The sequence below is a fragment of the Manacus candei genome, unplaced genomic scaffold (assembly GCF_025592945.1).
Source record: "Manacus candei isolate 608988 ecotype Guabito, Panama unplaced genomic scaffold, ASM2559294v1 h1tg000039l, whole genome shotgun sequence".
NCBI lineage: Eukaryota > Metazoa > Chordata > Aves > Passeriformes > Pipridae > Manacus > Manacus candei.
The window spans coordinates 2,594,293-2,697,864 of NW_026138087.1; the positions used below are offsets into that span (position 1 = coordinate 2,594,293).

Here is a 103,572-nt window from a genome sequence, read left to right on the forward strand (position 1 = left end):
ACAAGGCATGGTAATGGGTGACTTCAGTGATACTGTGATTAGAGGTGGCTCCTCGATTAATTCCTGGTCCACCTGGGGACATCTTTTAGTGGAAGCAGGTAAGTGCATCCAGTAAGTGAAATAAATGTGTCCATGATGTGCTGAAATGGGAGTCAGGGCTTGTTTTCCCAGCAAATTTTATCACTCATCCAAGTCTTGATTTGAAAAGCTTGGAATGCACATACAGGTATTGAACTTTTCATAGGGTCACATTAAGTGGGCAAACATTGTCTTGAGGCAAAGCATAGGAAAGATACAGCATAAAAGCAAATATAAATATTTTATGTATATTATTTGTTTGATTTATTATCTACATATTATGGGGTTTTATATATTTCTATACAATTTATATATAGTATCTATATAATTATCTAACTTCTTTCATGTGTAATCTTGGGAAATCATCACAGATTAAATTCATGGTGTGGTGTAACTGCAATGAATCACGTGCATCCAGTGAACATTATTTTAACTACCTTTTTTTTATTCCCAAATCCTCAGTCATTATCTAATCCTACTCTATCAAAGGTGCCAGCCTGTTTGCCACAAGTTTGAGTGACAGTTGTTGTAAATTTGTTTGACCTTGTGTATTCTTCCTTACACCTTTTACAAGAAGGTTCTGACCGTTTTGTTAAGTGCATGGTCCTGCTGATGTGTAAAATGCCAGCCTGGCATTATTTAGCAGGCTGAGCTCTTGTTGGAATTCAGTGGAAAAATAGGATTCTGAGTCCTGGACAATTATGGATGAGAGCTGGATGTAGCAGCTCCCCTCTGGGCAGACAGGTCAGGTCTCAGCCCCCTCAGTTCCTGTGGCTCAATCTACAGATAGATCTGAATGTCTGTCACTTTTCTGGTTTGCTAGAGGAAGGGGTACAGCTCTGGGGATTCCAGGGAAGTACCAGATTATCTCTGCTAATGCCAGTGGCCAGTTTATAGAATAAAGAAAGAAAAATAATGCTGCAATCTTACTTGATTGTGCTGATGGGCTGGTGGTTGTGATGATGGGATGGTGACTTCCTTTTCTGTTGGAGATGCCATTTAGGATTGAGTTTGGGAAAGGAGGGAATTCTTAACTAGTGGCTGCATCCTCTGTGTGGGGAAGCTGAGCTGGGTGATGAAACACCGAGTTCCTATTCCCTGATCATTAAATACACACGAGGAGCTGGTACAGATGGGCCACATTCCATGTTTTCAGAGCATATTTCAGAATTAATTGTGCTGACAATGTTTTAGAAAGAGCAGCTCCAGACTCTTTTCTCTTTGGCAACAGTGGCTTCTGGCTGCTGTCAGGCAGATGAACATGTTTCTCTGGGTTTATTATTTTGGGTTTGGCTCACATGCTCACTGTACAGATGACTGGGGGCACAGGGGAGCATTACCTATGTTCATTAACCAGCCTTCAGATACTTGCAGCAGTCAACAGCTTTTTACCTGAGCCCCTGTGGGTTTAGGAGAGGGAATAGCACTGGGCTAGATAAGGAGAGGTGGGAGGGAAGCCTGGAATAGGATCCAGGCTGTGCTGTTGTTTGTGGCCAGTAGAGATGGCTGTCAGGGATCCAGAGGGCTGAGGTCTGGTCTGTGGAGGATTCCAGTGTGGTTTAGTCTAGACTAAACATTTTTGGATGCACTGAGTCTATCACTCTTGCTCAGACTCCCCTGCCAGGGACTAATTGGAGCTGATGATTGCCTGCCCATGAGACTTGAGAATTCCATTTGGAAGGTGCTTTTTTTTTTTTGTTCTTTTCCTTGTTTCAAAAGCATTTTACAGGTTTTGGCAAGAGGCTATTTTTGGCTCTAAAATGACAAAACATATTTTCAGCACAGATTTAGGCATAGCTGTTAATATTCTCCAGATTCCTTAATTTAAAAATTATGCCAATTACAAACAAACAAAAATCCACCCCTCTCTCCAATTTAGCTAGCCAAATTTACTTTCTGCGCCTTTCTTTTCAGCCTATAAAAGCTCTTTCCTTCAGGCCTTGAAATGCAGAATGCATTCCTTCATCCTGGTTTTGATGGAGGTCCATTATATGTTTCTCATACAAAATTTGCATGTTGTGGTAGGATTTCCAAAGCATTCCTCCTCAGCCTCTTGTTTCTGTAGTTGGAGTCAGTGGGATCAGTGGTAGGCTGATTCTGGGCACCTGGGAAATCTCGTTCTTGCTCAGACAGTTTGGTTTTTGTTCATTCATATCTTATAAAACACTTTACCTGAATGGGCCTTGAATGCTTTTACTTCATTCTGAGTTTTCAACATATGTTACTTGACAGTGAGAACAGAAGGAAGGTGATATATAGTGTAATATAATTAATTTTAGGAATTTCTTTCCAATCTTATGAGGAGTTTTGAAGCATCTCCTCACCCCATGTCCAACCTTAAGGAAGAAACCTTAAGGGCAGACATTTTAATGGTGGCCAATGAAACAAAGAGGTTTTTGGAGAAGAGATATCAAAAGCCAATAATTATTAAAATTGAGGGGTTTTTTATAAACTCTTTTGTGTTTGTTTCCATAATGCTAATTCAGAAACAAAGGGATTTTGTAAAAGCTATGAAGTCCTTAATAATGCAGTTTTACTCCGTGTACATTTCCATATTCTTTTAAAATCAAAACCAGATCTAGAAGTAGCAGCAAGGGATCTGCAGAACTGGTGAAAAACAGAAACTTTGCAAAGGAAGGCAACTCTATCACATAAAGATCTTCAGGCTGCTGCCTCAAGAGATGGTGTTTATAAGCATAAATAGAGATTGGAATCAGCATAAGGCTGTGATTGGGATGAGATAAAAAGCTACTACTTCTCAAAAATCCACTTGAAGTGGGTCAGAGTTTGAGGGCCTGGAGTTAAAAGATCCAGTAATCCCCCTTGCATATGTTACTGTAAGGATCAGATAAGTATTGTCTTCTCTGTGTGTGGTGAAGGTAATTTCAATATTTCTCTGGAAGTCCTAGCTCAGCTGTCTGGCTGCATGGGAAGAAATGCAGACTCCCAGAAAAGTTCTCCTCACTTACTCATGGTTTTATAATTTCTATGGTAAAGCCTATTTTGTGATGAGTCAGGCAGTTCTGGCTCCTGTTTTGTGGGATAAAACTCCTGACATCCTGTATTCCTCCTGTCCCAGTAGCAGCCCTAGAAATCCTGAGATCTTCCAAGCTCATTCCAGCTCTCAGTAGAGATTTCTGCAGAATCTTTGGAGCAGCCTGGCTCTTGCAAAGAAATCTTCTCCTGGAGGGTCATATTCCTGCTTTACCCCTGCCTTGTCTGTGCCCTCTCATTCCTTGGAAAGACTTCTGAGGAAGTGGCAGCTGACTGACCCTAACAGGATCATAGGAATTGGACTCATTGACATTCCTCCTATAGATGAGGGAAATAGCTGACTGTAGGTACACACAGAGAACAAATGAGCTGCAGTGAGAAATGCTAATTCCAGTTCTAGACTGTCACGGTCAGTCCAGGTGAAAGTCAAGGTAAAAGGCTTTTGTAATTAAATTTTTTTTTTAAGAGTCCAAGGCTGGTCTTTAAATAAAGCATTTGCACTCACTTGTAGGAGCTTAAGCCAGTTGTGTGCCCTCTAATTACATCAGCCCAGGAATGGGGGTGTGGGAACAGCACCAAGTACTACAGGAGCTGCCAAGAGTGATTTCTTCCAAGCATCCATGCGGAATGTCAGCCTGTACTGAAGTCAGGGTGTATTTTAGCAGTAATGCTTTCACTCTCTGCCATGGGGTTAGTTCAGTCATGGCCTTGTCACAGGCAAAGTGGAAAATGCTGGAGGAATGCCACGTTAAAATACATAATGCCAGGGTGGGAAATATTGGGCTCTTATATTGTTGTAAAAATGAGGATATGAAAGACCTAAAACAAGGGCACAATGACCCATTTCATCTCAAATAGTAGAAACCATGAGACAAATAATATATATTAGCATCACTCCATTAAATCAATGAATTTGTCTTGATTTAGACCAGCTTATTGTCACAGTACATTTCTTATACTAAGGCAAACTGTACTTAGGAGAAGTGCAAAGGATTTTCTCTTAAAGAAACCTGAGATTTAAAAGAAGCAATAAAAAGTATAAGAGGCCTTGTCACATAGTTTGAATTTACCTGGCTGGTAGCCAGCAGCCCAAGGTTTGATTTGTATCCCAGCAGGTCACTGCAGACTAGAGCATTTGTGCTAAAATGTGCTTAACTTTGTTAAAAGGCAGCACAGACAGACAGTGTGTGATCAGTTATCAATTTTAAGAGAATTCCCTTAAGTTGTCAAGAAAACTGCTGCATGCATCCATGTGGCCTATTTTGCTATTTCTCCTAATATATTGTTTTGTTTTTACTGTAATTAAATGCATTACCTAGTCTTAATTCTTTCCAAATGGCAAAAAGAGGGCATTTTGCATCATCATAATAAAAGCTGAGATGCATTGTAACGGAATTAGTCCATTTATTAGAAAAAGGGTTTAAAAATCAATCAGTATAATTATTTTAACTAAGTCCATAAAGGATAAACAGTGTTCCTTGGCTCAGGTGATGCAGGTGGTGAACAATCTTACAAACCTATAACAAGCTTTATCTCTTACCTCAGAATAAGTCCGTGAGTAATCTCTCTCTCTTTTTTTTTTTTTAAATGCTCAGCACATTAGTTGTTTATTGTTACTTCTTGGTTTATCTCTGTCTTTAGAGTTAGAATTCCTTCAGTTTTGCCCAGGTTTCCACAGGAGCAGGATTAAACCTGCTAAAAGCCAGCAGTGGCATGAAAAAAGAGTGCCAGGCAGGCATTAGCCTCTTGGGAAGAGGAATTCCAGTAAGGAGCACTACCTCTCAGAGTGTCCTGAAGCCTTCCTTGAAATTGGAAAGTTATAATTTTAAACTGCTGCAACTGATGAAGATCTTGGCACTGTCTTGGATGATCAGCTCCCCACAGGCTCTTCTTCATCCTTCTGGCTGTGACTTGATTAAATGGATGGATTCTAAAGGGAAACCTCAGCAAACCACCTTTTGAGCTGTATTTATAGCATGGTGTTTTTCCAGAAACCAACTGGTGATAATTAATAGATAGCAGCAGCAGTGTGCTTCGTTTTCACAGAGCAATAACTCCTCTCAGAAGCAGCCCAAATTTCAGGCTGATGACAGTATTATTGTGTGGCAAATGGAGGTGTCGGTTCTGCTCCACCTCTCAGACTGGGAGGGAAATCATTTAGTGCTCACAGCAATCAGGAGTCATTAACATATTAATAGAGAGATAATATTTGCCTGTCTCTATCCCTGGCTGAGCTCTGATGCTCAGCCCACCCAGGCTCTGGTGATTGCTGCAGCCAAAGTCAAAATTCAGTCCCAAAGCATGGCCAAGGGGTGTAAGAGTGACAAAATGAGTCAGAAAATCAAAAAAACAGTGAAACCTGAAGAGGCTACTGCTGTTCTGTTTTCCTGTGCTGCAGGATTCAAACACTGAGGGAGAGGAGTGAAGGAAAGGATAAAGCTCCAGTTTACCTGCCTAGTGTGGGAAGGATAAATGAACGAGATGCAAGTGATTAGATATAAAGTGATCAGTGCTCCCTTTTTGATTCTTTCATCCTCTCACAGGTGACGAGAACAAAGACATACCTGAGAGAGTGCAGGGGGCTTTGAACAGATGCTGACTAAACATCTGTGGGATGTTGGGGAGCTGACCTCAGCATGGTGTAATGAAAGGAAACGCTGAGGCTGGGGTTTCTCAGGGAATGTTTGGCTGGTTGCTGACCATGTCTGCACCACTGCCATGTGGGGGACAGTTCACTCTCCTCTGAAGGGAATGTCTCAGTGACCGGTGCGGTGTCTGGATGAAGGGTGGGTGCTGCCTTTGCTCCATTTCACCAGCAGCCAACATGAGCAGAGGACGAGGAAAATCAGTTCTGTGAGTCAGCTTGGCCAGTTCTGAGTTTGTGTTGATCAGGGATACAAATCGTTGAATAAAAGTGATTTTGTGTTAATAATGGGATGGGAGTTAATGTGTGGGATATGTGAGGCTTTTAGGAGAGCCACAGGGATATGTTCCCTTGGGACAGAAGTCCCTTTCCATGTTGCAGAATACTTATGTCACATGTGGGACAGTAAGAGCATGTTAATCTTCAGCCCTTTCCATCCTCAGTCCTTGCAAAGGGAGACAGCTCTTGGCATCACTCTGGGCTCTGTGCAGAGGGACTGTCTTGTGTCCTTCCCCAGCAGAAAACATCCATTTTATGCTTTGTACCTTTCTTGAGGGGAGAATAAATTTTGGGACTGTCACTGATTCCTTTTGTTCTGACTTGATTGGGGGGGGATAGGACAGGGAAGGGTGACTCTTCTTTGAGATGACTAACCTAAGAAAAACAAACATTGCTGGCACCAGAAAGGAGAGGAAATCAATGACTGTCTGCTGTAAAGGAACAGGCAGGAGCAGCACAGCTGCCTCAGCAGCTCTGCCCCACCTCAGTCTCCAGTGCAATGTGCATTGATTGGGCTGTCTGCTTTGGAACACTCCTTTGGCAATGCTTATGTGGTAAAACGGAGCTCAGTGGACGTGGAGGAGGTCAATGGATTTGAAAAAAATCCAGAACTTACTGAAGTTTGCTGGATTGAGGCCATGAGATGGATCTGTCAGTGTGTGTCAGGTATGAATTTTGCACTCAGTGGTTCGTTTTCTCTGGATAAATGGCAACTAAACACAACCTAATCTTTCCAAGAGCAAACCTTCTCCAGTTTAATGAGAGTGAGAAAGTCTACCCTTACCATTCCTCGTCCAACCTTCCAGAAGTTTGATATTGCCCTATGTATACCCTGAGAGAAGGATCCTGTACTTCAGAGTCTTCATCATGGTACAGGAGCACCTAAGTTGGTTCTACCACCTCTGTTTTCTTCTGGTGTGAAGTTGCTGAGATAATATCTGTGTTTAAGAGAAATGAAGTCAGAGTTCAGAAAATCCCAGCCCTAGGGGCTGTTCAGACATTTGAATGTATTCACTTTTACATCATTTCAGTAGGAGAACTTTGGGAAATACCAGCTGTCTCTCTCTCAATTTTCTTTTTCTATGGACTCTCCATTTTGCATTTAGGTCCTCACCTTCCAAGGAAGTATCTCAGCCTTTTTCATATTTCACTCTCTGCTTTGTTATTGCTGTTTCCCCTGCCATTCTCTGCTTATACTCTCTTCCTGGGGAAGTAGGAAGATTCAGGTGTTCATACCCGAAGAATTATTAGTGCTGTAGTTTCAGCTCTGAAATTTGCAGCTTTCCCTTGCTTTCCTTGAGCTGATGGAACCCTCTGTGTGGGAGCAGTTGCACGGATTTTCTGCATAGGTCACGGGGTAAGCAATTATTCTTAATACATCCAGGTAAAATCTACAGTTGTATCATTGCAGCACAGCTCCCTGCCATTCCAGTAGGAACATCCAGCTGAAACGGATGGTGCTTTGCCAGGATGGAAAAGGAATCTTCCTTAGGACAACACTTCTCCTTTTCTTCATCTGAAACTGTGCCCTTTGTATTAGCACCATTTTTTCAGCTTGTTGTTCTAACTCATTTTTTCTGAGGATCAGAAAGATTTCTGCATGGAGCATTTATTTAAAATATTTTAATATATAAGACATACAGATCCAACTTGAGCCTCATTAAAAGATGTTTGCCAAAATTGGAAAGCCTTCGGAGGCCTATTAGAGTGAATTATCCTAATTAGAAGCATGAATTCTGTCTAACAGCTCAAACTGCTTCAGTGGATCTGGATTTTTTCCCAAAACCTGCCAAAATTTAAGGACCAATGTCTGTGTGGCTTCCCTGTGCCTTGTAGCCAGGACAGAGAGCAGCCAAGTACTGTCTCTGCCAGCTCTATATTCAGAGTATCATTGAAACAAAATGCTTAAGTAGCAGCAGAAACTGCTTTGGCTTTGCTGAGCACGTGTAAGATGTTTTTAGATAAGACTTCTCATTATTGTTGTGTACAGAAAGGACCTACTTTTCTCCCTGTAATAATTTTATACAGATGAGCAGTGGGAATTAAACCCCATTTCTAGTCTCTGCTGTGAGCCACTCAGGAGCGTGAAACACATGGAAATGAAGGTCCAAAGCACTCAGATTTGTCATTTTGAATGTAGTGTCCCCACTGTTCCTGGCCCAAGGTTTCGGGCGAATGTTCCCAAAGAAGAAGTCACTTTGTGTAAACTATCTCTACTTTGTCTGCTCTAATTATAAAAGCATCAAGGGGTGTTTCCTTCCCCATAAAATTCTCTGGCCTTACACTGCCAGATGTGGCCATAAGTCACACAGCTGTAAATCAGGCCAGTCCCTTTCTTCCTCTTGCTGAAACCTGCCATTCTCAGCTGCTCTTTGCTTTTGCTTCCCCCTCAGAATTAAAAGGTATTGTCACAATATGAACCGTAAACTTAATCTCCATTCTTACTCGGCTTTTCTGAGGCTGATAAGCAGTTTGAAATGGTGATGTGTTACTGGCAGTGCTCATTTGGGGTTGGAACTGCCTGGAGTGGTGCCCTGGAACCGATTCCCGACGCGGGAACCCTGGCCCCGGCCATATGTGTAAGTCTTCTGGCACCTCCTCCCTTGCAAAATGAGGAAGGTTTTTGCCTCTCTGGTTTATGCTGTTTTACGTACTGCACATGCTGATGGCATCCAGCTGGTGAGTTACTGTGATCCCGAGACCTATAAAGAGCTGGATATAAAAGCTGGAAAGGTAACTAATCCTTTTGAAACCAGGCACCCACTTCCAAGTTCAAGCGACTTTCCATGTAGGATTGCTGGATAGAGCAATTTTTCAATTCCAGATTTGACATGGAAGCCCCATTTCTTATTCTCTAAATTAGTTTTACTTCTTGATTAGCTCATTCTGTGCAGAATATCCTTCTTTCTTGCTGCCTCTTTGTGTTTTCTCCTGGGTAGCAATTTGCAAAGGGCTCATCTTAGAACTCATTTTCACTTCTGAGTTGCTGGAGTCTTCAGGGAACACCCACCTCCTCCAAAGGCGTAAGTCAGTGCAGGTTCTCTTGAATTCCACCCATGCCAGCTAGAATATTTGGATACTCGCTCCTTCCTGAAGAAAACAATACTGGCAACTACTTTAAACTTTTTATGTATTAGCTAGAAGTTGTGTTTGAATCTGGAATCACGTAGGAGACGTCTTCTGTAGGATACTCCCTTAGTTACATTTCTTTAGCCATATAATTTTTGCTAATAAACAATATTATTCCTGCCCAGTAGCTATGCTATAGTAAAATATTACTGATTTTTCCTCTGGGACTGACATTTCCAGCAAAATGTGTCTGTTGCATTTTCTGTAAATGCTGTTTTACACAGAAGTTATTTATTTATTAAACCATAAGGAGTTGATGGAGGGGTTTCTTCAATTCTATTTCATGTGGGAAATGCTGTCCTAAAAAATGGTGTCTCTGGAAGGGATGGAATCAAGCGATGTACAAGGAGGAGCAAAGGTGCAGATAAATGTAATAATGTCTTTAGATGGCTGTTTGAATGCAGCAGCTGCCAAGTAGGTTAAATAGCAGCATTTTGCAATGCAAAAGCTGCTTGAAGCTGATAATTATCGTGCCTTTGAGAAAGCAAAGTCCTCTCATTATAAATACGTAATGAACTATGAATCTCCATCTCAGGCACAACTATCTGAGATGAAATCTTTTTCCAATTTGCATTGTTCAAATAATTATATCTGGCCGGGGTCAGGGTTTGGATAATGCATTCCCAGCCCCTGGGTTTATTCGCTGGCTCCAGGACCAGCCCACAATGTCAAACAGCCCGGAGAGGTTTCGCATTGTCTCTGTTTTGGCTGTTCTCAGCCGTGCTGCTCCTTCCTGCTGCAGTCTGAGCCGTGCCGCCGTCGGAGAAGTGCTTCTCCAGGCTGTGCCTTGCCTTGTTTCCTGAAGCTTTGCTTTCCAAACAGCACATCCACTTAAAATGCAGAGGCTTCGTTTAAGCTGCATTCCTGGGAGTGATCCTCTTCCCAGTTCCAAGCAGTAACCACAGTTAAAGCAGTACCAGAGAGCTGGTGTGTGCAGCGAGGCTCAGCTCCGACAGCAACATCTGGATTTGTTAGGATGAGCTGGAGGCTTTGGGAGCAGCATTTGCTGTCTGTTTTGGTCAGCCTGTGTACATGCTTTATCCTGTGCCTTGTGATGGGGTGGCCGGGAGAGCAGGGTGGGATGATAAGGAAGCTAAAGTATGGGGAGGGAGTAAAAAGGGACTTTGCAAATGCAAATCCATGTCATTCCCAGCACCCCGAAGGTGCCCGAGGCAGTCCCCTCATTGTTAAGTCAAATGTGCTGCATGAAATGCCGGGTGGTTTCAGTTTGTGTGAGCCATTCAGAGGATGGAAAGCATGGAAATGAAGGTCCAAAGCAGTCGGAATTGTCATTTTGATTGTAGTCTCCCCACTGTGCCTGGCCTGAGGTTTGAGGTAAATGTTCCCAAATAACAGTGGCTTTGTGTAAAATATCTCTACGTTACCTGCTCTAATTATAAAAGCATCAAGGGGTGTTTTCTGCCCCATCAAAAAAAAAGTTCCATTTGAAGGCCTCTTCCTCAAAGAAGTAGGTGGAAGTTTTAAAAGAAATTCCCTCCAGTCGTTTCAGTTGGGAAGAGGCTGTTTTCCTACACAGTTGTGCAGTGACAGCCCCCATGGCACTGTTCCCCTTATCCCTGCTGGCAGTCAGAGCTCTAACATCACAAGGATGTGCCAGCAGTCCCTTCACTCTGACTTTCCACGGGTATTAAATCCCTCAGGGAACTGGAGTGACCTCCTCAGGGTCGCTTTTCTTTAGGTGCTGTGATGCTGCATAAATGTGAGCTGTCACCAGGTGCTGCTTGTACTGGTGACACCTGTTCTTCCCAGACCTGCACTGCCAATCCATTGTCTGTAGCTGCAGACAAATGAGCTGCCTCTGTGTTCCTGGAACTCAAAGTGACCTGGATGGCATTTGCTTTTATTCAGCAGCCTGTGCGTGAACTCCCAGTGAGTGTTCTCTTAAAAAAAAAAAAAAGGAACAGCAACTGGCAAACTGCCTGGCACTTGAGGACACTTAAATCCTGTGCACCTTTAATTCCATTTTCTTTTCGTGTCTTTTGACTTTAAATTCTGCAGGGTTGTCTCTTGTCCTGTGTTTTCATCCAGTACCTTGCACAGCAGAGGCACCGTCTGGGCTTGCAGCTTTCACCTCAGTGCTGATTTTGAGGATGAAGAATCACCTCTTACCTTTCTCAGGTGAGGTTAAATGTCACTTCAAGTATATTTGAGATGTTAAAGTAGATTTCTGATGAAGATGAGTTGATTTTCTCTCTTGTGCTATATGTGCTGGAGCTTTTATGTGTCTGGAAGCGAGCATGTTTCCTCTTCCTAGAACACAGAATTCACAGATTACATCACTGAGTGACATTTTTTTAAAGCTGATTTTTGTGTTCAACAGTTTGTTTCTTTTCTCTGTAGCTCAAGGAAAGGACATGAAATGAGCCAAGAGCATTGTGTGAGTCAAGAGGTGCAGAAGTGCTGCCAAGCAGTGGCTCCCACCGTGTTGGGAATGGTGAATTCCAAAGAAATGGCTCTGTGGTGCAGCTGGCAGCAGCAGCAGCAGCAAGGTCACCCACAGAAAGGAGCCAGGCAGCAGGTAAGAGTCTCAGTGTCTCACTTGTCCATCCAGACACTTTGTGGTTTCCCACTCTGTGGTGTGGGGAGCACATCAGCAGGTCACCCTTGGAACACTCTGGATGCTGAGCAAAGTAGGAAGAAGGTGAGAGTGAGGAGCAGGGAGGGAGGGAGTTATTGATTTGGGACTGCAGCAGTGAGAAGGGAGCCAGCCCTCTGACTGCAAAGGTTTTGCCTCGTTCACAGAAATAAGTAACCTGAGGTACAAGATTCTTAACACTTCAGCAAGATATTTCTTTGTCCTCTGTTGGCTTCTTCCAGTTCTAGACAGCTATGCCTATCTAATTCCAAACTGATTCCAGCCAGTCTGCTGCTGTACTGGCACTGTTCCAGCCTACCTGTGGCTGTGTGTGCCCTGTTAACTGAGTGCCTGTACAGCCCCAACGTTCAGAAGCAGCTGCATCACCTCCCCATTTGAAATTAGGTACTTGAAATAATCTTTACTTGGTGAGAAATAAAGAATATTGCCTAATAAAGGTAGCTCTAACTTTCTGGATATTTTTTTTAAGACAGTACCAGCCCAATATCTTTCTGTGTTTATTTAAATGGGAAAAGTTTAATCTTCAAAAAGCAGGGCCTACTGAGACTCCCTCAGTCACAACCATTAGTTACTTTGCAAAAAACAGTGTTTTCAGCTCAGACTTTTCATGTCACAGTCTTGGCATCAAATATCTTGTAGTAAATCTAATTTCATAGCTTGGACTGCACCCAACAGTGGGATTATACCTTGAGTATCCTATTTGAAAAGGCAGAGCATATTGTGCTGAGTACAGGTGCAGAAACAGCAAGCCAGCTTTGCTCTGAAGTGATGAAAACCAATTTCCTGGGAAGGGAGCTGTATATTTTCTCAGAACTTTAGGCAGCAGAATATTAAAATGTGTCACTTCTGGACATGCAGGTTTAGATTTCATTTTGTTTCAGTTCCTTCTTGCTACATTGCAATCCTAAATTAGGATTTAATTCCAAGAAAAGATTTTATACCAGTATCGAAACTGAAAAAAAATATCCAAGCCTGGATTTTTTGAAGCTTCAATATTATTAGGAAATCCCTAGTTCAGGATTTAAAATCAGTAAGACTCTGATGGGTATTTTTTCCATTTTTTTTTTGCTCCTAGGCTAATTCCTAGGAAAATTTAAAATCTTTAAAAATGGTTAACAGTTAAATCATTAATTTTTCTCATTTCCTGCTTTTACACTTTGAATTCAAATGATATGTACACGTATCCCCTGGCAAAGCACTCAGGAAGCTAAAAAAATAAGAACACTTATATGGGATTATAGATGTTTCCTGTTCTTCACGTGCTTAAGTGTTTTACTGTAGCACAGGGCTTCATAGACCCCTAAGGAAAAGTTCTGACAAGTATTTTAGGGGTAATCTGGTTTCTCTGTATCACACTGAGTACTTTTGGCATTTAATCCAGAATTAATTTTCAACAGGTACCTGTGCAGTCAAAAGCAAATCTTTCTGTTTTTCATTTACGAACTGTTTCTGTGCATATGATGGCATTGCTTCAGTAAAGTATAAATACTTAAATTATATCATGGAAGAAGTAATTCCTGTATTTCCTTCATCTGTTTTGAAGGACTTTTCTCCTTTTGAGGCTGATGTTGCAGCTTGTCTTTAAAGCCACTTGGACTCCTTCACCTTACTGCTTACATTGCAGATTTAGCAGGAACAGTCTCCTTGACAAGGAGACTGTCTTGGAGATCTCCACCATTTGCCAAATTTTGTTAAAATTGGACAGTAAAACCCAAACATATTAAGGAAACACATATGTACACACAGTCATAAAAGAAGTCTTCTGTATAGAGTAAAATAGCAAAAAAATACAATTATTTGCACTTTTCCATCATGTAGCTTCAACTTAATCCATTTTCAAGATGTCTTAGTGGCCTGTATGTTGACTTCTAATGAATGGTAGCAGTCAAGAAGATGAAGAACTTGAAAATGTAGCCTGTACTGACAGTTCATCACTCCCTTGATTCTTAGATAAATCTGCAAAGTGAGAGGGTGAGACCAAAGATCTTTTTCCACTAAATTTAGACTTCAATGTTGACAATGGTGTATGGGAATGCCTGTAATGGGAGAAAAGACCTCCCCAATGGAAAATAATGTACCTTGGGTCGTATCCTCACTGGCAGGAAAGGTGTTTACTTTAAAGAGATGCTTTTAAATAAGAAGTGAAAGGTTGCTCAGTTTATCAGCCAGACTGAGAAGGCCAAGGGTCCTTTGATAAGGAGTTTCATACCAGCAGGAGGGTTTCCAGAGTTGTTAGCTTGGGCTCTGTCTTTTTTAACTGTCCAAAAAGTTTTCTTTCCTACCATACTTCTTCTTTTCACTTGGTGCCTCTTCCTTTTGTTTCTTCTTGTTGCAACAATATCCTTTATTAATCTGTATTTTAGGTTGAAATCCTGTAATCCCTTTGGTGAGGTCAGGTACTCACCTGGTGGCATTCCAGTGTTTTCTAAGGAACTACACCAGTTTGTGCCAGCTGGGGATGTCTCCTTCTTCTGTATCACTGTATAAAAAACAGGAGTGCTTTGGTGTAGGTAGAGTGGGATTAATGTCAATAACTATGTTGATATTTGGCAAAGGAATCTTGAGCAAGTATTGTGCTGCTGACTCACACGAGGTGGGCAGTCCCAGCCCAGGCCAGCACAGATGGAGCACATCAGTGAAAGCTTGGATGAAAAAAAGACATGGATGAAGGGCTGGGAATGGTATTACGGGATAAATGAAAATGGGAATAAAGCATTGCTGTGCTGTCAGCACTCAGGAGCCATCAGGAGGGGGAAGTCAAAGCCCAGGCAGGGTCGCAGCCTCCGTTGCCTGCGATGGTCCTTGGGCTGGGCCCACCAAAGGGACTCAGTTTTCCTTCCAATGACTCACTATAAAGGCACCTCTTATCCTCCAGCTATTTTGGAACCTATTTTGGGCAAACAGACAAACATTTTATTGGACAAACGTGATTGTCACTCCAGAATATTGCAGGTTATTTTCAATGCTGGTTTCTCTTTTTTTTCCAGTCCTCAGGGCTCTCTTTGAGCCCTTCAGATGTATTTGCCTACTGTTTTTGCCTCCCATACTTGAGGCACACCGAGGTGTTTTATACAGTGATGGGTTAAATATAGAAAGTGCCTTGGAAAGGCAGAACAGAGCAACCACTCAATCACTTCACACATGGAACACTGGACAGTAAATGAAGGGCTTCAGTAGCAGCAGGGCTGGGATTCCTGACCTCTGACAGGCACCCCTCCCACTGAGGGTGATTTTAAGGAGTTACTGTTGATTTCTTTCCACTCTGCCCCTTATCAGAGGGGACAGCTCACTGCTGGCACAGATGGCCCAGGAAGGTAACTTTAAATCATCCAGACCTCCGGAGTGAGAGCCAGATTTCAGTGTGGGAAAGCCTTCCTATAAACTCAGCCCAATACTTAAAAGCCTTTTAAATGACCTGAGCTGATGAGTGGTTTTGCTGTTTAAATCATGTGGAATACAGAGCTTTACAGAGTTGTAAAGAAAAATAGATAAAATTATGCACTGTTTTATTTTATTTGTCTTTAAGGCGTTAGATTCAGTAAAACCTGCAAAGAACAAGAAGTTAATGTACTGCAAAAGATAAAAGTGGTGTTACCAGAACATGCTGCTGCCAGCCCAAAGGGTTTAAAAAGCCAGCCAAAAATTACTGAGACTGACCAAAAAGTGCTGAGATTAGTCACATTTTAGTATTCTATGTGATTGCTTTTTAGGCTTTCCACAGAAGGTTTTGAGGAAAAGGTTTAAATACTCACGTTGTAACATGTGAGCCTCACGTTCAGAAAGTCTTTTGGTTTTTGTTAAGGAAAATGGGAAGACTGTGCCAGTATGTCTTGTAGGGCAATTAGAAACACCATATCCTAAGGGGGATAAACAAGACTGAAGGGCTCAGCCACTGACTGATGGATCCTGATCAGTGGTTTGGGTAAGTAGGAAGTGAAGGGGATCACCCATGTCCCAGAGATGGCTGGATTAAGGAGGGTTTCTAGTTTCTAGAATATGGAATCAGTGAGCACTGAGCTGGCACTCACTTTGCCCAGGGTTTGAATTCCCTCACTTGCCTGTGCTGAATTCAAGTTCTAGTTGAGTGTAGAATGAAGCCTGTGAAAAGACTGTGGTATCAAGTGTCTCTTCCACAAAGCAGCAAGGCAGCAAATAGCAAATTAAGAGACTAGGAAAAAGATCATGTGTGATGCTGCATAGCACCCTGGGAGAATCATTAAAGGAGAGCTTCTTTATTTTGTTTTACTCTGAATAGTGATGGTCTAAGCCCTTTCTTCCTTTGAGATTAAAACCCACATTTTTCTTTAAGATGCAGTTCTTTTCTAATAAGAATCCAAGTTTACAAATTCTAATTGTTTGGCTATTTCACTAGAGGACATTGCTCAGTACTTTCACTGAAGGGACTCTTGCTCAGGCTCTGACAAAGGAAAGCCAGGTGAGGGATGTTGGCAGTGGCAGTTACTGATATTTTAAATTTGGCTTGAACTTCCTCAGAGGATGAACTTCCCATTTGAAGCTGAATGCTACACTTGTGTTTTGGACCTCCTGTAATTTGTCCTAAAGTCAGAACCTGCTGCACAGACTGGGAGGCTGAGGGGAAGCTAAGATTCCCAATTAAAGTTGGAACTGTAAGGTAAGGAATATGCTTTAATTATACTTCATTACTACTCTAAGTCCACTAAAACCAGCAGAATGCTTGGGCCCTTGAGCTTGTGGCTGTTCATGTTCCTGCACAACTTTTGAATTCACTGGCTGAACTCAGCTGAATCCAGTAAATCCACAGAGGTATCAGAGCTCCAACAAAGGACACGTGTTGTGTGACTTGGCACACAACTTGAGGCTCAAGAGGGGGAAAAATGGTATTACTGGTTACACTTTGCAAAATGTACCATGGTTTCATTTGGGAAATAAAGATGGAAAGAGGAGAGATTGAAATCCCTTAATTATGCTGATCTTGATAGTGTGATATCCTTTTAGAAATTCTATTGGACAAAAGGAAACCTGAGTGTTTTCTTAGTCTTCAGATGCTTTGCCATTTTTAATTGTTTTCAAAATGAAGTGTTGTGTGTTGCTGGAGCAGACAACACTGTAGGGCACCTCCTGGAACCAGGGGCCACTTAAACTGAGCATTCCAGTCTAGATAAAGGTGTGCAAACCAAATAAATCGATAAAGAATTATATTTTTAAGCATTTCTCCATACAGTCATCGTACAGAAGCAAAAGTGCACTTTGAAACCCCCAAAAGAGAGGGGAAATAGGACATAGGTCACAAATACTGCAGTGAGGAATTTCAGTAGGAACAAAGCTGAGCTTTTAAAATTGATTTTAACCATTTCTCCTTGTAACAACATAGTATAGATATATGCTTGTCTGTTGTGTTGGATGTCATAAACACTGATGAGCTTGACTAACCAACAGAAAAGCAGCAGGAAGCAATGAAGAGTCTGTGTTTATATATATTTCCCCACATCTTTTCATGTACACCCTTACCTTTGTGTAACTACACCACTAACCTGAGGTGAATTTTCAGGTATTATCCTGCAACTTGTTGCAAACAGTCTGGAATGTAAATTAAATCCTAAAATAATACCCTGTGTAGTATTACAATCCCTTTTTTTCATGCAGATTAGAATATCTGACCATCCCATGCTGTCCTGGGGGTTTCTGGAGCTGCAGCCCCTGTGCCATAGCACAGCTCTGGAGAATGCCCAGGTGGTGACAGACTGTCACATGCTGGAATTGGAGCTGGCAGAGCAGCCTCCTTTAACTCCACTGGGATTTATAGATGTATTTATATACTTGAAACCAAACATGAGCATCCATGTCATGGTCCCTTCTGCTCGAGGTCTCCCTTTCCCTCCCTCCTCTTTGGTGCCTGGGTTTGGAAGTTCTTGCTCCTTCTACTTTTGTTAAAAGTTGCCCAGAGGTTGAGCAAAAGTATCGCTGTGGTAGTTTCCCCTCTTCAGCAGCATCCAAGGTATTGTTTCCTCTTCTCTTCCTTTTCCCAGGAACAGCAAGCAGCTCTGTTGAATGGATTCCTCCATGAGGTTATTGTGCAGGTCAGGAGGTTAGCTCACTTTTGTCTTTTTACTCAACTGCTGCAGAAGAAATCCTCTGTGAGTTCTCCTGAATTGTAAAGGCTGGTAAGAAAGAGAAGCCGAAGTCATCCATTAATCCCCAGACCAAGTCCTATTGAAGCAGCTGCAGTGAAAGCTCTCACACGCTGCCCTGGAAATAACCCCGGCTGTGACGTGGTGAGATGACCCTAGGTAAGGTCAGAAGCTCAGTTCTCATTTTCTTTTAAGCTTCTGGTTTTTAAACAGTATTTGGGGTTGTGCCTCATGGATGTGTTGAGCTCTTAAAGCAACTGGATCCTCGTGGAGAGCGAGCGGAGATGGGGAATCTGGACAGGCAGGGGTTTATCTGCTAAACATTGCTGCTTTCTCGCCTCAAATTACTGTTGTTTTGGCTTAAATATTTAATGACCATGACCCCATGTGAGAGCAGCAAGTGGTATCAGGATTTTAGCTTAAGCCGCTTTGTGGAGACAAAGCACCTGTTTTAATTCCTTCTGGAAATGGAAGTGATTTGGAAGCGTCCCAGCAAATTCAAGTCAAAGTATTAATTCCTGCCCGCCTGTATGCCTTCCCAGGAAGTGTGTGGATTGGAAGGATCTGTGCACACAGCTCCTGGCTGGGATTTTCAGAAGGGCTAAGGGTGCCAGGGGTCTCTGTCCTGGCATCCTGTGATGCCAGGATGCATTTAATGGAGAGATAGTGGCATTGGCTGTTTGCCTCTTTTCTCCATAGACACTAATATAATAATCATGCAAAGCTGATGTGTAGGGTTATGGTTAGGTGGGATGCAGTCTGCAACTTCCCCTGGTCCTGGTCAACGTGCCCTTGGAGCCGCTGGCAGCTTCCAGGAACGGCGTTATCTCTTGGGATCCAACGGCAGTGGTTATTAAAACACTGTTAAAACATTTACGTCGGGACTGCTGGCAGCCCTTCTCCAGCTGCTGGGTTTGTTCTTGTGTCATGGAATGGCTTTCTGGGATAGAATCAAAGAAACTGCTGTGACAAAAACTACTGGTGTGACAGATTTGAAGTATTTCATGAGGTAACCAGGTAACATCCTAACTCTTTGGAGCAGGGAGATCCAAGCTGGAACTGAATCAGCCACTCCCATTGGCACTGAGGGAACTGACTTTTAACAGGATATTACTGATTTTTACTTTTCATTTTTAATTTCTGTGGTGCAGCTTTTGCCTTTTCTGAGTTTAGGGAGTCACATCAGGAGAGCTGATTTTCATTATGTTTGAGAGGTAAGGGAGTGTTGGAAGTGTGCAACCTCCCTCCTTCCAAAGGGAAACTTGTTTTGTGTGAATCAGGGACAGAAATGCAATCACTGAAAAAATACTCACTTTCTCTCCCTGCAGTCATCCCCCTCCCCAAAAGTTTCTATAAGAATGTGACTAAAACCAAAGCACTTGCTAAGTTACAAAGGAATAGTGTGGAGCTGGTGAAGCCAGCGGGAGGTGCACATAGAATCCCTGAATCGTTTAGGTTGGAGAAGACCTTCAAGATCATCAAGTCCAGCCATTAACCTAGACATGGAACAGGGTTATCATTTCTTTTGAGGATTCAGGGTGGGTTTATTTGCATTTTACTTGGCACACATCTTTTCAAAACTCGCCACCTTAGAACAGGAATAATTTTATGGCATGTACCTATTATACAAAATTCACAACCACTACCTCCTTCCTTTCCTTTTTATTTTTCACAATGTACTTTACAACTGCAATTTTCGTGTCTCACATTTTTTTCTCTCCGGTTTCCTGTGGTTAAATCTCGACCATAAATCTTAGGCTGCTTTGTTAAAAATAACAGGTGCACTATATTTCTTCATGTAACAATCTGCTAGATTAATAGTGGCTTTAAAACAATTAACTATGTCTGTTTGGTTTAATAGTCTGTTTTAATGCACCATGAAGGAGAAACTGGAGGCATTGTCACTTACAGAGTGCTTGTGTTTCATCTGCAGTCTGGTGATCCTTGTCTGGCATCTTGGTACTGGGATCCCCTTCTTACACAGATAATGCCAAAAAAAGATTCTTGTGCAGGTTTGGAACTGAAATGACAAGTCACTGGGTGGCAAATGAGGTTAAAATTAATTTAACCATGGTATCTCAGCCAAAAAGGCTTTAGGAGCATGACTGGAGTTGTCACACAGGGCAGCTGGAGAGGAGGTGGGTTTCTGCATTGTAATGGCAATATTTTAGACATAAAATTTGATTCTTGTGAATTCTACTTTTTATTAAGGCTGGAAACCTGAGCAGGTCCTGGACACATGTTCTGGTGTGTCACAGAGTAGGATCTGGGTCTCCAGCCCTGCCTCATGGGGGATCCCCCCCTTGGCTTATATTTCCATCTGGGCAGGCTCCATGGAGAAGGAGAACCTGAGGCACAAGGTCATTAAAGGAAGGCAGGATTTTACACCAAAGCCAAGTTTCAGCAGAAAGAACAGAATTAATGCTTTCCAAACTGGCTGCTTGTAAGAAAGATCATCAAATGCACATAGCAGGTCAGAAGCTCAGTAAATTATCATTATTCCTAAATATCAGGAAATGTCACTGCAAAATTGAGCATTAAACCACGTATGTGTGCAGGATTGGTGAAGACTGGGATTTGTCTGGACTATAGGTATTATTCCTAGATGTTACATTTAAATTACACTATACATATGACTCCTAGATGTGATAGTTGAGTTTACAAGGGGCTTGTCTCAAAAAAATCAATATTTGAAGCCTGTATTAAGTAGTATTGCAAGAACTCCTGATCAGGAACTTCTCTTGGTCCTTTAAATTTCTCAGTTTGAGTTCTTGCTCCAGTTAAACGTTACTTTGAAATTGTTTTGTGTGCGAGAGGATGTGAGACCTCATGGAGACGGTGCTCCAGATAGGTAATGCCACATTTTACTCCCCAGAATGTTATCCCTGCCAAGTCCTGCTGCAGCCTTCCTGCTCCAAACCTTGGCCCTGTGCAAAGCCTTCCAGATTTCAGTGCCTCTTTGCTTCAGGGCCCAACCTCAGGTTCATAAAATATTTGTCGCTGTCAGTCTCGTGCCTCAGCCAAAGCTGCACAGATGCGGAAAGCCTGAGGGATTTTAGAATTGCAAATGCTTAACAGATTTTTAACAGATATATATATGTACATGCATATGTAAATACATATATGCATATGTATGTATATCAGACTTGAAATACAACACGAAATCTGTGATTTCTTTGATAATAGTGGGGCCAAGCTGGGCTGTTGGAGATGAGAAATGGCTTTAACTGAACTTCCAAATACTGCTTCAATTTACATGTGTTACAGCTGTGGCACTCGCTCTTGTTTTTTAGTAGAAATAATGAGGCATCTAATTTTAACACCTTATTTTTGCTCCCTTACAATTCTGTCAAGCCTTTGACAGACCACAAAACAGAATATCTGCCCTGGCCCCCAGCCCTGTCTGTTGTGTATCTTGGTTTCTTTGACATTTAGAAACTTTTTAAGCCAGTTTGGGAAAGTTCAGAAATGGAGGAGGGGAGGTAACAGACACAACACTGTATCGCAAGGGTGTTTTTAAGATCATAGGAACAGCTCTCCTAGAGGTGAGGAGTTTGGATCCCTGTGTCTGTGGGAGGTGTCCCTGGCCATGGCAGGACTGCAGCAGGTGTAAGGTCTCTTCCAGGCCAAGGCAGTGATTCTGCCATGCCAGAGGCTGCCCCTGTCATCAGCCTGCAGGAGCACTGGGGCTGTGCAGGTCCATGGTCACCCAGCAGACAGGGGTGTGCAGGGCCTCAGGTGTGTCACATCACGGACATCAGCCAGGGTGCAGTAAGTCAGCTCAGAGGTCACCTGGGGAACATCCATGAGGGAAATAAAACGTGGGATAGCTGCACAGGATGGGAATTACCTTTCAGTGTAGAATTTGGAGCTGGCAATTTACAGGCCACTCAGCCTTTCCCGTTCTGGGCTGTCCCAGAAGTGGCTCCTGCAGCTGCCGGAGGTTATGGTGTTGGTGTGCTGAGTGTGACGGGCTGCTGTGTGTTTTATGTACAGAAATGATCCTACACGTGTAATAACAGATACATTCCCACTCTCAGAAAAATTCCTTTTATTTTTTTGGCTTTGTGAGAGAGCATGGTGCAGTTCAGGACCTGTGTCCTCTGAAACAGCAGGGCTGCTGTGGTTGGAATATTGAAGGTGTCTCCTGAAAACTGAGCCTGGAGCTCTCCTCCTCTTTAATGGTTTTTTTGAGGCAACTTCGATTTAGTAGAACTAGTATTTTCTTTTTCATGTAGATAGGATTCTGATGGGCAGGGTCAACTTAAAACTCCTAGTTAGGCTGTCACTGGTATTCTGAGAACGTTTGAGCAGCAGCAAACTGTGTCTGTAATATGTGAGGCCATCAGAAAGTGATTTGGGTTGGTCATGATGTCTCACAGGAGTGGTATTGCAGGAGGTACAACAGAATGGTTTTAAACTGGATTTTATATTGGTATCCACATGTTCGGAACACTGACTAATTCTGACCCTGACAAAATTCAGTCCTCGCTTTGAGTACTGTTTAGTCTCTGACTCCTAAAAAGTGTTTACAAAGGTTTTGTTCCACCCTTGTGGGGTGGCACAGTGATGTCTGTTACTAACTGGTTACACACAATCTCAACTGTGTGACATCTTCTAGGGAAAGAGAAGGGACCAAGAATATACAGAGCGTGTTTGTGAAGATTTCTTCCTGTGGAAGGGTCCTATGCGAGTGGATTTTGGGTTCTGCCCAGGCTGGGCACCGTTGCTGTTTGTGTTGTGTGCCGAGCTCCTGGCTGGTGGGGAGAGAAGTCACTTTGGTGTCGGACTCCAGTCCAGTGGGACCCTTGGGAACTGTTGTGACAGGACATGGGGTGATGGTTTTAAACTGAAGGAGCTTTGATTCAGGTTAGATATTAGGAAGAAGTTTTTTATGATGAAAGTAGTGAGGCCCTGGCACAGGTTGCCCGGAGAAGCTGTGGCTGCCCCACCCCTGGCAGTGTCCAAAGCCAGGCTGGATGGGGCTTGGAGCAACCTGGCTAGTTGAAGGTGTCCCTGCTCATGACAGGGGAGTGGAACTGGATGAACTTTAAGGTTCTTTCCAACCCAAACGATTCTATGATATTAAGACTCAGTAGCTTTCTCTGCACTGCCTTGGGTTGATTGGAAATATGGAAGCTTGGGGATGTGGTCCCAGGCTGGGGAGCTGCTGTGGGAGTCCCTGTCAGGGTGCGATGCCAGCATCCCTGTGCAGGCAGCGCTGGATGGCGGGATGGACGGGAAGGTTGTTTCTTGGTGGATTTCAGGCACATGTGCCAAGGACGGGGAGCACCAAGGATGCCGCGGGAGTGCGGTGGGAGGACTTCTCAGTGTGTGTGTATGTGTGTATGTGTGTGTGCGCGGAGCCGGGCGGGTTCCCCGGCGGTTCCCCGGCAGTTCCCGGCGGGCCGGGCCGTTCCTGACGTGAGCGCCGGGCCGGCCGGAGGCGGAGCCGCCGCGGGTTTATCAGCGCCGCGGGTCGCGGCGGGCGCGCAGCAACAGGCGGCGCGGGGGACCCGCCGCCTCTCCGCCCGCCCGCCCTGCCGGCCCCGGCCCCGGGAGCCGCCGCCGGAGGGCAGGGAAGGAGCGGCAGGAGGAGGGAGCGGGCGGAGCGCGGCCGGGGCCGGGGCGCGGGCGGCCGGCTCGGGATGGTGCTCCTGCCCCTCTGGGTAGTGGCAGCCGCGCTCCTGGGGGCCCGCGCTGCGCCCGGCCGGCAGGTGAGTGAGGGGACCCCTGCCCTGCCTGCCCTTCCCCCGGGGAGCCCTCCTTCCCGCCGGGTCCCTCTGCCCGCCGCCCCGGGATGTGCCCCCAGGTCCTTCCTTGTTCCCTGGCCACCCCGGGATCTGCGGGCGGCACCGGGCTGGGCTGTCCGCCCTCCTCCGCGCCGTACACCGCCGCATCCGAGCAGCCCCGAGCCGGGCACGGCATCCCCGGCCCGGGCTGGCGACTGCAGCAGCCTTCTCTCCAGATCCCGTCCCCACGGGTCCCATTCACCTGCCAAGAGCAGGTACCACCCCGTGGCATCAGGTCACTGCCACAGTCCCTGCGGTCTCTCGGGAAGTCCACTTGGCTTTCCAGTTCTCTAGCACAGATCCAAAGAAGCGCTGTCAGCTCTCTGCCCCGGCACCCGTGCTTCTTGGAGCTCATCACTTCCCTGGCATTAAAGCCTTGCTATGACCACCAAACTTACTGTTTGGCACAGTGTCACAATATATAGAAGGGGTCATTCAAAATCGAGATTGCTTAGCAGTTCCCTTTATGTTAAACTTGCTACAGACTTTGTTAGCATGTTGGTGGGAACAGCTGTTTATTCAGTTAAGGAAGAATTGCCATCCCTGGAAACCAAAAGCAGAAACGTATAAAATCGTGTAGCGCAGACCAAATGATTTTTCAGCCTTCTGCCGTCCCCCATTGCATAGTAATTGCACTAACAACTTGGTGCATGTGTTTCTTTTCTCTTCTGCAGGCTGCTAAAGAACAGCAGATCCAAATAGGTAAGTCTTTTTAGCTATTGTTGCTGCTATCAAAGCAGAAATAAAAGAAGCAAGCTCAACAAACTAGTGATTTTTCTGGAGAAATGATCTGTATGCAGGCGAGCATTCCCCACCATTGCCACCCAGGAGCATTTGTAGTTGCATGGTGACGTGGCATGGATTGAATTTGCATGTCCTCTCGTGCTGCAGTTTGGCATCCTGATGTGTCTGTGCTTCCCTTCTGAAATGTAAACCTACAGAAGTTATAAAATCTGTAGCTGTTCGCTGTTGCCCCATAGACTGATAGTCCTGGGTAAGAATGTGCCATGCAGCGAGTTTGGTGTCAGTGGTACATGCAGGTGCTGAAAGGAAAGGTGCCTGTTTGTGCCCGTGAGGTGCTTCATACTGAAACTTCAGCCTGTTGGACTCCTCCCAAAGACAGGGAGGATACACCCACTGTTTAGCTTCAGGTGTGTGTGTTCATTTAGACTAATGGGTAATTGGGTGCTCTGTGTAGATTGGAAGAGGTGGTGGGAGGATGTGGAAGCTGGCATTCCCTCTCCAAGGGTGTTAGTGCCAGGGAATGCCATCCTATGGGCTCCTTGCCTTACCCAGTATGAAGTGAGCCTTTCACCATGCTGTTGAGTGTGTGTCCCTGCACACGAGTGTGCTCTGGAGCTCTTCAGCAGTGGGAATGGACCCAGGCAGTTCTGCTTCCAGTTGCCGTTAGACCCCCTGCCCTGAGGTTTTGGTTCAGGTTTTGGTTCAGGAAAGAATTTCAAGCATTTCTGTAAATTTTGGAAGTCTTGTCTCAATTTCAGTTCTGGCACTGCATCCTCCTGGGCTTAGGTTGGCTTCCACTGCGATCACTGAATAATTGGAATGGAGATGGTGAGGTACATTTAAAGCTAACTGGCAGACAGAGGGTTTTTCCAGTGGTATGCTGATCCTGTGTTTTATTTCTAGTCCTTTCCATGAGAAATGGGTTGTATTTGAATTTCAGAAACCATAAGCTATATAGGAATGCATCTTTTAAATTACACAGTACATCAGGCAAACTCCCTGAATCTGGAAGACAACTTTCTGTCCTTTAATGTCTTCTTCTCTTTCACGGCCTCAGCACTGCTGTACTCAGGAATGTTTGGGGCTCTATTTGGTCCTGTAAATTCTGATTCAAAAAGCACAGAACCATAGAATTCCAGAATGATTCGGACTGGGAGGGACTTGAAAGATCATCCAGTACCAACCCCCTGCCATGGACAGAGACACCTTCCACTTGACCAGGTTGCTCCAAACCCCATCCAGCCTGGCCTTGGACACTCCCAGGGATGGGGCAGCCACAGCTTCAAACTGTGGCTTCCTCAGCTGAGAATGACTTGGAGGTAAAACCTGCGCTGGGATTGTCTCAGATGTGCTGTCCTACTTCTGAGCCCCTACCAAGTGTCGGTTTGCATCGCTGTTGTGTATTTTGAGTTGGCCCAGGGCTGGCTGCTGTCAGCAGCTGATCTTTTCACCTGAGAAGTCACTTAGGGCAAACTAAAGCACCTGGGGGTTTATTTTTGTTAAATATCAGCACAGACTGCAGTACAGGCACAGGGAGTTACCACATTTAATTACCTGCATTCATGCACAATGTGCTGCAGTGCCTGGGGGCTGTCAGGAGGAACTGGTTCTGTGTCACTCGTGGCACAGTCAGCCTGAAGGTGCTGATGCTCGGGACTGTGCTGCATCTTCACTTCTCCTTAGCCTCCCACACAGTAACTCCATCACTGCTCAGTGCCACTTCTGTAAGAAATCTGGGATCTGACCCGTGACACAATGGTGCCAGGCCCTGCTGCCTGCAGAAAGCACCTGCAGCTCTGCAGAGGCTGCAAAAACACCACATCAGCCTTTTCTTGAGCTGTCTGTATCCCTGGGGCCAGTGACAGCAAAGTACAGCAATGAGGGCACCAGAGCCGTTCCCACATCAGTTCTATCCTTGCAGTCCATTGCTTTTACTCATCCAGCTTGCAGTGTCCAGGTACAGCACAGTCTCATCCCTCTTCGGGTGCTGAGTTGTGAGGGAATTTTCAAGAAACCCATTGCCCTTTTCTGTCTTGTCTTTCTCTGTGGGTGTTTCTGCCACCTAAAGGCAGCCAAAAAGAGCAAACAGTAGTTCTGGAGTGATCCAGGTTGTTGAGAGGCACCGCAACTGCTTCTTTGTTTCTGGAAGCACCAGCCAATGATGGGGACAGAAAATGGTGATGACAGAACCCCTGCTGGGCTTGTCTGGTGGTCTCCAGCCCATCTTGTCCTATAAAGCATTACTTTGCTGAGTGACCAGAGCAGCTCTGTGTCATTCCCTTGTGCTTTCCTGTGGAACGTAAGCGTGATCTCCCGGAGCGTGCCACAGTTTCCCTCTGGAAATGCTGTCCTCTCCATCCCTGCAGCAGCAGGTAACTGTTTTTTCCCCAGTACTTTTCCTGCCATCCAGCAATCTGGTTGTGTCACAGCCTGTGAATTCCAGCCAGAAGGTGCCGGCACAGGAGTGCTCTCAAGGTGTCACCTCAGATCCGGTCCTCTTGCTGAGACTGTGTTTTTGAAATCTTCTCAAATAGATGTTTAGGCATTTGGAACTCTCCTGTGGACAGCCACATTAGGAATTTTTGATCAATGTATTTCACAGAATCTTGTGTCTAAAAAAATAATGTTTTTCCAAATGCAGGTGATAAAAAAGGAAAAAGTTTAGGAATCTGGAACCCCAGCTGTTGTACAGTGCAAAGACAACTCCTGGGAGAGCCAGCAGTGTTAATTCTGCAGTTTAATGAGTATTTGAGGGGGAAAAAAACCCAGCTCTCTTCAGAGGCATTCTCTACCTAATTATGTTTTGACACACAATGAAAGAATGTGATGTTCCTTCTTAAGTGCTTCCTTTCAACTTAAACATTGTGCAGCTGGAGCAGCAGTTTAAAGCCAGATTTAAAAAAAATGGAGAAAATTTGCAGTTAAGTGCTTTTCCTCTTGCTCTGATCAGCACTGTCAGCTTGGAATTAGCAGAGCAGATCGACTCTGAAATTTTAGCTTAGGAAAGGGAACACCTACAGCTGGAATAGCATTTCCTCGGAGCGTGCAGTCTGTGGAAAGAGGGTAATGTAAGTCAGCGGAGGAGTTCAGATGTCTTCGGGATTCAGTCATGTCCCATTTAATTTTAATTGCCTTTGAACAAAAGGCATTTCCTCTTCTAGCTCAGCATTTACAGGCTCTGGAAAGGGCTTTTGCTGACTCAAATCCTTGACAGTTCTCATTTTCCAGCCTTTGTTCCTACCTTCTTGTGGCTAGCTGGCTGTTCTCATTAGCAAAATAGCCTTTTTTTTTTTTTTGCCCCAGCCTGTGGAAATGTGGGAATTTATCTGTGAGATGTGCAGAACAGTTTCTCTGTTGTGCAGTAAGCACAGAATTCGATCCCCAGACTGTGGTGCACTGAACCTCCCGCTTTAAAAGAAAAGAACAAGCCACAAGGAATCTCAGCAAGGTAAAAGGTGGAATGTCAGCCTGGGAATGAAGTCCCAGCCCTGAAGCCCCGGGAATGTGAGAAGCAGTGATTTTACTTTGACCCAGTTAGGATGTACAACCCAGCAGCTCTGTCTCCTGTGCATGGCCCGGTGTCTAATTAATAAAAATTGCTTCAGAGTTTTAATTTGGTCCCTTCTCTAAGGAGACAGACTAGCAATCCTGGCTGAGAATTCCCAGTGCTTTAAATGGGAATTATCCTAAGGATAATGGCCTAATTAGGATGCCAGTTTTAGAACCTCATCTTGTGGGTGTGTGGCAAAGTAGGTGAAGTTGGCTGCTGCTGAAACCCACCCTGTGGCTGCTGGCTGTAGGATGTGGGGTAGCAGTGGGCTTGGAAATGACTTGTCACATTCCTGGGATATAGTATTTGTATACTAAGATAATTTGTAGTGCAAGAATTAAAATGTCTGTGTTCGTTCTACTAGTACCATACATTGTTTTTTGGTCAAATTCCTTAGTAACTGGCCTGAAAGAAAGTGAAAAGCAGTTCTGTGAAGCCATTAGGAACATTTTCCTCCTGAAGTTACTCACTGAATGTGTAAGTCCTTTAAAAGCAGCAGCCTCTGCTACCAGGAGAGAGGAACTGGCTACTGAGCTTTTGCTCTGTTAATTCTCAGCCCAAGTGTGAGCCACACTGCGAGCAGGTAAAACTTAGCTCGCTTAATTAAGTACACTTATTTGAGGAATTCTCAATGGCACTTAGTGCTACCATCAGAGCCACCCAATCTCGGAGGTTTTTAAATGGAATTGTCAGTAATATCACTCTAATATTGCTTTCACCAGCTCTCCCAGGAGGAGAGGAGCTAGGGAATGCCTGTTTTGGTGCTGAGTGTCTTTAACTCTCACATAGTGGAATCCAGTGGCTTAGGCTTAGACCTTGGTCCCGTTGGGAGCAGCATGTGGCCCCACAGCTTGACCTGGCCCATCTCCTCTTACAGCCTGGAAATGGGACACCGAGTATCCCAATTGCTCCCACGTTAGAGAGGCCCCACCACAAAGATAAACTCGTGTGACGGGTTTGTTTTACACCGGGGTGACATGACTTGAAAACACGTTGCCTTGGCCAGGGGTCGTGCCACTGAGCTGCTCTGGTGTTACCAACACTGTGGGTTTGCTGGGGTTGTGGCTCCTCTCTGTTGCACTGAAGTGCAGGATGTAGGTAAAATCTGTGCAGTTCTGTGTTGTGGGGGTTTTTTAATAATTAGCTTTTCTGTTGGTTTTGATCTCTGTCAGTCAGAGGAAAGGCAATAGCAAGTTGCTTGGTAAGGGGATTTGTAGAGGGAAAAGTTTTTGCCTTTACCATTGCTGACATGGATCAATTTATCAATGGCGTGTGATATCCACTGGATTTTTTTCCCTGTTTTTATTTCCTGAGTAACCTGTATGCAAATTGTGGTTGTAACCAAGCCTGGCGCTTAATTTTCAAAATCTTAATGGGGGTCCTGACACAGGAGTGAGCAGTTCTGTGCCAGGTGTGCAGTGGAGCTGTGTGGCATTTCTTAGGGGGAATTGGGAAGGATCGCTGCCTCTCCTGGGGCTGTGGAGCAAACCTGAACCCCAGGGAACTGCCCAGATAAATGTCAGTGAATATTTCAGGGGTTTCTCTCTTCAGTTTTATAATAACAAATGAGAGAATGAAATCCTTCCCTGTGAGGTGGTGAGGCCCTGGCACAGGTTGCCCAGAGAAGCTGTGGCTGCCCCATCCCTAGAAGTGTCCAAGGCCAGGTTGGACGGGGCTTGGAGCAGCCTGGTCTAATGGAAAGTGTCCCTGCCCATGGCAGGGGGTGGCACTGGATGATCTTTAAGGTCCCTTCCGACCCAAACTATTCTGTGATTCCATGATAAGGGAGGAGCAGTGACATGTGCCTTACGTTTTCCTGTGTTGGTAGTTCAACCAGGAATCCTCGGTTGGGAATTTTGGAAGTGGAGGTGTGAGGTAGCAGGGTCCTTGAGTCTTGAGGCTCGTTTCATGCTCTTGTTCTAATTTGAGTTTGGTTTCGGGTGTTTCTCTTGGCAGAATTCCGAAAAAGCAGGCCGAGGCCGTACGGTTTAGTGATTCCCATTAGCACCAATGCAGATGGAAGCTACAGCTCCAACATCCTCTCTGCGAGTCACCAGCGGCGAGCGCCGCGGGAGGTGTCCCAGAGCCCCAGACAGCTCTACTTCAACGTCACTGCCTTCGGGAGGGAATTCCACCTCCGGCTGAAGCCCAACACTCGCCTGCTGGCTCCCGAGGCCGTGGTGGAGTGGTACGAAGACTCTGTGCAAACTGGGAGCGATGGTGGTAACGCGAGTCACGCTGGGACTGCTACGGAGCGCTTGTGGAAGAGGGAGCCCCTGTGGACCAACTGCGCCTACGTGGGGGACATCACGGACATCCCCGGAGCTGCGGTGGCCATCAGCAACTGTGACGGGCTGGTAAGGCTGCTTTCACAGCTCCTGGGTCTGGTGTTTGCTGCTTGGGGCACAGCTTCTGTTGCTTTTAACCACGCCTTGCTAATGATGTCCTTTACAGAACTTAAGTCCCTCAGAAAACACTGATGGGGACAATCCTACTGCTTTACTTTGAGATAGGTCCTTTGAGGCTGATGAGCAAAGCCCTTCATGTCACTGGTGTGAGAGAGAGAAATAAAACCTGTGTCTTGTTGGGTGTCCTTTTTACTCTCATGAGGTGTTACAAACAGGAAAATTAATAACAAAGACATTTTTAAATGTAAAAGGTGACCTTTGGATGACTGAATGTAGAATCTGGCATCCAGATCATCCCTCTGTAGCACTCTCAGATAGCAAAATCACAGATTACCCTATAGTCCAAGAATAGCAGCTTTAAGTTTTAAAGAGTTTATTTATAAAGTGAGCACGCTTTTTGTTCTCTTAGATGCAGTTTTTGTTTCATCAGGAGGTGTCATATCAAAATTGAGTGGGTCACATCTGTTCTCAGTCTAGTTGTGAACACTTGGGATTTCGTTGTGGCTCAGCAGATGCCCAAATCCCAGAGTGAAAGGCTGGGCATATATGGATCCCACATACCAGTCCTGGATTCAGTCATGTGGTAAAGCAAGCCAGCAATACTCACCTTGTGCTCGGTGAGGCCTGGGGGCAGCGGTGGAACACGCCAGCAACATCCAGGGAGATGAATGTCTCCTGGCTACCCTCCTGCTGTTTGGGACAGCAGTCACATGGAAAGGTCTGCACCAGGCATCCCTTCTTGGCAGTGGGTTTCCCTCTTCCCCTCACGTGCCACTTGGTCATGATCTGATTCCATTTTGCAATGAGTCCTTGCTAGGAAGGCTCCCACCTCGCAGCAGGCTGCACTCACTGTGGGATTACTGCAGAAAGGGCTCCAAATACCCATTCAGACTGCAATTCCTTGACTTCCCTTGCTTAAAGCAAGGAAATACTGGTGGTGGTTTGACCAGAGGTGATAACCTATGTCAGTTTGGTGTGTTTTGGAGGGCTTTTGGTGGGTTTTTTTAGGAGAATCTGTTGTCAGTGTGCTATGTTTACGAAGGCCAAGCAGACATCTGCCTGGCTAGATGCAGCTTCTGATGGAATCCTTCCAGTGAATGAGACCCTGGGACTGGGAGCTGGATTTTAGCAGTAATCCTGAATGAAGTTGTTGTGTGGAGACAGCACGTGAAGACAAGAAATTGGATTAAATGGAATTAGACTAAGGAGTGCAGCGGCTCCGGCAGAGATTGCCATGTGGCTGGCAAGCTGCTCCTGGGCTGTTTGCAGTTAAATGAAGCCAGAAGAGACTTTTCAGTGGGGGAAAGGCCTCACATTGACAGGGGGCAGGGTTAGGTGGGATATTGGGAGGAAATTCTTGGCTGAGGGCGGTGAGGCCCTGGCACAGGTTGCCCAGAGCAGGTGTGGCTGCCCCATCCCTGGGAGCATTCAGGGCCAGGTTGGGTGGGACTTGGAGCAACCTGGGATGGTGGAAGGTGTCCTTTTTTCCTCATAGCACCTAGGAGAAGCACTTCATGTATTTTCCATGGTTTTAGGGACTGGACTAGGAGAATGTGGGCTTTTTTCTTTGAGGAGAGGACTGGATAAATGCTCCTGCGTCACTCTGTCACAACCTGAGCTGTTGTTACATCTCTGGGAGTGCTAATCATGTGAGTGTGACATAAATAAATAATCCTGAAGAGTTATTTAATGTGTTTTTTCTCCTGGCATCTCCAGAGGTAGCAAAAGGAACTTGCAGTTACCATTGCTGGCTTCTCTGTTGCTGTACTGTGTGTCTCTTAACCCAGCTAGAATATTTGATCCTCAGTGTTTCCCGAAGATGTGAAGGGTGAGATAATGTGGCTTAACAGAAACTGGAACAAGAGTGAGAAATTCTAAGGCCATGTGTATGTCTGTTGGAGAGATTTATTTTTGACTTCAAAGGAATTTAGACACTCTCCAGAGTAGCCAGCTGGGTTCTGAGCTCTTGGGAGAAAGTGAAGGGAATCACTGGAGTAGCAATTTGCACAATGTGTAGCTTATAAAAGAAGCTTGATATCATAAGTAACAGACAAAGAGCACTTGGGAGCTAAATTTTGATTGCTTGATTGTAAATACATGGAATAATTGGCATTTGCATTAGTAAAGCAAGATTCTGCCCACAGTCTTTTCTTCAATCTAAACTTACATTTAAAACCCCAAATATTTGGACGCTTTGTTTTGAAATAGTTTGCATATCTACTTCTGCAGTGGAAGTTGTCTGTGTGCTATCACTTTTGCAAATTCCTATCTTCACATCTGCTTAATCTCCCTTGGAAAATAATTCTGTTTATTTAAAAAGCCCACATGTGCATGTGCCTGCACTTGTCATGGCAGAAGAGCACTTCATTAGTCAGGGAGGAGCTGCCTCTTGTCTTCTTCACTGGGTGTCAGGAAGCTGAGGCTTCCACAGGTTTCTACTGGATATTTCTGCTGTTGTTTCATCAAAGTAGTGATATTTATTGTCAGAATCCTTGGGGAGTGGAAGGTGCCAGCCTCAAAAAACCACCACAACTGGTTCACATTGTAAATGAAGAGAAGGCAGCAAGCCTAACATTGACAAACAATGGCTTAAACCACTTTTCTACCTGTTGTTGTAGAGAAAATGAGCTCAGTTTCTCAGTTAGCTTCCTGAGCAGGTGTTGCTGTGTGGTGCCTTCAGCTTGTACTTCCACTGTGATGTTTTTGTAGACGAGTGCCTTCATGTTTGAGCTGGGATCTGGTTTATGTTCACATCCATGCAATGCCAAGTGGGAATGTTGGTTTCTGTTTCTCCTAGAGCATTAACCTTGCTGGTTTGAAATCAAAGGGCTGGGCCCAGTGCAATGAACCTCTAGTCTTTGACTTCAGATTCCAAGGAAAACGAGACTTATTTTTTTGTTTATTGGAAACTATTTTGGGTTTGTTTTGTTTACTGGGGTTCCATGGCCTTCAGGCCCAGTGCTGAGTGTTCTCATTTGGAAGTACAGCTGTTTGCAAATGGAGGATGCTCGGGAGTCTGCCTGGCTTGCAGTGTTCAGCTGCCAAACCAGGGAAATCCTGGAAGACAGACCAACCATCAGGAATTAAAAAAACCAAACAAAGCTGCTCAGATCTACCACTTGTGATGGATTATTCCTCACTTGCTTATTGCCATCCCTTTTTTCTAAGGATATGGAGATGTGAAGAAACATGTCTGTGCGTGTTCACAGCTACTTTCCTTTGGCAACTGCAGGCTGGAGTATCTCAGACTAGAGATACTTGCACAGCCTTTAGCCTTGCTTCGGGAAAAGTTTGAAAATCTGCTGGAGTTGAGGCATGTGGGATCCATGTGGGAGTTTCAGGGCATTTTGATTTGTTTCGAATGCTTTTTTGTTGCCCTTGTTCCATCAGGACTGAAGTATTAAGGCTTATTGCTTGTTCCTGTGTTGGTTCTAAATGTATTATTTCAGCCTGATTACCCCCAAGCTGGCAAGACTAGAGTTCCTAAATGGAGAAACAGCTTTCTAGGAGCCACTGGTGTTTTCTCCCAGTGTATTGGAATAGCATTCTGGAGATAAACACTTGGACTGCTGCTGAACATCTGCTTATAGTGCACAGGAGACTCTTGCTGAGCTTTGGGTTGGGATTGGGACTGTCCCCTTGGGTCTGGAGGCCTTTCCCAGTCCAGGCTGGGGTCTGTGGCCAAGGGGACATCTGGTAATCCTGGACCTCCTGGGAGGGCAGAGCGCAGGAAACCGGGATAAAACCTGGGGAGATGGAAGCGGCTCCGTGCCACTCAGGGCAGATGGCAGCAGCATCTTAGGCTGATTTAGCGCTCTGATATTCCTGCTGCCCTGCCCTCCTGCGCTCTTCCCACAGTAATTCCCTCCCTGTGACCTGCCGTGCCCGGCCCTGCCTGCTCTCACCGCTGGCGTTCCGCTGCACTTGGCAGGATTTAAGAACTGGGATTGATGGGCTGCAGCTGCACTCCATCCCCGTCACCTCTCTGCTGGGTGGCACTTCCCACAGGCTCCTACGGACTCTTCAGTCCCAGCAATCCATAGGAAAGAGGATTTCTCAAAGGGCAGGAGCTCCAGAAACTTGGAAAAATGCTAATTCAGGACTCGGGGATTCCTGTGTAAAACGCAGAGGGGAGAAGCCCTGATTGAGAAGGGAGGCTGTGGGGCTTGAACTCAAGTATATATAGTGTAAAATAATATAATACAGACTTTTTTAATGCATCTACTTTGCTTGCCCTTGGAGTTGTCACTCAAAGCAAATGGGTGCTTAATCCTTACTTCTCGGAGTGCAGTCCAAGTTGATGTAGATGTTTGCTCAGGCTCCATTTATCTCTTCTTGTTTGTTTTTGTAAGCTTTTCTAACAGGGCCAGATTCGGTCTATGATAGATGTGCCTCATTTCTAAGCCCTTGTGTCTCTTCCTCTCCTCCTGCCTTGCATTTCTCCTGTTGTCATTTACAACTAGTAGTAGCAAGTATAAAAAGGGTGGTGCTCAGAGTTTCCACGTGGTTGTATCCTTTTTGTTTTGAAGGCTGATCGAACCACTAAGTCCTCCTCTGAAATTATAATTTTTCTGCAGGCTGCCACTCCTTCTCCCTTTATTCCAAATGGATTGTGGTCATAGGAAAAACTGGATAGATATACAAGTAGCATATCTACTGCTGTGGACTTCATGTAGCCCAAAGTGGCCCAAAATACATCTCATAGCACGAAAATTTGCAGTCTGTTTGGGTAATAGGTTTTCCAAAAACATGGATGAATTTAAGAATTCTGTTTTTCACCCTCTGTTAAGCTTTCCAAAGTGTGATTTCTCTAGGGGGAGAAGGAAAGATCCAGAAGGGGCCTGGGAGCAGATTCCAGTGAGGTATTTAAAATCTACCTTTGAAGTAAGTCAGTTTTCCCCCTCATCGCTTTGATTGCAGTAATTCCTTGCTTAAACCCGGGGCTCGTGATTCCCAGCAAAGCCCAGGCTCTTGGAGCCTGAGTGGACCCTGCAGGGCCCTGGCCAGGGTTTGTGTCCATGGCTGCTGTGGTACGGACACAGGGATCAGTCCAGGTGTCTGGACATGGTGCTGCACAAGTTTTTAGTGTTTATTTGCAAGGGCTTGATTGCCACACCCTCAGACTTTTATTTATTGTTTATTTCTGATTTTGAAAAATGGCTCTTTACAGCAAATCAAGGGTTTATGTGTTAATTCCTCCCCTTCAAGCAATATATGTAGGGGCTGGAACTGTTATTCCGGGTCAGTATGTGGTTAAAAATGCTCTGGAACAAACTGCTGGTGGCTGGGTGCTGCTCTGGATATCTCTTTTGTAGCTGATATTGAATCCCACCTTGTAGTCCTGGCAATGCATTTTCCCAAAACACCTCTTTTAGGGCACTTGGACAAAGAATTTCCTTTCTGGATTTTTTTGCTCTTTGTTCCCAGAGCAGTGTGCGCTTCTTAAGTTTTTTGATTCCTGGAGGCTCACAACTAACAGTTTATAAAATAGTCCAAGCTTATTAAAATGACTTAAGTACAAGCCTTTTTTATAGCTTTAGTAATAAACCCCAGATTGTATAAGTTGTGTGGAGCCTTGATAACACACACAGAGCTCATGAATTGGGCTCTCATTCCTCATTCATGTCCTGCCTCCACGTGTCACCTGCGGGAAAGCGTGTGTCTGAGGAAAGGAAAGTAAATAGCTACTGAAATAGCCAATGTTCTCCAGCTTAATCCTTGGGGGCTCTCTCAAAGTTCCCATTGATGGGGGAGGCGGGGCTGAGGCTGGGAGTGCCCTCGGTGGGGTGGAGGGACAGAAGCCATATTCAGAGGGGCTGTTTTGATGGCCCGTGTTTATTCAGCGCTGGACGCACTTGGAGCTGGAATTTGGCTCCCGAACCACATGGTCTGGGATTTGCAACAGGGCAGGAAACATGACTGGGAAGAAAATGCTGTGCAGGGTCATTGAGAAAAAGGGCTTGTCTGCTCTTACCTGTTCCTAGTTTGTTTGGGAGGGTCATGCTGTAACCACTGCACTCCGATCCAGGCTCTGAAAGAGTCAGGGAAAGAAAAGCCAGTTGGTTCCATCTCCTGCCCTCACGTTTCATCAGGAGCTTCTTGAAATGGTGGCAGAAGCTGCAGCACTATTGTTCCTGTTAAAAAAAATCTTTGCTTTCGCTTCTATTTTAAACAGATACTTGGTTTTCATTGAGTGCTTCAGCAGCTTGGCTGGGAGCTTTAATAAACTACAACCACACAACACTAAATTAACTTCCTGACCTCATACGAATCCCACTGTCATTTGTTTTTTGGTTTTTTTTTTTCTTTTATACCTGATCAAATGTGTAAAACTACTTTTCATTTTCCTTTGAGGGATTTTACCATCGTTGGTTTTTTATTTTGTTTTTGTTTTTTTTCCTGCAAGAATATAGAACCAATTTCAAATGAGTGTGATGTAAATATTACAGACTTGGGTGCTTCCTAGCTTTTGATCCACTGAATATTCCAAGGAAATGGTAATCAGTCTTCTCTCCTTCTCTGACTTATATCTGAGGAGATGAGCCTTCCTCACACACAATTTGGACTGAATTTTCTGTTACCTTGGAAAGGCAGCAGGTAAATCCATGTTTCTTTAGTGTGCCACAGTGGACACAGTGCTGGTGACCTCCAGATTATGAGATCTTCATCCTTTGGCACGGTTTTATTTGCTTTGTAGTTTTGGAGTATTCAGCTCTTATTTTCCCCTCTTCAGAGGGTATTAGATGTCCTCGCTTTGTGTTTTCCTTTCCACTTTTTGGAGGAATCTATGACTGGTGTCATCCCACGACTGCAGGAGCTGGGAAAACACAAGGTTTACCACAGCACTGTCAGCCCTGTAAGTGATTTCTGCTGTCTCCTGTGCCATTTAACCATGAAATAGTTCCTAGCAAAGCCCTGCTCTATCTGCCACAGAGACAAACCATTTGCTCAGTAAATATTTCTGCAGAGATACGCTGGGATCAGGGAGCTTGACTGCTCTGAGCATGTTCCATGCATATTTTTTACTCTTTAATAACTGATATTTTAAACTCACTATTCCTTCTTTAAGGACAAAGCACTTGGCCTGCCAGCTCTGCGTGGCTGTTAAAATGAATCCCGGTAGGTTTTCCAAGAACAAAAAATAGAGACATATTTTTCCACATAAAAGCAAAGTTTGTTTTTTCTCTCTGCTTTCATATAACTCTTAAGGACTTCCACTGAGTTTTCTTAGACTTTCTGAAAGGGGAAGAAAGAAACCCAACGTTTGGATCAAAACCAAGCATGAGAAATTTCAGCATAAAGGAATTTTCTTACGGATGTTCATAGAGGAGGCTAAAAAGACTCATTTCAGCCCAGTGCAGTGACCCAGTAATATGCTGCAATTTCTTTTCTTTTTTTTGTGCAAAATTCAACAGAATTTTGGTTAATTTGGTGGCTCTCCCAAATGCCTTTTGCTTCGTAAAGTGATACAACAATGAGTGTGTTGAGAGGCTTCGATTCCTCTGGGCAGATGAGATTCAGTATTTTAGTATGAGTGTGTCTTATCTGCTCCTTCCTAAATTTGCGCCCATAGTTTGGAAGAGGATATTAAACATTCCTATGTTTTCATCCTGTTTCTGAATCTTCATCCTGGTATTTGGTAGAACAAATAAGATTTTTTTTTTTTCTTCACAGCTGCAGAAGATTTTCGATTTGAAAATCTGATATTAGGTGATTGGTCAGAAGCTGGTGCTGTGTGAGTAATTCAGGTGGCTGCGAGGCCTGAGCGGTGCATCCTCTTTGAATATTTCATTGGACTCAGAAACGGGTTTCATGTTTTTAATTCGGAAGAAAAATCCCAACCCTCTGTGCTGTGTTCAACACCCTTCAAGAATGGAGCCTAAAATGATAGAGGAGCTCTTGCTTTAGTTCTGGGATGCATTGCCAGGATAAAACATGTGATAAAACATGGATTTTATATCACACTGATCTTCCAGAGAGGGAAGATGAGCTGTGGAATTCCTGCTCACTCCTCTGGGAATGACTCTAAGGGTGCTGGAGCTGGAGGGTCAGTAAATGGGGATGTTTTACCCCAAAACCATGGTGTCTGCCCTGAGCCCTGGACACCTCCATGGCAACTGAAGACCCATCCGTGGGGGAGGAGGAATTCCATCTGCAAACCTCCTCTGTAGGCACCCGGCAACTGGATCCATAACATCTGTTTCTCCAAACTGTGCAGAGCGCTGCCATATTACTTTTTTCCAGCATTCCTCTAACGTGTAGTATTTCTTTGTATGCCAAGTATGTTGAGGCCATAAATACTTTAACATGCAGAAGATGTGGAGGGAGGGAAGTACGTCCTTTTGGATGCCTTTCGCCTTCCCTTCCCCTTCCCTTCCAGCAGGGCCTGGGTCCCCTTACCTGCCGGAGTGTGGGACTTGGGACAAGGGCCTGGAGTGACAGGACAAGGGGGAATGGCTTCCCACTGACAGAGGACAGGGTTAGGGGGGGTATTGGGTAGAAATTCTTCCCTGTGAGGGTGGTGAGGCCCTGGCACGAACTGAAGAGGAGCATCGTAGGCAAACTCTACAACTTCAGAAGCTTCTAGAATATTTTTGAAAAGAAACCCAGAGAATCAGTTGATTCTTGTCAAAATATGGATCCCATGAGGCACGAGAAATAATATCCACCCAAGGAATTGAGGGTATAACCCTGGAGCTAAACAAACTTAGGAGCCGTGTCCGCCCACTATGGCTCAGTTTTGGGGGAGGCAGGCAAAGGGAAATGTGCTGTGGGTGAAGCTTTTCTCTTTGCTTTTCTTCCAATAAATCAACCAGTGTTCGGTGCGACTCCAAAAGCTTTTCTCCTTTGGATTGGGAAGCGGAGCAGCAGGTAGGTGTGACGCAGGTTCTGCACAGTCACCGGCCTGAACCCACCTTAAGCCAACAGAGAGGGTGAAAGGTAGCAGTGTTTTGGGGCTGAATCCGTGTTTTCAGACGAGGCAGCACCTCTTTTATAAAAGCATGTTTCTCTGGACTCCTTAAGAAGTTTAGACTGGAGGGCTGTCTCCAGGACCGGCCCCCTCCCCATTCCATGGCCCAGGTGTTTGTCTTGGCAGGAGGCAGTGTCTGCTTGGCCGGGGCTGGGATATTAAATTGAGGGAACACAGAGCTCTTGATGCTTTTCAATAGGGCTTCTATTTAGTATGGGGCAGGATAGAGCTGTCAGCTACCTGTGATTGTCCAGCGGGGAAAAAGGGAGGGATGAGGAGTGGAGGAAGAGCCCTGGAAATGTTTTCCGACTCCATGGATAGAATGGTGAGAAGGAAGTGTTTTCCTGGAGGCACAGCCTTGCGTTGGTTTGACCGCTGAGCTCTTCGCTGCAGTCCTGGCGTTGGTGGAAGGGGAAATCAAGGATGATGCTGGCTGGAATGACGTGGGATGGCACACGGAACTTCCTGAGCTGAACTTTCCATGTGCAGAGACCCTTGTTCGAGATTTCACTACGAGCTGCACAATTGATGTGCAGCCCAGAGTGGGAACTGGTTCCCGTGTCCTGGTTCTGAGAGGGGAGTGGGGTAGTGCTGATATTCCATATATATTTCAGATACACATTTCTGCTTTTAATTTTTAAGGTGTTTAGGGTTTAATTTTCATAGAATGGAAATTTAATTGGAATGGCCTTAAGCTCAGGGAGGGAAGGTTTAGATTAGATGTTGGGAAGAAATTGTTTACTCTAAGAGTGATGAGACCCTGGCTCTGGTTGCCCAGAGAAGCTGTGGCTGCCCCATCCCTGGAAGTGTCCAAGGCCAGGTTGGACGGGGCTTGGAGCAACCTGGGTTAGTGGAAGGTGTCCCTGCCCATGGCAGGGGGGTGGAATGAGATAGGTCTTCAGCATTCCTTCTAACCCTGACTCTTTCACATGTGCCTGTTTCATGTGTGCTCTCGTGAGAGCTGTGCTCTTCCCATGATTCCCTTCCAGGTAGAATCCAACAGCACAGCCTGGCTTTATTACTCCATATTTGCACTTCTGTGTGACCGAAGGGTCCCAAGTTGGAACTTCCTTCTAGAGGGAAGGGGATTTTGGCATCCTCAGATCCCTGTGCTTATTCCTGATTTTTTCTTGCTCCTTTCTTGCCGTGGATGACCAGTGCAGCCCAGATTCCTACAGCCAACCTCTTGCTGCTGAGCAAACTCAGCCTGCTTATTAATCTGCTTCCACCTTGTTGACAGCCTGCTCTGCTTGGATGTGAATGTAGAGCCTTGAACGTGATGTTAAACTTCAATTTTTTAAGCTCCTTATCTGCCCTGTTTCAAATCTTGCCAGCCAAGACCCAGCACGTGGTGTTTGCACATTACTGTGTGGGACAGAAGGGGTGCGGATCCTGAGACAAGAAAAGGTGCCCGCAATACAAATGAAGATGCAGGAAAGCTCTGTGGATCTTGAATTTCCAGGAAAAGAATTGAAATTGGCAAATATTTCCATATTGGGTTTCTGATTTGCTTAAAGCAGCTTTACAGTTCAAGTTCTCTCGCTGTTCAGAGCTGGCTTAGGAGAAATAGCTGCTAATTAACACCTCAGTTCCCCAGTGGATCACATTAGTGTTTGAAAAACTATTTCTTTGTGGCACAAAGGCACTCAGCACAATTAAAAACATAATTTATAGCATTATCTTCTCGGTGGGAGATCCTGTGTCTTAAAAGAACACCAGGTGTTCAGAATACAGATACCAGCAGAGTTTGGGATGGAGACTGGGAGCAGAACCCAAGGCCTTTCCTACTCTCAGGTAACACTCAGGTAACATCAGTTTTAGCAGCACTTGATAATGGCCAACAGTGTGACTGCTGAACAAACCCTTTCACACTTCCTGACACTCAGGGTGGCCTTTCTAAAACTCACCTGGGAATTAACTGCCTCTCCCTCACTGCAAACCACTACAAACAGGGTGTTTGACTTCCTAAAATACTTCTGGAAATCCCACCCCAATGTGTAACACCAAAGTTAAATGTGGCCATTAATGGCCACTCCACAGCTCTCCATTGTGCTCCCTGAATGAAGGGCTCTTTCCTCTTTTCGAGCAACCACCCCATGCATATTTATAGGGAATCATGTTCCCCCTTAAATGCTGTTGATTTTGGCTGGGGAAGTGATTCCTTAGTGTAACCTGCCCTTGTAGGTTATTTTCTCAAGGCTTTATATTGTTGCTAATTCCCTTATTCTTGTCTGTGTCTTTTGCATGGGAAAAAACCCCCCAACTATATGCATTTTCTCAGGTTTTGTTTTATCCGTGGACTGTCCAGTGAAGGATGCAAGGTGTAGTGTCCTCTGGGAAGTCCTCCTAGGTGGGCTGTCTGGGCCAGGGCTGGGTTTGGCCTTGCTCCCAGTTACCTTTTATTATGAACTCCAGCAACTCTTGCTCCTGCATCACTTTAATTCCACAGAATCCCCTCGGTTTGCTCCTGGATCAAGAAGGACAGAAAGAGCTGCAGGGATGAAATGTTAATGTTCAGGAGTCATTTAAAGACAAATATAGATGTTGGGGAGCAAGGTGGATGCACATGGGGTGCTGACTGGACTTTGGGCAGGTTTTTTTCTGGGTTCTCTCCTGGGAGAAGATAGTTTATAGGAAAGCCAGTAAGTTAATCCACTTCCCCAAGCCTCAGGGCTGAGATGGTTCTGGGAACAGGCAGGTTTATTCCAACCACTGTGCCCCAAAGGCTGCTTTTGGATTTTGGTGGTCCCGTTGTCTTCCCTTTTTCCCAGAATACAGAGGACAGCTCTAGAGAACTCCACAGCAGCACAGATTCCACCCTGCTTCCTTCAGCGGGTGGAAATTCTGAACGCCCTTAATTTAGAAGAAAAAAAACAGTAAAATTAATAGCATTCCAAGATTGCAGACTGTGCTTTCCTGGATTGCTCCATCAATGTGTTTTTGTGGAAAAAAATTAAAAAATTTCCACTACATAGTTCTTTCTTGAAAATCCACCACAGCCTTTTCTCCAAGGGAGCCTTGAAAAGTACGTGCTCTGAGCACCTGCCTGGGGGGAAGGAAACACTTGGTTGGCAGTACAGTTTACAGGGAAGATTCACTTAAAAATGCAGTACCTGCTTCTGCCCCTCTCTCTCCCTTCATTCACTTGGAAAATTTCAAGCTCTTTTTATTGATGAAATTTGGGGCAGAGGAAAAAGAAATCTGTTGGTTACAGTAATATTCCAAGCGTTTTATACTCTGCACCCCCTTGATATTTGCTTGTCAAACCTCTTTAGGCTCTCCAGTGACATGGACACGCTTTCTCTCTTTCTCACCAGGCTGGAATGATAAGAACTGATGAGGATGAATACTTCATCGAGCCCTTGGAAAGAGGAAAGCAAATGGAAGAGGAGAAGGGAAGGATCCACATGGTGTACCGGCGGTCGGCGGTAGCGCAGCATCCGCCTGACGTGCTCCCTGATGTCCACACAGAAGGTACAGTATCCTGTGGGGGTTCTTTGCAGATCTGTTCCGGGTGACTCCAGCCTATGGAAGCTTTGGAAAGAGGCCACACAACTCCTGTTTAAAGTTTGGGTCCTGTTTGTTTCTGAGTAACAGTGAAGTTGTGCCAATTTACTGTTTCCCTCCTCCTACTGGTTGCAGTTCAGGCGGTCTGAAGGCACTTGTGTGGGGCGGATATATTTTGTCACATCCGAGGATTTCCCTCTGCCTTGAAGATAGTGCGGTTGGTCCATCTGAGAGTAATTATCGTGTCTGAGAATAATTATGGTGTAGTTTAATCCCTTTGCTTGTATGTTTTTTTTTTAATTTTGCACAAACCCTTACAAGCCAAGGCATTGCATTGGGGGGTGCTGAGGATTTTGAGCCTCTGGGCTGAGGATGAAAGAGCAGCTCCGCTCCCTGTCAGCGCTCTGCCTGTTTTTCAGCATCTCTCAGCTTCTCAAATTCCTGTTCATATGTTGTGTTTGCATGTTGATGGAACTTGAAAGGGTTTGGGAAATAAAGAACAGTAACATGCAACACACAGAACTAGAGCTACTTGGCTTTTGGTGCCCCAGCAAGGTTATTCCAATTTAGCTCGTGCATCTGGGGGGGTTTAGCCCAGAGAAGAGGAGGTTCAGGGAGACCTTCTCAGAAAGGAAGTCAAAATTCCCTGAATGGACATTGGAACCAGGTGGGATTCGGTCTCTTCTCCCAGGTAACAAGTGACAGGTATAGAGGAACTGGCCTCAAGTTGTGTCAGGGGAGGTTTAGGATGGATATTACGAAAAATTTCTTCATGGATTGCACTTCCCAGAGCAACGGTGGAGTCACTGTCCCTGGAGTGATTTAAAAGTCACGAAGGTGTGGTACTTGGGGACATGGTTTAGTGGTACCCTTGCCATTTGCTGGGGGAACATTTGGACTCAGTGATGTTGGAGGGCTTTTCCAACCGAAATGATTCCATGACCAAGGTTATAGCAAGCTGCCCAAGCCTGTGGAGCCTGAGGAAATGTTTGCAGCGGTGGAGTTGTCAGCGGCATATCGATGCCATGGACATCTTCCTCGTTCTTCTCTGGCTCTGCTCCCATCACTGTGCCCGGGCTGGAGGCAGTGACGCAGAGAATGGTCTGCTGGTGGTTTGGGAGTTCAGCCAGCACAGACAAAAATCCAAGTTCTCAGCAACAGATGACAGATGACTCAACAAAACAGTCATTAAGATAAAAAAGTACTTAAAGCTGTCGTTGTCAGTGAAGTGGTTGCAAAAACTGGGAAATGCTGTGTGAAGGCCTTTCCTCCAAGGTGACACAGGACACACTGTGGCCTATTCTCCCTACAAAAAACCAGATTCCTAAGAGGAAAGCTTCCAGCTCCAGCTATGTGGAAGAGCTTTCAGTCTGACAGGACATCTGGAATTCCTGCAGGATATTATAGCATTTGGGAATTGGTTGGACATTGTTCAAACAGTGGGACGGAGTGAGCGTAGGAGTTTTAAGTGGAAAAGCTGCCATCCTGAGAGCAAGGTTTTAGCCGTGATCACAGTGCAAGGGACATGAATTGGTTCATATACTGTGTTCTCATGGAAGTCAGCACACTTATATCTATCCTTGTCTCTTTATTTATGGCTGTTTTTTGGGGTGAAGTGTCAGTGAGCTTTCTTAGCTGGGAACCAGAAATCTGGGGTTCTGGGGAAGATACTGGGATACCTCGAGCTACTGGACAGTGTGGGTTCAGCCTTCACCCCAAAGCAGCACCATTCCTGCCTATGGTATCCATGTCTCTGGATAGCCTCTTTAGGAAATGACAGCAGCATATTGCATGTATTGGTTTCATCATTTGCTTTGTGTAGAGATTGGTTTCTTTAGAAGTGCCTTATATGAGACACTCCAGAAATCAGACTAGAAATCCTGCCCCATTCCTGTGGGGAATTGTTCTCTGTGTGTGTGCACACTCAATTCAGGCTCCTTAAAGGACCCCTTCATTAATTATTGCCTTTTTATACCTCACTCTTTTCAATCATTCTGGTATGAATAGGATCTCTTGCATATAAATGGCCCTGACTACTTGGGAGTTGTTTTGATATCAGCTTTGATATCAGTTGTTTTTTATAGCTTTTATGCTTATAAAATGCCTCTCCTCTCAGTCTGTGATATCAGGGAAATGTGGATAATTTTCCATATTATGACAGACTGGTGGCAGGATTGACTATTTATATGTCATGGGTAAACTGTCTGATTATTCAGAGGGTCTTATTTGACTGTATTCCTTGGAATCTGATCTCTCTTCTGCCAAGTGGGGCAGTGGAGGGAAGCAGTGGGTCTTGACCTCTGATTGTTCAAATCATTTTATAAACCCCAAGTCCTTCTTGGTCCCTGTGACCTCCATCACACAGGGTGGGGCTGTTTGCTGGTTTGAAGTGCTGAGCTCAGGTTGGTTCCTCTGGACAGAGGAAGCTCTTCCTCCTCTGCGGGATGGAAGCCAAGGCCTCCCCTGGGAAATCCCAGCTATTGGAAAAACTCTGAAATGTGGTAGGATGAGACACTGGACATTTGTTTTTAAACATCTGGGATGAGCGTCTGGTTAGGTCTGGTCTGGGAATCCTGTCCCAGAACAGGACAATGTCTAGAGTTCTCCATGGGTGTAAATACACCCGACAGTCTCCTGACAGCTTTTCCATGTCGGATTGCCCTGGGATGACACTTGTAAGCTCGACTTCCCCAGTCATTTAAGTCTTGATCCTAAAGACACCGAACATCTGTGCTTCTCATTTGAGTTGAGTACTGCAGGTACTCATGGTCAGTGTTCATGTTGTGAGTGTTATTCCCAAATAATGTACATTAAAGCAAAAAATAGTTACTCTTAAGGGCAGAAAGAAATGAAGATCAAAGACTCCATGTCTGAGAGTCAGAGAGCAAGCAAGCTATGCAGACAGAAAAAAATATAACAATGTGTGAGGCTGTCATGTTAAAACATTATTTAAATAAATCTTTAGGATTTTCTCACCAAAACAGCTTTTCATTTAGGAATGGAAAGACATTCTCTCAGGAAAAGCCTGATTTTGGGAGGATTTGAAAGAACAACAATGATATCATTCTGTCTGAGCAGGATGAAAAGAAGCTGCTCTTTGTTAAGAAGCTGAGAAACATCACCAAGATGTGTGATCATTAACCTTATTCCTTGAAAGCATCCAAGAAACAACAGAAACAGGCCAAGGACTGTGGAATTTACAATCAGATTTGCACCCAGGAGGCCTTCTGTGCAAGTTCTACTGAGTCAGACTCAGGAGTGTGGTAAAATAAAACCCAAATTGTATTTCAGAAACATAAAAGCCTGATCCAAGTCCTCTGGAGTCGGTGGGAAGACTCAGGTTGATGTCAGTGGGATGACGAGGCGGGGTTTGGATCATATTCTGCTCCAGCTGATCACTGAGAATTCGATTTATCTTTCCTCCTGTTCATTCTTCTGTGATTTTTTCCATGCACTTTCTTTTCCTGTGGTAGAATGATGACAACCAACCTTGAGTGTGGAGGTTACACAGCGTGGTAAATGTACTCACAGCTTTCCTATTTCATCCTCCTCTCCCATCACAGTATTTTTTAAATGACAACCTAGTCACCCAGAGAGCACTTGAGATGAAAGTATTTTTGTAATTACTAACTAACAGTGGGAAACAAGGAACAGGAGCCTTTATCTCCCAGCTTCCTTTCAGAACTTTCATTTCCCCCAAAGAACCAAAGTGCTTGTGTGTCCAATGGGGTTGCCATGGCACTGGCTTCGAGCGTCTTTGTCCCAGGTGGGAAACATGTAGGAGGAAGAAATGATTTTGGAATTGCTCCTGGTTGCCTGGGAATGAAACCCTGGAATAGAAGGTAGAAGAATGGGAAGACTATTGCCTGCTTGGGAGACCTCCCTCGGCCCTTCCCCAGGCGCGTTAGTGGTTCTCAGGGATGCCGTCGTGCCGGAGGGTGTCTGGACTCTTTCTCAGCAGAATTTCTCATGACCTGTGTTCTGGTGGAGTATATTTTAGATACTGCCCAGCCCACCACATGAGCCTGTGCAATCAGGAATAACGGGAAAGATGGAAATGATTTCTGTGGGGACCGAGCACACCACATTGTGTAACATCCTCTGTTCAGTCCGGGCATTCTTGTATCATCACAGAGTCACAGAGTTGTTTGGGTTGGAAGGCACCTCAAAGTTTCCCCCCCTGCCATGGGCAGGGACACCTCCCAGGTTGCTCCAAACCCTGCCCAAGCTGGCCTTGGACACTTCCAGGGATGGGGCAGCCACAGCTTCTCTGGGCAACCTGTGCCAGGGCCTCACCACCCTCACAGGAAAAAATTCCTTCCCAATATCTAATCAAAAGTCTCTCTCCAGCTCTCTTGTAGTCCCCCAAGAAAGGCCCTTCAAATAACTTCTATTGATGGCAGTAACCTAGATTGTCTAAAGACATCCTTCCTCTTATCCAGAGCTGCTGGAGCTTTTGCTTTTAATTTAGCCTTCTTCTATAAAATTGAAACTTAATTGGATTCTCTCAAGTTCTTGACTGAATACTGGTTTGTGGGATGGGTTTTTTAATTCTTTTTTTTCAGGTAACAGTTTGCTTAATCAAGGGAAAAGTAGTCAGCAAAACAGAACAGGAACAGCACGGCACGGTACAAAGGAGAAGGAGCGTTGGTGATGGATGTATTTAGGAAGGAAAAGCAAACCCAGACTTCATAGCTGAGGAAAAGCTTGTAATTTTTTTTTTAAGAAAGAAATTTGAGCAGGAATGGATCAGAAGTGTGAAGTGAGTGATGTGCTGTGTCTGTGTCGGGGAGGTTGCTCTTATGGCCCGATGATGGCAGTGGGGACATCCATCTGCTTAAGTCGTCTTCTCTTCTTGGCAATAACAAAGGAAAATGATTCTTAAATAAAACCAAGGATAAAGGCTTCATTCCAACTGCAGGCACCCAATGCCAGAGTAGTAAAACACACAGAAAAACCTGTATGAAGGGAAAATTGAAAAACTGGAGACAGGTCAGTACATGCAGCTTGAGGCCATTCCAGGGCTCATACAGTTTCCAGTGAAAACTCCCTGTGCCCCTAAATTGCATAGGAAGAAGAAAACTTTGAAGGAACAGTGGTGATAACGGGCAGCAGAGGTTTTTAAATACTGTGAAAGCAGCTGTTCCCACATGAAGAAGCCTGTTTGGTTTAGAGATGATGTTCTTGGAGAGGTGAAGACATGCCAAGGAGAGGGTCACCCTTTGGGTGATCCACGTGGGACTGAGTTCCCTCCCTTGGGTGAGAACTAACTCATTTCTAATGCTGAGTTTGATTAGAAGGATGCACCTGAGGTGGTTAAAAGTGCTCTGAATTTGGCCAAGGGACCAGGGTGGTGTAAAATGGGGTATGTACCAGGATGTATGTACCAGAACATCCCTGTCTGGGAACATGGGAATGGGAAGCAGAAGAGACTGCCTTATCAGGGTGAGTTTATGTGAATTAAAGGTCCGGAACTGAAGGAAATGAATCCTCCCACAGCGTGCGGGGGCTGAGCCTTGTTTATGTGTTTTACATGCGCTTCGTACAAATTTAGGACCGAAATGACAGCACTGAGAGACTCTTCCACGGAAAGGGAAGAGCCTTGTTTAATCAGTCTGTTCTACAGTTGGCTTTTTAATCTATGTCTCTGATGGGAAAATGAATTAAAATGTAGCAGTTTGTGTCCTAACATCAAATAGTAATTTCCGTACCCTGTGGCTCTCGCTGGACTTTCTACCCCTAATTTACTACAGTTTTGGCATTTTTCCCCACTGAGAGATACCTGGTTTTTAATGGGTATTTTTAGAAAGATTTTAGAAACAGGTAAGGATCCAAACCATAGGTAATTTAATTCAGTCATATCTTTGAAAATATCTGGATGACATGGAGGCATCCCTGATTTATGACAGAAAAGGAAGATGGATCTGGTGTGCTTTGAATGAGCGATTTGGATGCTGTGCTCCTCCTTTTGGTGGGGTCCTGTGGAGAAGCTCCTGCCCTACCACATGTATTGCTCACTGCATCCTCCAAAACATGGTGCAAATGAGAAGTAAACTTATCTGGTTTGTCTGACGTGGGATGACCCAGAACTGGGCAGCTGGAGCTGCCAGGAATGCGGATGGGAATGACTAACGTGAGAACATCATCCTCGTAGTTCACGTTGCTCCCCATGGACCGAGTTTCTTCAGACCCATTTCTGGGTTACACAAGCGCATAAATCTTTCCACAACGCAATAGTAAAACACCACAGAGTAACAGCATGACCCAGCTGTTGTTTGCTAAGAAAACGGGGAGGGGGGGGAGGTTGCCAGAGTGCCTTGTCTAATCATTCTTTGGAGTATTCCAATAACATGGGACAGGATCGGCGAGATAATTTGAGTTCTGGGGGTTATTAAAAGTCACACAAGTCTGAGCTTGCAGTTTGAGTTGGAAAAGAGGGAACTGAAGTCTCAGGGAAGCTGGTGACAGTGAGAGGCTGACCTGTGGGAAATCTGGGTTGGATTCCAGCAAATACTGTGTGGTTTGGGAAGAGAACCTAGTGAGGGATGAAGAGCTTTGCTGGCTCGGACCGTAGGAGTAGCCAAGGGAAGCGTTTCACTGGTGCATCTTCCTTTGCAGGGCCTGTTTTTAAACATTCCCTGGAAAAGTTTGAGCACATACCTGTAGGAGGGATGCCAGTAAGGGCTTGAGTGCCTCTCTGGTGTCTCCTTCGGTGTCTTAACTCTCCACCCAGACAACAAGCAGGCTGCTGCCTCCCAACAGTTAGTGACATGCCTGCAGGGAATAGGTTTGCCCTTCCACTCAGGCACTCGCATCCTCCATGGAGGACAGGGAATGCTGGAGTGTGAGAACGTGTGAAATCATTAGCAAGGGCTCTTTTTGTATGAAATGAATATATATTGTAGTCATAATACAAAATTTGAATCACCGAGTTTGAAGAACAATTTGTTTGCCAAATAATTGCGTTCTGTAATCCTACAGACATCAAATAATAAATCAGCACCACCTGGTTATTGTAAATTAAAATGAAAACTTCGAAATACACTGATCATCTTGTGCAAAATGCTAATAATAACAAATCTTTCAGGTGCTAAAAAAATCAAGTGCAACAGGTTTAAACACACTGTAAACTGAGCTTTTTCAGTCTCCTCTGGAAACAGTTACAGGTGATACAAGGCCATCCTAGGAAATTTGTGCTTCCTTAATGGAGAGCTCTGCTCTGCCGTTCCAGTTCTCTTCACTAGTAGTTCCAGGGAACATAAAGTCACAATTTCCAGGAGAAAGAGCAGTTGTGCTTTTCTCTGCTCGACAATAAATCTGTCAGAGGTATTAAGGTGAGAGGTAGCAGTAAGTCTGTTAGTGGTGTAGAGAAGTGAGAGTCAGTGACTGTGGCTGGTCCCTGCCCTCCAGCAGCTCATGAAGCCTCTGGGCCTCAAGGCTTTGGGTGTGTTTCCTCCCTTTCATGGCAGAGTTAATGTTGTAATCGTTTACCCGTTTTCACTTAGGTTTTGGACTCCCTAACTGTGTCCAGCTACAAAGTAGTGCCTTCTGCTTCTTCCATTTCTGGGTGTAGATTTTCATTTGGCTTTGAGTATCTTTGATTTGATGATAAAGATTCTCTGTGGGGGTTTTTTCACTTGCTTAGAGCAGAAAGGAAGCTCAGAGCCAACTCATGGTGAAAATGAGTTCTGATCTTCCATGTTTCTTCACAACATAGGACAAATATCTCAAACTTAACCTGGAAATCATCTTGTTGGACATGGAAAATTCGGCTGGTACATCTAGACTGAGAGCAATTCCAAGTATATCTCTTGCTTTCATTTCATCTGTGGCAAAAGCTGTTTTGAAAATCTGTGAGAAGTATCTTAGAGTGAAAGGGTAACTCGTTATGCTCTGTGGCTTATGAGGAAAATATAACTGATACCATCACAGATGATATAACTAATTTCAGCAAAAGTCCTGGATTCCTTAGGTCTGTGATAGCAACAGATAACCAGTTCACAAGATAATTTATTTCCTGATTTTTTTAGTTTTGCCATTCTCAGTTTTAACCAACAGGCAGAGAGTATCCACGGACCATATAATTCATTTTGGTAACTGTTCTAAATAGAACCTGAACAGTCCTTGAAACTGCACTTCCATATCCCTGGGTTCTGCTCAGGTTCTTCCACAGCCAACTCCATGTTCTTTTTATGCCTGATTACAAGTGAATTTGCAAACAGATGCATTTGGGCCTCTGCTTTGGTATTTTAATGGTATTTCTCAGTTTGCTTTCACAGGGTTGATTCTTGATTTATTTCAAGCCCTTTTTCTTAATCAGTTTGCAGAGTTTTCCCTGCCAAGAATAAGTAACAATATATTTTCATTACTTCCAGCACTTCAAAGCTTCCAAGTTTCTGGTGCCGAGAACATTTACTACTAGAAGTAAAAAGCAGTCTTCCTTTAGTTAACAGTTCTCTTTAAGAGGGAACACGGGGGAGATAAATCAATTAAAAGGATCTGGTCTTTGAGGGCTCATGCAGCACTGTGCCATGGTTTGGGGGCTCATTAGACACTGGCTTAGTTGGAGGAAGGCTGATGAAGTTCTGACCTCCTCAGATCTGCTTTGTTTGCTCTTTTGTCAAACATGCTCTTTATTTTTGCTGGCGAGACAGACTCATCATTCATATTAATTTTTTTACATCTGAAGTTTGCTGGGCTGCTTGGAAAAATAGGACAATGAAAGCCATCTGGGCATCCCATCCACTTCCATTTGGAAACATCTGCATCGTTATTAGGAACGTCTCACCAGCACTACAGTGAGCAGATGTGTTCTCTCTCCATCTCCTGGCTCACTTAGAATTGCTGATAGTGAAAGAAATTTGATAGGCATTAAACCCCAAATACCTGTTTCTTGATCAGGCCCTTTAATACCACTGATTTAGGATGTTTGTTCCTGTGTAAAGAAGAAACTTGTGGCATTTGTGGGAGGAAGTGATGGAGACAAGCCAGCAGTGTCTCTCCTGCAGGTCATTCCTTGCCTGTATCTGTGGGATTTAAAGCTGAGCACTTGTATCCTTGAACCTTTGCCACGCAGGTTGACTCACAGCTGTTCCTCAGATGTAACGCTCCGTGGAAACCCAGCATCCTCTGCCTCCAGCTGCCCTGGCTCCCTTTTTAAAGCCTTTAAGAAATTAGGCTTTACATTTCTTTAAAGAGAGAGAAGTCTCTGTGTTGAACTTAACATCCCTTTCCTGAGGCTCACGGGTGATGACACCGTGTGCAGGTGTCCCAGCTGCCAATATCTCCAGAGAACTCCATGGTTTGCATTCCATGTGCAGGTGTACAGTGAGAGTAGTGAGGCACTTGCACAGGTAAAAGACAGGGTTCTGGCTCTGATACCGGGGAAACTGAGGCAGCAGCTGGCTTTCCAAAGCAGGGAAAGGCAGTTTTCATCTGTGCTGCTGGACAGTGAGTTCCCTCGGGTGATTTCCCTTGGAAGAGCAGAGTTGGACAAGAGCATCTGTAAAACCTTCAGGTACTTGGGACATAATAAACTGCTTTTAGCACCTTCTGTGAAGGTTTATTGGGGATGATGATAGTATCTACAGCTTGAGTGGGATATTCAAAGGCACTGGAGGCTATTACCCTGAATACAGTGGGTAAGCTGATGCCCAAGGTTTGGAAAAGGCTGCTCCACAGTGGCAGAGCTTCAATCCAAATTAAACCTCCCACATCCCAAGCAGGTGCTCCATGTCACTAAGGACTTGGATGTTCCTTGTTTTTCAGGATTTTCAGTACGGCAATGCAATGATCTCTGTGCTCTGGGTGGGTTATTGAAGCTGTTTGTTGTCCCAGCCCAAGACCCCCTTGGTGCAGATCCGCCTGGGGTTTTGGGGACCCCTTCCCCTGTGGATGTGGGATCTGAGGAGAATGGCCTCGTGCATATTTGTGCCCTTATCTTGGACACTCTCATGGTCCACGGACTGTTGGGAAATATCTTGGGTTTGGGACGTTTGTTGCTCTTGGAATGCTGACTTACAGTGCATTCATGGAAAAAAAAGCAGGAACCCAAGTTCAACAGCATTCAGTGACAGTTTATAGTTGGAGCCTTTCCTTTATATTTATGCCAGTGGAATTTTGAAAAACGGCTGAAATTCCGTGTGGCAAGAAAGAGGGGCTTATTATCCGTGACTAATGCTTGGATGCACTTTTTAAAATTGGGATTATTTGCTGTCCTGCCATTTCAGCTCTTCTCTTGTATTGGTTGGTTCTGTTGTTTCCTAATTTGGGACAGCTTTTCTCCCACTTTTGATTGTCACTCTCACATCACTTTGGGGATCCAGCTACTGCAACCACACTGTCAAACTGGGATCCAGGGTTGGGATAAACTTGCCTTTGTGTTAGTTAGGGATTGAATCCAAGCTGAAGGCTGCATTTTTGGATGACAGTTCCGCAAACCATACTCTTCATTTATTTTGGTGCCTTGGGCTGTCTCACTGCTATTTCTACAGTATTCCTGCACTCCTGCAACACAAACAATATTTGTCTAAGCAGTTCTTCTTTGTAAGTCTAAGTCATTAGATTTATTGATTAGCTTGAGAGGCCCCTTTATGTGTCTAAAACTAAACCCTAAAGGAGGGTTGTTTTCCCTCCTTTTGAGGAGGAGGACTATCTCTTTTTGTCATATTTCTAGTCAGACCCATTGTATATGCTATGGAAAATTCTTCCTAAATCTTCTCCCCTCTCAGGTTCATCTCTTTTTTTATTATTATGGGGTTTTTTTCACCATCTCTGTTAGCTTTCCACCAGACCGAAGGGCTCGTTAAAGCAACACTGTGCAGGAAATGGAGAGAGGCACAAGAATGGGACCCTGCTTGCCAAAGAGGGAAAGTTGGCAGCTCTCCTCTCACAGAGAAATTCCTTGGATTCGAGGAGCAGCTTCATAGAGAGAGTGTGCTACTGAAGGGGCACGAAGTGCTTTGTGAAGTGTCATTCCACAACTAAATGGCATTTTGGATATTCACACATTGTGGTGAGGTTCTAGCAATAATGTTCAGATGTATTCAAATTAATTTTAACATAAGAGGTGGACATTTATGGTTTTATCTGAATGACCTTGAGTGTCAGGAGGGAGAAGGTTGGTTCTGGGCAGAAAGAAGTACTAATTCCCTATGGAAGACGCCTCCAGCAGACCTCACCTCCCATGGCAGGCAGCAGGGATGAACCTTGCCGACAAAACTCCCTCTCCTTAGTCACAGCTTTTTCAGGTCAGAACAGGAGAATTTATGATTATGACTCTGTGCTATTTTGGATGGGATCGAGATGGGGAAAAGGAGAGGGGAATGATCAAAATATCCTGTGTGGAAACAGTGTGAGTTATATTCATAACACATCTGTGCGAGGTGCAGGCAAGGCTGGCGCGCTCGTAGGAATTTGGGGAGGTGGAAAGGAAAAAAAAATGCCTCGTTGTGTAAGAGTCTATATGAAAAAAAAGGGAAATACTGAGGGGGATGGATCCATAATGAAATAATTCTGTGCCAGTTTCTGGGGGCCTGTGTTTGGGCCTTGCAGGAAACTCTTCCCCTCCCTGAATGGCGACAGGAAAGCACAGGTGAGACTCTAATGTTTGCAAACCAGTTCTGTGGTGTGACAGTCAAAATTAGCCCTCCTAAGCTGCCTGTTTGCTCTGTTTTTCCCTGAAAATCAGTATGTCTGTAATGTTGGGCTGTGTGGTTTTTATAAGGGTATCACACTCAGGGTGTACTCTATGTAATTATAGCCAGAGGTGTGGGCAGGAGAGCTCTGCTCCATAAGGAATTGGGAGGTTTGAGAGCTGGCTTTCAGTTCAGGATTGCTCCCTCCCTGTCAGCCCTTCCAGCTTTAAAATCCTCTCTTCCAGAAGATGTGTGACTAGGAGAGAGCAGAGGCTTTGACCGGCTTTCTGTGATTTCACAAAATCTGCCTGTGTGACATTGAATATTATTTTGCAACAAAGAACCAGAATTTGTCAACCCAGCACAGCTATCTGGAATATATTTATAATCCCCCACTCCATCTTCAGTATTCCGGCCAATTCTTATGTATGAGTTAAAAAATTAAGCTTTTCAGCTTGTGATGGGGTTGATGGGCAAATGAAGTTCTGCAAAATTTCAGTTTCATATACCTTAATACCTAAATATTGTAATGTACCATATCTGTCTAAATGTCGTGCACATATCTCATAGGATCATGGAATCCTGGGCTGGTTGGGGTGGGAGGGGACCTCCCAGGCATGCAGACAGGGCTCTGCTGCTGCCTGGCAGTGGTGGAGGAGCCCTCCATGGACGTGGCTGGTGTCACTGCAGGTGCACGGGCTCATCGGAAGGCCGGGCTCCAAAAACCAGCTGTTGGGCTTTGTCCTGTCAGAAGGTTGGAATCCACTTAGTGCCAACTGAGCAATTAAGGACAATTATGCTTTCAGCTCCATTAAGGAGTCCCAGGGCAGTGAGACCTGGGAAGGAAGTGAGCCGTTGTCGCACACCCGCGCTCTGTGACTCATTTGAAGTTCCCTTTGTCTCGGTAATATGGACTGCAGAAATATTTTCCCACATTTTTTTTTTCCAGTTTTACACACTCAGTTATTCCTTTTATGTGAGTGAATACTGTGAATTCAAATCTCCTTTAAATGCTGATCTCAGCATAAACCATCGGACAGCTGTGTCTGCCTGTGGTGTTCCCATCCTTGGCTTCCACCTGCTCTGGTGGCCGTGCAAGGGAATCACACTGAGGGTGTTGGACTCTAATTTTATCTTTTATACCTGTGAAGATGTTCACCAAGTTTAGAATGGAGCCAGGCCCAGGTATTCTTTCTGTTTTACCTCTTCTTTGAACGTGTGAGACCTGGAAAGAAATTGCTTCAGTCCCACTAAATTCAGAAATTTTCTTTGATTTCTTTATGTTCAAAACTTCTGGCTTTGGCACTTGGGCAGAGTTTCATCTCTTCCCTTCTCCACTTCTCATTTGGCCTTTCAGAGTTCATGTGTTCAGTGGTTGGACTTGATGGTGTTTTCCAGCCTTAATGATTCTCTGTTTTGTAACAGGTCGAATGTCCACTCCAGCCAGTGTCCTCTAGATCAATTATCCAGATTCTGGAGCTCCATCATGAAGACAGATCGGGGGAGGACTGCCAGGGCAGCGGGCAGGACGCAGGTGCCAGTGTTAACTGGTGCTTATGTTGTGATGGTAGTGGTCTGCCCTGCCCCTTGGAGACTCTAGAGAACTTGGAGCAAGTCCACGAGAAGCATGTTCATGTCTCTCTGCTTTTACAGGAAGAGCGTTCAAAGCACTTTTTTTGGTCTTCCACTGTTGCCACCAAAGTGTCCTCCAGCAGTTTTGCAGTAGCAGGTTGCCATGCCCCACCTTGTCACCACTGACGTTCTTCCCTTGGATTTTTACAATGGGTTTTCAGTGTGGGTCATTACTTTAATGGAAAAGCTGAGCTGCCCTGGCTGCTCCTGGCTTTTCTCTCCAGCTGGACAGCACTTCTGGCTCAGACCAGGTGGGTCATGCAGAGCCCTTCAGCTGAAGCTCTTCAGCTTCTCCATAGGCAGGAGAATGCAAATCTGTCCTGGAAAAGAGCAAAGACTGTTCCCTGAGCTGTTGTGAGAGATTTCCCCTTGCATGGATCACAGTGGGAGAGTTTTCTCCCTGAGTGGATCAGACTGGCAGGCCTCCACCACGGGGATTTTGTGTCATTTGTGGGGCTGCTCCAGAGCACAGATTTTCAGATATTTAGGTGAACTATTAACCAGCACATTGGTGGCTTGTACAAGTCCTTCCTCAGCAACTGCCAGGCTCCATAGTTCATCCCCAGGAGCTGGGCAGGGCTGTGTCTGTACTGCTGTGTGAGCAAGGCACAGCTCCCTGCTCAGAGTAATCCCCGTGGAAGGAAGCGGGGCTCTGTCCCGAGGTCCTGCTGTTGTGTCTGGACAGTGTAGCTGGCTTTGCCGACTTGCAGAGGCTTAAGGCAGATAAGGTGATGACTGGAGGGTAATTGCTGTTGACACAGAGCACTGGGCTGCTCTGTGACAAGCAGGGCTGTGGCTGGGCCTGCACTGGCCAGGCCGTGTCCTCTCACACCATTCCTGTGGCAGTAACGGGTCTCAGGTCTGTAGGAACACAGTCCTTATACAGCTTTTAAAAATAAGCAGCTGTATGTAAACACAGGTCTCCCTTTATCCCAGAGAAATGAGCAACCCAAGGAGTTGTTAGTGCACTCACTGTGGAAACTGCCCCAATTTGCCCCATTCTTTGCCACTGAAAATTCCTTTACTGGCTTGCCTGGAGAACGTGTGGCTGCCCCATCCCTGGAAGTGTCCAAGGCCAGGTTGGACAGGGCTTGGAGCAACCTGGTTAAGTGGAAGGTGTCCCTGCCCATGGCAGGGGGGTGGAACTAGATGGTCTTTAAGCTCCCTTCAAACCCCAACCCTTCCATGGCTCTCTCCATGCTTTCAGCCAGCTGGCAGAAGCTGGCTCAGATGCCAAGGACTAAGGAATCCAGACTGGGATTGAAATAATTTTAAGGCCTTGCTATAACTACTTAGTTAATGAGCACTGAGGGGCAGCATCTCTGCCAAAGCAACTTCCTCAAGCACTGAAAGCTCCTAGTAGTGGTCAGCTGCTGAAAACACCTGCTTGAAGAGTTTAGACCCTGGAACTCCTCTGAAGCCTGTTGGAATCTCAGGAAAACTGTCCAAAAATGCTGGGAGCTCAGGCTATCCAGCATTTCTTCTTCCAGTAAGTTCTAAATTAGCAAATAAATTATGTATGCAACCTGTGCTTTCCGAATGTGGAGGGCTTTAGGGGTACCCCCCTTTTTGGATTGCTCTGTCCTTTTATAATGCATTATTCCACTTAGGAATCTGAGGATGCTTTAAGTGTGTGCCTTTGTGAAGTAGAAGTGATTTTTGGGTTGATGTAATGATACATGAAGGCATGAGTGCTTTTCAGGTTGTTAATGCAGAGCTCTCTGATGTTCCTGGGAGATCGTCTGACTTATAAAGGCATGGACTCAATGCTCTTAGGAACTGGAAACTTTGGAAGTGCAGGGCTGGCCACTCCAAGCTGTAGGAAATAAGCCCTCCCATACCCAAACTGGATTTGGTTCCAGCAGCCCAGATACTCAGGTGTGCACCTCAGCAGTGGGCCAGGCTGCACATGGTTGCTGACTTACTCTTTCTCCTCTGCAAACTGAATTCCAGAGCCTCTACAGATGCTTTTTTCTTACTTCTGGACTTTGATACAGCTGATGATTTTGCAAAATGGGACTTTTTCCGTGTTATTTTTCACCTTTTTTTTGCAGTGGTGTTTAAAAGGCTCCACTGATATTGAATTGCAGAACTTGGTGTGCCGTGAAGTGACAAAGGAATGGATTTGCTTGGTTTATGTGTGTCTAATCTGTGACCCACAGACTTCTGTGTGTCCTCTTTTTGTATGTAACCACCAGCAAAAGGTGTCTCTCAGGTCTCCTAAAAAGCCAGGCCCAAATGCTTGAGTCTTCTTCATATATCCCAATAAATTATGGCCTTTATCCAATAGAATATTCTCCTGGGATTAAAGTAGATAAAGTCTCTGAACTATATGTGTAAGTTGCTCTACTGGAGAAAGAGGGACAGCTTGTAGTAAAGATAGTAAAGACTTGGAATTGTCAAGAGACTGTTTTTATTACATTTTAGGAGATGCAAAGTCCTTTAGAATTCAGAGTCAAAGCAAGATTCCAGCCCTACTCACGATCCATATAACCAGGGGGTTCCCCTTTCTGTGGGGAAAAGGGAAATTCCATAATTAAGTATTTTAATAATGGCATGTAAGAATATATTTTAAACCTGTTCTAAAAAAGCTCTAGAAACCAAAACTAACCACCAAATCATCTGTACCTCCAAAACAAAATTATGATGGAATTCTTGCTATATATATAGAGAGAGAAATAAAGAAATGTGAGAGGGGAGGATTTTTTGCTACTAGGAAAGCAGAAATGGTAGGAGATGTGGTTTATAGTTGTAGGGTAACTGTCTCTTGGCTAAGTTGGCTGTTAGGGCTAAAACCCAGCTAAAAATAAGGTGCAGAGCAGATGAGCCAGGGCAAGGCCGGGCAAGTCCCGAGGCCGTGTTAAGCCAGCGCGGAGCTGTGATCTGGTATTAGTGGTGTCCAGGCGAGGTGGTGCCTTGTCCGTGGGCTGTGCAGAGAGCAGGCTCTGGGCTGTCACTCAGGGGCTTCTCCTCTTTGGTTGTTCAATGTCTTCCCTCAGCTTTTCATTATTAGAGAGCAATAGCACTTATTCCAAACAGGCTCGGTTTGATCCTGAGCCTTATTCCTCATCTTTTACTTGCGTGTTAGAACCTCACAGCGACATTTCCACCACCAGCACCATCACTACTACATTTCCACAGGTCTAAAAGCACTTTCACCAGGAATCAGGTAAGTGCAGAACTGTTGCAAACTGTCCAGGTAGTGTGTCAAGCACGTTCTGCAGCACTGAGAACTCCGGAACAGGCTGAACTTCCTCCTTTCTATTTGTATTCCCAGTTTCTGGTCATGGGATGGAAAAAGAACAGTTAATAGCTGACCTAAATTCAGGCATATTTAATTATAGTTTCCTTAAGTTCTGGCTATGTTCTGTATGTGTTTGCTGCCAGGTATGGATAACCTGCAGTCCTAGAAAGCCTCATGCCAGGTAGGGAAGTGATGACAAGAAAATTATGGGGTAAAATTCCAGCCATTTCCATTGGAAAAATTTATCCCGAGTTGGCTCTATTCAAATACATAGAGGATGATGCCTTTCTACGTGGCTCCCTGAGTGTGCCCTGGCATCGAGCCCTCGTGTAAGTGAGTGCTCAGAGCTGGTTTCGCTGACGGCGCGTGGAAGGGAAGAGCCTTCCCGTGATGTCAGAGCAAGGAACACAGTGCAGGAAATCTTCCATCCTTCCCAGAATCATTCTGCAGCTGAAATTGCTCAGGTACCAGAGAAGCACATATTTCATGGAAGCAGTCAGCACTTCAAAATGTTTTGTTTTCTCTTTTAAGTCTAAGAACAAAGTGAGATAGGGTCTGTGTTTGTGGCCCATGGAGGCTGTGCATTTCACAGCTAATCCTGCAGAGCCCCAAGATTCAGACCTTCCTCTAATCCCTGTTTGTTTGTAAATCTGCCAGTCACTGGCAGATTTTCCACCCAAGGGTGGGAGAGAACATAGGCAGAGGTAATTCTCCAAGCTTAATGATTCTCAGGAAGGTGAGAGATACCCAGGCTTTTTATGAAGTCACAAGAACTTTTTTCTCTCTTTTCTTCATTCCTCAGTGTGGTGAAGTTGCTGGTGTCTGAACTGGGTTGCTGGCATTTTTATTTCTATTAGGAAATGCTTTACTGTCTGTCCTCCTCTGACACCAAGACACCTTTACGAGGCGTGACACCACCACCAGACCCTGTCTGCCACATCCTGAGACCCTCACAGGTGCAGCAGCACTTCCATGCCCACGTGGTGGACAGCATCCAGCTGATGTGGACTTGGCAATAATGGATGAATGGTTGGACTTGATCTGAAGGGCCTTCTTTAACCTCAAGGATTCTGTGGTTCTATGACAGGAGATTTGTTCTGGTTTGGGTTTTTTTGGTTTGGTTTTTGCTAATGCTCAAGTAATTGTTCTATGTGCCTTGAGGGGAATGTTAAATCCAATGTTCTCCTCTGTGTCGCTGCACCGTGTTTCTGCAGCAGTAGAGCTGGCTTGCTTTGTGTTATCAAAATTTCAGAGATAATATTTATTTATTGTGAAATATCCCAGAGAGATGCCCTGCAGGGGCTTCTGGAAGTGCTTCATGGATACAGCCTTGAACATACAGTGAAACACGGAGTATAACTGTGTATTTTTATGGCCAACTGGCACGGCTGGGGTCGCTGCAGAGACAAACTCTTTCCTCAGCCCCCAAAAACAAACAAGCAGAAGTTTTGGCAGCAGTTAAGCAAACAAACTCTCCTCCAGAGACACTGACAATATTAAGGCCCTGAATCCAGCGCTGAGACTGCAGGTCCCAATGTTGGTGCTCCTCATGGGAAGGGGCTCGGGGCAGGGTCCTCGGCACAGGACACATTCTTCTCATGCCACAAAACTGTGGTGGTAGCATTAGAAACTCATTTGATGCTTCTGGAGTAAAAGGCAATTTCAGGCAATTTGTAAGAAAAGATAAGGGAGAATGCATAACTTGCCAGAATTTTGTTTCTTAAGGACCTTATAAATCAAAGCCCATGAGTTGCAGCCCATCCCAGAACCTAATGAGGGCGTGCTGTCATCGTATCTTAGCCCTGACAACCTGGGTGGTTTCTGCTGCTGATGACTCATAATGAGCCAGTACCAGCAGCACTACACAAATGTTGCATGTACACAATTCTTCTGGAGATCAGTGAGAATTCTGTTGGAACTGCTTGGAATTTGCATTTGAACTAAATGATTCTTCTTTTCTTCCCTGTTTTTTCAAAAGGCACACTTGAAAATAAGCCTCAGGAGGCAGCGACAGGATGGACTGGCCTAGTTTCCTTACTTTGAGAACTGCAGAATGGAATTTTTTAGTAGCTGCAGAACACATCTGTCCTTAGGGACTCTTTATACATTAACACACTCTTTGGCAAGGGACTTAAAATTGATCTCAGTTGGTTCCAAACTGATTTCTCATTAGTTTAATTCTGAGTTAGCGAAGGTGTGGATCTTCCCTAGACACTTTTCCTATCTCTATATTCAGGAAAAGGCTAAATTAGGCAATTGAGCAAGTAAGCACATAGGAGGACCATATATACAGAGATAGATTTAAGGGGCGGTGTGTGTGTGTGTGTGTGTGTGTGTATATATATATATAAGGAATAGTGCTGCTATCAGTGTCATTTGTAGCATAGAATTCAGCCCACATGTTTTACAATATGAGATGGTGAGAGTCTCCCATGTGAGCAATGCTGAGGGTTCTCTTCAGGTGCAGAGAGGTTTGGCTGATGACAGTGTCGATGGAATTAGATTTGGGCAGATCATGGCTTTCTTTAATAGCACAGAAAGAGCTGTAGTTCCATTCTTCCACAGTTACACTCCAGGAAAGATGTGCTGTAACCCAGAATAACCATTTCCCCTGGCACGAGAGCACAGGCTGATCTGTTCCTGCTGATACCATCGGGATGTAAGTGATGCAGGTGACCAGCAAAATAAAAAAGGAAGACATAACGAGCCAGCTAATTCCAGAATGAGATTAGCACGGATTAGTCTGTCTAGCCCAAATCCCCAAACAGCCAGACTGGTTCTGTGTGTTTCTTCACTGTTGCCTCATGTGTTGTCTTTCTCCCAAGTAACAAATGTTTGGACAAGAGGAAACAGCCACAAGTTGTGCCAGGGGAGGTTTAGATTGGACATGAGGGAAAATGCCTTCAGAGAAAAGGGGTGTCCAGCCCTGGCACAGCTACCCAGGGCAGTGGTGGTGTCACCATCCCTGGGGGGATTTAAAAGCCATGGGGATGTGGCATTTGGGGGCATGGGTTAGTGGTGGCCTTGACAGTGCTGTAGGAGTGGTTGGACTTGATGGACTTAGATCCCTTGTGTTCTGTTAAGTGCTTGGCCATGGATGCACACTGCAGCCTTTGAAACAGAGCTGCTGGCAGTACATGTAACCTGGGATTGATCCTCATTGTTTGACCCTGAAGGCACTGAACTGCTGGGTTATGGAAAACAGACAAGAGAACGGATCAACCCCTTGTGTTACCTGGTATTTTTTGGACAGGGTAGTTAGGGAAAGGACCCACTGCTTCACTTCTCAGCTTGGTTTCACTTGGATGCTGTGCTTGGCAGCTTCACCAGCTGCAGCAACTTTTGGAAGTGGAGCTAGTCTGTGATTTTCCCACTGGTGTGCTGTCCCAGGGTGGGCATTCTTGAGAGCACTGAAAACAGGGGAAGGGACACTTTGTGGACTTGCAGCCTTGGCATTCATGAATTCCAGCGTGGAGGAGAAGGGCTGCAAGTTGTGCTGTTGCTGGGGGAAGTGCCCCATTACACCACAAGTGGAAGGCAGGACTGTTCCTCTCCATCTGCTGTATGCTGGTTGCTCGGATGACTTAGTGGAGCGGGGAGCTCCCTGTGCATTTATGGGAAGAGTGAGGGAATGGGGATGCTCCCAGCTGGGACACAGGAACAGCCACAGGGGCACAGGCTGCTCCAAGCCCCATCCAACCTGGCCTTGAACACTTGCAGGGATGGGACAGGAACTAGGACTCGACTGATGCCTGACTGTCCTTGCAGGGTCCCTCCTGGGGGCACTGAGTTCCCTGCACGGCCACGTGGAGCAGCAGCTGAATGAGACCCTGCGGCGGCGCCGGCACGCGGGAGACGACGACCACAACATCGAGGTGCTGCTGGGGGTGGACGACTCCGTCGTCAGATTCCACGGCAAAGAACACGTCCAAAACTACCTCCTCACCCTCATGAACATCGTGAGTATCTGCCATAGCTTGTTTGGGAATGGGAGCTGCTCTTGGGACCTTTTGTAGGAGCACCTGGCTTGGGAAAAATAGCATGGGATCATTTGGGCTGCTACTGAATATGGATTTCTCTTTTCAGGATGTTCCTTTCTTTCATCTTTTTCACAGTAGTTTTCTAGGGCATGACATATTCGAGGGTAATTCCAAGAATTTGGAAATAGTTGAAAAACAGTAAGGAAAAAATGTAAACTTGATCCATTTCTAGTAATTCCGAGCTCCTCCTGCAACGCAGTTCTAGAGAAAACCTGGCCAAAAAATAAACATGTAGAGAAAAAAAGTGTTCTAAACCCCCCGTGGCTCTCTTGACAGAGCAAACCTCCTGGTAGTACAAGTAGAAGATCTGTCTTAGAAACTGTGGGATCGTAAGGTTTTTCAGGAAAGAAAAACAGCCTCCTAATGACAGAGATGAGGAATAGGCTTCTCATTAATAATGACTTGATGGACATGGGAATATTCTTGTATGTTTTACACTCACCTTTTCTTTCCTGGAATTTTTTTTAAATAATTGCTTAGGCTTGCAAATAATCTAAATTTGAGAATTTAGAATTTGAGAGGAAAAAAATATCCCTATATGAATTTAACCCAACTAATGTGTTTTCCAGAATAACTCAGGAAATAATTTCTTTTTCCCCACGTACCCCATGGTACATCAACAATAAAGCTCCATTACACATTATTGCAGAATACTGTCTTTTTAGTTTTAAAACCTTTATAACTCTGTGAGCAGCAGGGCTGATCCATGTCCCAAACCACTTCCATGTTTTTTACATGCCTGAGGCTCCATCTGCTGGGAGCAGCTGTGGGGCCAGAGCCAGGGTGAGCTGACACCCAGCTGCCCAAAGCCATCCAGAGGATGGGATAAAAGGGGGTTATGGGGAAATCTTGGAGACTTGAAACCTTAGGTCAATTCCAGGGTCCTTTTTGTCTCCAGGGAAGTCACTCCAGTCTCTGGGAAACTCCCTGCTGTCTCTTGGCACAGGGGAAGTTGTGAACGTTTTTCCTGGCCCAGCCCTTTGTGGGAGTGATGCTTCTGCATGAAGGGAAGGAAATAGGAGAGGAATAACTGACCTTTGGGATAATTGCTTCACAGGACAGGCAGCCTGAGCTCTGTGCTCATTCCCTGTCCCACTGTCCTGCTGCCACTGCTTCACCCCCAGGGATTGCATGTTTAAACCATGGGCTCAAATCCTCGTGTCCACAGTCTGGAAACCTCCCAGTGACCTTTTTCCCTGAGGGGAAGAGGGAAGTTCTGTTTAACCAGACTGAAAAATAGAAACCCTTCTAACTCCTGCTCAAACCCACCGGCCTCTGAACAGGGGTGTTTGTTTCTCAGCAGTTGCCCACAGCATAATATTTATTTTGTTTTTAGAGGGATGAGGAGCTTCATTGAGGACCTGCAGATGTTTCACACTCTGGTGCCAGGGTATTTCTCACCTTCCCAGACACGGGGAAGGGCCTCAAAGAAGGACAATTTTTGGTTTATCTGCATAATTCTGTTTTTCTAACTTCCCTTCCACAAGGCCTCTTTCTAGTACAGAAGTGACCACAGAATTCTAATTGATCTTGAAAAAGTAGGGCAGCAGCATTAATTGCTTTCTAAAAAAACTACGCTTCAAAACAAGAAGCACTGGAAGTGTTCCAGGCTGGGTTGGACAGGGCTTGGAGCAACCTGGTCTAGTGGAAGGTGTCCCTGCCCGTGGCAGGGAGGTGGAACAGGATGAGCTTTAAGGTCTTTTCCAACGCAGAGCAGTCTGGGATTCTGTGATTTGCAGCGTTTGAACTCCAAGTCTTTTCCCCGGTACCCTTTTCTTTGGGCCCTGATCCGTGAAACTTAAAAGGGAACCTTGACATGTGCTTCCCAAAGTTCCATATGAGGGGTATGTGGTGATGGGAAGTGAGTCTACATTCCTCAATGTGTGGAAATGATCCGAGACTTGAATCCTCCTCTGAGAGGACTGTAGTGGAACAAGCACTTGAAATAACTACTCCGTGGCCTTGGAAGTTCCTTTGGTGTCATCAGTGGGTTGTTTTCTTTTTAATTTTCCCTCTTTTCCCCCCAGGTGAATGAGATTTACCACGACGAGTCCCTGGGCGTTCACATCAACGTCGTGCTGGTCCGAATGATCATGTTGGGGTACGCAAAGGTGAGTGAGCCGGCTCTCCACCTTCAGCTCCTGGGCGGAAAATCCACCCTCTGTGTGGATTCCCTGCCTGTGGGTGGAGCTGCTGGCTCTGAGGTGTTGCTCCTTCAGTCCATCAGCCTGATCGAAAGGGGGAACCCCTCGCGCAGCCTGGAGAACGTGTGCCGCTGGGCCTATCAGCAGCAGAAGGCGGACCCCGGCCACGCCGAGCACCACGACCATGCCATCTTCTTAACCAGGCAAGATTTTGGGCCCGCTGGTATGCAAGGTAATGCAGCTGACCTGGAGCAGAGCTCTCTGGGCTCGGTGTTTCTTGGCTGGCGTCTGCCAGAAAAGAGGAAAAATTGGGAATTGCATTGTTAGCACTTCCTGCTCTTTGTTCCACAGACTTTTTCAAAAGCAAGGAGATCTTGCCATGAGTCCTTGCCCTTTATGTCCAACTGTAGGTTTAATTTTTTTACTTGAGTTGTAAATCAACACCTCTTTACTCTCTCCAAGCTCCTGTGTTTTAAGGGATCACTGGGAACGTTCAATGTACTTGGTGTTCCACTTCCCGTTATATTATTGCATCCTTCACTGCAGATTTCTGTTTATAGACATCCCAGCCACTTTGACACCTGCATCCATCTTTGGGACTCAGGGAACTAATGCTAATGGGCAGGATTCCCCAGGTGTGGGTTGTATCAGGGCAGGCACTGGTCAGGCTGAGGAGCTGGGCAGGCTGCCCTGGACTCAGAGCAATTTTAGCTTTTCCTGAGGAAAAAGAAGTTTATTGGGGGGTCTCATTAAAAATCCACGTCCTGGGCACAAGACTCAGGCCTGGTGTCTCTCCATAGGATACGCTCCTGTGACGGGCATGTGCCACCCGGTCCGGAGCTGCACCCTCAACCACGAGGACGGGTTTTCGTCAGCCTTTGTTGTTGCTCATGAGACTGGGCACGTGTAAGTGTAACTTTTGCAATCAGATCACACCAAAACGTACTGCTGCACCTCCTGCTTGCTCCAGGGGGGTTGGGTTTAATGGCTCTACGGAAGCTGTCCTGGTTTTATTTCTGTCCCCTGGGAATGCAGCAGTGGTTGAGGCAATGAAGAGACAAGTGGTGGAAGAGAGGAAGGGGAGAGAGAGGGGGAACTTGTTTTGTCTGGGGTGAGGGAAAGGTCAGGAAGGCACCTGGGAGGCCCAGCAGAGACAGGAGGTGGCTGTGCGTCCTTCACTGCTGTCTCCTCCCCAGCTGCCTGGGCTGGCGAGTCAGACTTGGCACCTCTTGGAGAGCTGTTTCCTTACAGTTGTGTCGCAGTGGCTCTGAGAGGTATTCTTTGTTCCAGGCTGGGCATGGAGCACGACGGGCAAGGGAACAGATGTGGGGACGAGACGGCGATGGGCAGTGTCATGGCCCCCTTGGTGCAGGCCGCCTTCCACCGCTACCACTGGTCCCGCTGCAGTGGCCAGGAGCTCAGGAGATACATCCAGTAAGGCCTCCCTGCTGCACCTGGGCTCTGATCCCTGTTTTTTCAGGCCCTTTTTCCCTTCAAATCTGTGTTAGAAAGGCTCTAACCTATGAATGCTGTGTGCTTGTTGGGGGCTGTCCCACGGCTCATCTGCTGGGGATGGACAGGCAGTGGAAAGACCCGTCTGACTCCAGTGGGATTTGGAATAGGCCTCTGATTGTCATAGAATCCCAGAATGGTTTGGGTTGGAAGGGACCTTAAAGCTCATGTGTTTCCAACCCCCTGCCATGGGCAGGGACACCTTCCACTAGACGAGGTTGCTGCAAGCCCTGTCCAACGTGGCCGTGGACACTTCCCAGGACGGGGCAGGAATTAGGAGTACACATTTGCTCATGCTGATTTTTTTCTGTGTCTCTTCCCACAGCTCTTACGACTGTCTGCTCGACGACCCTTTCGAGCACGACTGGCCCAAGCTTCCTGAGCTGCCAGGCATCAACTATTCCATGGACGAGCAGTGCCGCTTCGACTTCGGTGTGGGCTACAGGATGTGCACAGCGGTACGTCCCGGGGGGTCTGGCCTGACTGGGGAGCTGCAGTGTGTCATAACTGAATAATAATCATTGGAGGGCAGTTAATGGAGTATTTAAACAGAGCTCTGAAGAGCAGAGGGATATTTATGGGGGAAACCCAGTCCTGTGGGATAATGGGCAAGTAGGTGGCAGCACAATCCACGTGACACAGACTGGTGGGAGTGATCCTGAGGAAGAAAAGGAAAAAACCCTCAGTTTCCTCCCACTTCTGGCTGTTTCCTTTCTTGTCACTGGCTCAGGGCTGGGGGATGCAGGGAATAAGCACTGCCCTGAAGATACGGGACTCACTGGTGTGTGTGAGATGGATTGACGGAGTGGGTTGGATCCTTATCCCAAAAACTCTAAGTAACCTCAGGTTCTGCATTTCATCTTCTGCCTCTTGTGGGTTCCAGTTCCGAACCTTTGATCCGTGCAAGCAGCTGTGGTGCAGCCATCCCGACAACCCCTATTTCTGCAAGACCAAGAAAGGACCTCCCCTCGACGGCACGGAATGTGCCCCTGGAAAAGTGAGTCTGGGCTTTGCACTGTGTTTGTCTTGGGGAAAAAAACCAACAGTGTTGTTCATCTGAGGTAAAGGGCACAGAGAGAAACAGAGGGAATTGCTCAGCCTCTCTTGGGTTGAGCGAGAGGATGGGAAGAGAGGAGGCTGTGCTTTCCCACTAGGATATTCCATGAGCTGTACAAGGTCTGCTGTCGCACATTTTGGGCATAGAAACCCCAATGGAGGTGTAACCCATTCTGTGACCCTTTTGTTATGTTTTTTGGGTTCTTTCCTGCAAAGTGTCCATCAAGTGTCTTTAGGAATCCAGGGATGCAGATGATGCCATTCCTGTGGGGTGGCTGCTCAGAGCTTGTGGTCCAGACCCCATGTGGCAAATGTTTGTGTAGGCTGAGGAGTAGCACTTGATTTTTCTCTTTAATATCCCCATTAGTGGGTGTCCTGCTGCCAGTCCATTTTTAGTTATAAAATTATACTCAAATACCTGTTTTTTTAGCAAATTCCCTGTCTTTTGGGATATTGGAGAGTCACTTTTACCATCTGAGTGTGCCCCAGGCAGCAGCAAAATGTTCCTGTACTGTGATGATGTGTTTGATTTGGGCTTTGTGTCTGTTCTCACCTGTTTCCTGCCCCAATTCCCTCAGTGGTGCTACAAAGGTCACTGCATGTGGAAGAACACCAACCAGCTGAAGCAGGATGGACACTGGGGACCCTGGACCAAGTTTGGCTCCTGCTCCCGGACCTGTGGAACTGGGGTTCGCTTCCGCACGCGCCAGTGCAACAACCCAATGTAGGTCTGGGGGTTGCACCCTCCTGGGGGTCCAGGGAGGGGCCATTGGAAATGGTAATTAGGGTTCGGGTGGAGATTCTGTTCAAGACCCTGGAAAGTGGATAATTTTCGTGGAATCAAAGAATTTCACAGCATCATAGAATCATGTAATGGTTTGGGTTGGAAGGGACCTTAAAGCCCATCCAATTCCAAACCTGCCCTAGACAGGGACACCTTCCACTAGATATAATTATATACTTTTTTTTTAATACAGAAGAGCTATATTACATTAATTATTATTAACTATACACAAGAGCTGTATTAAGATTACATGGAGTTTAATTTTTTTTTTTTCATGTGACATATTTCTAAGGGTTTTGGGCTCTGTAAAGAATTAAATGGGAAGCAAGCCTTGGAATTAATAGAAGTGGGTGCACACATCATGCAGAGGGAGATTTTGTAAATAATATGTATTGGTCACCCTGGAAATTGTCAGAAAGAGTACCAAGCCCCCCAGGGTGCTCAGAATCCCACTGGAACTGTGGGGCCTGGATAAATGGATATAGAGTTTTACTCTCAAAGGAACTATGGGAAAGGCTACAGTTTTAACCTGAATAGTTATCTCAGGAGCCAGGCTTAAATTACCTGAAAATAAATATGATTTTCTGAAAGATGAGGGTTCCATAAGTTAAATTTCACCTAAACAGAGCCTTACTCCCCTCACAAGGAAGAATTTCTCCCTAATGAGAATCTCTGGAATGTTTTCTCCGCACAGGCCCATCAATGGAGGTGACGACTGCGCCGGGGTCAATTTTGAGTTCCAGCTGTGCAGCACCGAGGAGTGTCCGAAGCACTTTGAGGACTTCAGGGCACAGCAGTGCCAGCAGCGCAATTCCCACCTGGAGTTCCGGGGCAGCCGGCACCACTGGCTGCCCTACGAGCACCCCGACCGTGCGTCCTGCTCTGAGCCTTTAGTGCCACTTGAAAGGGTTTGAAGCCATTCCCCTTGGCCTGGATATCGCAGGGACAGGCCCAGAACTCCCAGAAAAGCAAATTAGTTGGTTTCTCCCCCCCTACCCCCTCTGTTTGTTTTATCTGAAAATCACCAGTTTGGCCCTAAAGCCCAGATTTTAACCCCCAGATTCCCTGCTCTGATCCAGATTTCCTATTTTTAACCTAAATTACTCATTTCCCACGCAAAATTGCCCATTTATCCCTAAAATTGACACTTTTGACCCTAAGTTCTTCAGTTATGTCTAAAAATCACCAGATTTGCCCTAAATCCCTGATTTTAACCTCCAATTTCCCTCTAACCGAGATTTGCCCTTTTTACTTTTAAATCCCCCATTTTCCCCCAAACATGCCCCTTTATTCCCAAAATTGACCTTTTTGCCCCACAATTGCAGAATTACATCCAAAATCATGAGGTTTGTCCTAATTTCCAATTTTACTCCCAAATCCCCAGTTTTACGCCCAAATCCCCCAGTTTATCCCTAAAATTCACCTTTATGACTCCAGAATTGCCCATTTATATCTAAAATTGGCCACCAGTTTTGTCCTAAATCCCCGGGTTCCCTCCCCAGACCTCCCCATCCCACCCAAACTTCCCCATCCCCCCCAAATTCCCCACTTGTTCCTCCCCAAATCACCCTGTCCCACCGCTCTGCCCCCATCCCCATTCCCAAACCTGCCTGTCCTTTCTCACTCCTTGCTCTGTCAGCGGGATATTTTTCGGGAGCATGCCTGGATCAATGTCCATCCATGCAGTTCCTTCTCTTCCCTGGCTCCACAGCTCCCAAGAGATGTCACCTGTACTGCCAGTCCAGGGAAACCGGGGATGTGGCTCACATGAAGCAGCCGGTGCATGATGGGACTCGCTGCTCCTACAAGGATCCCTACAGCATCTGTGTCCGTGGGGAATGTGTGGTGAGTGGCAGCTGCCCCGGGGACAACCAATGGGAACAGCTCAAGGACAGAGAGAGACTTGGCAGATGTCTCTAAATTCCATATTTGCAGCATCGCGTTCCTCATAATTCCTGGAGATTTAAATTAAATTAGAGAACAGCACAGACCAGTCCCATGGAAATGCTCCACTTCTCTTCCACTGATTGTTTCGTATTATGGAATTCCAGACTGATTTGGGTTGGAAGGGACCTTAAAGCCCATCCAGTGTCACCCCCTGCCGTGGGCAGGGACACCTTCCACTAGCCCAGGTTGCTCCAAGCCCCATCCAACCTGGCCTTGGACACTTCCAGGGATGGGGCAGCCACAGCTTCTCTGGGCAACCTGTGCCAGGGCCTTACCTCCATCACAGGGAAGAATTCTCTCCTAATATCCAGTCTTTTTTTTTTCTGCAGAAAGTGGGCTGTGACAAGGAAATTGGCTCCAACAAGGCCGAGGATCAGTGTGGGGTCTGCGGCGGGGATGACTCCCACTGCCGGACCGTGAAGGGGACCTTCACCCGCACTCCCAAAAAGCTCGGTAGGAATAACATCTGCCTGCAGCTGGCTGGAGTTCCTGGGGGCTCTGGGCTCTGTGTCACACTCATGGACACGGGATAATGCCAGAGTCCTTCAAACTTTGACAGTAATGGGCTTAACACCACCCCTTGATCCCATTCAGGGAATGCTGCTGCCCAGCAGCCCCTGACTACGGGTGGATATGGAAGTGGTGGAGGTGTTCAGGGAATGGTGGTTGCTTTCCCTTGACTCTGTCAATCTGGTCATTAAAAAGACTAATTGACCTCTTCCAACAGGGAAACATTTAAGCAAGAAGTGCCAAAAAGAGTTTGAGTTTCTGGAAAATGAAATCTGCAAGTATGCAACTTAAAATTCCCCCACGATTGTCACTGGTCCGACTTCCACTGACTGGTCATCTTGGCCAGATGGGTCCAGATGTGCTGTAAATGCATTTGACCACAATGTAAATTATATTTTATGCTGGTAAAGTGACCCCCAGTCACTGGAATGACTGGATTGGTCTCCCAGGGCATTAATTCCAAGTGTTCTGTTTAAGGGAAGAGCAGAGGATCCCTTCCCTTGCCCAGAGGAGGTCACAGTGTTCCCCTGTCTGGGACAAAGGAGGCAGAAAACACACTGGGTCAGTGCAAGGGCTTCTAACCCAACAGCCTGGCTGAGGAGTAATTTGGGAAAATTATGAGGAATATTTGTGTTCATGCTCTATGTGCCAAGGAACACAGGGAACATCTTTTTACCTGAGTCATGGATAGATCCAGCCTGTAGCAGCATGGCTGCAAATATTAAACTGATCCTAGCTGGGAAGTGGCAAATTGTTCTGTAACTGGTGTCTCTTCTCTCCCTGGAAGAGAAGAGCCCAGGGAGGGCTTGTCCCACACGTTCCAAACCGATTGGCTCCGTGTCTCCCAGCCCTGCTCTTCGGTTGCTGGTGGATCCCTCTCCTGCAAGCAGAGCTGGGCCGTGCCCTGCGCTCCTGACCATGGCTGTTCCTTTCTCTTTCCATCCCTGCTGCCTCCACTGACCCTGCACGTGCCAAAGGGTACCTTAAGATGTTTGATATCCCTCCTGGGGCTCGACATGTGTTTATCCAAGAAGACGAGGCCTCTCCTCACTTCCTTGGTAAGTGTTTCTCTGCTCAGGTTTCGTTCAAGCCCTGAGGAGAAGCACAGGGCGCTCTTGATGGAGAACCTGAGGGATGAGAGAACCCAGAGAAGGGGTTGGGTAAATGTGGGCTTTCCAAATGGCATGGTCAGGGCTGAGTCCTGCAGACTCACACTTCAACAAACAAACACCTACTGCTCATTTAAATCCTCCAAAATATTAAACTGACCCGAGTTTGCATGTTTACTAACCAAAGATTGTTACATGGAAATGGGCACTGCTGGGATGAATCAAATTCAGTATCAATAATTATTACTATGGTGTATTGGAAAAAGTTGTCCAGAAGAAAAGAATGGGAGTCCATATTTAAATGAGTGTTGGAATGGGATAATCCTTGAGGTCCCTTTCAATCAAAACCATTCTGTGATTCAGATTGCTAATGAATTGGCTCCTAATCATCATTATAGTAATCCCCACTGTGCCTGGCTGCTGAGGTGTGCTGCAGGAACCCAAACCCAGGCTCCAATTCCTCAGTTCTTTGCTTATGGATTTTAGCATCTGGGACACCCCTGTGTGCGTAGAGGAAATTAAAATGGGATGAAAATCTGGTATTTTCACAACTTGATGGAAATACCCCTCCCCGTGCCACCCCAGTTGCTGTGGTGGAGGCACAACAGGCTCTGCTCTCACTCCTCCCAGCAATCAAGAACCAGGCTACAGGACACTATATCCTGAATGGGAAAGGGGAGGAGGCCAGATCCCGATCCTTCATCGACCTGGGCGTGCAGTGGGAATACAGCATCGAGGACGACATCGAAACGCTGCACACGGATGGGCCTCTGCACGACGCCGTGGTGGTGCTGGTGGGTGACGCATCGAGCCCTGGGAACACGGGGCTTGGGGTCTGAAAGGACCTTAAGGATCGTTCAGAGCTCAGTGTCTTTGCTTTGCAGAGCAGTCAGTAACAGCTCTGGGTTTATGTCTGGTTATTTGTAGATCATTCCTCGGGAGAACGACACCAGATCCAGCCTGACTTACAAATACATCATCCACGAGGATTCGGTGCCGACCATCCACAGCAACAACGTGCTGCGGGAGGACACGGACACCTTTGAGTGGGCCTTGAAGAGCTGGTCCCAGTGCTCCAAACCCTGTGGTGGAGGTGAGCAAGGGATGGGGCACCTGCAACAAGGGACAAATTACAAAAAAAATTGGGGGAAGGGAATGATTTAGGATTCTTGGCCTTCCTTTTTTAACAGCAGCACAAGCTGTTAAATGCCTGAAGTGCCTGATTGTTCCCAAGTGTCACATTTCCAGCTTAGGAAGGAAAAGGCCTTTTTAGATGTTTAAATTCAGCCCCCAAAGTCACTCTGGAAGTCCATACTCAGACACTGATGCTCCTGAGTATTTGTATTCATGGCGTGTCCATTGCTCTTAGGCAAAGAATGGGCAATGCAAACCCCAAAATATATTGTCTTGTAAACCCATTTAACAGGCCAGGAAACTCCTATTTAACCAAACATTCTGACAAGGATGTGGTTTTCCTGATTTCTCTGACACGTTTCCCAGGGTTCCAGTACACCAAATACGGGTGCCGCAGGAAGAGTGACAACAAAATGGTTCATCGCAGCTTCTGTGAAGGCAGCAAAAAGCCAAAGCCCATCCGTAGGATGTGCAACCTGCAGGAGTGCACGGAGCCCCTGTGAGTGCAGCCAGGCACAGAGAGCAGGGATTGCTCCAGCCACGTTGGGTGGGATGAATGTGGTGGGATGCTGACGGCTTTCCAGCCTGGAGGATATATGTAGGAGGATATATTTCCTGGAGGAAATATGTAGGAGAATTTCTACCTGTGTAAGAATGGGTACTGATCTGACTGGCTGGTTTTAGTATATTTTAAATATATATATACACACACATATAAATACATTTATATCATAAAACCTTGTAATGGTTTGGGTTGGAAAGGACCTTAAAGCTCATCTCATTCCACTCCCCTGCCATTGGCAGGGACACCTTCCACTAGACCGGGTTGCTCCAAGCCCCATCCAGCCTGGCCTTGGACACTTCCAGGAAAGGGGCCGACACAGCTGGACAACAGGTATGATGGTATCTGACTCCATATTCCTTTTAGCTGGGCAGCGGATGAGTGGGAACACTGCACCAAAACCTGTGGGAATTCCGGTTACCAGCTACGCACGGTGCGCTGCATCCAGCCTCTTCCCGACGGCACCAACCGCTCCGTCCATGCCAAGTTCTGCAGCGGGGATCGCCCTGAGAGCCGCCGGTCCTGCAACCGGGCACCGTGTCCTGCGCCTTGGAAAGCTGGACCCTGGTCCCAGGTGGGCAGCGGTGCCAGGGGCTGGCTGGGACAGTGCACTGTGCACAGTGCTGTGACACGGAATGTCCTGAACTGCCCCTCAGTGTCTGGCAGTGCTCAGTAATCTCTAGGGGAGAGAATGAACATACTGAGGTAAACTGAGGCAGTCAGTCGTGAAAAGGGAGGGAAATTTCTGGGGGTAAAACTTGAAATAATCTGTAGGGTAGAGAATGAACATTTTGAGGTAAAAATGAGGTAATCAGTAGGGGACCTTACAGAAGGGAAAATTATTTTAAAGTGCACTTGAGGTAGTCTGTAGTGCAGAGAATGAACATTTTGAGGTAAACTGAGGCAATCAGTACTGCACAGGTAGGGAAACTTTTGGGGCTAAAATCTGAGACAATCTCTAGGGAGAGGCTGAACATCTTGAGGTAAGCTCGAGCAATCAGTATTGAACAGGTCAGGAAATTTTGAGGGGTCAAATTTGAGGTAATCTCCAGGGTAGAAAATAAATATTTTAAGGTAAAAATGAAGTAATCAGGTGTGGACAGTTAGGGAAGTTTTGGGGGATAAAACCTGAAATAATCTAAGGGTAGAGAATGAATATTTTGAGGTAAAAATGAGGGGAAAAAATTTGGCAGGAAAATCTGAGGTGATCTCTAGGGGAGAGAAGGGACACTTTGAGGTAAACTGAGGCAGTCAGTCACAGACAGATAGGGAATTTTGGGGTGGGGAAACACTCGATGTAATCTCTAGTTTAGAAAGCAAATATTTTGAGGTAAAAATGAAGTAATCAGTAGGAGGGATAACTTTTGAATTAAACTTGAGGTAGTCTATAGCACACAGAATGACTACTGTGAGGTGAACTAAGGCAATCAGTAGTGCACAGGTAGGGAAATTTTTAGGGTTAAATTTGAGGTAATGACATGGTAGAAAATAAATAATTTGAGGTAGAAATGAATTAGTCAGTAGTGGACATCTGTGGAAAATTTTGAGGGTTAAATTTGAGATAATCTCCAGGGCAGAGAATGAACATTTTGTGGTAAAAGTGAGGTAATCGGTAGTGGACAGGCAGGGAAAATTTTCGGGTAAAACTTTAGTTCTTCTGTAAGGTCCAATGACTATTTTGGAGGGAAGACCTTAGTTCATCTGTGTGGTCAGTCCTAAGCTGTCCCCTCTGTGTCTGGCAGTGCTCAGTGACCTGCGGGGAGGGGACTGAGAGCCGGCAGGTCCTGTGCCGTGCTGGGGACCGGTGCGACGGGGAGCGGCCCGAGTCCGTGAGGGTTTGCCAGCTCGCTCCCTGTGATGGTAAGAGAATGGGTGGAAGGGCTGCAGTGGGGGGAGCAGTTCCTGCCTGCAGAGCACAGTGCTGGGACTGGGGTCAGGCACAGAATCCAGCTTTTTTCCTGTGTTTGGTCTGGCAAATTCTGGATGTCACAGCTCCTGGCAGTCGGTGCTTCCCTACACTGGGGTCTCTCCTGTACATTTGCACAAAAAGGGTTTAACTGTGTTAGCCCAAGTTGTGCTTGCACAAATTTGGGCCAGAGGTGAAAGTCCATCCAAAGCAAACCCTTCTCAACCTCTAAATTCCAGGATAAGTTCTACAAGCTGCTAATTGAGGGAATAAAAATACAGAAGAAATGGAACCAAGAGCATTAATAGGGTTCCAGGGAATCCCATTATATTGTTCTCATAGAATTTTTAGCAGATTTTTAAGCTTTTTAGGACCACAGTGCATTTCTTCCTTTGGATTATTCACTCTGTAGGATTTGGGGTTTATCTGGATTTTAACTCCCTCACGGTGGCCCTGACACTGATCAGGAGCTGGTAGGAAAAACAGCCAGAGCTCTTGGCAGGTGTAGGGTGTTCTCTGCCAGAACAGATCCAGCTGCTGCCCACCAGCCTGGCCAGGATAGGGGATGGGGGATGAATTGTGCAGAATTCACCTAAAAAATAAAAAAAAGGGATTATGTGAGTATATGACTTGCTTCAGAACCTGCTGGAAGTAGAAAAGCACAACTGCAAATCTCTGCCCTGTGGGCGGAGTCATGGAATCTAAACCAGTGTAAACTGATACCCCAAAATGAACCGTGGGAGAACAGGACCAAATAAGGGTCGCTGTCACTATGGAAAGACAAAAGGAATTGGTTGGGACTTGGTTTGTTGTTTTGGGGTGATGCTGGTTACTGCGATTTATAGAATTCTGCACATTTGATTGCCAAAATTTCCCAGCCCAGGGGCTTTCACTGATGCAGCAGCAGGAAAAACATTGTTTTCTATGTGGTGCCAAGATTTGGGTTTCAGTACCAGCTTTGCTAGTTTAGAGGAATTATACCTATAGCCCAGAATTCCATGCTGAATGCCTGCTGAAATAGCCTCACAGTGCCTCATGGAGCACAGATATTCCCCTGAAGAACTGCTGCTTTAATGCCAAGTTTGTCAGGAACCAGCAAAGGATTCAAGGAAGCTCGTTGGGATCAGGGCAAGGACAGGTTTATATTCCATAGGATCTGCTAATGATAACCGTCATCCCCGAGCCCCACTGATGTCCCTGGGGGAACTTGGTACCAACTTCCCTGGAATTCAGCTGATTTTCACCCCCCTGATGTCAGGCTCCAGTTGGTATTTTAAATCAGGAGAAGGGGGTGGCTGTACACACTCCTGGCACGTGGTGAGGCAGCACCTGTGCACAGGTGAGGACGTTGCTTCATGCAAGAAGCTGATTTCATTTCAGAGCCTCAGGAGTGGCCTCTGGAAGTTCTTTTCCCGAAGGAAAGGGATGCACATGCCTGCTTTCAGGGCACCTCAGGTCTGACCCATCTGGTAACACTTTCCATTAGTTCTGCACTTCCAGTTGGTCCCTGGAAAACTCCAAACTTCATCCAAACAGAACTTTATGCAACAACAATCTTTTATTTTAAGGCATCTCCAAAGGCTCTTGCTTGGGATTTAATTTTTGTGAGTGAAGGTTCCCTTGGCTTTAATGCTGCTGCTGAATGATGTCCTCAGGCTGGAAGGGCAGGGATTTGGGGTGGGTAGGATGTACCTGGCTGGTGTGTGGGAGCTCTAGGAGGTTTGGCACTGGAAATTGCTGTCTTGAGTTCCTTGCAAACACAATGTGCTGACATTTCCAACTGCCAGCGGGTTTTTTGGGTATTTTTGGGGTGTTGGTGGGGTCTGAGCAGGGCAAAGTTTCTTAGGGGGCTTGTTCAGAGCCGCCCATGGTTGAGGAGCCATGGGCAGACTTTTATCTGTGCCCATCTGAGTGCTGCCAGGGCATCCCAGTGCCCATGGCTGGGTTCCCATCCCCAGGATGTTTGTTTTGCAGACGAGCCCTGCCTGGGAGACAAATCCATCTTCTGTCAGATGGAAGTGCTGGCCCGGTACTGCTCCATCCCTGGCTACCACAAGCTGTGCTGCGAATCCTGCGGGCAGCGCAGCAGCACCTTCCCACCTCCCAGAGCTGCTGGGACCGAGAGGGACACACCGTTGGATCCGGGCAGCCTGCCGAGGGCTCCGCCAGTGCCCACCCCTGCGGTGCCCCCCCGGGCTCAGCTCCTGCCCAGGAGCAGTTCCCTGGGCCGGCCGCCTCCAGCGACAGAGGAGGCTGAGTGGCACATCCCACCCTCCAGCCCTGAGCCTAAAGGCACCGGTGTTCCACACCGGAGAGCTCCTCCAGCTGGGAAGACTTCCCGGCTCTTGGCTTTGCTGCACCAGGCCCCTGCCAACAGTAGCAGCCTTGGTCCTCGCAGGGCTCTGCCTCCAGTGCCAGTGGAGAACATGGCAGCAGGGGCTCCTGCGCCAGCCAGGACCTCCGGGAACAGCGAGGAGCACCTTGGGAAGCGATGGCCTCCAAGGGCTGGCCCTGTGGATCGATGAACAGGAAGGCTTTTGGAGGACAGCCATGGAAACGGGGCTTTGTTGGGCACTCCGGGGGGGGGGATTCCCTGAGCTCTGGACACCTGGAGTGCACTGTGTGCCCCGGGCAGGACACTGCAGGGCACAGCTCGTCCCCTGGATATACAAAGGACAAGAAGTGCTGGTTCACTTTCTGTTGCTCCGGCCTCCTCCTGCCCTGTGTTCCCTGCCCAGCTGGGATGCACAGAGGAAACCCAAATTACATTCCTGGCAGGGAGTAGGAGTCACTGAGGGCTCCGTCCAGTCTGGGCCCAAAGGTGGCCCTGACCTCACCCTCCCCCATGATTTTGGGTTCCAAACACTCACCTGGAGGAAATGCCCCACTGCAGGCGGGACCAGACAGCAACACTTGACAAAACACCTTTGCCATGGACCAAGGGAGCCCTCAGGACTTGTTTGGCTCATCTATCCCTGGAAAGGGATGTTGCACAAGCACCTTTGCAGCCATTGAGTAAATCCTGGACAGGGCAGGAAATCAGGGTTATCATAAGAGTTTTGTGCTGTCACACAACTGTTTACCTGTGTTGTTCTGCTCCATGGACATTCCAAGGGGCTGGTGTTTAAAGCAGCATTAGCATAAAAGGAGGGGTTTCATTTGCATAGGATTTAAACTGCTGGCACAAGGGGCTTGGGGGGTTTGGGGTATCATCAGTGCGATGCTTGATTTTGAAATACAGAAACCCTGTAGATACTGCAAGTGCTGTCCTGGTCCCAGGCCAAAGGGGTTCCCAGCTGCCCCCCACGTCCGTGCTGAACCAGCACCCAGAGGCAGAACAGGCGCCGCCGAGACTTCAAAGAGAGGATTTTTTTCCTGACAGGAAGCATGGATTTCAAGGCCTGAGAGATGTTTCTTTCCAGCATGGTTCACCTCCAAACCTCCCCGAGCACGGCGCATCCGACTGCAATCATTAATTTATGCCAATCCCCACCCTGTCTCAGCCCCACCGGCCACGCTCCCTCCGGCCCATTGCTGTAAAGGACTTGTATAGGGGAGTGAGAGCTACAGATATTTATTAAAAAGTGGATTTCTTGACAGTATTTTATGTACTAAATATTTACGCCGAGGGCAGGTGACTCTTGTTTTTGCCAAGATCAAATCCAGAGATGGAATTAGATGCTGTGTTGTAGGGACAGAATGGAAATTTAAGCTACTAAACTGCTGTAGAGAAATGGTTGATTTGTATTCTTTAAAAAGATGACAGGGTTTTGTCACAGGCCTCTCATTTCTCAGTGGGCTATTAAAGTTTCACGTGCAATTGCTGCCCCCCCGTAAGGAATCCCCAGGACCGACCCATTTAATGCTGTGAAGTGATTGGGGCCCCAAAGATCCAATTCTGGCAACATCCTGGTGTCCCTGTGGGGTCCCTCAGAGGAAAGAAGAGTGGCAATGGCTCAGCAGAGGTTTCCAGCCCCTGGTGCAGATAATCCTTGGACCCTTGAATTTCCTTTCTTCCAAGCTCATTGCTCTGTCTGTCAGGTGTCCACTCCTGATGCTGTGTGTGTATTGGGGAGCACATGACAATAAAACCTTTAACATCCCAAGTCTTTCCCTGCTTTGACTCACGTGGCAAGGCCCTGTGGAAATAAAGGACCCTCCCCATGTGGAAATAAAGATTAAATATTTCAACTGGACTTCCACAGACATGGGGTTTGCCATTGGAGAGTGTGAGTTCCAGAGCAATGGGGGGAGAGGAAGGAGAGGGTCAGATCTCATCTGGCGGGCGCTGTCAGACAAGCTGCACTTTATTGATTGGAGGGTAAAAAGTCACTGTTTGAAATTCCTTGAGTTCTGAGGGCAGGGAGGGAGGGGAGAGCTGAAGGCAGAGCTGGGACCAGCCTGTGCCTGACCCGCGGCACGGTCAGTGCCAGTTCCTGGGCCAGGGGTGCTCACGGTGCTGCGCGATGGACACACGGACACAGGGACAGACGGGCAGCTGCTCGGGCTCACAGAGCATCGGAGGCACGACGAAACCGCCGTCGCTCTCCCTTGCCCGTGCCCTGTCGCAGCCCCGGCTCCCCCGGCCCGAGCGGAACCGTGTCCCGTTCCCTGGTGGGATCCCAGCGTCGCTATGGCCGCAGCCGGAGCGGCAGCGCCAGACTCGGCGGCAGCGCCAGACTCGGCGGCAGCGCCAGACTCGGCACCAGCGCCCGCCCGGAGCGGCTCCTCCCGCCCGCGGCGGTCCCGATCCCAGCCCCAATCCCGCCAGGCGAGAGGCGGCACCGGCCGGAACCCGCAGCGGGCACGGGCAGGACCCGGGAACGAACCCCGGGCACGGACCCCTGGGAACGATCCCCCGGTCCCGGTCTCGGCGCGCGCGGGGCGGGGCCCAGGGGGTTCGAGCCCCTGAGGGCGCCCTCAGGCGGCCATTTTGTCCCTGCGTGCGCGGTCTTCGGCCTCCCACCTCCGCTCTTCTATATTCCTCTAGACCACTCCTTTCGCCCCTCCCTTCCTCCCTCCTCTACCGCCCCGTGCTTTTTCCTCTGCAGAGGTAATTATTCAGGAGTGAATCGATTCAAACAGGCACAGGTAACTGCATTAGTACGTTTGTACCAGTAAGTGTACGTGTTTCACTGACACCGTGCACGTTGCAATGCCTTGTCCTAGGACTCAGTTAACTGGGCAGAGGCAAAATCACATAAAGTGAGACCCATGTCGCCCAAGTTTAGCTGGGGGAAGGAAGGTGTCTGAGTGAGTCTTCTGGCTCCCTTTTTAGTTAGTGCATGGCAACAGAAGTCTCCTGTTAGTGACTCGCCCCATCTATTTTAGATGGCCCACTAGAGGGTGCTGTTTCTGTTCCTTTACTGAGAGGGAAACTAAGGAGTGGTTAAACAGCCGAAGGCTAGTGAGGTGAAGCACACCTGGGGGTGTACGTCCAGAGAAGGTCAGAGGGCCATAACTCTACAGGGAAAGGAGTTTGGCTCTCTAGTCCTTGTTCCCATCCACGAGAAGGGCCAGGATCTCTGTGTTGTCCTTGAGGTGCAGCATAGGCTGTGTTCTAGGCAATTACCCGATCAGGGTAATTGCACCCACTCCGTCTGTTAAAGACGGCCCTGCCCCTGCCAAGCCCAGGCTGGTCCTGAGCAAGGTCTAGGGCACCATTGGGACACCACTGGGGAGTCGCTCTGAACGGTGCAACTGAACCACACGGAGAGTTTGACAGTGCGGAAAAACCCTGGAGAGGAGCCGTGACCCAACATTGCTTCCTAGTGCAGGTGTAGTGAGAGAGTCCAAACTAGGCACCCACTCCATGGAAAGAAAGGCACAGGGACTGCTGTGACGTTGTGCCTGTTCCATAGAGAAATGACTGAGTTTATTATTTTTATTGTGACCATGGCTCCCTCAAAGAGATCGATATGGTGTCATCCATTTCATAAGCAGTGGTAGAGATTTAGGACTTAATAATAAGGGGTTTGAAATCCTCAAAAGCTCAGTGATGACAGAACAGTGTCACTGCCTTTATCAGCTCATCTCTAAATTCAACATGTCACAGGAAGCTGTGCAGAAATACCCATCTCAGCAAAGGTCTCCCAGAGCAGCCTGAATCCAAGTGTGCTTCACTTCAGCTGTGCACAAGCACCACTCCTGCTGACCTCCGTGCTGTGTTTGACAGTCTGACATAACATTCCTTTGGGGAACGTGCTGGTTCCTGCTTACGAGGAGGCTGATACACCAGATGTACTGCCTGAGGTACAAAACACTCTCCAGAGTAATCACCCCAACAACTGTATCAGATAGAAACACATATTTAGAAATAACAATTGCAATGCCAGGGTTTCATGTTTTAAACGTTCTGTCTCTCCCTCCAGAGTTCTCCTGGGAATGTAGGCCAGCCCTGGCACTGCAGGGATGGTGTCACTGTTCCCTCCCACATTTTTCAGGATAGCAACACTGCCAAACTGAGCTTGTAACATAGACACTCTCAGGATAATTTGTGTATCTCATTTACAAGGTTTGACACTAATGCTAATTCTTCATTAGAAGAATCAGGACAGGGAGGCTGATTTAACATCTAGAGGGATTCGTGGGCTACAATGAGGACACTGAACACAAGTCTGGTGCTCCTGAAAAGAGCAGGTATTGACCTGACAAGTGCCTCAGATCGATCTGTGACAAGAAGCGGGAGGTGCAGTTGGTACCAGAGTTGCTGTCCCCTCACACACAGTTAGTCATTGGCCTGCAGAAGAGAAGGGGGTTCCTGCCTGCTGCTCTCCCCTGTCACTGCCCCGTTCCCTGGGAAAGTGCAGCTCTTGTCACTGCAGTGTAAAGGTGGGGAAAAGGCAGCGAGAGAAAGGCAGCCCAGCTTGGGGGGTGAGCCTCCCTTCCTTCAGCTGCTGGGAAACGTGGCCGGGGTCCCTCAGAGGCACTCCAGCTGAGGAGCTGCACCACTGCCAGAGGGACTTGGCAGTGACGGGGCAAGGGCAGCTCCTAAAATGCCCAGCTGCAGGAACGAGCCGCCCAGGCCTCCGCACCGAGCCCCGTACAGGGCGTTTGGGCTGCTGGGGGATGGCCCAGCAGGGAGGTTCTGCTCCTGCCAGCCCAGCTGTTGCTTCCAACCGCAGAGGAGGGGGAGGTATTTTGTCAGGACAGTCGCTCATGGAACGGGTTGCCTGGGGAGGTTGTGTATCCCCATCCGTGGAATGTTTCAAAACGTGACTGGATCCCTCCCTGAGCAGCCCGGTCCGACCCCATCGGTGCCCGTGGCCTGTGGGCCGCTGTAGTTATTTCACGGACGCTGCCATCTCGCGTCCTTCTGTTGACATTGCAGTCTCTCTGACAGGCCTTTGACACCCTCGGGCTTTGTTCTCGCTGTCCAGGCCGTAGGATTAGTTCTTTGTAGTGTTGAACCTTTCTCGTCTTGGATGACTTGTTTTTTAGCCTCGAATGCTGGATACTGAGTTGTTACCTGTCACTTTGAAGCTACACATTCTGTCTGTTTGTAAAAGTCATGTTCTTTTCCCAGTCCCCCTTCCTTACAAAAGCTATATCCCTTGTCTAAAGGTTAGCAAATTCTAAGGTAAGTGAAAATGCAAGGTTATACTCGCTCTCTGGTGTATTAGAAGCACAGACGTAACTGTGGCCTGAAATAATTCTATCGACTCTTTCCTGCAGTACACAATGCTGAACAGCCCTCTTTCATTCTCTTCTGACCCAAATTCTCATACAGTCCAAGAGACCTGTTGGTTCCATGGTCTGCAGAGAAGCTCCGTTGGCCAGCAGGCAGTCCTGGAATGCCCAGACATCCATGGCAGAGATTCCCAGAGCTGCCATGTGCCCCAGCTGTCCCTGAGCCCCGGCTTTGGCCTTGGCACTGAAACGCTGCCGGGACCTGTCCCTGCTGTGCAGGTCCGTGGGGCTGCAGGACACGGTGTCACACAGCACACACGGCCACTGGGTCCTGCCAGCCCCTCCAGCCTGTGCTTCCTGATTGCCAGGGATTTTAGGGGCCGCCTGTCTCCGGGGATGGGCAGGGAAACAGAGATTTCCTGTGACTGGGAGCAACACAGGGCCTTGGCAAGGCAAGAAAATCACTCTGGCTTCAGGTCACCGTGTGCAATTCCATATCCAGGTTGTCTCACACAACAGCAGGTTCTTGTCAGCCAGTTCCAAATATCCCTAAGGCCCATATCTATCAGCCCAAATGCTGCACAGCTGCAGCTGTCAGCAGGAGGGTGGATTTCAGCCTCGAGGTGCCCAGTGGTGAGCGGGCAGGAGGCTGCGGTGTCAGCCCGGCACAGCCCTCGGGACCCTCCCTGGGCCCGTGGCAGGGAAGGGGCAGGTCCCTGCTAACGCGGTTCTGCTTCCAGTTGGGCTCCAGGGCTGAGCCAGGGACAAACATCCAGGTCTCTCGCCACAGGGAACAGCGGAAGGAAGCCCCGTGTGCCCAGCTGGAACGAGAGCAGGTGCACCCTCCAGGACCGACTGGCTCTGATTTCTCTTCCTGAATTCTCTCCAGGCTCAGGAGGGGCACACAGCCCCCGGCACAGGCCACGCTGGGCTTGTTCCTGCTGAGCTGGATGGGAGGCTGTGCCCGTCAGACCCGCGGGTGCTGGGGACCTTCCCGGAGCCGTGCAGGGGACAGGGACAATCCCTGATGGAGGTAAAAGAGCCCCCTTTTCCCTGAGGCTCTGACCTTCCCATCTCAGCTGCTGCAGTGCCCCGTGGGCAGCTGGGCTGGGCTGGAGGGGCACACGCGGTGTCCCCGGACGGGCCGTGACCGCGGCGCTCCCACCGCCCTTCCCGGCTCCGGCGGGAGCCGCGCGGAGGGAACGGGGGCGGAGCCGCGCGGAGGGAACGGGGGCGGGGCCGCGCCGAGGGGCGGGGCCGGGCGGGGCGGGTGGGGCGGGGCCGCAGAGCCAGGCGGGCTGGGATTGGGCCGAAGCGCTCGAGTGCTGATTGGGCAGCGCTGCCGGCCCGCGGTATAAAGGGCCGGCGGGGCAGGTGCGGGCGGTTGTGTGTGAGGGCTGAGGGTGCGGTCCCGCTGCTGCCTGAGGGGAGAGCGCCTTGGCCGCTGGGTTTGTGCACCGGGGAGCCGGGGGCGTTTAGGGGCGCCTTGTGCTGGGCGGCGGGGGCCGGGTAAGCCCCTTACCTGCCGGGTGACCCCGGGGGAGCTGTGGCAGGGCTGCGGGGCTGGTGCTCTCTGGGTGTCTCAGGCTTTGCCTCGGAATCCCAAAGGCTTTCCCCGTACGGCGTTACAAGGCGAAGACTGGTCTCAGTTTCTTGGTGCTGCATTAATGCTTTTTGCTCGTTCTGTGTCAGTTTGCAGCCTGGCTCGTGGTTTCCCCTGGTGCTGGGGAGTGGAGGCGAGTTGTGCTTCCTGCCGGGAGAGAGAACGGCCTTGGGAAGCTGCTCCATGAGCCACAGCTGTGCCGAGCCCGGCAGTCTGTCCAGGTAAGAGCAGGGCTTCTACTGCCAGTGAGGAGCTGGGTTTGCTGTTGGAAGGTAGAATATGCCCGTGCCTTTAAATGCAAGGACAGGCAGAAGCTGGGAGGGACCCTGAGCAGATTTGGTGGCACGACAGCAGTTTGAAAAGACCTTGACTGTGGGAGAAGTGTCCAGGAGAAATGGTTCCTTTTTTTTGCAGGGACGCAGTTTGCAAGGACAGGGGGGTTGCTGTGCTCTCTAGCAAAAATACTGCCCTTGGGATGTCCAGGGTGAGGAAATGTTGGCCACGTGTGGGCTGGAGCAAAGGTGTGTGGGTGCCTGTGTGTGACAGCCGTGGGTGTGCAGGAAGGGGGTTCTGGTGCCATTGGAGCTGCCAGGGAGCCAAAAAGGGCACAGTTGTCTGAAAAAGGTGGAAGCTCTGTTGGCCTCTGTTGACACCTGCACCAAAGGAGATGCAAATTTTCCCCCTCTTGGTTGCAGACTTCACAAAGCTCCCCAGGAAAGGAAGCTTTAGATTCCTCCCCAGCTTTATGCTAAAGGTTTCCTTCCTCCTGTCTCAGCACCCTTTCTCCTGTTGGAAGAGCACGAGGTGGATGGAGAGGATCCCCAGGCATCTGCAGGCACAAGGAACTCGTACAGCTGCGATTTTCCTCCAGCCCTCGTGAGAGGGACTTTGAGGGTACCATGGGTAATGTGCCAGCTCTCTTGGTGGAGTTTTTGTCTTCTGCTGTATTTGAACATAAAGAGTAGAACTGAAGTCAAGGTCTGTTCTGGAGTGTGTTACACTTCTGCAAAGCTCCTTCTCTCTGTTTATTTTCTGTTCTGGAAAGCACATTTTTGGGTTCCTGGGCACTTCCTGTTAAATGATTCCCTGAAAATAATTTTATACTGAAAGGGGAAAAGAGCTGTCTGTGGGAGGTCAGATGTCCCTGATTAAAGCTTTATGCTTTTTCAGTCAATAAGCTCCTAAAATATCTTAGTGTGTAGGAATGCCTGGCTTCTAAAACTCACCGGCTGAGTCTTAGAGGCTTCTTTGAAGAGCTGGTTTCAGGCAGCAGAATTGCCCCCCCAGGAGGGACTCTGTGCCTGCTCTCCCGTGGCTCCAAGGGATCTCTGGCCCTTCACGCCGGCACCGAGATTTTCTCGGGAAGGGCCTCAGATCCCCGGACCAGTCTGGGACACAGGCAAGATCCCCCTGCATTTTAGGACCAAATTGGCCCCCTGGAGGGACAGTGCTGTTGGTGCCCCCCGGGTTGGGGCACCCCGAGGACTCCAGCGCGCACCGAAAGGATTATTCGGGGAGATCCTCGGGGTGCCCGGCCCTGGGGAGCTCAAAGCAAGGTCCCTGCAATGGATTCAGGCATTGCTGACAATATCCCAGGGGTACCTGTCCATGCTAGACATGGAGCTCTCTAATGGGCTGTAATTGGGTGATAAAAGTGGTGCTCCAAGTGCCAAAGCAGTGTGGGATTGGGATTAAGAAATGAGCAGTGAGGGTCCAATTGGCTGTTTTCTCTGGAATGTAATGGTAAGAGCTGCAGGAGTGCCAGGTGTGTGTTCCAGTCCCCAGCATTTGGTTTGCACAGGTCCTGCTCAGACACAGGTCCAACTTGCTCAGTCCTTAACCCAAGAGAGGGAGAATTAAGGGCTGGCAGTGTTAAGGTGATTGATGTGACAGGGGTTAAACTGGGAAAACATTGGGTGATTCCTCAGTTTCCCTATTTGCCAAACTCACCCAAACCTCTGCTAGGAAGAGATGGACTGGAAAAGTTGAGGCAGAAATGAAATGGAAAACTGGGGATATTGACACTGTAATTGCTGAAACTAAATGTGTCAAAGCAGCAGCTCTCGTTGTGCAGGGAATAACTCCTGTCAGCAGCAAGGCCCCGACTGAAGTGGCAGCTGCAGTTGTTCCTGTTGTGTGGTCCAGTGGAATTCCAGGCGAGTGGAAGAGGGCAGAACTTGTAGGTATTATCCCTAATCTGGGATCTCTACTGGTAAGGCCAAGCCAGTATCCTTTAAAATCAGAATTCCAGCTTGGATTGGTTGCAGTAACAGCTTAATTGGCTCATCCTGGTTTGCTTGTAGGATATAGATGCAAGAACCTGCCAAGAAAACCAATGGCCAAGATGATTGATGAGTGCAGGACCTGAGAGAAGCACCTTGAATGACAACCTGGAGGAGTTTCCAGTATTGGATTTAAAAGATGGCCTTTGCTGCATCTCCTTGAGCAAGGAAAACCAAGAAACCTTTGCTATGGAAGGAGAGAATCTGGGAAGCGGGAAGGAAGAAAAGAAGCCCTCTGACCCGTCCCTGAGCCCCAGACAGCCCATGAAGTGCCTTGCTGGGAATGGTAGGACGGGGTGGACTCTGGATTGCTCCGTCTGGATGTGTGGTAAGACTGTTATGCCAACTTTTCAAACAGCCTGTAAGAATTTGCTGCCTTGGCTAGATGGTGCAAGGGCAGCCTTTAAGCAGCTAAAGCATTCCCTGAGGAGAGCTCTGGGTCTGCCAGATGTCTCAGGACTGTTGGAAGTATCTTTGTTGGGGAGGGCAAACAAAGGCCAAGGTGTGCAGTGACCCCCCTGAGAAGGGACTTTGTGTTAATGGCATCCCTGATGGTGAACTTTGTGGGCTATTCCCCCTGTAGGGCAGGTGATAGTCCCAACTACAGTGATGGGGAAAATGTTTAAAAGGGAGCCCCGAAAGCTGGAAATCCTCCTGGAGGCTCTTGACAGACAGAGTTTCCTGAGTTAGCCCTGCAAGAAGGACAGTGATAGCTTTTGAGTGCTGGTAGATCCTTTGAATAGATGGCCTTGAGTGTGTCCTTGTTGCCCCAGTAGGCCTTGTCCAACTCCCTCTATTCCAGGAGATATACATATTGAATTTTAAAATGATCTCCATAATCCTTTGTTGGCTTGAGGCTCTCCCCTCAGGAACTCCAGGAACTCCTGGTGCCGCCTGGGCCGATGGATTGGACGCCCCAGCCCCTCCGTTCCTGCCCAGCCACTGGGTCCGTGTCCAGTGGTGGCACTGCCAGCCCTGCAGGTGAAGTGGGAAGGGCCTTTCCAGGTCTTGTGGATCACATTTATAGCAGTTGACGTTGCAGAAAAAGGACCTGGGTTCTCTTCTTGAGTTAAAAAAGCTCCTTTTGATTGGTGAGCAGAACAAAGTGGATCCTTAAGAGTTCCCATCCATGTTTGTGTCTCAGCCTGTGTTAGGATTCAGGGCTGTAGTTGTTGTTGTCATTGAGGAGTCAAACTCTGCTTTAAATAATGAGACACTGGACTGATGGCCAAGTGTCAGGAGAAAAGTGGGAATGCTGTCTGAGTGTTAAGATGTAACAAGAGCTAATCCTTTTTGCAGTGGGATGGAGCCTGGAAAGTGCACAGAGCTGAGCCAAGGGATTGAAAGGGACCAACCAAGGGAGGTGAAGAAAGAAGGAAGAAGGGAAGTGAGGCAGCAGGCAAGCAGCACCAAGTTGCTGTGTAAGCAGGTGAGTTGTCTTGAGGTTCCTCAGGCAGGCACTGAGGACTTTGAGGGCCCCAGACAGAGCAGACCTGGGAAGGCCCTCGGTGAAGCCCCTTGGAGATGTTATAAGGGTAGGTGTGTATGGTAATAAGTGTTGGAAAATGTCCTGAATGTGGAACAGGAATGCAGGGAAGGAAAATGAACCCTCCTGTAATGCTGACCCCTCCCATCAGCTGCAGTGGAGATACCTGTGTGTGCCCTTTGGGAGCTGATTGTCAGGACACCTGGTGGGCTGGAATGATTCAGGAGCATAGGAATGAAAGATTGCCTGGCTTCTGAAACTCACCAGTTGAGTCTCAGAGGTTCTTGTAAGAAATTTTAGGTAACACCTGAACTTCTAGTGTGTACTTCTGAGTTCAGTTGGAAAGAGATTGTCCAGGGAACAGGAATCTTGCTCAATGCAGGGAAGTTGCACTTGATGAGCTTCCCATCTGAGCTGATGCCCTTGGCAGGAGAGGTGCTCAGCAAGGAGGCTCTTTGCTCCTAGGCAGGAAGAAAGGCCAGTGCCCTTCCTCCCCAAGGCCCAGCCCAGCAGGGCTGGCAGGAGCTGCTGGTGTGGCTGCTCTTTGGGTTCTCAGCTGTGCCCGTGGGGTGGTGACATCGTGTTCCTGCCTGTGCTCCAGGGCAGCCAAAAGCCCCAGCCCAGCCCCTGGGCCTTTCTGGGAGCCTGAGCTATTGCAGTACTGGGGATGGCTTTGGTTTCCTTCTTTCCTCAGAGTAAAAGTGTATGGGAGAGTCTATGATCTCCCTGGTATTTGTATCATAACTGGTACTCGTAAAGAATTTCACCTTGTGTAATTTACCAACTGACTTGGCAGTGGCAGATAGTTGTAGTGTGCTGGTTATTGTTTGTGTCTGAGTAGTTTGGTGTTTATTTGCCAAGGGAGGCTGTGGAATGTTATGGTATTTTTGTCCCAATATTTGGAGGCAGTTCCCTGGATGAGATGATTTCTGCCTTGATCCCTGGTGTCTAAGTTTTGAGGTGTACTAAGAACTGGTAGTTTTTGCAGTGGGATGTACCCTAGAAACTCCATGGAGCTGAGCCAAGGGATTTAGAGGGACTAAGCAAGCAAAGTAAAGCAAGAATGAAGAAGGGAACTGAGAGAGCAGCCAAGCAGCACCAAGTTCCTCTACAACCAGGTGAGTTGTCTTGAAGTTGATAAGGTGGTCACTTAGAACTTTGGGGGCTCCAGGCACAGGTGACCACCAGACACCTCTGATAGAGCACCTCAGAGACCTTATAAGGGTTTGTGTGTATGGAAACAGGTGTTGGGGATGTCCTGAATATGGAACAGGAATGCAGGGAAGGAAGATGAACCCTCCTGTAGTGCTCACCCCTGCCATCAGCTGCAGTGGAGACACCTGTGTGTGCCCTTTGGGAGCTGATTGCCAGGGCACCTGGCGGGCTGTGATCATGGCAGGGTGTTGTAAGCAAGGAGTGCCTGGCTTCTAAAACTCAACAGTTGACTCCTAGAGGCTTCTTTGAAGAGCTGTTTTCAGGCAGCAGAATTGCCCCCCCAGGAGGGACTCTGTGCCTGCTCTCCCGTGGCTCCAAGGGATCTCTGGCCCTTCACGCCGGCACCGAGATTTTCTCGGGAAGGGCCTCAGATCCCCAGACCAGTCTGGGACACAGGCAAGATCCCCCTGCATTTTAGGACCAAATTGGCCCCCTGGAGGGACAGTGCTGTTGGTGCCCCCCGGGTTGGGGCACCCCGAGGACTCCAGCGCGCACCGAAAGGATTATTCGGGGAGATCCTCGGGGTGCCCGGCCCTGGGGAGCTCAAAGCAAGGTCCCTGCAATGGATTCAGGCATTCCTGAGAGTATCCCAGGGGTCCCTGTCCCTGCTAGACAGGGAGCTCTCTAATGGACTGCAATTGGGTGATAAAAGTGGTACTCCAAGTGCCAAAGAAGTGTGGGATTGGGATTAAGAAATGAGCAGTGAGGGTGCAATTGGCTGTTTTCTCTGGAATGTAATGGTAAGAGCTGCAGGAGTGCCAGGTGTGTGTTCCAGTCCCCAGCATTTGGTTTGCACATGTCCTGCTCAGACACAGGTCCAACTTCCTCAGTCCTTAACACAAGAGAGGGAGAATTAAGGGCTGGCAGTGTTAAGGGGATTGGTGTGACAGGGGTCAAACTGGGAAAACATTGGGGAGTTCCTCAGTTGGTCTGTTTGTCAAACTCACCCAAACCTCTGCTCAGAAGAGATTGAGCGGAAAAGTTGAGGCAGAAATGAAATTGAAAACTGGGGCTATTGAAACTGTAATTGCTGAAACTAAATGTGTCCAAGCAGCAGCTCTTGTTGTGCAGGGAATAACTCCTGTCAGCAGCAAGGTCCCGACTGAAGTGGCAGCTGCAGTTGTTCCTGTCGTGTGGGCCAGTGGAATTCCAGGAAAGTGGAAGAGGGCAGAACTTGTAGGTATTACCCCTAATGTGGGATCTCTATGGGTAAGGCAAACCCAGTATCCTTTAAAATCAGAATTCCAGCTTGGATTGGTTGCAGTAACAGCTGAATTGGCTCATCCTGGTTTGCTTGTAGGATATAGATGCAAGAACCTGCCAAGAAAACCAATGGCCAAGATGATTGATGAGTGCAGGACCTGCGAGAAGCACCTTGAATGACAACCTGGAGGAGTTTCCAGTATTGGATTTAAAAGATGGCCTTTGCTGCATCTCCTTGAGCAAGGAAAGCCAAGAAACCTTTGCTTTGGAAGGAGAAAATCTGGGAAGCGGGAAGGAAGAAAAGAAGCCCCCTGACTCCTCCCTGAGCCCCAGACAGCCCATGAAGTGCCTTGCTGGGAATGGTAGGACGGGGTGGACTCTGGATTGCTCCCTCTGGATGTGTGGTAAGACTGTTATACCAGCTTTTAAGGACAACCTGTAAGAATTTGCTACCACTAGGATAGGTGGTGCAAGGGCAGCCTTTAAGCAGCTAAAGCATTCCCTGAGGAGAGCTCTGGGTCTGCCAGATGTCTCAGGACTGTTGGAAGTATCTTTGTTGGGGAGGGCAAACAAAGGCCAAGGTGTGCAGTGACCCCCCTGAGAAGGGACTTTGAGTTAATGGCATCCCTGATGGTGAACTTTGTGGGCTGTTCCCCCTGTAGGGCAGGTGATAGTCCCAGCTACAGTGAGGGGGAAAATGGCTAAAAGGGAGCCCCAAAAGCTGGAAATCCTCCTGGAGGCTCTTGACAGACAGAGTTTCCTGAGTTAGCCCTGCAAGAAGGACAGTGATAGCTTTTGAGTGCTGGTAGATCCTTTGAATAGATGGCCTTGAGTGTGTCCTTGTTGTACCAGTAGGCTTTGTCAAACTCCCTCTATTCCAGGAGATATACATATTGAATTTTAAAATGATCTTCCTAATCCTTCATAATCCTGAGGCTCTCCCCTCAGGAACTCCTGGTGCCGCCTGGGCCGATGGATTGGACGCCCCAGCCCCTCCGTTCCTGCCCAGCCACTGGGTCCGTGTCCAGTGGTGGCACTGCCAACCCTGCAGGTGAAGTGGGAAGGGCCTTTCCAGGTCTTGTGGATCACATTTATAGCAGTTGACGTTGCAGAAAAAGGACCTGGGTTCTCTTCTTGAGTTAAAAAAGCTCCTTTTGATTGGTGAGCAGAACAAAGTGGATCCTTAAGAGTTCCCATCCATGTTTGTGTCTCAGCCTGTGTTAGGATTCAGGGCTGTAGTTGTTGTTGTCATTGAGGAGTCATACTCTGCTTTAAATAATGAGACACTGGACTGATGGCCAAGTGTCAGGAGAAAAGGAGGAATGCTGTCTGAGTGTTGAGATGTAACAAGAGCTAATCCTTTTGCAGGATGAAACCTGGAAAGCGCACAGAGCTGAGCCAAGGGATTGAAAGGGACCAACCAAGGGAGGTGAAGCAAGAAGGGAAGTGAGGCAGCAGGCAAGCAGCACCAAGTTGCTGTGTCAGCAGGTGAGTTGTGTTGAGGTTCCTCAGGCAGGCAACTGAGAACTTTGAGGGCTCCAGACAGAGCAGACCTGGGAAGGCCCTCAGTGAAGCCCCTTGGAGATATTATACGGGTAGGTGTGTATGGTAATAAGTGTTGGAAAATGCCCTGAGTATGGAATAGGAATGCAGGGAAGGAAAATGAATTCTCCTGTAATGCTGACCCCTCCCATCAGCTGCAGTGGAGATACCTGTGTGTGCCCTTTGGGAGCTGATTGTCAGGGCACCTGGTGGGCTGGAATGATTCAGGAGCATAGGAATGAAAGATTGCCTGGCTTCTAAAGCTTACTGGCTGAGTCTTAGAGGCTTCTTTGAAGAGCTGAGTTCAGGCAGCAGAATTGGCCCCCAGGAGGGACTCTGTGCCTGCTCTCCCATGGCTCCAAGGGATCTCTGGCCCTTCACGCCGGCACCGAGATTTTCTCGGGAAGGGCCTCAGATCCCCGGACCAGTCTGGGACACAGGCAAGATCCCCCTGCATTTTAGGACCAAATTGGGCCCCCTGGAGGGACAGTGCTGTTGGTGCCCCCCGGGTTGGGGCACCCCGAGGACTCCAGCGCGCACCGAAAGGATTATTCGGGGAGATCCTCGGGGTGCCCGGCCCTGGGGAGCTCAAAGCAAGGTCCCTGCAATGGATTCAGGCATTCCTGAGAGTATCCCAGGGGTCCCTGTCCCTGCTAGAAAGGGAGCTCTCTAATGGACTGTAATTGGGTTCTAAAAGTGGTGCTCCAAGTGCCAAAGCAGTGTGGGATTGGGATTAAGAAATGAGCAGTGATGGTACAATTGGCTGTTTTCTCTTGAATGTAGTTGTAAGAGCTCCAGAAGGGCAAGGTGTGTGTTCCAGTCCCCAGCATTTGGTTTGCACATGTCCTGGTCAGACACAGGCCCAACTTCCTCAGTCCTTAACCCAATAGAAGGAGTGTGGCTTTAAAAGGCACCGACTCTGTTTTGGTGGTATAAGGAAGACGTAGACCTTTATTATGACAATGCATAAGCTTATATACCCCAGGCAGAGCTATAGGTAGTTCAAGCAGAACAGTTGGTGATCTTCTACTTATGCTTACTTTTTCAAGTCTACATAATACAGCCTGTGTTTTAATAGATACAAATAACTACATTTCTTAGCAGCCAAGGTCTTTCTTGCAGTCTTGTATCTTCTTCTGTGTCCTCTTTGTCCTGCTTTCTGTTCCCATGGCTTTCTGCCAGCTTGTTGAACAATGTCCACTGTCCTGGGCCCGAGGTAGGTGACACTGTTCACCTCCATAATTCCCCCTTCTTTTTTTACAAATAAAACAGCCTTTAGTGCTTTGTTTATAGTTGGTTGATTGCATTGCATCAAGCATGGCAAGCATATTGCAATACCCAGAAACATCCCCACACCGGCCCATCCCATCTTTACTATGGCTTTAACCCATCCTGATATTCCCCAACTGTTCAGCAGGTTTTCCAGGTAATCCCAGCTATTCTTAACCTGCAGCTTTGCAACTCCCTCTTGCAGCTGTTGGATGCACTGTGAGTAGACTCAGAATGATCAGACAAATTCATACCACACCTTCCTTGAAATTCTTTACAATCACGTCCCTGAGCCAATAGTGAAAAGTCAATTGTAGCTCTATTCTGTAACACAGCAGGTCTGACTGAATTAACATCCAAAAGCAGTCCACTTAGTACCTTGCTTGTTGCATTTGTTTGCTTTGCAAGGCAGCATCCTAATTTGTTTATTGTGGCTTTTGCTGTTCCTACAGGGGCAAATAGTGAAGCAAAAATTTGGGGTGCTTTATCCCAATAGGTTCCCCTCTCATCAGAGGCTGCAGCAAAAGCAGGAGTAGAGCGTCACTTTGGTCTCGCCCCAGCAGTGTGTGCAGGAGAACATCAGGAACATTGAGGACCATCCAGGTCAGTCTTGCCCCAGCAGTGTGTGCAGGGGAACATCAGGAATATTTGGGACCATACAGGTCAGTCTTGCCCCAGCAGTGTGTGCAGGAGAACATCAGGAACATTGGGGACCATACAGGTCAGGTGCCCAATTGTGCAAGGCCCTCTGACTGCATGTGTTGGAATTCCTGGCCATGCCCTGTCTCCACAAAGAAGAAATTCCTTTTGGAAGACTGCAGGGTTGGGTCAGACTGACTGAATGGTTTCCACTCCTCTGTCGTTGCCCCACAGTGACTCATTTCCATATGTGTCACTGCAGGCATTGTTCCCTGCTTCTCAGGGCTTGTCCAGGAGACGGAATTCCAGTGCTACAGAATAGATGGCTCGTGGTGCTCCCAAAAGTAGCCTTTGTGCCTTCAGGGCAAGTTCTGGTGCCCTTGGAGCTGTTGGGAGAAGTAGGGGTGGCAGTGAGAGGCCTGGAATGATGTTGCTGTGGCACAGACGTTGTTCCCTGGCAGGTTCTTGGGTTGGATTCCTTGGCTGCCACTTGGCAAGGCCTGGAAGGGCCTCAGTTGTGTAGGGAACCAAACATAGAATGGGAAAGCAAAGGGGGGGAGGTTCTGGTTTCAGAAAGGATCATTGCCTTCTCTTTCTGAAGGGACAGTGAGCTGGTCCAACTGTGGCAAGAAGAGCAAGTGGGCTGTGAAGGTTTGGAGCGCTCTGCAAGGTTCCTCATGCCCAAAGGAAGTGCAGCCCTGGGAGAGTCAGGAATACTGTCACGTGCCCCAGTTCTGGTGAAGCTCAACTGTGTAAAACATTTATGGAGCTAAAATTCCACAGCACTGAGCTGTTGGGTCACAAATAATACTGGAGGGAGAGGCAGAAACTCCCCCTGCTGCTGGGGCTGAACTGTCTGCAGTGAGTGGGCAGGACTTGGCCCTGATGCCTCCGTGCTCTCCAACCCCCCAGGATGGATCCCAACTGTCAGCCCCTGGTTCCATAACTTGAGAAGAGGGTGTTCCTGCAAGCCCAGCTGCTGTGTTGGTGGTCCTGGGGGCACCTCCTGCCCCGGCCTGCTGTGAATGTGTTTGTGTTGCAGCTCAATAAAGTCCCTTTCAGTGGTGACTGTGTCATTTTTGTGTCAGTTCCTCTCCCCTCTTCCCCTGCCCCAGTGGCTGCATCACTGGCTTGTGCCTAAAGGAACTCTTCCCCTGCAGCAGTTCCCTGCTGCTCTCAGAGAGGGTGGAGTTGAGGCCCTGAGCAAAGGGAAAAAGGATCCATCCAAGGCAGGCCCGTGCTCACCCCCTGCCTTCCTCCAGCCTCCTGTGTTTCCAGTTCCCATCCCTGCTGGACACACAGCCTGTTCCCAACCACCCCCTGTTCCTCTTCTCTCTCTGTGTCTCCCCTCACAACTCCCCTCCTCTAATCTCCAGCCACCCAGGCCCCTGTTTTTGAGGGGCATTCCTGGGCTGCTGCCCCCCCCATTCTTTATAAATGAGGTACCAAGAGCCCCAAGTGCAGAGAGGTCTGCAGGGAATCAGTGCCAAGAGCTGCCTGTGCCTGCCTGTGTTCCTGCAGTTCTCCTTCCCGTTCTCCCCTGGGCTGGAGAGACCTGCCTGCCCTGGGTTTATTGGGGCAGAGGGATGGGATTACATTGGTGCAGAAGGGATGTTCACAGACATGTTTTCTGACAGGCAGTGCCACTTCCCTTTGGCCTTTCCCAAGTTTTCCCAAGTGCTGCCCAGCACGGGGATCCGTGTGCTGGGACAGTGATTGGCAGCAGGAAGGGGAGCCTTGGCCTCACCTGCCCAGCTCAGGTGGGTGGCACAGAATGGGGGTGGGCTGGCAAGGCATGAACACATTTCTGAGTTCTGGAGTGCCTTGAAACCTTTCCCTGTCAGGTTTCTCTCCCTCATTTCCTGGGGTCCATCATCCCAGGTGTCTCTTCCTTTGTCCAAAGTCCAATGGCAGAGGATTGACTTACTCCCAAGGGGGGTTTGGAATGAAAATGATGCTGATCAAATGGGGCAAGGAATGTAGTAAGAAAGGTGAGCCTCCTTTTAATGCCTGAAGTAGAGAGGAATGAAAATGCTGGAAAAGGTCCCATTTTATTTGGTGACCCCCCTGGATTTTTCATGGCTAAAACTCTCTAGTGAGCAATTGTAGAGAAGGGTGAAGGGCAGGAGCCTTTGACTTGCCCAGTGCCCTTAATTGCCTTGTTCTCCTCTCTTCCAGGCCAGGCCAAAGCCCCGATCCAGCCCAGCTCTGCCAAGTGCCCTGGGCTGGGAGCAGCCAAAGGCAAGAGGCTGCAGCCCCGCCGGCCGGGCTGGGGGCTCCTGGTGCTGCCCGTGGGGTGGGGTAAGTCAGAGGGACACGTTTCTCTCCTCCTGCCTGTTGGCATTGGCTCTGTTTCCACTGCAGGCTGGTCCTTGCCATGCTGGGAAGGGTGGAGGGGAAGGGGCCAAGGGCCAGCTGAGCGTGGGGTCCCCGAGCTGTGGGGTTGGGCTGTGCTGAGAGGGGCAGGTGGGTCCCCGTTGGTGAGCCTGAGCCTTGGCTTGGGGGTTCAGGAGCCCGGGGGGCCGAGCTGGGGGGTGTTTGCAGCTCTGCCAGGGCTGGAGCTGGGCTGGGCCATGGGACAGACCCATGGGAGCTGGGGGAGGGTTTGGGACTGCCAGGAAGGAAAGGAGGGATGGATGGGCTGGATGGAGCCACAGGCGTGTGCTCCTGGGAACACACTTGTCCAGGGCGCTGGGATCCAGGTCAAACTCCAGTTCTCCTCGTGTCCAGGGATGCAGGGTCTGAGGGATTGGATTTCTCTGGGTGTTTGCAGGAGACCGGGAATGAGAGGAAATGCGGTGCCAGAGCTGTGTCCTGGTGGGCTGCGTTTCCCTGTGAGGACAGAGCCTGTGGGCTGAGGTGAGATTGCTGTGAGTGTTGGGATGAGCATTCCAGGGAACGGGGAGCTCGGAATTCCAGGAGCTGATGGAACCATCACCTTAGGTGTGTTTAGTTTGTCTGTGGGAGCTGGGATTCGGGCTGGAGAGCTGTTGTTGGGAACAAAGGGTGGAGTAAAGCTGCTCCATGGATGTGTAGGGAAGGACTGAGTAACAGGCAAGGGGAGTATTTCTATAGGAAATCAATATTCCCCCCGCATGTGGGATGGAGCAGCGATAGAGGTGGTTGGGTTTGGCCTGGGCTGGTCAGGATCTGCCATAAACAACCCACCAGACCTTGTACCCTCACTGGACATGTCCAGCCCCTGAGCAGAAACTCAACGTTAATTTTTTACAGAGGAAAAATTATTGGTACTTGCTTCTGATCTGTGGAGAATTTCCTTTGGAATGATCAACCAGATGTATCAGTGCAAAGCATCTCTTTTGGGTCTTTTGTTTTGGTTTGTAATTTCCTCTCTGGCTTCAATGAGTTTGGTGTGCTCCTGTTAAGGAAGCAGCCTGTTTTTGTCTTGAAATTTGGGGTGGTTTGGTTTGTTTAGGGTGGTTTTTTCCTCCACTGACTCGGGCCTTCCGTGCATAGTCCGTGTTGTCCCGCAGGACTGCTTTGGTTCTGGGTCAGAGAGAGAGAAGGGGAGTGGCTTTTCCTCATCTGGAATGTTTCCAAGCAGAAGTGGGGCATCGTCCTGCCCCTCCCCAAAGCACTGCAGGCACCTGGGAGTAGCTCAGGGCTGGCTCAGTTCTCTGAGACAGACCCATGGGGGAGAGGTTTAAGTATTAATCACATCTCTGGTGTCCCTTGGTTGCAAAGATTGGGTTCTACAGTCCCAGAGTGTTAAGGAAAACAAAGAACTTCTGTTCTTCCCGGCAAACCTTCTGCTATTGCTTGTGCAGTGTTTGGGTTCTGTTGTCTGAGTTCCTGTCCAGGATCTTTCTAAGAGAACCTGTTAGAAATTTAGAGGTAGGATTAGAATTTGGGTCTGTTGCCTACCCAACTGCCTCCAAGTCCTGATGGACTGGAGTGATGAGTGCTCTCAGCCCAGGGTATTTCTTAGTATTGTGGCTTTCCCTCAGCTGTGGGTGAGGAATTGTGCAAGCAAGGCCTGTGTGCCTGTGGGTGTCTCCCGTGGGTGTCCGTGTGGCAGGGCTGGGACAAGGACTCGTGCAGGGACCCAGCTGGCACTGGAGCTGCTGCCATCCTGAGCCACTGCCAAGGGCTGGGGAGAGACCATCTGGGAGGCTGTTCCCGGGATTCCATTGGAGCTGGATCTCCCTCCAGCTGCAGCAGCCAGGGGAGGGTTCTTCCTTGGGCAGCCCAGTGGCTTCTGCTCAGGCTGGCCCCGAGTGGGGCTGGGGTAGGTTCTCCAGGGAACTGGAGCCAGCCCTGAACGGGGCTCTGGAGAGCAGGAGCTGCAGGGATTGAGGTTTGCAAAGCTGGGCTGAAGTTTGTCAAAGCAGCAGAACATTCTCATTCCTGTGGGTTTGTGGAGTCCGTGTTGGTGCCCAGGAGAACTGGGTCAGACTGGGTTTGTGGTCCGAGAGCTGCCCCCCTAAATGTGGCAGGCTGTGTGTGCTGGCAATGAAGTGCTATCCCAGAGGCTGATGGTTTCTGTCTCCAGGGATGCCCAGGACGCTGCTAATCCCCAGGGATCTGCTCTGGGTCCAGGCTGTCCGTGCTGGAGGGCCCTGGTGGCTGCAGTCCCTGAGCCCGCAGAGACAGAGAGAGCCCCGGCCCGAGTGGCCTTTGACCCCTTGTCCTGAATCTGGGGTGAGCCTGGGAGCGTGTGGAGGGTGAGAATGAGGGCTGTGCTTCCAATGCATCATCCCTGGGAAGATCCTGTTGTTCCAGAGCGCTGGGGACAGTTTGGGCTTGGCAGCTTCAGAGCTGGGTTGGAGCAGCCCCTGAAAAGAATCAGGAGAGTGGAGGTTTGTCCCAGTGGTGCTTTCACACCCCACTGGACAGGCTGGGCTTTGTGTTTGAGGTTGTCCTGTATTTGCTCTGCAGATAATGTGCCCTTCCCAATTCAGCCCAGCAGATCCCAAGGGCTCTTATGGGAATATTTGTTCTTTCCTTCCCTTTGGAATAACTTCATCTCCAAACTGCCATGAGCAATCCTTAATTTCTCCTGAAGAAGACCAAGTGTCAGAGGCAGTTTGCCAAGGAGCCCAGAAGTGTCTTTGGAGCAGAGAGTGCTGCCAGCTGCGTGTGCCTGTCCCCAGCCTGGCACTGCCCACAGGGACACACTGGGCACTGACCATGAGAGGGAACAAAACCACTGCCTGCCAGAGGGTTTGTCCTGGGCCAGTCCGACCTTGGGCAGGAATTGGACTGGGCAATTGTGTGGGCGGGACACACGTGGGGGGCGCGGGGGAGCTCTGGGAGGTGGGCCCTGGGAATGGCTGCCCGCGCTGCTCTGCAGCCCCGCCGTGCCGACACTGCCGAGTGCCAGCTGGATTCTTTGGGTCCTCCTGGGCTGGCGCTGGGGCGTGTCCAGGGTGAGGCATCTCAGGGTGCCCGTTCAGAGCAACCCCCGGCTGAGGAGCCGCGGGCAGCCCTTTCCCCGTGCCCACCCCGGTGCCCGTGGCCGGTCCCCCCCCCCTCGGATGTGCGTTTGGTGGACGAGCCCTGCTCGGGAGACAAATCCGTCTTGTGCCCAATGGAAGCGCTGGCCCGGGGCTGCTCTATCCCGGCTGCCACGGGCTGTGCTGGGAGTCCTGCGGCTGCGGGCGGGACTGCCTGAGCTCCGGACACTCCGGAGCGCCGGGAGCCCCGGCAGGGCAGTGCAGGGCACAGCTCCTCCATCCCCTGGCAATAGGAAGCCCAAGCAGGGCTGGGTCACTCTCTGTCGCTCCGGCCTCCTCCCGGCCCGCGTTCCCTGCCCAGCTGGGACTGCCTAGGGAGCCCCGAGAACATTCCTGGCGGGAAGCAGGAGCCGCCGAGGGCTCCGTCCAACTCCGGACCCCGAAAAGCGGCCCCCACATGAGCCCCCCCCGGCATTTTGGGTTCCGAAGGCTCACCTGGAGGAGACGCCCCCCCCGCAGGCGGGACCAGGCGGCGACACTCGACCGACGCCTTTGCCTCGGAGCGAGGGATCCCTCCCGACTCGGGTTGGGTTCCTTTATCCCTGGAAATGAGCTCGGACGTCACACGAGCACCTTTGCAGCCGTTGGGGGAATCCCGGACAGGGCCGGAAAACCTCCTGAGCAGGGCAGTGATGAATTGGTGCCCGTCGCCAGCCGGGCACAGCCCAGCCGGCCGCGCTTCCTCCGGCCCGTGGCTGGGAAGGGGGGATTTAATGCTGCAGAGATTTAATAAAAGCAGATTTCCTGACTGTATTTGCCTGCGGTCCTTCCCCTCCTTTGACTCGCGCGGCAGCGTCCGGTTGGAGCGTTTCTTGGTTTCCTCTCCTGTAGCCGTTTCCCTCCCAGGCAGGACCTTCCCCGTCTGCAAACAAAGATGGGGGATTTTTAAAAAGCAGAGGGTTTGCCCCGGGAGGGAGCGAGTTGCCGAGGAAGCGGGGGAGAGGAAGGAGAGCCTCAGGTCTCACCTGGCAGGTGTCAGATGAGCTGCCCCTTCTGGATGGCAGGGCAAAGAACTGCTGTGGGCAATTGCCCAAGTTCCGCAGGCAGAGCTGGGAGCAGCCTGTGCCCGACCCGCGGCACGGTCAGCGCCAGCTCCTGGGGCCGCCTGAGGACAGACACAGGGACAGGGGGGACAGACGGGCAGCTCTGCTCGGGGTCCCGGAGCACGGGAGGAACGAGGGGAGCGGCTGGCCCCGTTCTTCCCTGCCCCGGAAGGCCCCCGGCTCCCCGCGGCCGGAGCGGGCCCGTGGCCGGAGCCCCGGCGGGCCCCAGAGCCCTCGTTCCCGGGGGGCCCTGCGGGCGGGAACCTCTCTGGGGTGGTCAGGGAAGGGGGAGGCGGGGCGATGTTCTTCGGTGGGGGGTGTGCGATGTCCTCGGGGGTGCCCGAGCGGGAGGAGCTCCGATCCCGCTCGGGGTGCGGGTGGCGCTGCGAGCCCGGAGGGATCGGGGGGTCCCCGGGGCCGGCTCGGCGTGTCCCCGCGCCCCTGCCGGTCCCGGCCCGGGTTCCGCGTCTGTACGAGGAAAAGCGCCGCCGTTCTCCCCCAGCCGGGCCCCGGCAGAGCCCCGGCCCGAGCGACCCTGCCGAGCTCGGCCCCCAGCGCCCCCCCCGCAGCGACTCCGGCGATGCCGATCCCCGTACCGCTGCCGAACCCCCATCCCAGCCCCAAGCCAACCTCGGTCCGCCGGTGCCGTCCCCGCTCAGCGCCCCGAGCTCGGCGCAGCGCCGGGAGCAGCCGCCGGGCCGGGACCTCCGGCCCCGAGCGCCGATCGCTCCCGCAGCATCCCGGGACGAGCTTCTTCCACAAACGCGGGGCGACCGCGGCTCTGCCGGCTTTAAACGCCGCGGGCGGGGCGGGGGCCGGGGCGGGGCCGGGGCGGGGGCCGGGGCGGAGCGGGGCCCCGCACAGGTGTGCGAGGCGGGGCCCGGCCAGGTGCGCGGGGCGGGGACGGGCAGGGGGCGGGTCGGGGCGGGGGTATTTAAGCGCCGGAACTCGCCCCCGCCGTCATTTGCTCGGGCAGTGCGCGGGGAGGCAACATCGCCGCGGGAGCCTCTCGCTGCGCGGCTTTTTTTCTTTTATTTTGCTTTTCCCTTTTCTTTTACTTTGTTCCCGTTCCTTCGTCCCCCTTCCTTTCCCCCCCTCTCTCTCCCCCCCTAGCCCCCCCCCCTCCCTCCCTCCCCAACCCGCTCGTGCCCTGCGCCCCATCCCTGGCCCCACAGGGGTAGCCCGATCCCCCTCCTCTCTCCCTGGCCGCCCAGCCGGCCTGGCCCCGCTCCCTCTCCGGCCCCTGCTGCACATCCCGACCCGCCCTTCTCTCCTTCCCGCCCCTCCGCCCTGCCCGTCCCCGCACGCCGCCTCCCCCCGGCCGCTGTCGCTGCCCTCCTGCACAGCCCGGCCCCCCCCGTCCCGTCCGGTCTGCCCCTGCTCCCCCCTCGCTGCTCCTCTGCACAGCCCGATCCCCCCCGTCCCTCGCTCCGTCCTTGCTCCCCCCGCCCGTCCCCCCTCCGTCCCCCTGTCCCCCGGGCCGTGTCCCCGCAGCCGCGGGCTTGGGGGCGCCGCTTTAATAAAGCCGCGAGGGCGGAGCCGGCGCCCCCCTGGATCCCCCTTTCCACGGGGCCGGTCCCGCTCGGCGGGTCCCCCCCTGCAGTTCACAAGCACTCGCCCGACACCGCCGGGGCTCCGTCCCGTTCCCGACATCACACGGGGGGGCTCCGCGGGCGGGGGCAAAGGTGCGGGTTCGCTCTCGGCAGTAGAGCCCCCAGATCTGCAGAGATCGCGGCGTCCATTGCCGAGAGCGACCCCGCGGGCTGGGGGGGCCGGGGGGGAGTTGGGGAGGGGCCTCCTCCGGAGGAGGGGGGTCCGGGGAGGGGGTGGTGGAGGGAGGGTGGGCGGGGGGGGGGGGGGTCGGGAGGGCGGTGGGGGGGTGGGGGGAGAGGGGGGTGGGAGGGGGGGGGTGGGAGGGGGGGGGAGGGGGTTGGGGGGGAAAGGAGGGGGGGTGGGGGGGATGGTGGGGGGGTGGGAGGGGGGGGAGGGGGTGGGGGGGGGAGGGGGGGCAGGGGGGGAGGGGGGTGGGGTGGAGGGTGGGGAGGCGGGGGGGGGGAGGGAGGGGGGGGTTGTGGGGGGGGAGGGAGGGGGGGGTTGTGGGGGGCTGGGGGGGGGGGGAGGGGGGGGGAGGGAGGGAGGGGGGGG

At 48.4% G+C, this 103,572-nt stretch overlaps 1 protein-coding gene and 1 long non-coding RNA gene across 4 annotated transcripts; both read left to right on the forward strand.

Annotated features, from left to right (window-relative positions):
• Nucleotides 1–15,375: 15,375 nt before the first annotated feature.
• Nucleotides 15,376–80,193, forward strand: ADAMTS3 (ADAM metallopeptidase with thrombospondin type 1 motif 3). Of its 3 annotated transcripts, none has more exons than XM_051794504.1 (22): nucleotides 15,376–16,374; nucleotides 17,750–18,010; nucleotides 29,894–30,294; nucleotides 42,634–42,790; nucleotides 63,104–63,294; nucleotides 65,403–65,486; nucleotides 65,595–65,751; nucleotides 66,320–66,425; nucleotides 66,810–66,953; nucleotides 67,357–67,489; nucleotides 67,915–68,028; nucleotides 68,666–68,811; nucleotides 69,566–69,741; nucleotides 70,583–70,716; nucleotides 71,148–71,271; nucleotides 72,306–72,386; nucleotides 73,068–73,231; nucleotides 73,365–73,530; nucleotides 73,938–74,070; nucleotides 74,500–74,707; nucleotides 75,876–75,993; nucleotides 78,014–80,193. In XM_051794504.1, the coding sequence occupies exons 2-22, from the start codon at nucleotides 18,001–18,003 to the stop codon at nucleotides 78,562–78,564; spliced, it is 3,498 nt and encodes a 1,165-aa protein (XP_051650464.1). In that variant the 5' UTR covers nucleotides 15,376–16,374; nucleotides 17,750–18,000; the 3' UTR covers nucleotides 78,565–80,193. The 3 variants fall into 3 exon arrangements, with proteins under 3 accessions (XP_051650464.1, XP_051650465.1, XP_051650463.1); XM_051794505.1 differs by having other exon boundaries at nucleotides 17,846–18,010; XM_051794503.1 differs by lacking the exons at nucleotides 15,376–16,374; nucleotides 17,750–18,010 and adding exons at nucleotides 23,392–23,568; nucleotides 24,318–24,345.
• Nucleotides 80,194–85,360: 5,167 nt separating this feature from the next.
• LOC127474096 (uncharacterized) lies at nucleotides 85,361–92,878 on the forward strand. The gene is made up of 8 exons (XR_007905734.1): nucleotides 85,361–85,492; nucleotides 85,967–86,174; nucleotides 87,346–88,534; nucleotides 88,853–88,982; nucleotides 90,028–90,157; nucleotides 91,326–91,430; nucleotides 91,555–91,861; nucleotides 92,826–92,878. It is a non-coding gene; the product is annotated as an uncharacterized LOC127474096 (long non-coding RNA).
• The last annotated feature ends 10,694 nt before the right edge of the window (nucleotides 92,879–103,572 follow it).

Coding starts and splice junctions, on each gene's coding strand:
- ADAMTS3 (XM_051794503.1), top strand. CDS start 23,500: ATGGTGCTCCTGCCCCTCTGGGTAGTGGCAGCCGCGCTCCTGGGGGCC. Junction 30,295..42,633: donor TCAGCAACTGTGACGGGCTG/GTAAGGCTGCTT, acceptor CTTTCTCACCAG/GCTGGAATGATAAGAACTGA. Junction 65,752..66,319: donor TGGGCCCGCTGGTATGCAAG/GTAATGCAGCTG, acceptor GTCTCTCCATAG/GATACGCTCCTGTGACGGGC.